Source organism: Acinonyx jubatus, chromosome A2, assembly GCF_027475565.1.
Source record: "Acinonyx jubatus isolate Ajub_Pintada_27869175 chromosome A2, VMU_Ajub_asm_v1.0, whole genome shotgun sequence".
Taxonomy (NCBI): Eukaryota; Metazoa; Chordata; class Mammalia; order Carnivora; family Felidae; genus Acinonyx; species Acinonyx jubatus.
In genome coordinates, this window is record NC_069383.1 from 56,044,238 (window position 1) to 56,188,416 (window position 144,179).

At 37.0% G+C, this 144,179-nt stretch overlaps 2 protein-coding genes across 6 annotated transcripts; both read left to right on the forward strand.

The window, feature by feature from the left end:
• Positions 1 to 3,987: 3,987 nt before the first annotated feature.
• TMEM196 (transmembrane protein 196) lies at positions 3,988 to 60,276 on the forward strand. Of its 5 annotated transcripts, none has more exons than XM_015080642.3 (5): positions 3,990 to 8,343; positions 48,992 to 49,048; positions 53,108 to 53,362; positions 54,531 to 54,604; positions 57,525 to 60,276. In XM_015080642.3, exons 1-5 carry the CDS (start codon positions 8,179 to 8,181, stop codon positions 57,529 to 57,531), a joined length of 558 nt encoding a protein of 185 aa, XP_014936128.1. In that variant the 5' UTR covers positions 3,990 to 8,178; the 3' UTR covers positions 57,532 to 60,276. The 5 variants fall into 5 exon arrangements, with proteins under 5 accessions (XP_014936149.1, XP_014936143.1, XP_014936128.1 ...); XM_015080651.3 differs by having other exon boundaries at positions 3,990 to 8,325; XM_027072038.2 differs by having other exon boundaries at positions 4,010 to 8,100.
• Positions 60,277 to 71,747: 11,471 nt separating this feature from the next.
• Positions 71,748 to 102,998, forward strand: POLR1F (RNA polymerase I subunit F). Its single transcript, XM_027072037.2, has 4 exons — positions 71,748 to 72,047; positions 97,441 to 97,582; positions 100,486 to 100,694; positions 101,582 to 102,998. The coding sequence occupies exons 1-4, from the start codon at positions 71,794 to 71,796 to the stop codon at positions 101,976 to 101,978; spliced, it is 1,002 nt and encodes a 333-aa protein (XP_026927838.1). The 5' UTR covers positions 71,748 to 71,793; the 3' UTR covers positions 101,979 to 102,998.
• The last annotated feature ends 41,181 nt before the right edge of the window (positions 102,999 to 144,179 follow it).

Here is a 144,179-nt window from a genome sequence, read left to right on the forward strand (position 1 = left end):
CAGAAATTACAAATGCATGTAGTTTGAGAAGAAATAGGTATTAACTCTTCTTTAAATGTTTGGTAGAATTCACCTGTGAGGCCATCTGGCCTTGGATGCTTGTTTCTTGGAGTTTTTTTGATTACTGATTCGAATTATTTGCTGGTTATCAGTCTGTTCAGGTTTTGTATTTCTTCCTATTTCAGTTTTGGTAGTTTATATGTTTCTAGGAATTTATGCATTTCTTCCATGTTGTCCAACTTGTTGGCATATAGTTTTTCATATTGTTTTCTTATAACTGTTTTTATTTCTCTGGTGCTGGTTGTGATTTCTCCTCTTTCATTTGTGATTTTATTTGGTCCTTTCTCTTTTGATAAGTCTGGCTAGAGGTTTATCAATTTTATTAATTTTTCCAAAGAACTAGCTCCAGGTTTCATTGGTCCGTTCTATTGTTTTTTAGTTTCTGTGTCATTTATTTCTGCTCTAATCTTTATTATTTCCTTCCTTCTAGTGGCTTTAGGTTTTGTTCTTCTTTTTCTATCTCCTTTAGGTGTATGGTTAGGTTATTTATTTATAAAGGACTTACAAGTCTCAACACCCCAAAAACAAATAATCCAATTTAAAAATGGGCAGAATATATGAACACATATTTCTCCAAAGAAGATTTAAAAATGGGCAGTAGAGGCATGAAAAGATAGTCAACATCACTCATCATCAGGGGAATGCAAATCACAGCTACAATGAGATATCACCTCACACCTATCAGAATGGCTAAAATCAACAACACAAGGAACAACAGGTGTTGGTGAGGATGTGGAAAAAAGGGACTCTCTTGCACTATTGATAGAAAGGCCAATTGGCACAGCCACCCTGGAAAATAGTATGGAGTGTCTATAAGAAGTTAAAAATATAAATACCCTACAGTCCAGCAATTGCACTAGTGGGTATTTACCCAAAGGATACAAGAATACTAATTCAAAGGGATACATGCACCCCAATGTTTATAGCAACATTGTCTACAACAGCCAAACTATGGAAACAGCCCAAGTGCCTATCGATAGATGAATGGATAACGAAGAAGTGGTGTTATATACAATGAAATATTACTCAGCCATAAAAAAGGTTTCAAGAATGAAATCTTGCCATTTGCAATAACATGGATGGAGCTAAAGGGCATTATGCTAAGTGAAATAAGTCAGTCAGAGGAAGACAAATACCATATGATTTCAGTCATTTGTGGAATTTAAGAAACAAAACAAATGAGCAAAGAGGAAAAAAAAGAGACAAACCAAGAAACAGACTATTAACTATAGAGAGCAAACTGAGAGTTATCAGAGGGGAAATGAGTTTGGGGGATGGATGAAATATGGAAGTAAGGGTACATTTGTGATGAGCACCAGGTGTTGTATGGAGGTACTGAATCACTATATTGTACACCTGAAACTAATATTAAACTGTGTTAACTAACTGGACTTTAAATAAAATCTTAACAAAATAAAAATAAAAAAGAAATGGGTATGAAACCTGTGTCTTTCTGGTTGCAAGAATTTTGGCTTTCTCTTTTGTTTTAGCTATTCATCTTCTTGGCTTTACTAGAATTGCAAACTTTTTACCTTACATGGCATCTCTGGTCTCAATTGCAGAATCTTTGGTCTCCAAGTCCAAAAACATTGTTTCCAGTTACCAATATATTATGGTCAGTGTTCCTTTTATAGGCCCATATTTTAATTCTGCTTGAAGAATATTTCTTTTCTTTTCTTTTTTTTAATTTTATTTATTTTGAGAGAGAGAGAGCACGTGAATGTGCACACACACACACATATAGGCACAGTGGGGGAGGGACAGAGACAGGAAGAGTGAGAATCCCAAGCAGGCCCGATTCTAGCAGGGCAGAATGCTACTTAAGACTTGATCTCATGAACCCTGAGATCCTGACATGAGCTGAAATGAAGAACGAGATGCTTAACACACTGAGTCACACAGGCACCCTAAGAATATTTATTTTAATATTCATTTTGATGAAGATCTTATGTCTAAGTAAATTCTCTTAGTTTTTTGTCTGAAAGAAATCTTTTTCTGTTTGATTTTTAAGGCATTTTTCTGTGCATATGATTCTAGATTAATAGAGTTTTTTGTTTGTTTTTACATTTCATTGCTTCAAAATGTCATTCATTTGTCCTCTGGATTCAGTAATTTTAGGTGAGAAGTCTGAAATTCCTTCTTCTTTTCTTCTGTACGTAATGTGTCATTTTTCCTCTGGCTGCTTTTAATGATTAATCCCTATCAAGGGTTTCCAGCAATTTGATTGTGATGTACCTTGTGTGTTTATCCTGTTTGCAGTTTATTGAGCTTCTTGGGTATGTGCATTTGTAGTTTTCACCACATTTGGAAAACAATATGCCATTATTATGTCAAATTTTTTATCTTCCTCTTTTATAATTTATATTATATCCATGCCTCACTTCTTCAATTGTCCTGTAGGTCAATGAGTCTCTATTTTTTTTCTCTCAGTCTTTTTTTCTATCTGTGATTTAATTTGTATTGTGGGTTTGGGGTGGGGCTTTTTGTTTTTTGTGTGTGTGTGGGTTTTTTTCTTTTTTCCTTTTTTTTTGCTGTAATTCTAATTTCTATTGTTGCATCTTAATATTCACTGATCTTTTCTTCTTTAGTGTCTAATCTGCTATTATTCTCAAATTACTGTTTTTGATTTCAGATATACAATTTTCCATCTACAGAAATTATATTTTATTGCCTATTGTGTCTATAATTCATATAGTTTCACATTGTTTTCCTCTTCACCTTTGAATATATTTCTAATATGTGTAACAGAGGTTTTAAAGTATTATCTAATTTGTCATCTCTGATATCCCAGTTATAGATCACATTTTCCAGTTTTTTTCATATTTAAGATATTAATTGGTTAGTGTATACTGTGATTTTTACACTGTTGAGTAATGGTTGGTAATTTTCGTTAAGATGTGTTAGACTTTCTTTTTTAAATTTTTTTTAATGTTTATTCATTTTTGAGAGACAGACAGAACATGAGCAGGGGAGGGGTAGAGAGACAGAGGGAGACACAGAATGTGGAACAGGCTCCAGGCTCTGAGCTGTCAGCACAGAGCCCAATGCAGGGTTTGAACTCCAGAACTGTGAGATCATGACCTGAGCCGAAGTCAGATGCTTAACTGACTGAGCCACCCAGGCGCCCCAAGATGTGTTAGACTTTGTTAAGTTACTTACTGAAGAGACTGATAGTTGAGAGGCCTGTTTTGAAGTATTTCAGTATTTCAGTATTTCATTCAGATGTAGTTGCCTTTACTCCAGGCATAGGTTAGTCCTCCTACCTATGAGTGCCCCACCTCAGTTTTCCACTGAAGGCTGAGTGTTCAACAAGGACTCTTTTTTGCTGCTTTTGAACCTTAACCTTCCCAGACATCTTGTAAGCCTCAGATTTTAGTTCTCTCGTCATTCTGTTTCTAGTCTTGTGAAGTTGCACCTCATGATTGTGGGGCTAAGAATTTAAGCACACACTCAAGGGATCCCTGTAGAGATCTCTTTCTCCTGAAAAGACCCTCCTCTCTAATATTCTGTCCTGAAAATGTTGCCACCTCAACCTCCCAAAACTCTGTTCTTTGTCCCAGAAATTCAGTAAGACTACCATGCTCTGTTTAGTATTTCTTTTCTTGTAACACAATCTGTTAAGTGCCTATAGTCAAAAGACCAGGAGAGAAAACCTTGCTTTTATTTCTCCTCACCTAGAGATTACAATGGTGCTCTGTCTGTCACCCAGTATCTGAACAGTTTATTTGAATATATTGTATATAGTAATAGAGTAAATCCAGTCCCATTTACTCCGTAATGGCCAGGAGTAGAAATACCCATACTTTATTAAAGGTAGAAATCACCATAAATACATCATTTGGGGTTATTTTTATACATGTTTAAAAGTCATTAATAGTCAAAGGATATTTCGGATATAAATGAGAAATTGTGATAAATACAGTACTAAGTACCATACTTTCTCTAATTTTCATAAGCACTAACAATATTAGGTAATGACTTCTAAGATCTATCACCAGAAAACAAAACAAACAAACAAACAAAAAGATAAATTTAGTTTTAATTATCTTCACTTCTTGATATTTAAATTAAAAAATATTCAAAATATTGTTTTCTTTTTTCCCTTTTTACCAGAATCACATTATCAAATCCTACCTAAGTCTTTAGGTATAATCATTTCTAACCACACTGACAAGAGTATTAAGATATTAAATGTACTTGTAACATTTAAAAACTGCCAAATGGTTGGTAATGATTTTGTGATTTTTCTTTTCTTTAATTTTTATACTAAATTAGTCGTTCAGTCACCATACAAATTTAGCTTATAGTAGCTTAAACACTTGAAATCAGATTTCAGAATTAATGTTTAAAATTTTGACCTTTTCAGTTACTAACCAGTATTGGTGATTGACTTGCTTGTTTCATCAGCTTACTTCATTATACAAAGACAGGTGGTATTTGTTTCACAACTTTTGGATTTTCCTTTGTCCATATTTTAAAATTTCTATGAGTCTTATTTGGGAAGATGGGTGCATGAGTATCTCAGAACTCTTAAATGCTTATTGGCAGAACTTAGGTCCTTAAAGAAATCAGTTATGAAGGATTTTTTTCTGATTAGCTGATAAGTTTAATATGAATTATTTCAGGTTACCTATACACTCATATTCATTGTGTCATTTATAAACCAGCAGGTGGCAAACTTGAGATTTTTTTATACTATGACTCTTGTTAAAGATGTACAAGTATTGAGCCATGTATCACTGGATCTCATGAATAGCTCCTTTGTTGTCCATGATTTAAAAATTAAACCCTCTAACTGTAGAGCCACTGGTATTTGGATAGCAATGCACTTTATTTATTTATGTATGTGTTTAGTTTTAATTTTATTTGCAGTTTCGTCCTATAATTCTTTCTCTAAAAACCAGTTTTGAAGCATAAAAGATGCCAATTTGAATCCATTTTTGTTATGATTTCTATGATTAAGAATAAATTTTAGTGGTCCTTTTGTTTACTTTGGGGGAACTTTACATCATTTAAAGGGGCATGTAAAATTACTTTGCTCCCAGAACAGGCAGTATTCTTTTGAAAGTTCTAATAGCATTGATTCTCATGTTTTTAAACATAAAACATAATTTCCTCTATGTATAATTATTGGTTTTATTTTATTCCTCTAAATATTTCTGTATAAGTAAGTGTAATTCATTGGTAGTCACTGATAAGTGAAGATAGATTTAATTTCTTCTGTATACATTTGATTTTTAAAAGTTATGAGTCATGCACCAGTTATCTAGGATCAATCAAGATTGATTATATTCAGGCATATGATTAAGCTGTGGGGGCATTTAAGTGAACATATTTCTAGGCATCGCATTCAGAAATAATACAACCATAATATATGATTTACTTATTTCTTTCTCTTTCTGAAGTCTATCTATTGTTAACACTACTTGTATGTCCTCTACAAAATTAATTTCCCTTCCTTAAGTCACACTCCTTCCTGTATGTCTGCATTGACCAATCTATTTGAACAGTTACTCTAGTTTGTTATTCTCTTTCAAATGGGGGAAGAATTTTAAAAAAAAAAAAAGAAAAGAAAAGAAAAGGAGTGACTAAAGACAAACCAAAGCTAGGCAACCTAGATACTTCATTATTTCTACATATAAATTGGATCATCTAGATGATTTCTACAATATTTAAATAAAATAAACTGTGCCTCATTAAAACCAAAAAATACTTGAAGGATTCTAACAACTGGCTGTTTGGTGGACTGGGTTTCCAAGACGTGGAAAATGAATTCACTAATTAATCAACATAAATGTTTGAGTTGTTTTCCAAATATCACAATAACTGAGGACTATTAAAGGCCTAATAACTTATAATTCTTCCTTCCTGCTTTTATATTTTTTAAGGTGAGAGGACTCAATTCTTTTTAAATGTAGAATATAAACACATCATAAAGAAAGTAAATTATAATCGTTTGATAATTTAATAGTTTAGTTTAAATGATTAAATAAGCCCCAAATCAAATTTAAGAGAAAACTGAAATTGACACTTAGGCTATACAATATGTATCACTCAGCTTTAGTGATCTCAGCATTAGGGCTTTAAAAAAAGAAACTTCTAATCAGAGAGATGCCTACATTGCATTAGTCTGCATGTATGCAGAGGACAAGATGCCCTGGTTTGGTCTAGTATATCCTCACTCAATCCTCCTCTTTTTTTTTTTTTTTAATTTCTTAATGCTTATTTATTTTTGAGAGACAGAGAGACAGAATGCAAGTGGGAGAGAGGCAAAGAGAGAGGGAGACACAGATTTTGAAGCAGGCTCCAGGCTCTGACCTGTCAGCACAGAGCACGACATGGAGTTTGGGCCCAGGAACTCTGAGATCATGACCTGAGCCAAAGTCTGATGCTTAACAGACTGAGTCACCCAGAAGCCCCTCTCCTTTCTTTTATTTTCCTCCAATCTATCTCCAACTGTGAAACTCAGTTTTTGAGAAAGATGGCCCACACCCCAAAAACACCTTCTCACCTCTCTGTTTCCTGAGTCTCCCTGATGAGATGCCTTGTGATTTTTCGTGAAGTAAAATCAGAGATATGAAAATGGGAAACAGACACAGTGATTTCCATACTTCTAGAACACCATGTGCATCAGATTATAACACAGAAACACCTAAGCTAGGGTTGGCTCCTGCCCTGATGACTCTGACAACTGTCAGTTGTTCAAAGAGCCAGATTTTTGTTTTTAATAATGCCCTTTCCAACGTAATACTTAAATGTACACGTCTTGAATTTCAGTGTGAACACAGGGTCCTAGTCATGCTTAAATCTGGCGACGCATCCCAAACGGATAGCAGTGCTACTGGGTAAGAGCAAGGGTCTGCTGAAGAATAAGGACCACCAACATCCCCACTGAAGTGTGTTCGGCCCATTGCGTCTCCACACCTCCGCTACCAACACGCAAGGGACTTGTGGAAACAAAGGAGAGTTGACGCTCCCTATGAGCAGGCTTGAGTCTAGCTCTTTAGAGTGTGGAATTCCTGGGTGAAAGTCCATAGGGGTCCTAGTGAATTTAGGAGTCTGGCCTTTCTCCATCCCTTCGGCTCTCTCTGCCTTTCTATTTCTTTGCCCACTGTGCCCCCACCCTACCCCGTGTATACGCAAAAGAAAGTTTTACACAGAATGAGCTCCGCGTTGACGTAGGCATCCCTCCCCTTCCATCTGGATACAAACCCAGAAGGGAGCAAGCAGGGGAGATGCGAAGGCAGGGATCGCGAGGATCATTGTGGTTAGGGTCCCCAGGGGGGGCCGATCAGGAGCCAGCCAAGAGTATTGGTTCTAGACCCACAAATAGATCAGGCTTTTCCCTCCTCCATCAACCTCTCAAATCCCAATGAGGTCACTGAAATGAAAGAGAATCAGAGCAAGAGGCAGGGGGAGGAAGAGGACGACGAGGAGGGAGAAGAAACCCAGACGGAAAAAGGCCATCAGACAAGGTCGCTTTTTCTGGCGACACAGCAACTACGAGGAGCGTGGTGCTGAATATATCCGCCCGCTCAGCCTGGGGACCGAGGGACTCGCAGAAGCACTTTGTGTTACCACGAAAACAAAGGAGAGGAGACGAGAGCGAGAGGGAGAGAGAAGCTCTGAACAGTTCCGCTTTGCATCTCTGGGAAGCAAGGCTCATCTCCTTGGCAAGGAAAGAAAGGGAAGCCTGAAGGGTCTGGGAGGCTACGAAGGAAGCAGGTTTCCTGCGGAGACTTGGGACGCGGCAGAACTCTGGACAGCGCCTCTCCAGCAGGGCTCCTTTCCTCCTGGCTCCGCCAGGTTTCTGGCTCCTTCCTGAAAGCCCTTCTGCGGGTACACTCTCCTCTCCTGACCCCGACCACCGAACCCGGGAAAATCCGACGATCCCTGTCAGAACGTGCCAGGGGGCGGAGCGACTCTTGCCTCTGGCCCGGTCAGGGAAGAGGGTCTCCGGTTCTGGAAATCTAGTCCTTGTGGAGAATGCTTCGCTGGTGAAGAAAGAAAAGTTTTGGGGTCTGGTAGGGGGCGGAAGGGGTAAGGAGGATAGTGGAAGAAAGAAGGTGGATGGTTGGTTTCCCTCTCTGATCTGGAAGGAATGATGACCGAGGAAGGATGTGCACCAGCGGCCAGATTATTGGGAGCCTCTTGGTGCTCTCTGTGCTGGAGATAGGGCTGGGGGTGTCCAGCGTGGCCGTGGGGGCGGTCAGCTTCAGCCTGGCCCTCCGAGAGCACAAGCCGCAGCTCGGAGACTCGTCCCCGGTATGGAGCGGGGTGTGTGTACGTTGAGCCATTTCACTCTCTCTTTACCTCTTTACGGTGATGGTCAGTGTGCGTGCGTTAGTCACTCCCTCCCTGGGGAAGAAAATCATAAATCTCTGGCTTGCATGTAGGTTCTTGTTGGCAGATTATTCCTCTTTATGTTTGTCCCTTTATTTACTAATTGGCTTTTCCCCCCTCACCTTGCTTAAGACCAAATTAAATGGCTTTGTTTAAAGTGGTGGTGGTGGTTAGGGGGGTTCAGCAGTTTCCCCTGGCTGAATCTGCAAAAGGCTGCCTAATAGTGCTGATTAGGGAGTCACACCTGTCAAGGGCAGACTCACTTAGCCTGTTTCTTTTACAAGGAATATCAAAATGAAAGTGTTACATCATTTCTTGTATCAGGAACAAGCAAGGGTAGATTGATGCATGTATTTCTGGGCAACAGTGTCCGACTAAAGACAACACTGATAAAACAGAAAGAGAAATGTGGTATGCGTGTAAAAGGAATATTTTATCCCAGAAAACACTGCTCTTAGTTTTTCTTTGCTAGCTTTCTGATACTTCACATCTAAAAACTCTTCTGTAAGTTCTAGGCAATAAGTTAAACAATAAATGGTAGGATATGTAACTACATTCTAATTGGAGAATAACTCGGCTTAAAGAGTACCTAACGCTCAGAGAGAATGTCATAATTTCCTCTAGGTCAGATGTCAGACCCAATGACCTTCTTGTTTACTGTGGGTGGAATCTCCAGGAAAGCTTTAGAGACTCTTTCCTTCCACCAAAGACCAATAAAATAACTCAGCACTATTCCTAGTGTGGCCCTGATTGTGAAAAATCATTTTTTTCCTTCTCCTTTGAGTATATAGACGCTATATCCTTCTTGGTTTCTAGCTTGATTCCAGTTTTCAAGATAATTTAATAGGATGTTGTTCTGTCACTGATGATTGGTAGGTGTAATTAACAATCATGGCTTGACTATTTTTGTTTTAAGTCAATGAAGAAGAAAAAAGACTATTTGTTTAAGAAAAATCGTTTCAAAGTAATTCAGATTTGAGAGACCTTCCAGCATTCCTAAAACTAGTACAATTGTGCTGTGGAAAATTAGTTTTTATATTTTAATTTTTCAAAGTGAAGCAAATGTTTTTAAACTGCAGAAGTTAAAAGGAAAAGTAAAAATGGTACGCAATTCTACCACTGAATGTTTCCAAAAATCCTTGTTCTGAATTCAGTAAGTTACTATCATCTCCAAATAATTAACTTTTTCTTTATTATGTAAATTTTATCAATATACATTTTAAACTTAAGTATGAAAGTCTAAAAGGCAAATCTTAAATTTGAGAACTTTACATCTTATATGTAATAGTGATTATTTTGAGAGTTGTAGTTATCACTATTTAAACAGAATTAGTCAGACTTTAAAACTTCTATCAGACAACTATCAAAATTGGATATAATATCAACATTTAAAACAAATGGGGCAAAATGTGACCTTTTGATGACTTATGAAGGAGAATCCTCAAATACTCTCCAAATCACTTCCCCTCTTAATTTTGAGAAATTGGATGAATAAACATAGGTTGTCTCTAAGTAGAATTAAAGTATCCACTTTATCTTTAAGAATTAAAAGAATGGTTACATTTGCTTGGCATCACATAAGGAAAATAGATTCTTTTTTTCTCTTCCCAGACAACGTACCATTATCTAAATGAGCCAACATATGTATTTGTTACCAAAAATGAAAGTTTTGAATCTGCCCAGTAAAAAGCAAATAAAATAATTATTTATATATAATATACATGTAGTCATCATAAAGAATTATTTCCATCTTTAACTGGCTCTTTAGAGTAACCAAAATTCGCCTAGGGTGCTCAAACAACAGTTCTAAATTCTATTGTCTGATTCAATAAAATTTTTAAAAAATACATGTGATTGAATGAATGGATTGAAACAGGGATGCCCCAACAAGTCCCTTTTGGGATCACTTTTATAAACTCAAGTTAAAAAATCAAATTTATGAAGAAATACTCAGTTTTGATCATTATTTATTAAATTATAGACTTCCTAAATTGATTTTTTAAATTGTTTTTCAGAGGTCATTTGTGATATAATCTCAATTATCTCTTATTTCTGTCAATGATGAATTCATATAACCAGTATTTATAGAGGGCTAACCATGTGCATTTTACTATTTAATACAAAGATTATTAAGATAAGTCAGAATAACTAGTAAATCAGACAAGATGAGTATATCACTAACTTTATCAGTGGTGAGAAATTAAAGTTTGACCTCAGAGAGATATAGGGGCAGATATAAGGGTGAGAGTATGGGGTGGTCAGTGAAATATCCATGGGATAACAATTACTTTTCTCTTGATCTTGGAAGTTTATTGGGACTTGTAATTTATGTATCACAGTGTTAAGTAATGCATCACAGAGTGGACTCCAAAGTCTGCCTGGGTGCGGATCTGTCATTTATTATCAAGATAACATCCACAGTTCTCATATTCTGTAAAACAGGCCTGTTAAAAGGCATAAATGAAATAATGCTCTTAGTAAATATATGGTGTGTAGTGAGCACTGAATAAATGCAAGCCACTAATACTGGGTGCACAAACTGGCAGAAGGGCATAAGAAAGGAAAGCCTTTCAGACAGCATGGATGAAGGCACAAACTGGGATGGGATGTGTTATGTTCCAGAAAGAATAGGCTCTTCTACTTTTCTGGGGCTTATGTGTGAAACGAAGATAAGGATGGAAAGAGTGGTTGGGGCCAGACCATGATGCAAGGCTGTGTGCCAGTCTAAGGCAATAGACTTATTGCCTCATATTTTTAATAATAATAATAATAATAATAATAATAATACCAATTCATACTTCCCAAAGAGATTCAAGGAGAAGCAGAGAAAAACTAGATTAAAAAAATTGTTAATCTCTTTGGTATTTTATGAATTAAAAATATGTGTTAATTATAAACACTAGCTGGAATTTTACAATAATTAACCTGTCACAATAACCACAGTCTATAATCAGAGTGTGCTTTGATTGGTGCCATGAAGTTTTTTTCAATACATTATTGTCATTATTACAAGATGTCTGAATTAAATTTTAGAAATCAATAGAAATAAAACTGATACTGTGAAGGAATCATTTTTTTATATATGGACTCTGACGTAAGCATTTTATCTAGTCTAGTACAGTAAGAATTCAGGCAACTATTTTGATCTTTGAACCCAAATATGCAAATTTTGCAAAATGTGATTTAAAAATTAAATAGTAAAATAAAAGTCTTAGAAACCCAGGGGATATATGCTTATATTTCTAGTCACTGTTTTATAATGAAGCAAAGGGTGATCAGGTTCCTGTCATCGGTTTAAAGATGTGGCCAATAAGCAGGAAAAAAAATTATTTCGCTATACAGAAAGAAAGTTATAAATCCCTTATAGGATTTTTGCTTCTTCCTGTTCATTTGTTATAGCTGATATAGTAACCTTGTTGAAAGAAGACATTACTGCTAGATAACAATGAATGAACTCTTGAGTAAACTGCTTTGGAAAACAAAGTCATGTGAAATATAATTGACGTGTACAATTTATTGACAGAGTTCAATAGACAGAGCTATGTTTCCAAGTTGCTGTATGATAGTTACATTTCCCCATCAATAATGAATCTGTAATGGAAATGGACTGTATTTAGTACTACACAGATTCATGGTTCCAAGAGAATTTTATTTTGCTGCTCTAGGTTGGCACTTGAAAATGTAGGGATTCAGATGGTTGTGTCCAGAACAACATCTAGTGCTAAGTTGTATTTGAGATATAGCATGCTAAATTCCATCCATCTATATCTAATACTCATTCTATAAATCAAAAGTATTAAAAGAAACTTTTCTAAGCCTTGTTTAGCCCACAGTCTTTTAAATATTCAAAAAAATATTTACCTTAAAATAATTAAAAGTTTGAATGACTTTGCTTACTTTTCTGGACAATACTTGATTTGTATATTATAACTTTCTCCAGATAATAAATCTGATACTTTAGGTGGGTGAAATTTATAGCATAATCAAGGCCACCTGTTATGTGGACTCCTGATTTACCATTGCAACAACTCAGACAATTGGAAGTTTGTGTTGAAATTAATCCTACATTAGCAATGTAAGGGAGGTGCTATATATAAAATGATATCTGCCTCAAAGTGTTATTTTTAATTTTTAAATCTATCCAATTCATTTAAGGAAAAATAAAACAATAAGGAGAAATAAATCTGAAACATTTGAAGTTACTTCAAATGCACAAAATTTGAAGCTAATGTGTCTCTAATCAGATAATATATCAATTTTCTCCAGCTTCAAAATATATAACATAAGAGATTTGTATATCTGAGCATGAGATGAAAGCTCTGCCCCACCTTCATAAAAATTACAAATATACATTTAAAACCAACTTTGGAATTAATTTTAATTACACAAGTAATTCATACATGTTCTCATATCAAAGGGTTAAAAAAAGAATCAAAGCTGATATTCTCTTTCAACTCATCAAAATTAGCCACCATTATAAATTTAGTGTGTAATCTCACAGGCATTGCTCCACATATAAATAGTATTGTTTGAACATGTAGATCAATTTTGATTAAGTTTTGGATGTAGTGAAGCCCATTCATGGACTCTGTAAAGCCCAGGCAAAGAATCTCTTCCTTATTTGATGTATACGATTATTGTCAATTGCCACTTTTATCTACTGGGGTTAGGGCCATTAGATATTGGCAATTAAAGAAGTTGGATAAGTCAAACTACTAGGAAGTGTAGTTATTATTCAAGAAACCATACTATGTGTCAAATGAAACATAAATAAAATTCTATTTCTGGTATTGATTGATAATGGTATGATAGAAGAAAAATGGTGACTTTTGTCATTATCTGATGAAGTATTTTGCTTTAGTCTATATTTCATCCTCATAAAGTGACATGTGCTTAAATTTTTATCTAGGGCCTGTGACAAATTATGTCTCAGGATTTTGGCCCTGATCTGAGAGTATAACTATCTTGAAGACTTTGGCATAGGAATATTAGGGGATAATTGATAATAATTGCATCAGTCACCTTTTTGTGGACAGTTTCCTTGATACAAACATGATTTGAATAAAGTCAAACCCTTTCATTTGGATGATTTTGCCTAAAGTGTTCAAGTTGGTTTTCTTGTATTGACATGGTTATTAACCAGATCATCCAATACATGCTTCAAATGTGGCCAAGAGATTTAACTTTCTATATTAGCCCTCAGATAATATTTAATTTTATTGGTTGGTGGCATAACCCACCCATCCAAACTGAAATGCTTGTCTTTAAAGTTCTATAAGAACTAGAATAGATTTTGGTGAAAGTGTGTGTACACAACTACTGGAGGGGGAAAAACCCCAAAAATTTTATGTTCAAATAATGTTGGGTCATTTATATATATATATATATATATATATATATATATATATATATATATATATATATATATAAACTTATTCATTCAAATGACATTCTATAAATAAATAAGCTCAGAGTCTTAAATAATATTTGACTTTACTGTCTTAGTAATTTAGTAAAATTACCAGGTGGTCACTCTGCAGGTAGATGTTTATTTCAACATGGTAAATGGACAATTCCAGAATAAGTGGGTGGCAGTATATATTTTCATTGAGTATATTTCTAGGAGACAGAAGAAATTGTATGAGTACCTTTTTCTATTATATCGAAAACCATGCAACTTTTCTTGTGAATGCAGAGCCAAGCTATATATACTATAGTCAAATTGAATGACAGGTTGGATTCATATATCCTACTCACTATAACTGTGGCACTGGATAACTTCTGTTTCTTTATGAAGTCAAGGAGAGAAATGCCGGTACCAGTTTCATGGATTACCGTCAATACCAACATTGGCATAGAATAAGTGCTCAGTGAGCATAAATTGCTTCTTTCTTCAACTGCCCTTATACTATCCTAGGACTGCCTGGGACCTAGATAACACCAGTACTACACTGGGTCTCAACATTTCTTCAACACCGTTGATCAATTTTAGTTTGACTCACCTTTTGTTTTTTTTCGTATGTGGTATGTGTCTAGTTACCTTTTGATTTAATTCACAAGGTACATTATCAACTACAAAAATGTACCAAAATATCTGCATTAGACAGGTCATGTAAAATATTCAGCTTAAAACTGAATGGGGAAACAGCAGTCAGGCACTTCTCTCTCTCTCTCTCTCTCTCTCTCTCTCTCTCTCTCTGTTTTTCTTTTGGGGGTAAAGAGAATGGTAAAAATTCTATCATAAAAATATTCAGTAATAAGATAAATTAGACAATTATCTAAGTCAGACAAGTCAAACAGTGAGGATGTAGGAACCATTAATTATGCCATAAATCAAAGTCCTTGAAAACATATAAAACTATATACGTTCTTATCATTAGTCAAAATAAAAGTACAAATTAATAATTCTAATAAAGACACATAGTATTGGGACACCTGAGTGGCTCAGGTTAAGCATCTGATTTTGGCTCAAGTCATGATCTCATATTTCATGAGTCTGAGCCCCGCATCGGCCTCTGCACTGTCAGAGCAGACCTTGCTTCAGATTCTCTGTCCCCCCTCTTTCTGCCCCTCCCTTGCTTGCACTCTGCCTCTCTCAAAATAAATAAACTTAAAAAAAGATACATAGTATCTTGGAGGTTTTTATGGTTTTGCTTTTGAAGCAATATTTATTACATGTTGTAGTATTAATAGATGCATCAATGAAATACCTAGATTTCAACAATGATTCTTATTAATTAGGGCTCGTGGTTTTTAGCACCAGTATCAAGATTCCTGAGAAGACATTCTTAGCTCCATTAGTTCATGATTTATTATTAAATATTTGACAAAATTATGTGGTCAAGACAAAAAAAGAAAATATTAGTGGCTAAGAAGACCATTTTGGGAGACAGGGTGCCTTGAGCTATTTGTCTTGTGGAAGTAATACAAGATATGATTTATTAATAGTTAACTGTGTTCCAGATGTTTTTATATACATTATTTTTTCTAATCTTAACAACGTTCTAAAGAATGTAGTATTATATAAAATTTATGTAGGGAAAAGGACCTAGAATCCACTTTTATTTAATCAGCTGAGTTAGTATTTAAAGATGGACAGTCTCATTTTAAAATCTGCACTTTTTCTATTGCATTGTGTGGAACATGGGAAATTGTCATGAAAAAGTCATTCACTGAAGTCTGATCTCATTATTTGCTCCCATCCCTGAATATATGAGTCAGGCAGAATGGCATAAAGGTCAAGTCCCCATCACTGTTTGTACCTGTTTCCCAGAAGAGACTGACATAGTCAACTGATGAACAAGCACAACTTCCATATTCCCAGAAGAATGTGAAATATTAGACCAAATCGTTCTTACCTTTAGAGCTTAGGCTTTAGCCTTAAAAAGTAAACTGAAATTATGCATCTCAAATGATCATTACATATTATGAAAGCAAGTCAGGAATATACAAACCATATTTAAACGTAGTTCAAAATGTGAGTTATCAGTGAGGGATCAGGGTTGACTCCCTTGTGGGGGGAGCTCTTTATCCAGGCCTTGGAGATTGGGCAGGTTTCCAGTGGGCAGAGGAGAAAAAGAAGATGTGCTAAGCAGAACTATTAACATGTGTAAAGTCATGAAAGGGATGATAAAATGGAGAGTTTGTGGAGGATTGAGGAGACTAGACTTGTTAAAGCAAAGAGATGTTCACATAATAACTGGCAAGTGAAGATGTAGCTCATCCAGATACGATAAGACCAGCTTTAAAAGGGTCCTGAAAGAATGGTAAGACTAATCTGCCTTTGATTCCTAACTAAATTTGGTGAGCTTTGCTGGTTAGAACTTGATGATCATGAGGCCAAAGCAGTTGGACCGGGCATTGGTGCTCATTCCAAGGCAAAACACCAGCTCTTGATTCCAAGACATGTATCCTGTATCAGAAGAAAGATGTGAGGGAACTCTTGAGATTTGAGGGAAGTGTAAATCTACCATCACAAACGTAAACCCACGTCAAGTGGCTTTCCTGTTGATGGTGCATTTGTAAGATGTTCAATAATTCTTACAGCTGCCTGACATATAAGAGTTCACTTATTTAATTGGAAACATCGGCATTACATTAAGAAATGAAAATAGATTTGGAGGCATTAAGACTTGGGTTCACATTCTAGCTCTAACATTTGTTAGCTTAAGTTTGAGTAAGTCACATTATCTCCCTGAGCTATCAGCTAAGTTATCTGTAAAATAGCAATACTAATACCTATCTTATGGAGTTCAAAAAATTAAAGTGAATACTTATATAAAGGGCTTGATACATGTTAAGTATTTAATAACTATGATGAGCCCACAACAATGACTGCATGCTATTGCTGTATGTCTGGAAAATCAATTTTCTGTACGTGGTTTCTATTTTTGTGTTAATAGAAATTTTATTTTTATACATTTCTGAAGGGTAGCTTTTTGTAAGACCATTGATGAAATTGATCTTGGACTCAATGCTTGGTAACATTTAGGTCATATACCCTCTCTTAGAAAATATGTGCTTTTCATAGCCAATTTCAAACATTAATAGTTGTGATTTAGAGTTCATTTTCCAGGGTCCCAGGAATATTATCTAGGTCAACATTGGGATAATTTTTGTGTGTTCTCCCAAATAGATTTCATGTATTTGAGTTTATCATTATTTTTGGCTAGGCTGTTGGAATTCTTATCTCTTTCTCCACTTGTTTCCTGCTGACTATTTTCCTACATTGTTTGCTCTGAAGAATTAATAATAATAACAGTCACATTAATAATAGTAACACTGGCAGCTTATATTTTGAATATGCTGCATTGCCTAAGAATTCCAACTGCTGTGTTAGACCATTTATCTCAGCAGGATGAGTTTCTTCACCTAAGGAATGAGTACCTAGCAGATTTAGGATTTAGTGATCTAAATCACCTGAAGAGATAATGTGTGCATGTGTGTGTGTGTGCGTGTGTGTGTGTGTGTGTGAACACATGCATGTGCTCATATGCGTATGCAGGGGAGATTAAAAGATAAGAAATTCATACAAGGAAGTTGATAATTGTCACTGATATGCACTATATGCTGCGTTTAGGCTGCTAGTAACCCGACTTGGGTACAAGTTCACAATGCTGTGATCCTCTATGAGCTGCAACTTATTTCCATAACTGGCTGGGTTTCAGAAACTGCCAGGCATGTTGGGTGGACATTCTTCTATGGTGTTGACAATTCTTGGGAAGAACATAACTTCTACCCTCTAGTCCCCTGGAGTCCCTGGCTATTTTCAATTCTGTGAGAACAGGTCACAAATCACAGACTCAAAGCTGGCACGTACCCAAGGAAGTATTTTTTGTTGTTGTTGTTTCATCTTCACCAAATGTATCTTCTACATTTTAAATTTTGTTGTGTTTTCCACATGTATCAAGTTATGGACATTATATTTGAGTGTTGTCCAAATACATTACAGCATCTATGTTAATCTTACTTGAAAATGACATGAAGAAATCTTAAACATAAAAATATAAACAAAAATTATGCAAACTAGGATAGCCCACATTAGTGTAAAATTACCTTAAGCTATATACAAATACTTACTAAATTGTCATCACAACATAGGTCATAGAGAGGCCCTATATAACATATATATATAAATATATATATATATATACACACACACACACACACACACATATATATATATATATATATATATATATATATATATATATATATATAAAGTTTAAGCTGCTTTAATAAACAGAATGTTATTGACAATGTTTCCATACCTGGGTGTTCAATATTGATGACAACTTCTTGTACTTCCCTCCAGAAATAATTATCTTAAATTTTTATGTGTTTGAATTTTGAAATTCATTTATTTGTTGTAATGGCTAAAATAACAAAAATTTGGACTCAGAAGATAAACTCTTCGATTTTGTTACTGCTATATATGAGATAGTTTTATTTTGTTCCATTTTAAGGATTAACATGAGTAATGACTATACCTAACAATTATTTGGGTGATTGACACCTAAATGTGTAGTACTGCAAATTCAGTCCCTCCTACCAAAATTTATAATTTTCTTGCTACTTTTGGAGAAGAAACAGCTCTAACATCAAAAGCCTTATTTACTCAGCATATTCAAAATAGTCAACAGATTATTTTTTAAAAGAAAAACTATCACAAAGCAGAATTGGAATAGAACACAATGCATAATGCATTAAATACAAGAAAGACTGAGTTCCATGAACACTGAAAGGGAGATGTGAGGGAATGGTGTTGTGAGAATCAAGGCTGATTCTTTCTATACATTGAGGGATTTGGGTCCAGGGGCAGTCAGAAGTTTCTGAGGTTTTTGGGCTTGGATTCATCTAGAAAAGTTTGACATGCCAATCAGCTACGTGCTGTTTGATGATTTCTTCTGAAATTCATTCTTGTGATTGTTGGTTTCATTCAGTTACCTTATAGTCTCTGAAAAAGGTTTACCTCACTGCCTGCTGTGCATCCCTTTTTATCACTGTGGGGGTTTTCTTTCCATGTCTCCCTTGAGTGCTTTTGGTTCAATTTATTTTTTCACTGTAGTTGCCTCTTGCCCCATGCTCCCTGCTAAGCCACCAAGATGGCCTGATGCTAATGGAGAACTGTTTAGCACAACAACATATCTGTTGTACATTTTATTCCTTTGGTATTTTATTTTTTGTAAAGGTGATCATATTTGTGAGAGGCCATGACTTTCTTGATAAAAATGTACACTTATCCTTTTCCAGTTGAATTTTTGAAATATTGAAAACTTCATAATTTTCTGGAGTGAAAGAAACATGGTATATGGATCTATGTGCTTTGCTTTTTTCAGTGCTCTGCTTTGGGGTGGAAAATAAGAAATTAGTTCTAGCTTAAGGGAAAAAAATAACACTGCATAATTAGCAGGGTTTTCCATGGACTAAGAAAAGAAAGAAATATAAATAGGAAAGTGGAAAAGTGACTTATTTTAAAGATGAACATTATGCTAAAAATGCAAAAGAATTGGGAGAGGGGAAAGCAGAGGTCATTAAGGAGATTTGTAAATCTAATAAAGGCAGACAAATCCCAGGGAGCTGGGTTGTGGGATAGCATAGCTCAGGGGCAAGGACCCCTAGGGGTTAGGGATATGGAGATGGGGACCATTCCATGTTGAGATCAATGGTAAAGACATTTAATGGGCCTGAGCTCATCCCACTGGGTTGGGATGAGTCAAGAAGAGGAATGACAATGTAGCATGGAGGAAGAGCTAAAACAAATCAGAAGAATCAGGTTCCCATTCCAATTCTCATGCCAGATGCTTATTCTCCTTAGTTCTCTTTCCTATAAGATTTTGTCAACAAATATTGATTCTACAGCTACAGCATTTTACAGTCTGAGTTAGGTTCTGAGGATCTAGCAGTGAATACAATAATCATGATTCCTGATCTTCTGAAGCTGATAGATAGATAGATAGAGACATATATATATATATATATATATATATATATATATATATATATTATATATACAATGAACAAATAATGCACAAACATCTAAAACATCTCAAGGAAGCAGTATTTTCTGAAGGACGATGAGGCATTACCCGGATGAAACAGGGGAAGAACACTGTTCCAACTAGAGGGAACAGAATGGATAAAGACCCTCAAATAGGAAAAGTTTGATGTATTTGAAAAACTGAAAGAAGGCCAGGGTGACTGGATTTATGGCAAATGAGCAGAAGGAGATAGAATGCACTCAGTGAGGTAAAGAGGCAAAAAGGAAAAAATCACTTAAGGCTTTATACACAATTTGCAATGTCTTGATTTTTCCTTAATTATAATAGGAGACTATTAAAAATAATGGAAAGGTTTTAAACATAAAAGTGAGAAGATTATATTTGCATTTAAAGAAGCTCATTTGGGGCTTCAGTTTATAAAATATATTTGAGTCAGACAAGAAGTTACAAGTCTAGTTAGGACGCTACTGACATTTATGATATTATGGTTACATGGATGACAGTGAAATATTGAAATAAAATGGAGGAAGCACAGATATTTGAGATACAGAGTTGACAAGACTTACTGTTTGATTAGATGTCATTGTTGAATAAAGCATTAAGAATGATGGGGCGCCTGGGTGGCTTAGCCGGTTGAGTGTCTGACTCTTGATTTCAGTTCAGGTCATGATCCCAGGGTCATGAGATCAAGCCCTGTGTGGGGCTCCATGCTGAGCATTGAGCCTGCCTGAGCTCCAATCTCTCTCTTTCTCTCTCTTTGTCTCTCTCCCTCTCCCTCTGCCCGTCTCCCCTGCTTTCACTTTCTCTCTCTTTCTCTATCTATCTAAAATAAAAGAAATAATAGTAATAATTAAAAAACAAAAGAACAAGTCTCAGATTTGGGGACTGAGCAACTGGTAGGATCCCATTTACTCTTTTGAGAATTAGATGATTAGAAAAGGGAAAACTGTGTGTGTGTGTGTGTGTGTGTGTGTGTGTGTGTGTGTGTGTGTAGGATATAATTGCGTAGGATGTGGACAGATCAAGAATTTATTTGTGATCTGTTAGAGGTACCTGTGAGACAGAGACATGCTGTGGACTATTAGATGGGTCTAGAGTTCAGAACATAGGACTGTGGTGAAATCTAAACATGGGAACAGTCTATAAATACATTAAATACATTTAAAGGTATTTATAATATTTTTTTTAATTTTTTTAACGTTTATTTATTTTTGAGACAGAGAGAGACAGAGCATGAACAGGGGAGGGGCAGAGAGAGAGGGAGACACAGAATCGGAAGCAGGCTCCAGGCTCTGAGCCATCAGCCCAGAGCCCGACGCGGGGCTCGAACTCAGGGACTGTGAGATCGTGACCTGAGCTGAAGTCGGACGCTTAACCGACTGAGCCACCCAGGCGCCCCCATTTAAAGGTATTTAAAGCCATGTTACTGGTTGAAATTACCCAAAACAAAGCCTTTAGTTCCTCTGAAATTCAGAAGCTGGATATTAATATGAAGGTAAGAAAGAGAGACTGAGAAGTTGTGACCTGAGAAATGTATGGTCACAAGAAAGTGTGGTGTTAGAGAAGCCCAAAGGAGAGAGCTTCCTTGTAAGATGCGGACTGTAACATGGAAGTCATTGGTGACCTTAGCAAAAGCAGTTGAAGTAAAGGACACATACTCCAGTGTGAAGTATGCTAAAGAAATAATGGGAAGCAAGAATACAGAAATAGTAAGTGTAGTGGTGTAGTGGTGGTAAAGGGGTCTGTGTAGAGAGAGAGAGCAATTAATGTGAAAGGATTTGGAGTCAAGGAAGGTTTTTGATTTTAAGGGAGATTTTGGAACACTTCTATGTGCTGAGGTAAATAATGGAGTAGGTAGAAAGGGAGAGAAAGTCTGAGTAGACGAAGGGTGATTTAATGTAGAGATGAAGTGCAGGTCTTGTGTTGAACATTGTATTTTTGTGTATTTAAAAAAAAGAAGAGCAAGATGAATATGACTGAAGATGTAGTTTATCACACTGAATGCCAAATGGTGAGAGGAGCCTTGATGGCTTCTGTGTTCTCTGTCTCATCTAAGGTCTGTCATGGCTATAGGGGTAAAGAAGAGAATGCCATTAAAATGTTTCCTCTCCCTATCAGTTGAGAAGTATAATTAAGTCACACAACATAAACTGTATAGAGACATAGAAGTAATTTATTCCAAATTCATCCTTTTATAGATAAGTAAACTAAAGCCCTGAGAGTTAACACTGCTGGCTAACTATAGAACCAGGACAAGAGGGCAGTTCATCTAATACTTAGTCTAACCCAGTTTTCATAGATGCCTCAAAATATTGAGTAATCCTTAAGATAAATGCTGAACCGAAAGGAAAATGCAGTTATTTGTTTACTCTCTCAAACTGAACAGGAATGATCTCAAATTATTGGCACTGCTAAACTATCACGAAGATGTAAGTATTTTAACACATTTTAGAGGTCTCCCCCCAGTTGGGGGTTTCAAGAAAACAGCTTTTTACAGAAATTATGGCATGTTCTCTGTGGTGCTTTTCCAAAGCAACAGGGAAATTGTAGTGAATTTTTAGAGGTTAGCAAATTTTCCAAACCCACAAGAGCTAGTGATCAATTTAGGTAAGTAAGTGAATTGCTTTCAAGAAGCCTCTAAAAAGAGATTCCAAAGCTCATTTATCAATCTATACACATTCAAAGAGCTTGGATAGGGAATGTCAAAGTCATATAATTCTGAATATTTTCTGTCTGAGGGTTTTCTTCTTAATTCAAACATAAAGAAATCAAAATTAAGAGTCAGATTTAGTATACAATTGGCCTAAAGTGGCTAGGAACAAATATGTGTATATGCATTGTGCCTTTATCCAATACTGTCTTAGAAATTGTCAAAATATTTTATAAAGATAGATGACTTTAAAAGGGCCACATTTAAAAAAGGTGCACTTTTTCACAAATGTATCCTTGGCTATAGATACAGCAGAGTGTATTTACTAGTGTTAGGGTAAGCTGAGTTTTCCACTGCAATGTTAATAAATTAAAATATCATTATAAAAGATAATAAGTATTCTTATTTATACCCCATCACTTATAAAGTAAATGATTTCCTCAAAGGAACAGGTTTTGTTTTTGTTTTTGTTTTTGTTTTTGTTTTGGAGAAAGAGGTATAACTTTAACTCATGATTTTGCTGTAGCCAAGGGGTATCACCAAACATCTTACGTCTTCAGACCTTCAAAATAGTCTTAGAGGGGTACATAAGGAGTTTAGGAAATATCAAGGGGAAAGTATCTGATAAGTTAAAAAATACAAATTTGGCAGACATCACCCATTGAATTATCAGGGAAACCAGGCCAATAGAAATTAAATTGTCTCTAGAGCTCACACATAACTGAAATGAACTCGTTTTGGAAAGCATCGTATCTCCTGGGTGATATTTGTGGGGGGAACTTTTTTCTTTGGCTTGTGACTGTAATTAAAATCAGGTGTCATCTAGATTTGTACAACTAGAGTAGTCATTAGCCACATATGGCTATTGAACACTTTAAATGTAGCTGATCTGAGTTGAGATGTGCTAAAAGTATAAAATACACATTTGGATTTCAAGGACTGAGCATGGCAAAAAGGACTGCAACATATTTCAAACTTTTCAATGTTGACTTCATGTAGAAATGATAGCAGCGTGAATATATTGAGTTGAATAAAATATATTCAACTTTTCATGTTTTTCTTTTTTAATGTGACTATCAGAAAATGCGACGTTGTGTATATGACTCGAATCTGTACCTTATGTTGGATTTCTAATTTCTCTAATCTAGAAACATTTTTCTTATCAAAAGAAGTAATTAGCTCATCAGGAAAATCTTCATGCTTTGTTTACCTAAGACGTGAACTATAGATGAGGAAAACCTTTAAGACTATTTGAGCTATTAGTGGACTAGAAGGCTAAATTGACTTAGTTGGCTGGTAGAAACAGTATGCTAAGTGTTCTGGTACAGTATTTCCCAAAATGGACACCCAAGTTACCTTCCCCCACGACATAAGCCTTTCAGCCTTTCTTTTTTAAATGGTAAAATCCAAATCTTTGTCTGACTTTTCATTAAGGGGATTTGAGGTATCATTTGGCAAATACCAAAAGTGTTTTGAGAGAGGAGAGGCTTTTCCCCACCTCTCCTACTAACTGGAAATTCAGTCATTCATTTATCCATTCGTCAATGAGTTTTCATTGAACTTTTTGTAAGTATGAGGTCCTGTGTTAGTGCCACAGTTTTAAAGGTAAAAAATATGTAATACCTGATTAGGAGTTCAGAGCCTTCGGGAGTGACAGATATGTAGTGAATAATTACCATAAAATATTATCAGCGCATCAGTGTTATAATAGACTTGAATATAATATATTTTGTTAGGTTCTGACTAGGAGTACATGCAGGGATTGAAAGGACTTCACAAATAAACAATATTTATACTGGATCTTGATGTGTAAGAAAAAAATTTTGCAATTAGAAGGAGAATATAAACATTTATTGGCACCTGCCACATACCATAACAAGGCGAGCACTTTCACTGGATTGTTTCTTTTAATTCCATAATCATGTGATATTAGTATTAGTCTCCTCATTTATATAAAATGAATGAAGAATAACATTTATTATAAATGATATATTCAGTGTCAGAGAGCTGTGATAGTGCCATGGTAGATACTCAAGAAATACCTCATAAATACTAGAGAAATGTCTGCTAAAAATGAGTGGGGTAAAAACAGGACCACTTAGATTAGGAATCAGAGAATATCAGAGCAGGGAGGAACTTATGAATCCTATACAGTCCAACTCTCTCCTTTTAAAGATCAAGCCCCAGAGAATTCAGTTGACTTGTCTAATATAGTCAAATGACAAAGGAAGACTGAATGGGAGCCTAGGGGTTCTGTTATAAAGTACAGAACATTTTTCTCAATCGTGCATGGTCATAGCCTTTTAGCCCATGACTACAGAAAACAATTCCATCAAAAGCTGCACTTTGGTAACAACACATATCAAACTCTACTGTCATTTCTCATAAGTCTTCAGCTTGTTTGTACAAGATTCCTTTGTGTATTCTCCTGTTTAGAGTTGCAATTACAATATTATTGATAATGTTTTCACATAATTTCCTCCCTTTTAAAAATTCTAATAATTTTCCCTCCCTTTTCCTTGCTTTCCTGAATATTTGCTCCTTCAATAGGACCTTTAACAGGATCTTATTAAAGCAGTTATGGTAATACAAAGCCTTAAGGTATACAGGACCCTAGAACTTTGCAATTAATCAATTTGACAGATAATTACTGGTCTTAGTTTAAATGAAGCACTTTGCTGAGAATTTGGAGAGAGATAATTATCTGTGCTTTGGATCCAAGAGCTTTATAGCTGGTGACACATATGTATGCAAACAATAACAGATATCGAGCACTTGAATTCTTCTAAGTGCTTTGCACCAATTATTTTATCTAATTATTTACAGCAATTCTATGAAGTATGTTCTCTTATGCATCCAATTAAAGAGAAAGCTGTGGCAAATCATTTAAGTAACTTTCGCAAAGTTGCACAAATTGAAAATGATGAAACCATGATTCAAATTCAGCCATTTGACTCTGGAGAAGACATTCTATCACTAAATTATAGTGCCTCCTCCTAAATCCAAATAAATGTAGTTAAATACAGAATGTAGTGTATGAACATCCTGTGGATGCAAAAAGGAAAGTAAAAAGGGAGACAGATGACTTCATGGAGGATGTGACTTTGGTGGCAAGTCTGGAAAAATAAAGTAGGGAGGGCTTGATGGGAAGTGAGGAAAGAAGGGCATTCCAAGTTGGCGGAGACATGATGCATGGAAAGCTTGAGAATGGAAAAGAGAACATTGGTTTCAGAACACACAGTGTGCAGAAAAAGAGAGTGTAAAGCAGTAGGTCTGACCTAACTGTGAGGAACTTGAGTAGTATGCTATGGAATTTGAACTATATGTCTTTAAAGAAATGAACAGGTACTGGGCGTCTGTGTGGCTTGGTCAGTTAAGTCTCCGGCTCAGTCTCAGCTCAGGTCATGGTCTCAAGGTTTCCTAAGTTCAAGCCCCACGTTGGCCTCTGTTCTAACTGTGCAGAGCCTGCTTGGGATTCTCTCTCTCCCTCTCTCTCTGCTCCTCCCCCAGGCATGCTGTCTCTGTCTCTCTCAAAATAAAAAAAATAAAAATTAAAATTAAAAAAAAAAAACTTAAAAAAAATGGACAGGTACTAAGAATGTTTTAAAGGTTTTGAAAGACAGGAGTAACATGAGCCATTGTATTTTAGGAATAATCACCTAGGCAGCGGTGTGAAGAATTAGAGCCATGGGGATTATGTACATCTTTCAGGTTAAAATTTAGAATCAGAAAAAAAGCTAACTTGAATGCAAATGGATATTAAAGGGCATATGTGAGAAACTTTATGGAGGCAGATTCAACAAGAATCTGGTGAGAAACAGGCTATGAAAAATGACAGTGGAAGAGATTTGAAATTAAGGCTGACTTTCTGCCCAGGTTAAAGAGAGTAAAAGTATACTGAGCTCAGAAAAGCAAAAACAGAGGCATGTTTGTAGGGCAAGAAAACAAATTAAGTTTAGACAAGTTGTGCCTCTTTGATGCATTTATTCATGAAATATTCATCCATCAACTTATGATACACTCTGTATTATATTCTGGTGATACTATAAAGAACAAGAAGATAATGTTCCTGCCTTCAAGACACAATCTATGGTAGGGATACAAACATTAAACAAATAAATATACAACTGAGCATTTAATTATAACGCTATAAAGGGAAAAGTCAGGATGCTGTAAGAGTTTAAAATGGAAACTTAGTCCAGAACGTTAAGGGGGGGGGGGGGGCTTTCATGAGGAAGTAATATTTATGCAATAATATTTAGGTGATATTTAATTCAGGAATAATAGTTAGCCAGTCAGAGAAGAATGGGACTATTTCAGGCTATGGAAATATCAGATGTCAAGTCCCTGAGGGGGAAGGAATTTGATGAGTTCCAAGAAGTTAAGAGAGAAATCAGTGAAGGCTGAGACTGTAGAAGAAGGCAGATTATGAAACACTTTATTGACCGTGTCAAGATTTTGATTTTTTTCTTAAAGGCAATGGGATAAAATTGAAAGAGTTAAAATGTGGACACAGCAAGTTCAGAGAAGAGTGGGTTTGATGAAGGTAAGGATAGAAAGAACAATTTGGAAGCTTTTGCTCTTACACTGATGAGGTTTGGAATAGAGTGGAAACAATGAGAGTGAACAGAGCAGATATATTTCTGAGAACAAACCAAATACTGTGTGGTTCACTGACATACCTGAGGGTATGAAACAGGTGTCAATAAGGAGTCCTAGATGTCAAGAATGAGAACTCAGTGGATGGCTGTGTTATTTCCAGAAGTGAGAAATTTTGGAGAAGGATATCTCCAGGGGGATGATGACAGGATTTTCAAGAGAATATTTTCACAATATTTTCAGGGAATGATTTGGGCACTCTGAAGGGTAAAGTATTTTTATGAAGCATCTTAGTGTCTATTCTTCTGGTTGAATTCATTCTTTTTTTTTTTAAGAGAGCAAGAGAGAGCGAGCGAGAGAGAGAGAGAGAGAGAGATGAGTGGGGGTGGGGAAGAGAAAGAGGGAGAGAGAGAATCCCAAGCAGACTCCATTCTCAGTGTGGCCTGACACAGGGCTCGATCTCATGACCCTCAGATCATGACTTGAGCCAAAACTAAGAGTTGGAAGCTTAACTGACTGAGGCACACAGGCACCCCTGGTTGATGTCATTCTTAGTTTTTACAGTGTACCCCCTAGTATTTCTCAGGTCATATCATCACCATACATAGGGCAGTGGAAAAGACAGTCTGTTTCTCTGAATGATGAAATAAAATTTCTAGAATTCATTCTTTTCCCTCTGATTGGCCTTACTTGTATCTTGTGGTCATTTTTGAAGCAATCACTATGACAAAGGGGACAGAACATCCTAATTCATTAAAGTTGGTTTACAGAGCTTTGTGGGGTGAGAAACCCATGACTGAGAGTGAGGGATAGATGCCTTCCTCAGCAGAAAAATGAGGTATAATTGCTAGAAGATGGGTAAATAAATTCTGAAGACCAAAATAATGGCATTCAACCACCACATAAGATCATTGATACTGTAAAGTGAATACAGAAAGATAAAAATGTGTAGTTTGAAATTTTGGGAGGGCATCTTTGTAAAAAATATAGTTGGAACTGTTTCAGATAGAGGCCAGTTCTCAATCTATACATGTGAGAAGTTTTTGGCAGAGAAGTAATAGTTAAAGCTGCAAAAAGTTTAGATGAGAAGAGACTGACACTTCAGGAATACCAGCTTATAGTAAGATAGGGAAAAGAGAACCCAGTAACAGAGACTGAGGACTGAAAGACGGAAAAGAATGGGAAAATAAGGAGAGTTGAGTGCCGGCGTGCCTGGGTGGCTCAGTCACTCGAGTGTCTGACTTCTGTTCAGGGCATGTTCTCACAGTCGGGTTTGTGAATTCAAGCTCTCAGCTGGGCTTGCTGCTGTCAGTGAAGAGCCCACTTCGGAATCTCTGTCTCCATCTCTCTCTCTCTCTCTCTCTCTCTCTCTGCACCTCCCAAGTTCATGCCCTCTTTCTCTCTCTCTCAAAAATGAATAAACATTTAAAAAAAGAGAGAGATAGGAGCACCTGAGTGGCTCAGTTAGTTAAGCATCTGACTCTTGGTTTTGGCTCAGGTGATGATTCTCATGGTTCCTGAGTTCAGGCCCACACAGGGCTCCGCACTGACAGTGTGGAGCCTGCTTGGGATTCTGGCTCCCTCTCTCTTCTGCCTGTCTGCTGCTCACTCTCTATCTCACTCTCAAAAATAAATAAATACCATTTTTAAAAAAATACCATTTTAAAAAAAAAAAATACCATTTTTAAAAAATAGAGTCCCGTGGAATCCTGTTAGGAGACTATTTCAAAATAAAGAAATAATCAGTAGGGTGTCATTGATAATCGTTGAGCAATTTTATGAATTATGGGAATAAAAACTGCACGTATTACTTTATACAACAAGGAATTATTGAGAACCTGTTGACTGATAAGTACCATGACCAAAGACCTTCCTCTTGCATTCCAACAATTTAATAAGTATGCACTATACATACACCAGGGAGCATTCTAAATATTCTGGTTGGGAGTAGGGTACTGGTGGTAGTTATAAATATGAAAAAATAGTCTCTTCCTTAAAAAGCTTCATGTCTAGTGATACAGGTAATAAACATAAAAATGACTAGAGTCAAAATAAAAAGATGTACATTTGGTACGATGAGAAATCAGAAAAAAAGATGAAATCACATCTGGTCAGAAAACTTAAGATGGACTCTGACGAATAGGTAAGAATAAGAACAAAGTTTTGCAAATAGAGAAGTGGATTTAGGGAAAGATGATAAGCTGAGTGTGTGCAATGATTACTAAGTCCCTTTGGCTGTAGGATATCAGCAGGAGACTAGTTTGCAAATTGGATTGAAACCATCCATTTAGGGTCTGATGGCAGGCCAAGATATTTGTTGAGTCATTAAAAAAAAAGTGTATGAAGAAGTGAGGTATTAAAAATCATGCTTAGGATGAACTTCAAATGACATTAGAAAAACAGAAGGCAGAGAGAGACCCTCTCTAGAAAGCTCATAGATAATCCAGGGGAGGGCTGTTGATGGCTTGGATGAAATAAGAGATTCACTGTGGATGTAGAATTAATGGCTCACAGTAATTGGATTGATAGGAGTGACACAGAAAGGGGAGGGGAATCAAAAGTGCCTCTGAGTTTTAAGAAAATAGTAGTAAGAGTGATAGAAACAGGAAAATGATGAATGGAAGCAGACTTGAAATTCACTTGTGAGTATAGTACCCTGCTGGATCTCTTCTGTTGACTTCCATGCATCCGGCTGTGAACACACTGAATTGTAAAATGATTGTAGGCTAAGCTAAAAACAGACAAAGCTTTCATGATGACCAACATCCTGTGTTATTCTCTGATCTCTTAGAACATGGACCCACTTTGGAAATGACATTTTGTTTTGAAATATCACATTCAGGGCAAGTATTATTGGCAACACTTAGAAGACTTCATTGGTATCAAGTAGAAATTAATACATTTGATAATTACTTTCTAAAAGGTAATCCATTTATAAGCCTTAAAATCTTGTTAATTGCTGCTCAGCATATCACAGCTGGAAGTTGGAGAGAATAATAGTGTCCACATTCCTGAGTAAATATTGATTTCATATGGGACAATCCACCTCCATGAAGGAGGAAACATGAGCAAATATACACAGTTTTGCCATAATGCAAGATTCTGTGAATGAGGAAAATAAACAAAGAATCAGTATCTGAAATATTTTGTATAATTCCTCTCAGGAATTCAGACACTAGTCTGTACTCATCAGATACTAAAAAATATTATATAATTTTGTTAATAACTCCACTTACTTATGGTTTATTGGGTCATAAAAATTATACCAAATACATCATAAATATTGTCTCATCAATCCTTTTAATAGCACTGTAAGATAAGTTTGAGGATATTTGTAGTAGTATGCCCATTGTATAGATGGGGAAGTTCAGATTCAGAGAATTTAAATAGTTGCTATGAGTCCCACTACTTTGTGGCATAGCCAGATTTAAAGCCCATGTTTTCTTTACTCCAAAGTCTGTACTCTTAGTCACTATGCTCTATTCCATCCATTTGTTTTAAGCTCTGGCTGTAAAGAATAGTGCTGATTCTATATTCCAGGCCCTAGTGGACAATACCCATCAACCAAGCTTTTCCCAGAGCAAGAAATGTCCTGACACATACATATAGCTCCTCTAATGATTCAGAGGACCCAGCAGTACAATATGGAAAGCTGTTGCAGATACCTTCTTCCTGTTTATAATCTCATTTGTACGACCATCATGCTATATCTTGTAAGGGCAAAGGGATTATTTTCTCTCCCAATATATGTGTTTCCTCTTCATGTCATTTAATGGTAGAAAAATCATGCCAACCTACTTTCTATTTCTGCATCAAAAAACAATATAACCATGATATCTTCTTCATCTAAGCAGATGCTTTCCTTATTGTTTCCCAAGAAATCAGGGTAAAACTTAAAATTGTATTACAGTTTTGACTATTGTCCTCAGCATGTTCTGACTGTTATAGCTACTCTTCACAGATAACTTTGGAAACAAAACACTATTTGAAGAAATGCACATTGGGAAATTGTAATCTTCAAAAAATTATTTATTTATTTATTTATTTATTTATTTATTTAATATTAATTAATTAATTTATTTATTTATTTATAGAGTGAGAGCACCCTTGAACGGGGGAGAGAGGCAGAGAGAGGCAGAGAGAGAGAGAGAGAGAGAGAGAGAGAGAATCCTAAGCAGGCTCCATGCTCAGTGTAGAGCACCACTTGGGGCTCCATTCTGCACCCTTGAGATCATGACCTGAGCCAAAATCAAGAGTCAGAGTCAGATGCTCAACTCATTGAGCCACTGAGGCACGCCTAAAAAACATATTTTAAAAAGACATAATACAAGGCACCTGGGTCACTCATTCGGTTAAGCTTCTGACTCGATTTTGGCTCAGATCATGATGTCATGGTTCCTGAGTTCAAGCCCCATGTTGGGCTTTGGGCTGAGAGAGCAGAGCCTGCTTGGGATTCTCTGCCTCCTCCCTCTTCCCCTCTCCTGTTCGTGTGTGCTCTCTCTCTCTCTCAAAACAAATAAATAAATATTAAAATCAATCAATTAATTAAGTAATTAATTAAAATTAGTAAATAAAAAACAAAAAGATATAAAACATGATTGTTTCTCATTCATAGATTCTAAAGCTTCATTTTGGTTACAAATTGTGCAAGCCTCACTTTATTTCTGAGGGAATGATGTCATTTCTATTGAGTTCCATAAATTATAGAACTATTTGTAAAGGAAAGGAATTGGATAATGTATGGTGTTTGTTTATAGACTTCTAAACATTGTAGAGCCAATATATTTTACTCGCTGTTGTACTTTTTGAGAGTAGAAAATGTCCTGTAATTGACAAAGAACAGCAGAGGGCCACTGCTTAAAACTACCTCCCACCAGACAGAAAATCTCCATAGGTAAAGATAGATATGTGTTAATTCTTGTGAGATACAAATACCTCTAGGGAGGGCAAGTGTTATAAGCCAGACGTAATAATGATTAGGAACATCAATGAACTGGAAATTTACTAGAAAGAAATCTCCTGACCAAAAGAAGAAGGTCTGCCAATTTATCGATTTGCTTACCAGGCAATTCCATGGCTGACTTTTTTTTTTTTTTCCTTAAAGAGACACAGAGAGAAAGACAACAGAACATTTACGACAGAGCAATCACGAAGATGACTGAGAAACCAGGGCATGTTTGCCTAGAGAACACACAGGGTTGACGGTGTATTTGTCATAAAATGTGGGCAGTGGGTGTATATCACAGGGACAATGGCTTCAGGCTTACTTAAAGAAAGAAATTTGTGGCAATCAGAATTATTTAAAGGTGAAAAAGCCTGCCTCTCTTAATGGAAGAGACTGATCCTAAACTGTAAAGATTATTATCAAGTAAGAAATGCAAATAATATATTGATGTTGGGCACATTATGAATCACTAACATTCTAGTTTCCACAGACTGAGCTTAGCCCCAGTAAGCAGAAGTGTTTGTGAATGTTGTGTATTTGGAAGAAAGACGATTAATGGTAGAGAGGAATCTGGAGGAGCTGTTAATGAATATAAGACTAACTCACAAAAAGCCTTGACCTTCCCTTTCACTGAAACAGTAATTTCCAAGACGTTTAGCATTGCATTGGATTATTATCAAAGGTTCTCACATACACATAAAATAGGAAAATCGTGTTTTTCCCACATAGATATCAATTTTTTGTGTGTGTAAAAGCCACCCAAGTTAAAGGATGGATTTTAAATGGATGCCTTTTGGGGATTCTGTGACTTAATTCAAATAAAGCATTCACATGGTGGGAATTTAAAAGCCAGCAAGGAAAATATTTTGATGAGCTCTTTCCATAGCATATTTTATGAGTAGGTCTTCCTTCACTTTTAAGAAGGTTGCCTCGGCTGACTTATTTTCCATCTTGTTATATTCATTAACTCTTCTAAATGCTAAAGCCATAGACCAATATGATATGATGTGATGTGATCGGAACAGAGTTATGGAAAGATTAAATGAAACATCCTGTAATTTTATATAAGTTTACCTCAGAGAACTGGGAAAATACAAAATTGCAAAAATGATGTTAAAATGACCAGTGATCCCACCACTCAGAGGTAATCACTATTTACATGGTGATATTATTGCCTTAGCTTTACATGTATGAAAATAGTAATTTTTACAATATAAGAAAAAATATGCATAGTGTTGTATTCTGCTGTTTTGTTAAAATAGTGTTATAAGTATTTCATCATGGCCTAACATATCCTAAAACAAAATGTACATTTAAGTCCTAAATTTTAGTACCTTAATCCTGTCTTTTGCTTTTAGATATTTCCATAGAATTATTTAAGACTGATATTGTCTAAACCTCCCCAAAAAAGATTTGCCTTAGCTCATTTAGTAGATGATTCCAACTTTCTACCTGACTTTAAAACTGAACAAAATGCATTCTGTATCACCATAAACTCATTTCTTCTTTTCTCTACGTTGGAGAGTGGAACATCCTTAGAATTTTGATACTCCCTTTTGAGCCCCCAAATTAGAAGTCTTTTGTGACGGCTTTCTCCTGTAGAATAATAATACCATTGTCAGAAAGGCAGCATGAGACAGTGGAGAATGCACATGCTTTTGTGTCAGACTGATCTGGATTTGAATTCTGCTTCTGCCATTTGTTAGCTGTGTACTCCATTCAAGTGTAGGTTGGATAAGATCACTTACACTTCTCTGAACCTCACTTTATTCTTCTGTAAAGTGAACTGTACATTAGGACTGAGAAAACATGCTTGAAGTTTCTTTATTATTATGAACACATACTAAGTTAATACTGATTGATTATATGTTCCCTTCTATTTATGGTTTGATAAGCCATCCTGTCTGTTATTTCTGAGTTCTGTCATTAGCCTATTTTGGTCAGCTACACAGTGAACACCTCTGAAGCTATAAGGTTGAATGGAGGAAACTGGAAATTTTCTATTTTCATTATGTATGATCTTCATTCTAAAGGGAAATCCAAGGAACTGAATGACGTCCAAGACAATAATAATAATAATAACAATAAATATATTTATTGGAAAATAAATGTATTACATGAAAAGGTTAATGAACTGAAAGGAGAAAACTACTCCCAAATAGGAATTCAAGACCACTACTTAAGTTCAATTGAAAAACAACACTGTGAATTAATTGGTAGCTACTGCCACCAAGTGGTAGGAAAGTACCTCTTTAGAGACTAGAAACCAGTAGCCTTTGGGGGAAAAGCTCCCTTATCACAATTTAGTAATTACCTGTGGATCTGAATTTATTTCATCCCTTCCCATTTGCATCATAACCATCCAAGATCTGATCGTCGTTATGGCAAATTACCTTGGATTTCTATTACCACACTACCAAAATATCCACCTGTCAAAGAGAAAACTTAGGGCTTATTTTCATCTTTGTCCTGGAGCATCCTTTAAAACACAGCACTGGAAATATACAGCACTGAATACTGAAAAAATTGGGGTAAAATTATTATTGGAAAATATGAAGCTAGTTCATCCTCTAAAGTTTGAAAGGCCAGTGTTTGAATACCAGTTCTGCCAAATGCCAGCTGTGTGGTATGAAAAAATTGTGTGAGGATCAGTTTTCTCAGCTGAAGATGTGAATTAAATTAGGTGATGTAAGTAAAATGTTTAGCCCAGAGCCTGGCAAGTGCTCAATAAATGTTATCTCTTATCTTTTTGATAATGGGCTATTCTAACAGGCATAAGGTGATATCTGATTACGGTTTTAATTTGCATTTCCCTAATGACGTGGAGCTCGATCTCAGAAACCAGGGATCATGACCTGAGCCAAAATCAAGGGTCAGTCACTTAGCAGATTGAGCCACCTAGGTGCCCCTGGGGTCTTTTTAGATATCAGTTGTAATGTCTCTTCTTTTCATTTATAATTTGTTGGTTTCGGTCCTTTCTCTTTTTTCCTTGGTTAGCCTAGCTAAGGGTTTATCTATTTTGTTTATCTTTTCAAAGAACCGACACTTAGTTTGGTTCATCTTTTCTATTGCTTTTCTGTTCTCGACTGCATGCACTTCTGTTCTAATCTCTATTACCTCCTTTCTTCCACTAACTTTGGGCTCCACACCTGGTACTGGCTTTGCTCTGGGGTGGTCAGCTCTGCCTGCCCACTCTCTGCTTCAGGGCCCCCGAGCTTTACCAGTGCTCTGTTGTTACCAGCCCTTCTGGTCAGATGGGGCCAGAAGACACTCTCCACAGCAGGCAGTGCTCTGATTCAACTCTTTGCCTGGGCCTGCGCAAACTAGGCTCTCAGGCCAGGAAAACTCCTCGACTGAATGTCTGAATCAGGCATATATGCCCCCTGCTGAGTTCCCCGATCAGAGTGTACCCCTCACTCGGTTCTAGAGACGTACGGAGCTGCTGGTTGGGATTACTCCTTGGGCACTGAGGGTGTGAACTCGGTCTGCTGAGATCTATCTGTGTGCTGGAGGTTGCAAGTCCCTACCCTGCCTTCTCTGTCACAGTCGCTTCCCCAGTGTTTGAGTTTTGTAGATTCCCCTGCAGTCACCATGGTGTGAAGCCAGAGTAGGGGCTCCCACAGAATGACCCACAATGCTGGTGGGGGTGATTGTCCCTCTTGGGTTCTCTTTTCTCACTGGAGGGGCAAGAGGCTCAGGGGAGACCTCACTGCACGGTAAGGTGCTGGCCTGGGGAAGGGGCAAGGTGGTCAATGAGTAGCTGCTTCTCTTACTCTTCGAGGGCCGTGTGCCTTGGTCTTTGTGGTACAGGGGGTGCTTCAGTCCCAACCCCACGTTCCAGGGTTTTTTCCAGTGGTGTCCTTGAACAGTTGTTAGTTGTTCTTCTCGTGAGGGGGAACAAAGTAAGGAACAACCTATGGCACCATCTTGATTATGTCACTCCTGAGTTCTAAATCTAGTTCTGGCCATAGTTCCTTCCTGCTGAGGTTCTAGGCGGAGTGATAAAGTCCCCTAACTCCCGCAGTGCTCTAAAGAACATAAATTAACTGATGTTTTGGAAAGTGGCCTAAACCAGAAAATCTGTATGTGGATGCCAGTTATAATTTTATACACTAGGAACCATGAAGAGTCATCTATTATTAACCTTAAATAAAAAGAAAGGTAAAAATAGCATGGCTGTTTCTGCAGTTACAGTAAACCGTTAACCAGCATTCTATATTCAGTGGTGTCAATTAACCATACATTTATACATTGTCTTGGCTAATTTATGGTCACTACGATAAATAGCCCAGGACACAGAGGAGCCTGAAATGTCTTCTGTTTCATCAGAGAGAGAGACTGCACAGAGCCACTTTTGTCCCTGGGTGCCAATTTTTTTTTTAAAGTGATCTTGTAGTCATGTGGTAAATTAATCTCATTCAGAATGTCAGTATATTTCATAGAATCCTACTTCAGTCCCTCATCAGACTTATATCAACTTGTTCTCTGCACCCTAAGAGGTGGTCACTCAGTCACTGTCCATACATTTCCAAAGGGACCTCATTAATGTTGTGAGGAAGTCCAAGCTACTTTGTGGACATGAGAAAAATGTACTTGGTCATGAGTGAAAATCTCACTCCATATAACTCCTATCCTTTATTCTTCATTATAACATTTAAATCCAGAAATAATCAGCAACATTTTAAACTGCCCCCGTTTCCCAGATACATCAATGAAGAGAATTTTGGCTAGTCCTCATTTCACCCTATGAGTACACACGTCCTGCAGAACCAGAAGCACTTATGTTTGAATCAGGTAATCTCATAGACAGGCATTTTTATGGTCTTAGCACTTTAAAATAAATAAAAATAAAGGTTCTCTGAGTTATTTCATCAAAAAAAAAATCTGGATAGAAAAGAGAATGAAATGCAAAAGAATCACCATTTTTATCAAATCAACTCACATAATACTCAAAAAAGTAATTTTAACTGGGAGCAAAAGAACCCGGAGTGGCCCCTTACACATTGTTTCTTAGGTTTGGCATCCTCTTAGAATCCGCAATCCTGGGTCCTTCAGACGGGATGTGGGATGGCACAGGCATGCATATTAGATGAGATATGCATCAGGAGGGGACCATTGCCCTGCATCTTACAATTTCTCTGTCAGTGTTGCTCTTGTACCTCTTGGTTTTTTACCAAGTCCTTTTGTAAATGTCAGCTTGTTTTAGTTGTCTTGAGGAGATAGAGGTTTACCTTACTTTAGGTTTTATCCACACTGGGCTCGAGATACAGCTGGGAACCTGAGGCCAAATATGATAGTGACTATAGGAAAAAGAGAAAACGGGTACCTGGGTGACTTAGTTGATTAAGCGTCTGACTTCCGCTCAGGTCATGATTTCGCGGTTTGTGAGTTCGAACCCTGCGTGGGGCTCTGTGCTGACATCTTGGAGCCTGCTTCAGATTCTGTGTCTCCTTCTCACTCTGCCCCTCCCCACTTGTGCTCTGACTCTATCAAAAATAAATAAATGTAAAAAAAATTTTTTTTAATAAAAACAAGAAAACAGATTCCAGAGGAAAGTTAAAACTAAGGTGATAGTCATTCTTGTATACCTGTCCTTCCCACCAGGGAGATTTCTCTCACAGGCTTTTCATTAGGAACATTTTATGACTTGTGTATTAAAAAGGCTATCTTTGGGGGTGCCTGGTGCCTGGGTGGTTCAGTCTGTTAAGCCTCTGACTGGAGTTCAGCTCAGGTCATGATCTCCCAGTTTGTGAGTTTGAGCCCCACATCAGGCGCTGCGCTGGCAGTGTGGAGCCTGCTTGGAACTCTCTCTGTCTGCCACTCCCAGCTCACTCGCTCTCTCACTCTCTCTCTTTCAAAGTAAATAAACGTAAATAAACTTAAAAAAAGAAGATTTTTGACAAGTGTTTCTAATATACTTAGAGCTAACATGAAATGGGGTATAATGCACAATAAGCAATGAATTGGAAACCCCAATGTTCAGCTCTGGTTGAACTCCTGCCACTGACTTGCTGTATGATTTTTTTTGGCTTCTTAATTCTTCTACCCACAAAGTGGAAATATTAAAGGCTGTTTTTTTAGACTTCCCAGAAATATTGGAAGAGAGAACCCAAATAGTAAGTGTTGTGAACTTTTGAAAAAGTAAACTTTGGAAATTTGAGAATTTATCCCAACAGAATACTTGAGAAAGTGTTGCCATGTGGGGTCCTTTAACAGGAACCAAACTAAAAGGACTGGAAGATGAGGGTAAAGGTCCATCTGCTAAGATATCTTGTAAACTTTCTTCCAGTAAGGCAAATAATCTTTGTGCTGAAGGATATTGATGGAGAGTGCAGTGTTTAATATTTTCTCCAAAACCCATTACCCAAGTGTGTCTTTTGGTGTTCCAAAATTATTTCTTTTTGCTACATGATTATTTCTTCCTGTAATCTTTGTGGGTTTTTCAGTAAAAGCACACCTTAACTCCAGGAAATAGAAAATCTGTCAGGCTTCATCTTTTTGCTTAAGAGCCAGCACCTCTTGTCTGGCTCTACCGAATGTTTAACTTATTTTCTATTCACTGTAGTATCATGTTATAATACTACAAAGACAGGTAAGTGTCTATACAATTTCACCAGGATAATATAGTTACTGAGCAATGAAGAAATGAATCAGTGGGAGGCTGGAAGGAGGGCTCAAAATTATCTTAGGCTAATCATCTTTATCCAAAGAAAGCTGAAAGCCATCACATCAATAACATAAATCATTGAGACTCAGAAACCACCATTCAGAGCTATTCTGAAACAATTCAGAAACTCAGCATCTTCCCTGGGTCCTTTGTTAACTTAAGTTTATAAATCTTCTACACCATTATTGCACTTCAATTACAATGATTTCTTCCAGACTTTAGTCCTCAAAAACCTCACTCTCCAGATTCACTTCCCAGAATCTGATAGTCTTAACAGCCTAATTCAAGTTCTTTAAAGATCTTATTTTAGATGTTTTAAGGCAATGAGAAATTTTTGATCAGTTCTCAATTTTGTACATTTGTTAATGATCTCTTTGGAGGATTGACTTACAAGTCTATTTACCTTGTCAAGGTTTTAGGGCTCTCTGGCAATAAAACTGAACCAAGTTATAGGAAAGATATAATGCACATTTGCCATCATTTGAAACCAGTTTGAAGTTAACTAAATTGGTAAATGGAGACAAAGGATACTTCACCCTTAGTAAATTTCAGGTGTGTTATAAATAGTGCTCCGCAACTTTGATTACCCATGGAGTTTGGAAACATCTTATTCTAGTTTACTCTTTCCAACCTAATGGTTTTCACAGTCCAATTATGTATATGACAGGCTCTGGCATAAATATATTTAGAAAGAAAACTGTAATTTCCTACCTGATCCAAAATATTCATTATGAGAACTGTAGCAGACACAGAAACCTGGCTAAATAATATAAACTGTAATGCTGAACCACAGAGTGGGAGTAAAATTCTTCTCTGTACTTATTTTGCAAGACCCTAATCAGGATTCCAGATTCTCTTAAAAGAGAGTAGACAGAGGGGCACCTGGGTGGCTTGGTTGGCTGAGCTACCGACTTCAGCTCAGGTCATGATCTCGTTGTTTCCGAGTTCGAGCCCCATGTCAGGCTCTCTGCCCACAGCTCCGACCCTGGAGCCGGTTTCGGATTCTGTGCCTCCCTCTCTCTCTCTGCCCCTTCCCCACTCATGCTCTGTCTTTATCTCTCAAAAATAAACATTAAAAAAATTTTTTTAAAAAAGAGAGTAGACAGAAAACAATGAACAGAAAAAGTTGGGCAAGAAAACTTTCCTTTTGTTAATGCCCTTTAAAGAAACAGTTCTCCCATTTCTTAGAGGCTCTATATGGAGCACTAATAGCCCCACCTTTGCTTCAGTCTGGGTGTTCTGATCACCAGAAGTGATTTATCATCAAGGGAAAATGGGGGGGGGGGTGCTTGAAGACCCTAACAGCCTCCCTTCTTTGATGGGGGAAATGTACCTGGCAAAGATAAGCCACTTAAAACTTGCCTTGCAAAGGCACAGAATGTCTAAGATAAGATCCCAAGAAAGCAACATCAATTTCCTTCCCCACCCCACCCACCATGGTTGATGGAGATATGCCTGAACAAAACCCCTTTACTTCTGCTGTAAGGCTTCCGATAACTGTCTTAATACCTGGGAATTAAGAGACAAATACTCTCTATTAAATCCTTCAGGAAAGAGAATAAACTTGGTTCATCATATAAGCCTAGGGAGTCTTCGAAGTCTGATATTAGACATCCATCCGTTGCTGCTCCCTTCAGGGCTACTACTCCCATGCTAAGGTCCCACATCCAGCCAGTTCTTGGCAGGGCCAGCTCACCTAAGTCAAACCAGAGAATTAAATCAGTCCTCGGTTCTATAGCTAAGGTTCTCAAACTATAAGGAACAAAGCAGTTACCCTGGAATTTATCCAAGATGCAGAGTCTTGGATCCCATGCCACCAAAAATTGATTCAATGGGGGCCCATAACTCTGCATTTATGACAAGTATCCCCATGTCACTCTGTTAAAAATGGTTTACAGATGCCATTGTTTAAAAAATTCTTGTCAGTGTTTATATCTAAGATCATTTGAGCCAAAGTAGGTCAAATCATTAAAGCAGCCAAAAGTGTATTGTCAAAGATTATCCTGGCAGAACAAAAAGGGAGATAGCATGGGTAGCTTTTATTCTCTGCCTAAATCTTAACAGTGTTAGGGCAAATCTTACGACATGAAACTGGATGGATACATATTCAGATGGAATTACCGTGTGAAACATATGTCCTCAAATGGGAAGAGATCCCTTCACTTTGAGATCCTACAAAAGATTTCAAGGAGGATCCCTAAGGTCAGGATTGCTGTAATTGTGACCTAAGGTCTAAAGTTGGATGAAGTCGTTTTTAGGGATACTTCTCTGCCTACCATAGTATTCTCTAAGGGAACACACGAAGATGGTAGTTACCTACCTCTGATCATAGTCCTTCCAGGACAGGCCATTTCTTCTAATCATAAAATGAGGAACTACTCTCCTTCCTTTAGAATCTCTGTTTTCAGACAGAAAGGCTTGCCAGCTATAGTACCCTGAGGGCTTGAAAGAACTCCAAAGTAACAAACCACTTGATCCCATGGTTAAAAAAATTATATTCTGATTTTTTAATGTCCTGAAGCTTTTCTGTGATACCCGCTGACTGTTTTTTACATTATTTGATCTTGTCTAAATGAAAAGTATCCAATTTCTTCCAGGAGTAAATTTGAGAATCTTACTGGAATAGTGTGTGCATCAAGAGATGCTGTCTGCATAAAGAGTATTTAAAGGTGGCGGGGTGGGGTACCTGGGTGGCTCAGTCGGTTAAGTGGCCGACCTCGGCTCAGGTCATGATCTCGCGGTCCGTGAGTTCGAGCCCCGTGTCAGGCTCTGTGCTGATAGCTCAGAGCCTGGAGCCTGTTTCAGATTCTGTGTCTCCCTCTCTCTGACCCTCCCCTGTTCATGCTCTGTCTCTCCCTGTCTCAAAAATAAATAAACATTAAAAAAACTTTTTGAAAAAAAAAAAAAAGGTGGCGGGGTGACGGTGGGTGGGAGGATGCCTTGGTGGTTCAGTCATTTAGCCTCCAACTCTTGGTTTCAGCTCAGGTCATGATCCCACAGTTCCTGAGTTAGAGTCCCACATCAGGCTCGCTGCTATCAGTACAGAGCCCGTTTTGGATCCTCAGTCTCCCTCTCTCTGTGACCCTCCCCATTCTCTCTCTCTCTTTCTCTCTCTCTCTCTCAAAAATAAATTAAAAAAAAAACATTTAAAAAAAGGATATTTAAAGGGGAGATTGCCCTATAATCACTCAGAGTCATTTACAGAACAGACTAGCCAATAGTAGGTAATAACATTCAGCTGAGAGTGTTGACACACTGCTCAATTTCTAGTTTTCACCAAGGGGAAACACCTACACTGTGTCTATTGAGAGAAAATAAGTCAACAGCTGGAATATATACTCCTGGGCCCTTTCCCAAATCGTGTTCTGTCCAACATAATTAAGAGCACAAACTAATATAATGTTATATGTCAATTATACATCAATACAAAATTTAAAAAGAATACAACCCTTTCTAGTTTGGGAAGTTAGTTCTCACATTTAAAAAGGATCTACTAGCAATTACCCTCAGTGTCAAGGTAATATCTTTTTCAGTGACTTTTGTGTGGAAAAAGGTCCGCTGATGCTGACATCTCAAGGACATCTGAGGTTTGAGAAGGAAACTTTTGAAACCCACAAAGCTATGATTGTGACATTTAAAAGGTCAACGCCATCCCAATTATTTTCAAATGCCACCATTGAGAAGAGAATTGCCCTAATCTGACCAATCATGAGTGTTCCAGAAAAACAAAAAAGAAGTTAATTGGATTTGATTCAGTGAAAAGACTAATTGCACCCAGTTATGTGTCTTGGAATTCGCTAAATTTGATTAATACTGTGATACATTCATCCATCCATCTGCTAATTCATTCATTCAGTTTGAAATTCCATCATATTATCCAGAAACTTGATCGCAACAGCAGAGCTTTGTCTGAGGAGTTATGGCAAGGTTGGATATAAAAATAGATGATTCCCTCACCCCAACAGTACCAGTAATGGCAAATGAAACAGCACATTCAATTCCATTTTTATGTAGCATGCAGTTCAAAACTGTTTCCTTGCTTCATAATTTCTTTTCTTCATTGACTTGCCCATCATGAAGCAAAATTCCCTTTTTCAATACATTTTTTGCTAGAGAATTGAGAGAGTATCAAAATGCTTTGCAACACAAAAGCTTTATTTCAGCCACTATTATGAATATGTACAAGTAAAAATTTTTTTCTGAGTAAAAATGAAATATGGTGGTCATTGAAGCTGCATCTATTTTAATATGCGGTGGTTTATGATTCATTATATTTAACTGAGAATAAAACCACTCATCCTGATGGGTCTAGCCAGAGTATCATGTAAGAAAATCACAATCATATCGTCACAGTATCAGGAAAAATATTCACTATGTTGGCACACTAGCATTTTGTGTGCTAAATTACAAAATAATCCTTGAAGAACTCCAGTTATCATGCTTTAATAGGTGATTGAAGTAGAATAAAAATATTCAAGAACTGGTGGTAGAAAAGTAAATTATCAAATTTTTGATCCATGTACAAGGAGAAATACACTATTTAACCAGAAATAGATTTCTTTTAAATCCATCCCCCCAACATTTAATGTCTGTTTTCCTGGCAATTTTTCTATATATTTTAAAGAAATGTCAATTTTGGCAAAACTGCATAAATCACTAATGGTATCAAAGTATTAAGTTCAATTTTTGGTTCAGCTCACTACCCTAAGGGGGAAAAAGTAGTGTCATTTCTACTTTATAGTATGTATATCTTCTGTAATGGCTAATAAATTTCAGTGAAAATTGTTTCATCTGAGGTGGCTAAGTGTTACGCTGCAAAAACTATAATAAGCTGTCTTAGAACAAGATTGGCCATCTTTCATAATCTCATCACCCAATACTTGCTTGTTCTGGCCATTGTTTTTGTCTGCTTCCATTACAACCATGGTTTCAACATTTTCCATTATGTAGTTTAAAATTGAGAAATTCTACAGTAGACTTTTTTACTCTTAAAAGTAAAATAAACTTTCTTGGACAGAAAGAAATGCTAATAAGGAATTCATTAACCAGCATTTAGGTCAATGCTGAGAGAGAAACAGAGACAGAGAAAAGCAGAAGGAATAAAGAAGTTTTCAATCATTTATTCATTTTAGGGATCTTTGAACAACCCCTTTCCTTCTTTACCTCGTAGACTGTTTTTTTCCCTTCTATTTTCCCTCTTATTAGGAAAATTGGACACATTCACATTTAGTCTGATTGCTTACACTATTGAAATTATTTATACCAACTTATTTTATAGTTTCACTTTATTTCCTTTCACTTTTAAAAAAATTTCCCTGACATCTACTGGTTCAATCTTTATTGTCAAATTGTATTTTTCTCTTTATTTTTATTTTCTCAGTTGCTATATTGTAATGCACAAATTTAAAGTTGTACTTATCTGTCAATATCTAAAACTCGTTAGTTCCTCTGTTATTCTGATAAATGATAAAAGAGTTTTAGAACCACTACTTACATCTTTACCCCCACCTCACCATCTCTTACACCCAAATCACCTGGGATACTCATTGTAAACAGATATTAATTTTTCCAACCAATACTTTTCAACCTAAAAGATTTACTGGGGTTTTTTTTGTGCTTTTTCTACTACATTCCTGTCTTATCTCATGTCTTTCCCTGTTTGTTTTCCTAAACAACGGCTAGTAATTCTTATAGGATGTCTCACGTGGAATAATGTTTTGGAGCCTGTATTAGTTTCCTAGTGCTGCTGAAAAAATTGCCACAAACTTAGGGCTTAAAGAAACTGAAATCTATTCTCTTTAAGTTCTGGAGGTCAGAAATCTAAAATAGGTCTATGGGACTAGATTCCTTCTGGAGGCCACTGGGAGAATCGGTTTCCAGCTCACAGAGGCTGCCTACATCCTGGCCTCAGGGCCCTCTTCCTCACCTTTCAAAGCCAGCAGTATGGCCTCTTCAGATCTCTTTCTCTGTGTCTCTTTGTGTCTTCTTCAAGCCTTCTTTCTCTTTTGACCTTCTTGTCTTCCTCCTAAATGACTCTTGGGATTACATTTAGGGCCCACCTGGACAATCCGCAATAATCTCCTCATCTTCAGATTCTTCATTTAATCACATCTGCAAAGGCTTTTTTTTTTTTTTTTTTTTTTTTTTTTTTTAACATACAAGGTAACATGCGTAGATTCTGGGGAGTAGGACACACATATCTTTGGAGAGCCATAATTCAGCCCACCACAGTACTTTTGCCCAAATGCTCCTGTCTTTTTTGTAATCTCTTGTGGGAATGGAGTTTGACTATACATACAGCCCAAAGTTCAAATGTTCTTTTTTTCAAAATCTTGTATTTTTATCTTAATATTCTTTTAGGCTGTTAGTTATCTTTGGTGCAGATATCTTTTTCTACTTTTCCTGTAGTTACAGTTGCCATCCACATTTGCATATACCCTGGAAATGATAGGCTTTGCTACCCCTTTGCCAAGGGCTTAAAGCATTTGCTTCATAAGAAAGAAGGCCTAAGGACAGAACAGAACTTGGCACCACCGACCTCCCTCTCCCCACACCTACTTACGTGACAATCCATGTCCCCTCCTCCTATCTCTGTAACAAATGGCACAGTTTGTGTATCCAGAGTTTTCTTCGAGGGCCTTCTACCTCTTTAACTGCAGTTATTCCACTTCCCTGGACCTCGACATTCTGATGGGCTTTCAAAGTTATCAATCTATAGTTTTCTGCTTTCTCTTATTGTTTAAGTGGAAATGGCATCGTTGTTCTTTCTACATCTTAAGCAAAAGCACAAGCCTCCATGGGCATTCCATTAAGAAAGTCCACTCAAAATATAGGATGCTATTTCCATAATTGCTCCATTTTATCCTACAGTGAGTCACAACTCTAGTTATCTATTAAATGTAATCTAAATTGGAATCAAATGAATTCCCTTTGGAGGGCTAACTGGTTTCATTACATAGTGGCACTTCCTATCAGTAGATCACTTCATTTATGTAACTTTATAGTAAGAGCAAAGCAAATGATTCTCCCTGGATTTAAACAGCCCATCTTCTCAGAAATAAAATTATATTTTCCCACGTAAAATTTCATATCTAATTTAGATGTTTCCAGCCATCATTTTTACTTTTTTTAATAAAACTATTTTTTCACTTGTTTCATGTCAGGCAAGTGCTTTGCATTCTTAAAAAAGTTCTATTGAGCACAAACAGTATTTTGAAAAATAACAAATTCTCTGTATAATAAGGTACACTTAACTTTGGACTGTAATACAATTGATTCATCTTGCGATCATTTTTATTACACCAAAAATTAACCATGGCAGGGGGAAACAAGCATTATAGATGACCAAATGTTCATTGAACACTTCTGGTTGGACATAATGTACACTGTACTAGCACTGAAAAATCCTTTTGAAAAGCATTCCATTACATTTTTAGAAATTAACTTAAAGAAGTAAGAATATTACATGTGTGATTTGTGACCTTGATGAGTGACAATGAGCAAGTTGCTAAGCCTGTCTAGACCTCTACTTCCCCGACATGCAAACTGCAAGGGCTGAATTAAGTCATCTTTTAAGATCCTTTCCAGTGCTCTGACTTGGGGTTCAGATAGCCAGTGAAATAAAAGATCATATACTGCTTTTTTTGTGCTTCCTTTATACTTCTTTATAAACTGTGATGGCTAAATTTCAGCTAAAATCCTTTAAATCCTCCTCAGAAATTCCATGATTTTTATATACTGCCCATTACATGGGTTGGTTTTTTTCCTCAGATTCCAGGTTTCCTCCAGGGAATGTGAATTTTGGATACCCTGACAGATGTGACTATTGAGAAGTATTTACACTCCACCCCTGATTGAGAGTGGAAAATATTGTTTGGCTCACCTCATAACTCTACCTTTCCCCTCCCCAGCCCTGAACTTCCTTTTCTTAGTGGACGATAGAAGGAAGCGATTTTATTGCCACCTGAATCTTCTTTAAAAAAATTTTTTTAATGTTTTATTTTTGAGATAGAAAGAGATAGACCAATTGTGAATGTGGGAGGGGCAGAGAGAAAGGGAGACACAGAATCCAAAGCAGGCTCCAGGCTCTGAGCTGTCAGCACAGACCTTGATGCGGGGCTCAAACTCAGGAACTGTGAGATCAGGACCGGAGCCGAAGTCTGACACTTAACCCACACTGAACCACCCAGGCACTCGTGCCACCCAGATCTTCTAACCAAGTTGCTGGGATGGAGAGCTCTGCCTAAGCTCCTGAGGTCCCCTCAGGCTTGGCTGTGAATAAATAATGGCAATGTTTACAGATTTCAGAAGAGATCCAAGGAACACAAAACTCCACTGCTTTCAAATTATTTCAAGAATGAGTTCTGGGTGAATGGACTTTCAGGGTGAGTAATGGGTTAGTCAGGCAAGCAAGGAAAAGGGCATGTTGAGGCTTTGACCTGAAGCTTGGAAGCACTGAGAGGTACAGAACTAGTCCAAATCTGGAATGGCTTGAGCCAGCCTTGATAGACGTGAGATGGGGTCATCACTTAGAAAGAGTCCACATGAGGACAAGTTCATCTAGACCCAGGACACAAAGGGGGGTGACAAATGGTTACTCAAAAGTAGCTTTTTAAAATTTCTGAAAAGTATACAAGTATTTAAGTTTTATGAAGTTCTGAGCTTTTATCTTCTCATGATTTTATGGTATTAAAATTATTTTATTAGCTCAATTTATATAGTATATTAACCCTTTGTCTTTCATATGCTTTCTAAATATAATCCCAATCTGTTTTATGCCTTTGAAAGATATGTTATTTTTTTACTATCAAAAATATAATTTTATGTATTAATATTTATAAGTATTTTCCCTTTTGGTCTGTGACTTTGTTGTTATGTTTAGTGAATCTTTCCCTCTCCTCCAAAATTATATAAATACTTAACTTTGTTAAATGTTACTATACTTTTTTTATACACTTAAATATGCAAACCATTTCCTAGACATTTTGGTGTATGATGTTAAGGACAGTTAATGAACTATCCCAATCCCTTTGGATCTTGATCTTTTTCCCATTAATTTGAAAGATTATATAAGAAGCAAATTATAGCATATCCTTGTGTTCCCTGATCTGTCTTGCTGCATCATTGCCTGCTTTATAATCATTTTGTTCCCCTATATAGAAAGTTCCCTGAAAAGGGAAACTTCCCTTACTCATTATTTCTTTATCAAATTTTGTTGGTGTTTCTCACAAGCATATGATTGATTTCAGATAATTAGTAGAATATTTTTATGTGTATATTTAAAAATCTACCCCTGTGTGAAACACTCATTTAAAACCACTTATGTTATTAGTTCAGGCTTGAGATAGAAAAATGTAAAAGAAAATCAGAAGGAAAATCTTAACAGCATTCAAAGCTTTCTTTGCTAGTCTGAAAGCCCTTAGCAGGCTTATTATTTATTAATGAATGTATTATTTTATTTATATGGTTTGCTTCTAGCCAGATGTATGTATAAATATACCTTGAAATGGCTCTAAATATTTTTAAACAATTTAAACGATTTGCTGTTTTCCAATAACCAAAATATCTAATAGTGTGTCACTGGTAGACGATTTCATGCAGCAATTATGTCACCAATATGCTCATTTACAAGAAATTACATGCCACCAATATTCTCCTTGAGTTCTTCCAACATACTCACAAGGACAGTATTTCTGATAGAATGAGGAAGGAAGTTACCATTTTACTGACATAGTTTGAGAGATACAAAGAATGTCTCTAAACAAAAACATCTCCCTGTCTGATGCCTTATTTTTTGTTTGTGTGAGATTCACTACCTGTAGTAAAGCTCATTGATTTCTAATTGCTTAGAAATCTATTATGAATGAATGTATCATACCACTTCTCTCCCTGAGAAAATAGAAAGGGATAAGAAGACAGTGAAAGAAAACAGGAATAACAAAACTCTAAATGTATTTACTTCCTAATTTTGCCTGGTGTAAAACTGATTCTGGTTTGCTCAAGTCCCACAATTACTTATATCAACCTTACAAAGAACAGATTTTCATTAAAGTTTGCATTTTTATCTCTTAGTATTCTAGAATGAGGCATTTTTCTTTCCAGCTTTTGATGGGAATATAACATTTTCAAGCTTCCCTGGAACAAGTGTCATGAGTGAGCTATAAGCTAAAAACTAGAGGTCTTCTTATCTTTGAATGTGGAATAATTGTTATTCTTTTCCTTTTCAGTTTCTTCTTTGTGGCATATGTGGAATATTGTGCGCCAAAAAAAAATCTGGACTTGTCGTAAGTTTCTGCCTTGTTTGTATCGTGCATTGACGTATTTGAAATGTTGGAACCCAAAAATGGAAATGATGAGAAGCCAACTTTCACATAGTGAATGTTACTCATTTAGGATGAAAAGAAGACTGACAAATAAATACTGGCTTTTTCATTTGCAAAAAAAAACAAAACAAAAAAAAAACCCCAACAACAAAAAACAAAACAAAACCCATCAAGATTATTATAGACTATGACAAAAGAAAAAGAAAGAAAAGCTTTGATATACTCTTTAAATGCATGAATATGCAACCCATAATGACTGCTGTGGTTGACAATCTCCACTTTTCCAGTTTATAGACTCCCAGACACACATGAATTCTTCAGTAAGCTAAAAAAGACATGGCTTGAGTTCATGGGAAATTTAACTGTTTAAATGTGGAACTGGGCCTACAGATTACTGGCTTTGACTGTGAAGTTAATTTTGCAATGCAGCAAAACAGCTGTGTTGTTATAGTTACAGTTAATTCCCAATGATTTTTTTTATTTAATTTTATTTTATTACTGTGAATGTAATTGTAAGTGTTTTCAGATGTTTTACGGTACTATCACGACTTTCCGGGTTGTAAGACATTCACCCAGTTAACTCTGATAATGGCTGGAGTACAATTTCTATACGCTGAAGTGTGGATTCCCCACATCCCTCCATGATGTTTTTTTGAGAGTTCAAAAGAAAGAAACAGTGTTGTTTATTTTATCATGTGCAATAGGAAAGATCATAGACCTTTCTAAGTTGGAAAAATTAATACTATGCTTGGACCTTACAAAGCAGGCTTTGAGCCTAAAAAGAGTTTTCCAGGGGGAGGCCAGTTATCTGAGGAGGACAGGGATAGGAGTATTACAGCTATTTTTGTTTAACTACTTTTTCAATCATATCTTTTTTTATGAAAATATCTACTGTGACAAAAAAAAAATGAAGCACCCATTGCTTTAGACATATGAGGTATAATTTTTTAAAATCATATAAAGGGAAACCTTTACATACAAATTTTTGGAGGCTCTTAATTTTCATCTATGATTCTTCCATCACTTTTTAGACTTGGCCTTCATTCTTTGTATGCTTTTATTTTACTACTGTCTTTATAGCCATATAAGAATAATTTCTTAGAACTTAGAAAAGAGAGAGAGAGAGGGAGAGAGAGGGAAAGAGAGGAAGGAAGGAAGGAAGGGAGGGAGGGAGGGAGGGAAGGAGGAAGGAAGGAAAGGCAAGGAAAGAATGAGAGAGGGAGGGGAAAACAGGGAGAGGCAGAGAAGGAGAAAAGGAAGAGGGGTACGGGAAGGCAGGGGAGATGTCTTCATCCATTTGGGCTATTAACAAAGAAGGATATACTGGGTGGCTTATCAACAACAGAAATTCATTTCGCACAGTGCTGGAGGCTGGACCTCGATTAGGGTCCCTGTGTAGTTGGGTTCTGGTAAGGTTCTCTACCAGGTTGCAAATTTTTGACTGTGATCTCATGTGGCAAAAGGAAAAAGAGAGCTCTCTAAAGGTCTCTCTTATAAAGGCACTGACCCCATTTATGAGGGCTCTATTCTCCTGACCTAATTGTCTTCCAAAAATCCCATCTGCAAATACCATAGTATTGGGGTTTAGGCTTCAACATTTGTATTTAGAGGGACACAAATATTCAGTCATAGGAGAAGGGGAGGGAAGAAATTTTTTTAAAGGCACTAGTGTCTTTTTTCTGTCTTTCTAATTCTCTTAAGAGTTATAAAAGAAAAAAATCATAAGTGCTAAACTTTTTAGAAACTACCATTCACTTTAACTTCTTTCACCCTCTGATATTCCCATTGATGACATTTAGCTATCAAGGATTCTCACCCTTCAAAGTGCATGGTAATTTCTCCACTCCAAGTATCTCTAGAGTCTAAATTCTGTAGTCTGGTGAAATTCAAACCTCGTATATGGTTTTAAATGTGGGTATAGATTTTAACATTTTAATACCTAGGTGAGAATGTTCTGTTTGCATATGTTAAATGAAGTAGCAAGCCTTTAAAGAATGAATAAGAATAATATTAGGAGAGATACATTGTGTTCTTATGATAGCCAAATAATTTGTCATTAACTTTCTTAATTAATAGTAGTTCATCATTTGAAGGCTAGAATGTCACATCTTTCCATGTTTTCTGAGAATATGTAAACACCAAAGTATTTCCCAAGAAACTGCATGCCATCTGAATATCCTTTAAAAGGTAGTATATTGATTCTATGTGAAACTAGGAGCTACAGTTTCCCACTTTGGATGATTCAGTTATTTGGTAATTGATATTCAGTATTATATTTAATTAACTATAAAAAGATACAGTCACCCATCAATGGATTTTTAGGCTTGGTAATAAATACTGTGAGATGGACACAATTAGGATGCTGAATTAAGTGAGAGAAACAAAACAAACTACTTGGTATTCTTTCTGCCCACCATCCTATTTCATTATGCTATTTCATACATCCATGGCCTTACCCTTTTCTGGGAGTGGCATGCACTTAGTTTAGATGACATGTTATCAGGAAGCCTTGTCTGAAACCCTTGGTTATGCTAAATTCTCCTCCACCCTACTCTAAGGGCAACCAATTCATCCCTCTTTCTTAATATCTGCTATGCCATGTTGAAATGTTGGATCTTCTCTCACACAAGACTGCTGTGTACTCAAGGACAACAAATATGAGCTATTATTTTTTGTAATGCCAACAGCTGCCTCACTCGGGGCCTAACAGATGCCAGGTACTCAATAAATGCTCACTAAAGTCAACTAATTGTCGACAGCAAACGATTCCTAATAACGTAAAATTAAATGCTAAATTAAGTTAAATAACTGTTTATCCTATGGAATTATGCCAAAGGAAGTCAGTAAATCCGGGAAGGCTTTCTGAAGAAGGTAAGGCTAGATTTGAGTCTTCCATCTAGCAATCCAAGAAAAAAGCAAACTAATTTCCAGGAAATGGGAAATATCACTGAGGCGGGAATGAACAAGCTATATGATTAGCAAGAGAGGCAACTGGAGTAGAGACCGTGTTCTGGACAAAAATGGAAATAAGTTTAAATAATTATATTAGTATCACACGCTAAAGTATAAAGGAAGCCCATAGGGGAACTTAGAGAATACAAATACAAAAAAAAAAACCAAAAAACCCACGTTGAAGCTTTTGGAATATTCAATATTCAGTTACATATTTATGTAACATTTAGGTTGAATACCATCCACCCCCACCAGCTCTCTTTATAGAGACCCAAATCAAACCAATAATGAGATCAAAAGTAAAGCCACATCCTGTGTTTCCCCAAAACAACCAGATAGTATTTTTGGAATGTATATTGTGTATTCTTCATTGTGGTGCCACAGATTTAAAAAAGATTTGTAGTATAAAGGACCAGTTCACAGGTAGTCCCTAACCTATCCTATGGGGGAAACAGATACACGATAAAACTCATATAAATGAAGAAAACAGGTTAACTATATTCTCTAAGCTCACTTAGCTAGAGCAGTATAAACATTTGAAGTTTGTTGGAACTAATGACAATTCAATGAGAAGATATTTGGATATTTTAGGGGGATTAACATAGTGAAACTGGATTTAGAGTCAGAAAATCTGGATTCAGTCCCTACCTAACCTTGAGTTTTGCCTGTTCACCATTTTCCTAAGTATATATCACGATTTCTCTCAGGGGTTTGCTGGGTGGGTTAATTGAGATGATATCTGCTCAAGTTGTTAGCACATGATAGATAGTAAATATTTAAATCTGAATCTACCTTGAAGACAAATTTTGCTTATTTCAGGGTTTTCAAAAAGATGTATCCCCGGCCTTTACACAGTCAGCTATTAATTCTGAAACACTGGTCTGCACTCTCTTCCCTGAGTTGGGTTGCATGGGAACTTGGTGAAACTATGGCTCTCGTCCTCTAAGACCCAAAGCACTTTCTCTTTATTGTAGCTCAGTCTTCCGGGAGGTGCGCGGCAGGATGGGGCGCTGTGTTAGGTTGGCTTTCCTTCCTCATCTTTGACACTCTCTTCCTTCTTCCTATCAGATGATCCTTTTTTCTGCCTGCTGCATCTGTGGACTCATTGGGGGCATCCTGAACTTTCAGTTCCTGCGGGCAGTGACAAAGAAGACCTCTTCCCTCTATCCTCTGCATCTCGCCTCCATGTCTCTCGCGTGCATTGGGATTGGTGGCTGCACCCTGTCTTCCTGGCTCACGTGTCGACTAGCCAGCTACGAGCAGAGGAGGATGTTCTCTGAAAGGGAGCATTCGCTGCACCACTCTCATGAAATGGCCGAGAAAGTGAGTTTTGTACCTTTTCTGCTCACTGCGAGCGTGGGATGAAGACTGTCGTCAAACCTTGGTGAACCAATTTGCAGCTTAGATGAGAATTTGAGGAATTGGGATTTTATAAAAGTTTGGCCCTATTGGACTAGGAGTAGAAAATTTTTATTATTTTTTTCTCTGCTATTTTGGGTACACCTATTTTCAATCTCATAGCTATCTATATAAAAACACCGTTCCTAAAATAGCATTTCATAAAATAGTGAATGCCTTATAAATATGGATTTGTATGTATTGTACTGAGGAAAAGCACATAAACTAAATACACTTGCAACTCAATAATGCCAGTTTCAGAAATCTGATGAATTCCCCTTTCTAGCTCACCTCTTGTGCTTGTAAGTAGATGCATTTGATTATGTAAATTAGATTTTCGAGCATAAAAGGACCTTTTAATAAGGCCACAAAAAGCCTTGCCTATCAGTGCCCATATTACAATCCACATAAAGCTTCACTAAATTCTCATCTAAACTTCATGCATATTTGTGTAGCTTTGCCTGTATTTTAAGTAATATTCTTGCATAATTGCTTCATGAAACCCATTTATATCGGAAACAACACTTATTGCTTAAAGCACAAATAGTGAGCTGTCTGTGTTTCTGTTACATTTTGCACATATTTCTTAATTCAGTTCCTGTTACTCGACCTCTGAAGGAAAAGATAAAAGATCTGTAAAATAAACTTGCTAAGATAATGGCCACATCATATTTCACTTGGTATCATGGAAATAAAACTGCATGATCACAGGATAGAAGAAAGAGTAGCAAGAGTTACTACTGCATATTCCTTTATAATGTTATCTTGAAGAAAAAAATATTTGTTCTATAGTTTTATGCATTTCCATTTTGTATGCAGTCAATACATTCAAATAAGGAGAGTAGATATTGGATATTCATTCTTAAATTGTTCCGTGGAAAAGCAATTTTAAACAGATGTACACATGTTCTTGAAAAGAATTTTATAGTACAAATAGGAGGACTGGTAATTTCAAGAAATGGGTTGTTAAAAATAGATTATCATTATATATTTGGATAGTGGCTCTTTTGTTCTCTATTTGTATACTAGTGTGCTTTAGTTTGTTTTGTGTATATGTGCAATATTTATTATATGATTGTTATATTTATATTAGAGATTGAGGGCTATTGAAATAACCGACTTGCCCAGCTGCCCGGTGGTGCCCCCGACACCAGAGTTACCTACAAGGTACGCTGATTTTTAGGGAGTTACCATGTTGTAATGTCACTGCAGGAAGCAACGCCTCTTCTAGGAAGCCATGATGTCAGCAGATCAGTCTGCTGTAATGTCTGTTGTTCCTCAAAGTATTGCTTTCATGAGAACTACTTTGAGGACGCAACATGAACCTACATGGCAGAGTCTTGCAGCTTGAAACTTGGTTGAGTATTTAAAATATTCAGCCTCCTATAAGCATCCAAACACATTTCTGTTTGGATGATTCATGACTTCTTTATTTTCTGCTACATCATGATTCTGACTCAATACCATCATTCACAGACCAGAGTTTTGTTTTTAATAATAGGTGACTCTGATACAGACAAACTGTATCTCCCTTGTGCCAAAACTACATGAGCAGGTAACCTAAGTTTGACACTAATATAGTAAAAATGCTATATGAAAGCCATCTTTTCATAAAATTATCTGATGTGATACATTTCAAATTTATTTCCTGTATTTTTGGTTGCTAAAAATAACTTAGTCACCCACCATTCTTGCCTTGATTAAGCAATATAATTGGAAATGTAGAAAGCTAGACAGATACTTTGGCCCCATTGCAGAAAGTTTATCCATTTGCAAATAGTCCCATTTGATCCTGCCCAAATTTAGAATATATTCTTTGTGTTAAGTTGGACATGCCTATTTGCAAATAAACTGAAGATGCTAATATATTTAAAACCTAATTTATGCTGTATTCTCTTATCAGTGATTTTACTTTGTCCATACTAGTATGAATTTAGTTAGAAAAAACTCCTTTCTTTTGTAAGATTTTTGAACACTGGGTTTTTTCTTCACCCTGAAATAAAATATTATACATTAGATTAATTTTTATGGGTTTTAAGCCAATTTTTTTAAATTTGATTTATTTTTAGAGGGAGAATGTGCATACCTGAGCAGGGGAGGGGCAGAGAGAGTGGGAGAGAGAGAATTCCAAGCAGGCTCTGTTCTGTCAGCATGGAGTCTGACACAGAACTTGATCTCACAAACCATGAGATCATGACCTGAACCAAAACCAGGATTTGGCCCTTTAACTGACTTAGGTGCCCCTGAATCAACTTTTTGAATGCAAATTCACTTTAAGAGAACAAGTACCTAAGAATCTTACTTCTATAAATTCATTAGGAAATTGTTTTTGTACTAATAGAAGGAATAGAGAAAGCTGAATGAGTAAATTCTGTTACAGATCATTTTTGAAGAATCATTTCTATCTTATCTCGCCACCCACAGTGAGTTCATGAATGAAGCCTCAAATCAGGCTTCTTATCTATAAACTTAACCTCAGGGCAACAATTCCACCACATTTCCACACTTACTTGTACCATGTACATTTCTAGCAAAGCCAACCACTCAGATAGACTGAACCATCGCCAGGCCACCAAAGCAGGTTGCTGGCACCGAAGGACCTTCATTTTCCCTCAGTCTTTACCTCCAAAGAGTTTGAGTTTCTAGGCTTATTACTTTGTAATTCCTTGGCACCTTACTGAGGAGGCACATTGTATACCCAGGTATAAGACAACTCCCTAGGGTCTGGAAGGAGCCAGGCACTTTGCAAAGAGAGACAAATCTTCATGTAAGAAGAGGTTAAGTCTCCAATGCATATTGTCATCTTTCTCAGAATTTTCTTGGAAGGAACTCTACCAAATCTTTAAAAGACAACAAAATTTTCAAAAGCAAAGTTCTAAAAACCAGGTCAATTCCTACCTTCCGGTCCTTCCTGGATCCTCCTAAGTAACTTTCCAAACCACCCAATACAAGAAGCATGAATGTTTATTCTACCACATCTCCTATATTGAATTTTCAAAGAGAAGAGATTCAGAATAAGGCATGGATACCTTTTTACTTTTCAAATAAATATTTGGAAGAATTTCTAAAGTTTACAAAAGCAAGTACATTAACTTTTAATGTACTTAAAAGGTGAATTTAAATGGTGAATTTCAATTCACCCAAATAGCAATTAGATATAAACTGATGGGCTTGAGATAAATGAGCAAATAATTTTGATTTGAACTTTATTTACTATATATTTTGCAAATAGGCTTGTTAAAGTGTAAAATTCTTTTAGATATTTTTTGCCTAAATATTCTTTATAATATGGTATACTAATATTATAAATGGGAATGGGCTTCATATCTCCTCATATTTCTTTAATGTTTAGGGAAGATTTTACTGTTCAATAAACATGAATTCAAAACATCTAAATTTTTTTAAAATTAACATTTTCTAAAATTGCAAATGGAACTTATGTTAGTTCATCCATTATATCTAAATTTCGTTTGCCTTCCATGTAGTTTTCCTTATTAACATCTTAGTAATTGATCCCTTAAAAAACATGTTGAGGTTTTACTGTTTGGTTGGTTGGTTTTTTTTTTTCACTGTAGCATTGATAGTGTCATGAAAACCAATTATTGTGATTTATTAGTAACCCACCATTACATATAAGCAATGATCGCCTTGTGGGCCTAAAAGGCCACCCATTTTTCTATAGAATAAGGTAACCCCTAGAATATGTTGGCACTTTGTTGATATGCTCAGCAGAGAAGCCTATGCAATATGCAATGTGCATAGGCTTAATCATCTAGTTTCTAGGTGAGGTATTTCCAAAATAAAGTTGAGGAACAAAAGGAGAGACTCAGGGCACTGGGGACAGATTAAACTGTTTTTGTGTGTAGAAGACTTTGGTCTAACAGACTATCATTTCAGCATTTTCATGTGCTCCAAGATGCCATGAAATTTCATTTTCTCAAATGCAACAACAATATCAATCCTTGTCCTTCCCCAAAACTCAACAAGTTGTTCAGTGGCTTGAAATTTGTTTTGGAAATTCATTAACCAAATCAGTATCTTACTCTGGAAGTAAACTTTAACTAATTCATCTTATTTTTTCTAACAGGAAATGACAGACAACATGAGCAATGGAGGACCACAACTGATATTTAATGGAAGAGTATAATCAATGTTTTAAAGAACTGAACATTTTTTAGGATTTTCATGAGGAAAGGAAATACCAAAGGACTAGGAGATAAAATTACAACAGTTCTTGCATTTGCTGTTATCTCTCTTGAGCACCCACTGTAATTATTCTCCCACAGTTTTGCCTCATTTATTTCTCCAGCTTTTTTATTGGGTGAAGCCTTCAGTAATGCAGTAATTTTAGCAGAATTTCCAGATTGTTCTAAAGACTTTTCAGGAAAAAAAAAAAAGAGGAATAAGCAGATTCATATTCTACAAAACCACTATTTGACTAGCATGAGTGTTAGATTTGTAATGATATATTTCATATAAATAATCAAAAGTACAAATATCAAGAAGTAACAATAACCTACTGATGTCTTTGTTTTGAAAGACAATGGCTTCAAGAATACCACAATTCAAAACCTCAGCAATGCCTTGTTGTAAAAACATTATAATTATTTCCAATTTGTGAATGAACTATATTTCATAATTTATTTGTAAATGATAAAAAAAACCAAAAACATAAACAAGAATTTTTTTAGAGAGAGACAATGCTAATCTGTATGATATTTTTGCATTTTTGCACAAGAGTGAAAAATTATAAATGAACATCATTTAAGGAAAATAAATATGCTTTCATTATACCGTGCAGATTGATCTGCATGTTCATGAATGAGCCTAAGAATAAAATAAAGTGTGTGTGTGTACATATACTGTAAATATAGAAAATATATACAGCATATATTTATAGCACTCATGAATGTAAATAGGTAGTCAAAAAGAAATTATAATACTTGTTGGGATATTATCAAGATTCTATCCCCAAATATATGGGAAAGCAATTTTTCAAGGCTTTTATATGCCCACAAAATCACACATTTGATTTCTACTAAATTTGTTCATTTTATTCTTTTTATTATGTCTGCTGTGTGTAAATTTCATTGTGACTGACATTTATGGAGTTGAGATATCTGAATAGGGTAGTATAAAGATAGATTACTTATTTGGCTATTTTACTTTTAGGGTATTTATGTAATAACAATGATCAATACTGATTTATAAACATAACAACTTTAAATCACATACTTCCACCTTATAAATATAAACATAATGACTTGTGATTATTCATGATACTTATATTTCAACACCTTACAACCCCGATGATGTATGCCCAAAAGGTAAAGTTATAATTAGCTTTGGTAGAACTTAATTTAGTTTTTTTAACTTTATAGTTTACATGAAACAATACAGACCATTTTTAAAAATACATTTATTCAAAGAACCTGAAAGAGTTCTTTGTAGAAGGAAATAGGCCTACATTTATATAGCTAGATTTAAATCTTCCATAATGGAATGTTAAAATAGAAATCTATGACAAAATGAATAGGCAAGAAAATAGCATAGTCTTTGACATATTTATGAGAATAAAACCTCTGGTAATAGATTTTAAAAATGTAATATTTTAAAATATGTAATTCTCACTGTATTGTATACTTTTATTTTGTCCCCAAAGCTAGTCAGTTTTCAAGTCATTTTTATGAGTTACTTATTGAGCCATAGGTAAATTCAACCTTTAATGTTCAGGATGAGAACATGTTATAATTTAGAAACAAAATATGGGTTTTAATTATAACAAAATAATAATTCCAGTTAATGGAAATCTGAAGGTATTTTAGTTTTAGAGCAACATGATCATCACCTGCCCCATTTAAGTCAACTCATAAGAAAATTCTGGCTGTATATAATCAAAAGAAATAACTGAACTATGGTTGGTGTAGTGTTTGAAGTCTTCTAACTCATATGAATAACTTCTTTATCCAGCACATTACAAAAGTTGCCCATAAATGCAACCTCAATAGTGAATCAACATTATCACTCTTCTATTGATGCCACAAACAGGCATAATCATTGTCACTGAAAATATAAACTATACAATGCAGATATTTTGTATATATCTGGCTCTACTGAACTTACACAAGGATGTAGTTTTGTACTGAAGGAATAACCACTGACTCTAATTTTAGGTGGCATTTCTTTGTAGACGTGTTTGTATAATACAGAGTTATAATACATCAGTAAGATGTTTTAATGCCTTTTGAAATAATCTATGAAATCACCCATCAAAGGACAAAAGTAAGCATCTCATTGCTTTGATATAGAGTTACGAAGAGATGCTATCATTACAATTATCCACATAGTCTACAGTGTATATAACCAAGTATAGATATGTCTTTAAATGTAGTTATTTTAACCCAGTATTTTCAGGGCTCAGTTATTTAGAGGGATTTATTTGTGATTTATAGCGATTCTTTCTGAATTAAACAGGGGAAGTTAGGAAGACATTGTTCAAGTAGCTGAAAATTTAATTTTCACAATAAATTGAGCTATGAACTAGAACATTTTAAGTGACTGCATTACAGTTTTAGTATGAGCCTACCCTTGGGAGAAAGTAAGTTAGGAAAAAAATATGTGAAACTAGTGTGGTGGTGTGCTATAGAGACTAGCTACAAAAAGATGCAGTTATTAGAAGCATAAAAGAATAAAAGTGGACTCTGGAAAATTTTAAACATATATGTGCATATATGTATAAACACACATACACACATATATATACAATCGTTTAGAAGTGGAACATGGTATGATGACTCTATGGATATGTCTATGTAATAAAATGGTGTGCTTTGAAACTACATATGGTGTGAACTTTCTTTTCATCATGAAAAAGTAGTTTCTCCCAATAGGTTCTGAGATTGGCAGGGGACAGGATGCTGTGCACGAAGAGGCAGCAAGAGTCCCAGTAGTGGATACGGTATTCAGAAAAGCTATTTTATGAGATAGGAGACACTGAAGTCTGTTGAAATATAGAGAGGGAGTGGTTGAAGATACAGGACAAGATTCACATAAGAAAGTGAGGTCTGGAGGAGGCAGGAGTTAATAAGATACACATTATAAGAGACAGATTTAGCTATAAATAGGACTGAAGTTGTAGGGGATCTCACAAATGAAACCACAATATTCAGAGAACTCCGCTGACCTGTGTCTGTCAAAAGGTTGCTACTGGCATTTGGGGTAGACAGTAATTCATTGTACAGACTGTCCTTTGCATTTCAGGTCATTAAGCATCTCTGGTCCCCATCCACTAAATGTCAAGAGGATACCCCAGCTGTAATAACCAAAAATGTCCTAACAAATTTTCGCCTCTTTGGCAGGTAATATTGCCCCCTAATTTAGAACCAGTGAGGAAAACCCTTTAATACAATCCAGAGCAGCCAATGTTAATGCTACTTACAAATGTAGACTTGAATTGCTCAGGATCATAAGTTCACTGTTCTAAGGTCTACCTATATTATCTAATAAAGTAGCCACTAATCTAAGCATGTGTGATTAAATATATGTATAAATTAATCAAAACAAAATTAAATGTTCAGTTTCTCAGTTGAACTAACCACATTCAAAGTGCTTGAATAGCCACATATGAACAACAGTTATAGAATATTTCTCAGAAAGTTCTACTGGACAATGCTAATCAAAAGCACACAGAGGGGAACTGTCCCCAACCCTCAGTCAGCCAATTATCATTACAATAAAATATGTGAAAAGAATCAGTAAAGTCTCCATGGAATTTGAAGTTGATGAACCAGTTAAATCCATGGACTGAAAAAAACTGCCATATATATACAGTATATATGTATGTATGTATGTGTGTGTATATATATATACAGTATATATACAGTATACACACACACAGACACACACACAGACACACACACAGACACACACACACACATATATATAGTAGGCCAAGCCCATTATAAAGTCTAAAAGTTGCTATAGAGATTTCATGTTTAAATCTGTTCATGAAAGATTCCACTAAATAACTAAATATTTTATGTTTAACAGGTAAAATGAGATGTGTAACTCCCATTTTTGAAGAAATTTATTCAGCCTATTACCATGCGTCAATGAAAAATTCTGCATTTCTTATGCTTGGGAAGGTGAGAAAAATATGCTGCCCTCCACTTTTTTATTGACTTAGCTCAAAAGTGGCATGTTCAGAAACCGTATGTCCAAGGCTACATTTTCAAAGATGATTTAGCAAACACGTTCTAGAAATTCAGAGAGAGCATCTTAAGTACCATTTGGTTAGAACACAGTTTCCAAATAAAGTTTCAGAACTTGGCATCACTTCACTCTTGTCTCCCTTAAATCATTTTCTGGAAACATATGTGATATTTTTTAATTCAAAGTATATGACAGCCAAGAAATTCAGTTATTCCAAAACCATAAATCACAGGTTGTGAGTTACTCAGAGCGGAGGAAACCAATTCAGAAATTTCTGGAAATGTGGATGCCTAGTAAAATTATACAAAAGGGTTTTTTTTTTCCTCTTTTTTTCCAGGAAAATTATTTACTGAATACAAAAGGTCTTTTACCAGGAATGTAAATATACAGGAACATATTGTAAAAAGTCAAACCATACATCTGAACAAATGTATTTAAAATTTTAATAGTTTGATATTTTCTACATTAACTAGTTATAGGCATATAGCCTTCATTTAACTGGAAATCTTTAAGAACTAGGATCCATCTTTACTTTCCTTCACATCAACTAGGGACTTTTGATTTCAGAGTTTTTCTTCATTAGCACCCAAGGGCTCTACTCTCTTAGCCACACAATACGTTACAAGCCCCACCCCAAAAGCCATTATGTATTTTGTTACTGAAAATTGCCAGAGAGACTCTAGAAGTTGTCTGAAGCCCCACAGAAAATCCTAAGATCTTGTCAAATGCGCAAGTGTTTGATTAGCCTCAACGAATCAGGACTCATGACTTCTCCTTGTATTAATTAATCAAGATATTTGTCCTCACCTACTCACTAAGAGGTCCTCAAATGCCATTTCACAGCATCCCGATGGAGGACTGGAAGATGTCCCTTGGGCTCTCCAAGATCATTGCTCTGGAAAGAAAAGCGGCAGATTCCTTTGTGGGGGGCTCTATCATCCCTTGTTCTGTCCCTAATTGTAAACCAGCCAAGGAAGGTTTTATTCATATAAATACACTCTAAGGGCCCTATGCTGTCTAGATGTTCACTCCCCCTCAATACTATCTAAAAAGTCTTTTGAGATCTGGACTTCTGTGTCTTTTCTATTTATTTTATTAATCACTTCTGCATCAAATCTCTGAGACAAAATACATTTTTAAATTTAATTTAATTTTAAAAGGCTCTAGTTCTTTTATAATAAAAAAACTGTTGGAGAGGATATTTTTTAAGTCATCATAAATCATTGTGATATTAGCCTATTGCTATCTATCAAAAGAAAGGATGGTAGTGCAGCAGGTGAAAGGTAGCCTTTGGTCAAGTCCTATATAATGTACATTGTCTCTAAATGTGAATATTCCTCTATCATATTAATATAACTTATTTAATATGAAATATGGATAAAGCGGTAAGACATTTATATTTCACCTGAAAGATAAGGTCATTTCTGGTTGTACCCATGAATCTTAAAGCTATTCAACCAAATAATGCAATTTGTACACCCTTAAGTCCATAAAACAAACCACAACTCCAACCCCTGGGATCCACTGCCCTTTATTTGTTCTGCTTCTTTTGATTTCAGATCCAAATTTCTGGTTTTGTGACAGTGCTTTGATTTCAGTTTTTAGTTCCTGCACTTGGACCTGAAACCTTATCTCTGTAGTTGTCAAGTTTGACTACGCTTTACTCAAGGCACCCAGGTTTGTTTAACAGGACTCCCTACTTCTGAATCAACTAGTGAAATCCAGCCAGCAGCAGCTAGTGGTGACAGAAGCGGCTTCAACAAAAATGCTAGTCACCTGGTAAACAGACAGGTGCTCCAGTAGGAAACGGAATTCAGAAGAAGGATCCCAGATAAGTAAACAGAAAACGTGAGCTCTCCATACCTTGAATATACAAAGGTTGGAAAATGTATGAGATCATTGGAGACAGGCAGGGAGCTAGAAGTGAGAAACTGAGGCAAGATTATTCCTTTCCTGGGTTTCATCGGGGGATTAAGTCAGTAAGCTCCAGAGAAAATTAATTTTGTCCTGAACAAAATTTTGCCGTCATATATCAGATATGTTCTTTTCTTGCAGTATCTTTTTCTTCTTTTAAATCTCTAGCTTAACCTATTCCCTTGTGCCAAAGAATTGGAAAAAGAGGTTTCATTCAAGGAACACTGTAGGTGTGACTCTAGCGCTGATATGGTGCATGACAGCAGGAATCAAGGGCAAGTGAGACACAAGGGGTTGCTTTCATTAGTCACTGGTCCTTCTCAGCCAGAAATGCCCCTTTCAGTGTGAATCTTGGAGTTAATTTAATTGTGCTATTGGGTATTTACCCAAAAAAAAAAAAAAAAAAAAAACAAAAACACTACTTCAAAGGGATACATGAATCCCATGTTTATAGAAGTATTATTTACAATAGCCAAATGATGGAAGCAACCCAAGTATGCATCAATAGATGAATGGATAGGGGCGCCTAGGTGGCTAGGTCAGTTAAGCGTCCGACTTTGGCTCAGGTCATGATTTCACCTCTTGTGGGTTTGAGCCCTGCATCGGGCTCTATGCTGACAGCTCAGAGCCTAGAGCCTGCTTCACATACTGTGTCTCCCTCTCTCTCTGCCCCTGCCCTGCTTGTGATCTCTCTCTCAAGAATAAATAAATATCTAAAAAAATATCTAAAAATAAATATCTGTAAAAAAATAGATGATTGGATAAAGAAGATATGAAATATATATATATATATACACACATACACCATATATATATATATATCTATATATATATAGTGGGATATTATTCAGCCATAAAAAAGAACGAAGTCTTGTTATTTGCAACAACATGGATGGAGCTAGAAAGTATAATCCTCATTTTACTGTTTAAACCAATCCTTTTTAACTAGAATCTTTCATCCAAATGGTATGTAGTTGCCTTCCTGTTAATAATTGATACCTAGATAGATACTTGCAACCTCAGGTAAGTAGAGCTGAAAATTAGTATGATTTTTATCAAAGTCCATATTTTAAATTATATATGTATATATCTAGATCTATCTATTGAATTATAATACACAAATATAATACATATTCTTAGGTAATAATCAGAGAATCTCAACTACAGCCAAGAGGTAAAATCCAAGCATAAAGATCAGGGAGGATGTTTGAACATTATTGTATCTGGTTACCACACAAGTGAGAAAGACACAAATAATTCCATTGTTAGAGAGTGAGAATCTAATGTGATTTACAAATAATCCATTTATTAAAACTGTAAAAATTGTGTTTATGCCTTATGGACAAGAAGACAGGTTGCGTTTAGACTGCAGAAGTTGAATAAACACTGCCTCTTCATGGGAACCAGAAGTTTATGTGTTCGTTGAGAAATTCTGAATTAACACAAAAATTAATAAAAACATTTTCAGGTAGGAAGGTAATTGAGGCAAAACAGTATTTATAATAAAATTATCACAGTGATAAACAATTTTTGCATAACTTCTCTTATTTACAAATGAAAACGTGGCCTGTGTATATTTGTAACTAATTAATTTAATTTTGAGAGAGAGAAAGAGAGAGGGAGACAGAGTGGGAGCAGGGGAGGGCAGAGAGAGATGGAAACACAAGATCTGAAGCAGGCTCCAGGCTCTGCACTGTCAGCACATAGCTCCATGCTGGGTTCAAACTCGTGAACCAGGAGATCATGACCTGAGCCAAAGTGGGCTGTTTAACCGACTGAACCACCCAGGCAATCCTGTTTGTGGTTAAATTAAATAGTTGCGACTCTTATTGCAGTAACAAAATTGCAGGGAATTAACTATGCCTGAGAGAGCACGGAACATGCACACGTGTTAATACAAATTCCCTTTATAGGTAATTATTTTCCTTCCTTCCTGAAGATCGTTCTCTACTCCTTGGAAATAATCATATTTTGACTTAATTTTGTTAGTTTAGGTAAGTTCCAACACACAATTTACCATAATTTATCCCTTTTAGTACAGTCTAGTAGGGAACATAAACAAATTTTCATTCAGTATAGGAAATGTGTGACAATTAAGCAACAGCATTCTATGTCTCTGAGTCTATGCAAATTGTGTACTATTTTATGTTCCTTATTTTGTGAACTTTACTGTGTGTGAACACTAAATCACATGAAAGAAATAATCAACTACATTGTTAATTATTACTGCATTTATGTCAATTATATCTGAATAAAAATGATCAGTCCAGAGTCTCTCCCATAATTCAAATTTTGTTCAAGGCACTGGTTCTTAAACTTCAGCAGGTATTACAATCACCTGTAGGGCCTGGTAAACAGATTACTGAGCTATATCCCCAGAGCTCTAATGCAGTAAGCCTAAGGTGAGGCCTAAGAATTTGTATTTCCAACCATATATCAGGTGATGCTGATGACAGGCAGAGCCATTGGAACCAAACCCAAATCCATCTTCCTGATGGATGCACAGCAATGCCAATCACTGAGACATCAGGTGTGTAGCAAGGAGAGGGTTTATTCAAGAGGCAGCCAAACCTGGAGACCAGAGGACAAGTCTTAAATCCACCCCCCTGAAGGGGAAAAGAGCGAGGTTTTTATAATCATGGGGATTGAGATTACATATTAATGAAAAGGGCAGGAAAACTTATGACTATTCATGAAGAAAGATGGGGTATGTGCACTGAGCAGACATATATGTAATATATATCCCATGTTCACTTTGGGGTGGAGACTTGACAGCAAGGAGGCAGAATTCAGCCCCTGATGTCAGGAGATTGTTTTAGGACAAGGAGAAAGGACTATGGGCATGCTCCAAGAGCCGAGAGCCGCTATCAACTGGATGGGGACTTGGACTCCTTATATCAAGGTAAGGAGCCATATCAGTTGAACTTGGGTCCAGGTTTCTGCAGAGACAGCTAATGAATTTGTTAGTAGGGTCTGAAAAAACACAATAGCTTGTTAGGGGAAATTAGTTCTCTGAAAAACAAGCTTTAAACTGCTAGTTTCAACCTCATTAATCCTCTGGGGTATGGTTTCACTACCAATAAAACAAAACGTTATTAAAGCAGTTGTGTCTTAACTTACAGACAGACACATCTGAATTACTTCATTTTTATGTATTTTCAGCAATAGCTATAGTTTGCAAAATATAAAATCTAGCAAATTCAATAAAATACAATGTCTTCTTTTTTTCCCTCAGTGTAAGCACAGTGCACAATCCGTCAGTTAAGCAATCTAATAAGCAAATAGGAAGAGCTTTCAGAGTTAAAAATTTATGCCAGTTCCTTTTTTAAGGATTGTAGGTTAAAAACAAGCCACCAATAAATATTTGCCTTGATTCTTGCCATTCCTGCAGTACTTTAGGCTAACGCGAAACTTTACAAATTTAAAGCTCACATATGCCATCTGCTGACACATTTTGTGAATTACAAGAATAGCTAATTGGACATCAACCAACAGCTAATTGATCTATTAGTATAGGTTCAGACTTAGGTTTGTTTCTTTTTTTTTTTTAATTTTTTTTCAACGTTTATTTATTTTTGGGACAGAGAGAGACAGAGCATGAACGGGGGAGGGGCAGAGAGAGAGGGAGACACAGAATCGGAAACAGGCTCCAGGCTCTGAGCCATCAGCCCAGAGCCTGACGCGGGGCTCGAACTCCCGGACCGCAAGATCGTGACCTGGCTGAAGTCGGACGCTTAACCGACTGCGCCACCCAGGCGCCCCTTAGGTTTGTTTCATTTCCAAAACCCATTAGGCAAATTTTAAACATGCATTTTCCCCCAAAGTACTGTAGTTTTCAATTTATTTAACTACTAAAAACTTATTTCCCAAAACACATTTTTATTTCAAACAGTGTGTTTGTACTGAAGCTATTTTATTCTTCCTACTGACAAAGGAAATTGCAAATTGGTATCTCAGTAAACATAGTTCGTATCTACAGTGAATTTTATCAGTAAAATATTTTAAGAGGATATTATCTTGAACTCTGTTGTAAGCTGAATCAAATGTTTATGTATATAAATTGTTTAAAGGGGTAAGTACATTGATGAGGAGCTGAAACTAATCATGCTAGTAACACCAAAGCAAAACAAACAAAATTCATTCATGGAGATGGGGCCAAGTTATTCTCCAGTTTATTCATACTGTTACATGAATTTTCCTCTTAGATCCAGGGCTCTGCCTCACTCTTCATCCAAAGAAGTCATAGCTCCTGTTCACAAAGTCAGCTTTACAGCCTTAATCAGGCTGCACCAGGCATATTATACCTGAAGTGTCGCTCATGGACTCCAACATGCCTATATTATTAAGCACTTACTATAGGCCAGTCACCATGTTCAGTATCACACTGTCATTATCTCATTTACTCCTTGCAGCTTCTCCCTATCATTATACTCCTACACTGCAGACTGGGAAGTTGAAGTTTAAAAAGAGTAGACATGTTGTCCAGGGTGAATGAGGCAGGACTGAGATCCAAACCAGCAGACTCTTGCACCCGGTTCCTACCCTTCCTACCCGCTGTGCCACATTGTCTGAATTACTGTCTGCAAGACGGCTAGCACTCACACTTTGGCCCAAAGTGGTGCTTCTTTGACATCTTGCCAAGCCTGTTAAAAAGGTATTATTTACCAGTTTGATCTGATTCCCACTTTACCGTTTGTTTTTAGGCAGAGGCCAACTAAAATCAGCCACCATTTTCTTGACTCTTAAGATTTCTTCCTTTATCATCTTTGGCCCTGTGTATAGGAAAAGTGAGGATTTTTAGGGATTCAAAGCGTGAGTTTTGCCTGGAATGAGTCATGCCTGGGTTAGCTTCCTTGATTAGCAGCTGTGTATCCTTGGAAAACTCATTCATTTGCTCACTCAAGAAATATGTGCTAGGCAGTAGGCCTTCAGCTTTTAACAATACAGACAGGATTGCAACCTTCATGGGGCCAACATTTTAAAATCTTCCCTAGACTGTAGTCTCCTCATCTGTAAAAATAGTTAATAATGGTAATAAGTGCATAAAGATTCTGTGTTGGTGATTAGTTTAAGGCACTTACCACAGTGCCCGGCAGTTTTATCATAAAGTTTAGCTGTGGTGATGATGATCGTGGTGATGTTGATGAAATCATCATTCATGCTAATGATTTCATAAAATTAATGCATAAGGGAGATGAAACTCTTCTTGTCAGGACTGTTATTACTGTATGACAAGCAGGGGCACTTTTAGGGACTTCCCGTGCACACCTGGTATATGATAGAAGTAGCCCTGGATCCTTTCTTAGGCAAAGGACAAAGTACTTGAGATCATAAGTATTTCATGCATTGGACTGCATTGTGCAAGAGGCCATGTTTTCTCTGGTGCACTCCTTCACTCTCTCTTGCTCCAAAAAGTACACAGCTGCCAGGCAAACAAGGCTACTCTAGCCCGTTGGAGGATGAGACACATGGACCACCCACCGCTGACTACAGACGCTTGAGTGAGTCCAGCTGAGCCCAGCCCAAATTTGTACTCACAGAATGTTGAACTGAATTAGTGATTGTTATTAAAGCCACCCAATTTGAGGGTGGTTTGTTATGCAGCAAAAGCCAACCGATGCAAAGGCATTTTTATCTGAATTGCCCTTTATATGAAACTACCTTATGTAAACCTTTACACATAGTTCAAACTTACTAATTCCATTTCTTCAGTAAAGTCTACTCTAACAATTTCAGATTTTTATTAAAAAAAAAAAAAGTACTTGCCCAATGCCACACATCTAGTAAGCGGCAGAGCCAGGACTCAGACTCAGTGTAACTTTATCACCCAAGGCTCCTTGCGTTGCACTATATTAAACTGTTTACAAATTGAGTATATCTTACAACAACCAAAATCGTCAACAATGGGAACCTTTTCTTGATTTTCTACTTTTTAAAGATATAAAACAATGCATACTCATTACAATAATATGTGAAAATTCACACAATTTTAAAAAGCAATTCACCCTCCAGATAACTAACACAGAATTTATACATCCAGATTCTTTTCTAATCATATAAATGTGCATATTTTCTATAAAAATCAGAGCATATGCCACAAATTACATTGTAATTTATTTCAGCAAACTACCAACTATTGCACATTTATATTGCTCCAGGGATTCACTGATTTTGAGGAATAGAAACTAACATAATATAGAGTGTGTGCATGTGTTAGAGAAGAAGAGGTCAATGGTAAAAAAGATAGTTGCAGAGACATTTTTCTCTTTTTCTTTGGGGTCAGTGGACATAGAGTCAAAGTCACATCTAACCTTCTCTCTTCTCCTTATAGAAAAGGGGTTTTCTTAGCACGTTTGATGACTTTGACTTGACAGGGCTTTTCATGAAACAGGGAACACCAATGCCTGACTTCCCATGTCACTTTGATCAAATTTTAGACCAAAAGACAAAGGTACAGTCTATCTATAGGCCCTTGATCAAAGGAAATTTGTGGATTTGTGTGAGATGGGAGATAGGTGGGGGGAATCTCATTGTACTTGTTTCCTTCCTCCCTGCATGGTAGGTGAAACAGGTGGATTTGCTAAAGTAACTCCATAATGGTGAACATTTTTGTGTAGGCTAGATCACCTTCTCCCTCTTTCAAATCATGCAGATTGTGGATAGCAACCAACAATCAAGATAGGACTTAAAAAAAAAAAAAAACTAAAAAGTAGAAAACAGTTTTTTTTTTTATTTTTTTAAATATTTATTTATTTTTGAGAGAGACAGAGACAGAATGCGAGTGGGTTGGGGCAGAGAGAGAGGGAGACGCAGAATCAGAAGCAGGCTCCAGGCTCTGAGCTGTCAGCACAGAGCCGATGCGGGGCTCGAACCCATGAGCCGCGAGATCATGGCCTGAGCGAAGTCGGACGCTCAATGGACTGAGCCACCCAGGCGCCCCTAGAAAACAATTTTCAAAATCAAACAAGCAAATGTCTTACGAGCATGTAAAGGGTTATAAAACTACCCCATATTTATTTCCTACGCTTTGGCTATTTTGAGTCATAGGGGAGTTGCAGTGGTGAAGAAGACAGTTATCATGGTTCCTGCCTTAGTGAGCTTGGAGTCTTTGAAGGAAGGCCAACAGGCAACTGACATAAAATTAACATAAAAACAAGTGCTTGAAGGTAGTAATTTACAAAGATGGGGGACCTAACTAATCCTTATGTGGGGGGCAGGGAGAGGTAGGGTGGTAGTAAACTGCAGAGGAACAGAATGCAGAATCTAAGCTAGAGTTTTCCCATATGAGAGAAACTACTGTATTCCCACCAGGTAGCAGAAACCGAGAAAAAGAGAGGGAGCAAGCTAAAAGTGAATGAATATGGGTGGTGACTAGCAGATAATGTAAAATGGGAAGTGTGATAAATCTAACTCCTGGGCTGACAGCAGATCCTAATATGGTCTTGTAAGTAACTTAAGAGCCATATTAAGGAATCTGTATTATCCTTAGAAAAATGGGGCATGCATGGGGACAAGTCATGGTTACATTTTCGTTTCGGAGAAGGTGCTCTGAGTGTCCTCTTGACCATCCACAGGCACTTCTGTAGTTTTGGAAGCGAGAGCGGAGAGAAGTATCCCAGTAGACTGATGTTTCCACTTTGGACCCCACAAGCCTTGGGCTGATTTGATATTTGAGTGTACAAGAGAGGCTCCAAGGTTGACAGCTGGACTGAGCCATTTGGAAAATGGTGGTAAGATTTCCTGAGTTAGTTATTACAGAATGAAGAGAGAAGCGGGATGAGAGAGATGATGGTTTTATTTTCAGATGTATTGTATTTGAGGCATCTGGGCTGCTTTTTAGGATTGAATTTCCTGCAGAAAATATACTCCCTAAATATATTAAAATTTATTACTGTACTGTCCACGCTTGTAAAATTTACCAAACCACGTTACTACGGGAAATTATCAAAGCGTGAATCCCTGTTACACCTACATACTAACTCTACCGAGGACGTTCGCGAAAACGTAGGTTTGCCAGCCCTGCCTTGGAGCACGTTCCAATTCGCTCAGACTCCTAGCTACCCAGTCGAAAGAGCGGTTGCCCTCTGCTGGTCAGAAGTGCGTAATGCATCTGAAGGAGAGAAATTTCCTAGGGGCGTGCCAGCTGGCGGATGACGGAGAAACCCGGCGTCCGGAGATAGGCGGTTTTGCCTGCGTCAGCGGCGCGCGCCGCGGGAAACCTGACAGGCCGCATGGCTGCGGGTTGTGCAGAGGCTCCGCCGCCGAAGGCGGCCTCTGAGGGACCAGTGGCGGGACCGGCCGGCGTCCTGCCCTGCCTAGAGCTGCCAACCTACGCTGCCGCGTGTGCGCTGGTGAATAGCCGCTACTCCTGCCTGGTGGCGGGGCCGCACCGAAGACACATCGCACTTTCGCCGCGCTACCTTAACAGGAAACGCACCGGTATCCGAGAACAGCTCGATGCGGAACTCCTGCGCTACTCCGAGAGGTATCAGTCTCTCCGTCTTTTCCTCCGCGGAGCGGATAACGCCATAACGTAGCTTGCCCCCCTTTCTTTTAGGCGCGGGGAGGGGGGAGTTGTTGGTGGACGTGCTGATGGCGTCGCAGAAAAGGGGTGAATGGGAGAGAACGCGCCGGCCACTCTAGCTTATACTCGAGACGTTATGGAGTTTCCAACTAGCTGAAATTTCCAGTGTGTCCCTAGTCGGGATCTGTTCGTACCGTTTCATGGACAAGAAGGGAAGCGTGAAGGTGACGTGAATTGTGCGGGCGGAGCCGGTGGGGAAGCTTGTTTTAGAACTGGCGTGTATGGGTAAGAATAGATCAGGGGTCTGGAGACCCGGTAAGCCAGTTCTGTGTTTTCCTATTTGACAGTGGGAGTTTCGAATGCATTACTTCAACATACTGTCTCTCATTCTGTAGAAAATTGTACATATTAGTACAGGTTTTTGTTTGTAAACCGTGACGAAGTTTCTGGTTTTTATTTTGGCCCTGGTGTTTTCCTTGGGTTCTCTTCTCGTGGACCTGATCACGGATGAGAGAAGCAATATTTCTGTTTTGTTTTTAAGAGCAGTTTATTAAGTCTTAATTGGAGTGAAAAAAAACTTTGTGGCGCAGTTAATATATTCAATAGAAACTTGGAGACTCTTGGAGTTGCGAGAGTGGAGGGTCAGAGGGAGGGGGCATATGTACGTTAATACTACTAAAGACTACTTTGTCTCGAAAGCAAGGGTTCTAAAACTAGGGTGAGTGGAATCCCTAGGGATTCCTTGTTGCTCTTAAGGAATTTCATGACCCTCCCTCCTCCCCTCTGGGAAATTTCCTTTCAGTTTTCTTGGGCAAAGTACCCAAAGTGTTCACTTTCTCAAGCGATCCTGGACAGGTTAAGGAATCAAGCAGGTCTAGAATGTACAGCTTACTCCAAACACCTACACCCACTTTTGTGCCTATTTTGTACAAAAGGGATTTGGGATTAAAAAACAAAAACAAAAAACCAAGATCCCTGTTTGAAGAAACTGTAATCTCTAGTAAAGATACAAATGTAAGCCAGGTAAATCCAATGAAGTGTTAAAATTTGCCAGAAACAAAGTAAGTTATACTGAAAGAGTAGTGAATTTGATATTAGGACCTTTTTTGAGAACAAATTAATAGGAAAAAGGTTCTTTGTGATGGTAGTATTCAAGGGAAAAGGTGTGGCATAAACAAATGGATAGTAGATATAAAATAGACTGGTTCGGTCAGAGAATTATAAGTACTATATAATTGGAGTAAGGTTTGTTTTAGGGGAAGGACATTGTGTGCAGTTGGAGAGAGGAGGGCAAAGACAGCTTGGGGGACAACTCAGGATGACCATTTTGCTTTTTTCCTCCTGTCTACTAGGTTTTTGTTTTTTAACCTTTTTCTGTTTGCTTAAGCAGACTTAGCACTTCATCCTTTCAGTGTGCCCTCCAACTCCGAAACTTGGTGCAGTCTGGAGAGAGTAGTATGAATCTGTGATCTCCGGGACATAATCAGACACACAGTTCAAGAAACCACACTTGGTAGCATTAGCTGATGGCTTAAGGAAGGTGAGACTGTAGACATGGAGACCAACTAAGAGACTGTTACAGTTGTCCAAGAGAAAAATGATAAGAGAGTATGGGTTTGAGAGACTTAAGGATATAAATATGGTCATAAAATCTGGGAAGAGGCAACTGTTTGATGTATTTTACCACTTACTGTAACCAATCAGTGCCTCCACTTGACAGGCTAGGGGGAAGCCACCTGAAGTGTCTCCCGTCAGAGCCCTTATACCAGAGATACAAGGAACCAGTTGAACGATAATTTTTGTAACCAAACGATACAGTGTGACTATGTGGAGCAGGTTGCACTCTGAGCAGATCAAGACTGCTCACTCTACACCCTCCTCCCCCACCCCCACCATTACTTGTGGCCTGTGGTTAAGACTCTGGCTTACTCAGTGCTGATAAAGCAGCACACATTAACTGTGTATTTCTAAGTAGGGACAGAACATGGAACATACCAACAATTGTAATGTCAGTCAACCACTTATGTATAGTTAGATTTACAGATTTCGGGGCCATCCTATAGAATCAGGAGGACTTGCTTCTCTTTTTGTAAGAAACAAGGAAAAGAGAGTGTTGGAAGGTGGAGGATGCACAATAAAGTATCCCCTAAACTAAGAAGGCACTTTGAGATTAGAAAACGAAGCAGGTGACTCCATACAGTTTACACAGAGTTTTATTCAGGGTAACTTACTGACCCCGGGGGATTGGGCAGGTGATGATCCAAGTAGCTGCACAGCTGTTCTTCACAAAGTCTAGACCTCAGTCCACAGATTTTATAGACTGTGAAGGGATGTGCAGAGGGCACTGTGGTGAGGTCACGGGGTTTAACACTTAACAGACCCTGTGGCACCACATGTACTCCAAATGATGGGGGAGGAAAGTACATTACCTCTACTAGTTATCTAAACAACTTTAGGGAAGATCACAACAAGCCTTCCCATATTCTGGTCAGGGCATACCTAAACCTCCAGGGGGCCCGGGACATGTAGCCCTGAGGGAGGTGATGGCCTGGACGTGAACAGGATGGAGGGTCCAACATGGAGTCAGTATTGTCAGTATTGGTATGCTTTACCCGCAACATGTTTATGGCCCGTGCAGTCTTTACGTGACATTCTTCCATGATGGCCCAAGCGCAAGATGTTGAGAGTTAGTTGGCTTGCATACCTATGTCACAGCAGTAATATAAATGGCCACATGAGGTTAATATACCTATAAAAGAAAACATTTAGTAGTTCCCCAGTGACTTGGTAAAGAGGTGAGTCATCAAGTGAAGGTATCAGCAGAAGAGATCCTCTCCAAAGACCCAGCCTCGAAGTGATTGTGAATTTGACCTTAAGTTATGGCTCACAAGAGGGAGATGCTTCCTGAGGCAACAGGGACAGAGGGACATCAGCAGTGCCAGGCTGGGGCAGTAGGACAGATGTTTCAAAGTGAGTAGACATGGCAAATCTTCATTTAGCAACAACACAGTAGCTGTTTGGTCTCCATAGCAACCTGACTTTTCATCATTCCTCACTCTTGAGTGACAGGGACGACTCCAGCTACTTCCTGCTGAAAAGGGGCATAGATCAGGATTCAAGGGGTGAAACTGTCTTTCATCCAGTTATAGGTAGCCCCTGGTATTACATTGAGCCCTTTATCCTTCATAGAGCCATTTTTTTGGAACTCTAATGTGTAGTCTTCGCTCCTTATTACACATTTCATAATGAAGTAAATCAGGTCAGTTCAGTTAAACAGTTGTCTCATGGCTTTCCGTCAGGCCTATAGTGTGTAAGTAGTCAGGCAGAAAACTATCCAAATAATCAAGGAAATCATTAGAAGTCAGGATCCAGCTAGTATGGTAAACAAGAAACATGCAAGGACAATTACAACTAGAATCTTACACCCATAGAGGTATGTTACTGAAACATAGTTTTTTCTCTCCAAAATCACCCTCGTTTCCATCAACAATAGCCAAAATAAGACTAATATGTTTGTAAAACAAGTCCATTTTTCACAAATTTGGCCCAAATATTTTTGTAAGTACAGCAAGAATAGTAACTGGCCTTACATGTTCTCTAAGATCTGCTTTGCTGGAACTTTTTTTTTCATAAGGAATTTCAGATCGAGCTTTTGAAAGCCTTTCAAGGCAAAGAGCCAAACCAAGTACTTGCCATCAGACTCGCTTGTAATAACTAAAGAAATGAAATACTCCCTCGCTTTTCGGGGTCCCCCAAATATCCTGAGGTTCCTGAGCCTGCCAGGAAGTGACCTTCCTTACTTAACCTCGTAAGGCTCCAGGAACCTTGTAAGCATGGTACCAGCCAGGCCAGTTATTCTAGGGGGCTTTCTTGGCACCATAATGTCAACCCTAGTTCCTTAGCTTTCTGGTCATATCTGAGTCTGCATGTCTTTCTCAAATGTGACATTCTAGTCAAAGCCATGGTAATAGAATCAATTTCTCTAATGGTGACCTGTTACAAGAAATTCTTACTGAATTTATGCAAATAACTTAAGTGCCATGAGGGTAAGAATACTCACCAAGAGTTTGTGAATTCAGGAGGGATAAGGTAGGGGGAAAAAGATAAAATGTTTTTTAAAATCCCGAAGAGCAAACATTAGATAATCAGTGATGTTTCAAACGAGTCGTAAAAACTGTAATAATCTTCCTTGATTCCTTTAGTCATGTTATTCTTGTTCAGTTTGAGTATGGTTTTCCCGTTCCCAGAAATTCTTATTTGGCTTAATTTTATTATCTTAAGGGTATCACAAACCTGTGTTTGTCGAGAGTCCTCTCTATGAATGTCCTTGAAGATGAAACACATTTGTAGGAATACAAATCAGAACAGTAACTGTAAATAACAAAGGACTCAAAAATGAGCATGGTTAAAGATGTGATGAGAGTTCATTATAGTGTAATGAACATTATAGTTGATAAGGAAATTTGGTTACTTCTGGGATAGACAATACTTCAATACTTAGAATTACAAGTAATGATTATTGGGATTTTGGGATTTCATGGCATTCACTTATGCAGCAGAACCTTAAAAGGTTTCTGACAATGCTTCCCATGTAGTTTAACATACCATAATAAATAAGCCTGATTAGTTAAAAAGACTTAATTTAGAATTTGAATTTTGGGAAATTTGTTAAAAATATCAAAGTTTTAAAGCACATGCTGAATGGTGCACCTGGGTGGCTCAGTTGGTTAAGTGTCTGACTTTGGCTCAGGTTATGATCTCCATCAGGTTCCTGAGTTCAAGCCCTGCGTCAGGCTCTGTGCTGACAGCTAAGAGCCTGGACCGTGCTTTGGATTCCGTGTCTCCCTCTCTCTCTACCCCTCCCTTGCCCATGCTCTGTCTCTCTCTCTCTCTCTCTCTCAAAAATAAATAAACAGGGGTGCCGAGTGGCTCAGTTGGTTAAGCGTCCAACTTTGGCTCAGGTCACGGTTTCACGGTTCATGAGGTCTAGCCTTGTGTTGGGCTCTGTTCACAGCTCAGAGCCTGGAGCCTGCTTTGGATTCTGTGTCTCCCTCTCTCTCTGCCCCTCCCTCTCTCATGCTCTCTCTCTCTCTCTCTCTCTGTCTCTCTCAAAAATGAATAAATGATTAAAAATATTTTTTTTAAAGCACACTCTTAAGAAGAAATACAAATCATTAAAAACTTTAAACTTATTTAACCTAGGTGGCAATAAGAGATTCTAAAGGCATATATAGAAGGTTACGTAGTTGTTAGCAAAACTTAGCTCTTTTAGTATTGATGAGATTTAAATTTATTAAGTAAAGACCTGATAGCAAACTTTGTATTTTCAGGGAAGATAAAGGAAAAACCTTGTAATTTTTTCTGTCAAAAACAGACCAATATTCCAGGATAATCCTCATTTCAACAGAGAGAAAAACCAAACTCCAATCATGAACCAGTATATTTTTAAAACTCATTAATTCCAGTCTTTGTCCTGACCACACATTCTTTAGCAAAGATTCCTTTTTCACAGACTTTCTACAACTTTTTTTTTTTAAACATTCATATTTTCTGCAGTTTTCCCTTTCTAAACCAGTCTCATTTTAGGTCAAATTCCTTTCTTTTCCCTCAACAAAAATGTATTCCCATTTCTCAGAATTTTCTTAACAAAAACACATATCTTATTTTCCTTGCGCACAGGGTGCTTCCTTATTTCCAGCAGTCTTAATGACATTTGTTAGAATTCTTAATGCTTAGAAACTACTTTCTAGTGAAAACTAAATAGTAAGCAATATTAGTTTCAGGTTTACCATAGTGATTTGAGAGGTCTACATATTACTAAATACTCATCCTGATAAGTTCACTCTTAATTCCCTTTATCTATTTCACCCATCCCCTTCACCTACCTCCCCTGTGGTAACCTTCAGTTCTCAGTAGTTGAGTCTGTTTTTTGGTCTGTCTCTTTTCTTCTTTGTTCATTTGTTTCTCAAATTCTGCATATGAGTGAAATCATATGGTATTTGTCTCTCTCTAACTTATTTCACTTACCATTATCCCCTCTAGACCTATCCATGTTGTTGCAAGTGGCAAGATTTCATTCTTTTTCATGGCTGAATAATACTCCATTGAGTATATATACCACTTCTTTAACAGTTCACCTATTGGTGAACACTCAGACTACTTGCGTAATTTGGCTGTCATCAGTCATGCAGTAAACACATGGGTGCATGTATCTTTTCACATTACTGTTTTTGTATTCTTTGGGTAAACACCCATTGGTAGAAATACTAAATCATGTGGTAATTCTGTTTTTAAATTTTTAAGCAACTTCCATACTGTTTTCCACAGTGGCTGCACCAGTTTGATTTCCAACAAAGGTGTGTGAGGGTTCCTTTTCGTCCACATCCTTCCCAACACTTGTTTCCTATATTTTTTATTATGGCCGTTGGGATGACAAGTGTGAAGTGATATGCTACTGTTGGTTTGATTTGCATTTCCTTGATGATGAGTGATGTTGAGCATATTTTTATGTGTCTGTTGGCAATCTCTGTATCTTCTTTGGAAAAATGTCTCTTCATACCTTCTTCCCATTTTTTAATTGGATTATTTGTCTTTTATGTAAAGTTATATAAATTCTTTATGTATTTTGGATATGAACCCTTCATCTGGTATGCCATTAGCAAATAACTTTTCCCATTCCATAGATTGTCTTTAGTTTTGTTGATTGTTTCCCTTGCTCTGGAGAAGCTTTTTTTTTTTAATATATGAAATTTGTTGTCAAATTGGTTTCCATACAACACCCAGTGTTCATCCCAAAAGATGCCCTCTTCAATACACATCACCCACCCTCCCCTCCCTCCCACCCCCCATCAGCCCTCAGTTTATTCTCAGTTTTTAAGAGTCTATTATGCTTTGGCTGTCTCCCCCTCTAACCTCTTTTTTTTTTTTTTTCCTTCCCCTCCCCCATGGGTTCCTGTTAGTTTCTCAGGATCCACATAAGAGTGAACACATATGGTATCTGTCTTTCTCTGTATGGCTTATTTTACTTAGCATCACACTTTCCAGTTCCATCCACGTTGCTAAAAAGGGCCATGTTTCATTCTTTCTCATTGCCACGTAGTACTCCATTGTATATATAAACCACAATTTCTTTATCCATTCATCAGTTGATGGACATTTAGGCTCTTTCCATAATTTGGCTGTTGTTGAGAGTGCTGCTATAAACATTGGGGTACAACTGTCCCTATGCATCAGTACTCCTGTATCCCTTGGGTAAATTCCTATCAGTGCTACTTCTGGGCCATAGGGTAGGTCTATTTTTAAATTTTTGAGGAACCTCCACACTGTTTTCCAGAGTGGCTGCACCAGTTTGCATTCCCACCAACAGTGCAAGAGGGTTCCTGTTTCTCCACATCCTCTCCAGCATCTATAGTCTCCTGATTTGTTCATTTTGGCCACTCTGACTGGCGTGAGGTGATATCTGAGTGTGGTTTTGATTTGTATTTCCCTGATGAGGAGTGACATTGAGCATCTTTTCATGTGCCTGTTGGCCATCCGGATGTCTTCTTTAGAGAAGTGTCTATTCATGTTTTCTGCCCATTTCTTTACTGGATTATTTGTTTTTCGGGTGTGAGCTCTTTATAGATTTTGGATACTAGCCCTTTGTCTGATATGTCATTTCCAAATATTTTCCCATTCCGTTGGTTGCCTTTTAGTTTTGTTGATTGTTTCCTTTGCTGTACAGAAGCATTTTATCTTCATGAGGTCCCAATAGTTCATTTTTGCTTTTAATTCCCTTGCCTTTGGGGATGTGTCAAGTAAGAAATTGCTACGGCTGAGGTCAGAGAGGTCTTTTCCTGCTTTCTCCTCTAGGGTTTTGATGGTTTCCTGTCTCACATTCAGGTCCTTTATCCATTTTGAGTTTATTTTTGTGAATGGTGTAAGAAAGTGGTCTAGTTTCATTCTTCTGTATGTTGCTGTCCAGTTCTCCCAGCACCATTTGTTAAAGAGACTGTCTTTTTTCCATTGGATATTCTTTCCTGCTTTGTCAAAGATGAGTTGGTCATACATTTGTGGGTCTAGTTCTGGGGTTTCTATTCTATTCCGTTGGTCTATGTGTCTGTTTTTGTGCCAATATCATGCTGTCTTGATGATGACAGCTTTGTAGTAGAGGCTAAAGTCTGGGATTGTGATGCCTCCTGCTTTAGTCTTCTTCTTCAAAATTACTTTGGCCATTTGGGGCCTTTTGTGGTTCCATATGAATTTTAGAATTGCTTGTTCTAGCTTCAAGAAGAATGCTGGTGCAATTTTGATTGGGATTGCATTGAATGTGTAGATAGCTTTGGGTAGTATTGACATTTTGACAGTATTTATTCTTCCAACCCATGAGCACGGAATGTTTTTCCATTTCTTTATAACTTCTTCAATTTCCTTCATAAGCTTTCTATAGTTTTCAGCATACAGATCTTTTACATCTTTGGTTAGATTTATTCCTAGGTATTTCATGCTTCTTGGTGCAATTGTGAATGGGATCAGTTTCTTTATTTGTCTTTCTGTTGCTTCATTATTAGTGTATAAGAATGCAACTGATTTCTGTACATTGATTTTGTATCCTGCAACTTTGCTGAATTCATGTATCAGTTCTAGCAGACTTTTGGTGGAGTCTGTCGGGTTTTCCCTGTATAATACCATGTCATCTGCAAAAAGTGAAAGCTTGACTTCATCTTTGCCAATTTTGATGCCTTTGATTTCCTTTTGCTGTCTGACTGCTGATGCTAGAACTTCCAACACTATGTTAAACAACAGCGGTGAGTGGACATCCCTGTCGTGTTCCTGATCTCAGGGAAAAAACTCTCAGTTTTTCCCCATTGAGGAATATGTTAGCTGTGGGCTTTTCATAAATGGCTTTTATGATGTTTAAGTATGTTCCTTCTATCCCGACTTTCTTGAGGGTTTTTGTTAAGAAAGGTTGCTGAATTTTGTCAAATGCTTTTTCTGCATCGATTGACAGGATCATATGGTTCTTATCTTTTCTTTTATTAATGTGATGTATCACGTTGATTGATTTGCGAATGTTGAACCAGCCCTGCATCCCAGGAATGAATCCCACTTGATCATGGTGAATAATTCTTTTTATATGCTGTTGAATTCGATTTGCTACTATCTTATTGATAATTTTTGCATCCATATTCATCAGGGATATTGGTCTGTAGTTCCCTTTTTTTACTGGGTCTCTGTCTGGTTTAGGAATCAAAGTAATACTGGCTTCATAGAATGAGTCTGGAAGTTTTCCTTCCCTTTCTATTTCTTGGAATAGCTTGAGAAGGATAGGTATTATCTCTACTTTAAATGTCTAGTAGAACTCCCCTGGGAAGCCATCTCGTCCTGGAGTCTTATTTGTTGGGAGATTTTTGATGACTGATTCAATTTCTTCGCTGGTTATGGGTCTGTTCAAGCTTTCTATTTCCTCCTGGTTGAGTTTTGGAAGCATGTGGGTGTTTAGGAATTTGTCCATTTCTTCCAGGTTGTCCAGTTTGTTAGCATATAATTTTTCATAGTATTCCCTGATAATTGCTTGTATCTCTGAGGGGTTGGTTGTAATAATTCCATTTTCATTCATGATTTTATCTATTTGGGTCATCTTTCTTTTCTTTTTGAGAAGCCTGGCTAGAGGTTTATCAATTTTGTTTATTTTTTCAAAAAACCAACTCTGGTTTCATTGATCTGCTCTACAGTTTTTTTAGAGAGGACAGCAGAGAATCTATTGCTACAGAGATCAAGGGACTAAGGAACAGACAGGAGGAGCTAAAAAATGCTATAAGTGAGCTGCAAAATAAAATGGAGACAACCACAGCTCGGATTGAAGAGGCAGAGGAGAGAATAGGTGAACTAGAAGATAAAATTATGGAAAGAGGAAGCTGAGAAAAAGAGAGATAAAAAAATTAGTAGTAGGTATGAGGGGAAAATTAGAGAGTAGTATGAGGGGAAAATTAGAGAACTAAGTGATGCACTAAAGAGAAATAATCTACGCATAATTGGTATTCCAGAGGAGGAAGACAGAGGGAAAGGTGCTGAAGGTGTACTTGAAGAAATAATAGCTGAGAACTTCCCTGATCTGGGGGAGGAAAAAGGCACTGAAATCCAAGAGGCACAGAGAACTCCCTTCAGATGTAACTTGAATCGATCTTCTGCATGACCTATCATAATGAAACTGGCAAAATGCAAGGATAAAGAGAAAATTCTGAAAGCAGCTAGGGATAAACATGCTCTAACATATAAGGGGAGACCAATAAGACTCCTGACGGATCTCTCTACTGAAACTTCTTGGCAGGCCAGAAAGGAATGGCAGGAAATGTTCAATGTGATGAACAGAAAAAATATGCAACCGAGAATCCTTTGTCCAGCAAATGTCATGTAGAATAGAAGGAGAGATAAAGGTCTTCCCAAACAAACAAAAACTAAAGGAATTCCTCACCACTAAACCAGCCCTACAAGAGATCCTAAGGGGGATCCTGTGAGACAGAGTACCAGAGACATCACTACAAGCACGAAACCTACAGACATCACAATGACTCTAAACTCATATCTTTCTATAATAACACTGAATGTAAATGGACTAAATGCACCAACCAAAAGACATAGGGTATCAGAATGGATAAAAAAACAAGACCCATCTATTTGCTGTCTACAGGAGACTCATTTTAGACCTGAGGACACCTTCAGATTGAAAATGAGGGGATGGAGAACTATTTATCATGTCACTGGAAGTCAAAAGAGAGCTGGAGTAGCCATACCTATATCAGACAAACTAGACTTTAAATTAAAGGCTGTAACAAGAGATGAAGAAGGACATTATATAATAATTACAGGGTCTATTCATCAGGAAGAGCTAACAATTATAAATGTCTATATGCCGAATATGGGAGCCTCCAAATATATAAAACAATTACAAACATAAGCAACCTTATTGATAAGAATGTGGTCATTGCAGGGGACTTTAACACCCCACTTACAACAATGGATAGATCATCTAGACACACAGTCAATAAAGAAACAAGGGCCCTGAATGATACATTGGATCAGATGGACTTGACAGATACATTTAGAACTCTGCATCCCAAAGCAACAGACTATACTTTCCTCTCAAGTGCACATGGAACATTCTCCAAGATAGATCGCATACTGGGTCACAAAACAGCCCTTCATAATTATACAAGAATTGAGATCATACCATGCATACTTTAAGACCACAATGCTATGAAGCTTGAAATCAACCACAGGAAAAAGTCTGGAAAACCTCCAAAAGCATGGAAGTTAAAGAACACCCTACTAAAGAATGAGTGGGTCAACCAGGCAATTAGAGAAGAAATTAAAAAATATATGGAAACAAATGAAAATGAAAATACAACGATCCAAACGCTTTGGGACGCAGCGAAGGCAGTCCTGAGAGGAAAATACATTGCAATCCAAGCCTATCTCAAGAAACAAGAAAAATCCCAAATACAAAATCTAACAGCACACCTAAAGGAAATAGAAGCAGAACAGCAAAGACAGCCTAAACCCAGCAGAAGAAGAGAAATAATAAAGATCAGAGCAGAAATAAACAATATAGAATGCAGAAGCTTTTGAGTTTGATGTAGTCTCAGTAGTTTATTTTTGCTTTTGTTTGCCTTGCCTTGGGAGACATATCGAGAAAAATGTTGCTAGGGTTGATGCCGGAAAAATGACTCCCTGTGCACTTCTCTAGGATTTTTATGGTTTCAAGTCTCACATTTTGGTCCTTAATCCATTTTGAGTTTGTGTGTATGGTTTAAGAAAGTGGACTAATTTCATTGTTTCCCATGTAGTTGTCTGGTTTAACCAACACCATTTGTTGAAGAGACTGGTTTTTTCCCCATTGTATATTTTTGCATCCTTTATTTAAGATTAATTGACCATATTATCATGGGTTTGTTTCTAGGGTATCTATTCTGTTCCTTTGATCTTATGGGTGTGTGTTTTTTTGTGCCACTACCATACTGTTTTGATTACTGTAGTTTTGTAGTATAACTTGAAATCTAGGATTTTGGTACCTCCAGTTGTGTTTTTCTTTTTCAAGATTGCTTTGGCTGTTTGGGGTCATTTGTGATTCCATAGAAATTTTAGAATTGTTTGTTATAGTTCTGTAAAAAAATTCTGTTGGGGGGCGCCTGGGTGGCGCAGTCGGTTAAGCGTCCGACTTCAGCCAGGTCATGATCTCGGGGTCCGTGAGTTCGAGCCCCGTGTCGGGCTCTGGGCTGATGGCTCAGAGCCTGGAGCCTGTTTCTGATTCTGTGTCTCCCTCTCTCTCTGCCCCTCCCCCGTTCATGCTCTGTCTCTCTCTGTCCCAAAAATAAATAAACGTTGAAAAAAAAAATTCTGTTGGGATTTTGATAGGGATTGCATTAAATTTATAGATTGCTTTGGATACTATGGACATTTTAACAATATTGATTCTTTCAGTCTGTGAGCGTGGAATGTCTTTCCACTTGTGTTGGCTTCAATTTCTTTCATCAATGTTTTTATTAAAAAAAAATTTTTTTTAATGTTTATTTTTGATAGAAACAAAGTGCAAGCAGGAGTGGGGCAGAGAGAGAGGGAGACAGAATCCGAAGCAAGCTCCAGGCTCTTAGCTGTCAGCACAGAGCCCAATGCAGGGTTCAAACTCACAAACTGTGAGATTATGACCTGAGCCAAAGTTGGACACTTAACCGATTGAATCACCCAGGCTCCCCTTTCATCAATGTTTTATAGTCTTCAGAGTACAGGTATTTCATCTCCTTGGTTAAGTTTATTCCTAGTTTATTCATTATTTATGGTGCAATCATAAGTGGGATTGTTTTCTTAATGTCTTTATGTTACTTCATTATTAGTGTATGGAAACAAAACAGATTCTATATATTGATTTTGTATACTGTGACCTTACTGAATTCATTTATCAGTTCTAGTAGGTTTTTGGTGGAGTGTTTCAGGTTTTCTGTATATAGTATCATGTACAAATGGTGAAATTTTTGCCTCTTCCTTACCAATTTGGATGCCTTTTATTTCTTTTCATTGTCTGATTGCTATGGCTAGCACTTCCAGAACAAAGTAGTGATAGCAGACATCTTTGTCTTGTTCCTGATCTTAGTGGGAAAGTTCTTGGTTTTTCACCATTAAGTATGATGTTAGCTGTGGGTTTTTCTTATATGGCCTTTGTTATGTTAAGGTATGTTCCCTCTAACCTACTTTGTTCTGGTTTTTCCTCATGCATGGATGTAGCACTTTGTTAAATGCCTTTTCTGCATTATTTGAAATGATAGCATTTTTATCCTTCCTCTTTTTGATGGGCTTATCACACTGACTTGTAAATACTGAATCTTTTGATCATGGTGAATAAATTTTTTAAAAGTATTGATGTATTCACTTTGCTAATATTTTGTTGAGGGATTTTGCATTTTTGTCTTCTTTAAATGTTTGATAGAATTCACCTGAGAAGCCATTTGGTCCTGGACTTTCGTTTGTTGGGAGTTTTTTAGATTATTCATTCAATTTCATTGCTGGTAATCAATCTGTTCAAATTTTCTACTTCTTGAGTTTTGGGCAGTTATATGTTTCTAGGAGGTTACCTATTTCTTCTAGGTTATCTAATTTGTTGGCATACAGTTGTAAGGAATCTCTTAAAATCTTTTGTATTTCTGTGATGTTGGTATTTCCCTTTCAATTCTGATTTTGAGTTCTCTTTTTGTCTCTCTCTTGATGAGTGTGGCTAAAGGTTTATCAATTTTGTTGATCCTGTTAATGAACCAGGTCTCGGTTTCATCGGTTCCATTTTTTTTTTTTTTTTAATTTCTCTTTTGTTTGTTTATGCTCTAAACTTTATTATTTCCTTCCTGCTACCAGTTTGGGGTTTTGTTTGTTTTTTTTCTAGCTCCTTTGGGTTTAAGATTAGGTTGTTTGAGATTTTTGTTTCTTGAGGTAGGCCTGTATTTCTATAAACTTCTCTCTTAGAACACCTTTTACAGCATCCAAAAACATTTTGGACCATTGTATTTTCATTTTAATTGATCTCCATGTATTTTTTGATTTCTTTGATTTCTTGGCTGACCCATTCACAGTTTAGTAGCCTCTTATGTAGTTTCCATGCATTTGTGTTCTTTTTAGGTTTTTTCTTGTGGTTGATTTCTACTTTGATAGCATTAAGGTTGGAAAAGATTCATAATATGACTTTAGTCTTTTTTAATTTGTTGAGACTTGTTTTGTGGGCTAACATCTCTTTTGAAGAACTCTCCGTGTGCATTTGAAAAGAATGTGTATTCCCTGTTACAGGATTGAATGTTCTGAATAGATCCAAAAGATATATCTGTTCTAATGTGTCATTCAGAGCCACTGTTTTCTTGTTGATTTTCTGTTTGGATAATGGAGGTGGGGTGTTAAAGACCTCTACTATTATCGTATTATTATATTACTATTGATTACTTCCTTTATGTTGTTATTATGTTTAGTGGTGATGAATTTCTTTCACTTAGGTTGGGAAAGTCTTTATCTCTCCTTTTATTCTGAATGATAGCCTTGCTGGATAGAGTATCCTTGTTGCAGGTTTTCTCTTAACAGCACTTTTAATGTATCAAGCCACTCCCTTCTGGTCTAAAGGGTTTCTGCTGAAAAACCCTCTGTTAGCCTTATGAAGTTTCTTGTGTATAACTTTTCTTTTCTCTTGCTGCTTTTTAAATTCTCTCTTTATCATTACTTTTTGCCATTTTAATTACTGTGTGTCTTGGTATGGACATCTTTGGTTTGCTTTTGTTACGGGCTCTCTCTGCCTCCTGGATCTGGTTGTCTGTTTCCTTCCCCAGATTCAGAAAGTTTTCAGCTATTACTTCTTCTTTTTGCTCCCTGTGTCTCACTTCTCCTTCTGGGATCCTTATAATGCAAATGTTATTATGCTTGATAGTGTCCTGAGTTCCTTTAATCTATTTGCAGTTTTTATTATCCATTTCACTCTTGTTCCATCTTGATGGCTTTCCATCATGTTTTCCTGTAGATCACTGACCCATTCTATTTTCTCTAGCTGTTATTTATTCCCTGTAGTATATTTTTAATTTTAGTTACTGAGTTCTTCATGTCTAATTGTTTTTTTATGTTTTTTTGAAATATAATTTATTGTCAAATTGGCTTACATACAACACCCAGTGCTCATCCCAACAAGTGCCCTCCTCAATGCCCATCACCTACTTTCCCCTCTCCCCACCCCCCATCAACCCTCAGTTTATTCTCTGTAATTAAGAATTTCTTATGGTTTGCCTCCCTCCCTCTCTGTTTGTAACTATTTTTTCCCCTTCCCTTCCCCCATGGTCTTCTGTTGAGTTTCTCAAGATCCACATTTGAGTGAAAACATATGGTATCTGTCTTTCTCTGACTTATTTCACTTAGCATAATACTTCCAGTTCCATCCATGTTGCTGCAAATGGCATGATTTCATTCCTTGTCATTGCTAAGTAGTATTTCATTGTGTATATAAACCACATCTTCTTTATCCATTCATCAGTTGATGGACATTTGGGTTCTTTCCATAATTTGGCTATTGTTGAAAGTGCTGCTATAAACATTGGGGTACATGTGCCCCGATGCATCAGCACTCCTGTATCCCTTGGGTAAATTCTTAGCAGTGCTATTGCTGGGTCATAGGGTAGTGCTATTTTTATTTTTTTTGAGGAACCTCCACACTGTTTTCCAGAGTGGCTGCACCAGTTTGCATTCCTACCAACAGTGCAAGAGGGTTCCCATTTCTCCACATCCTCGGCAGCATCTGTAGTTTCCTGATTTGTTGATTTTAGCCACTCTGACCAGTGTGAGGTGGTATCTCAGTGTGGCTTTGATTTGTATTTTCCTGGTGATGAGTGACATTGAGCATCGTTTCATGTGTCTGTTGGCCTTCTGGATGTCTTCTTTGGAAAAGTGTCTATTCATGTCTTCTGCCCACTTCTTCACTGGATTATTTGTTTTTCAGGTGTGGAGTTTGGCAAGTTCTTTATAGATTTTGGATACTAGCCCTTTATCCAATATGTCATTTGCAAATATCTTTTCCCATTCTGTCAACTGCCTTTTAGTTTTGTTGTTTTCTTTGCAGTGCAGAAGCTTTTTATCTTGATGAGGTCCCAATAGTTCATTTTTGCTTTTAATTCCCTTGCCTTTGGAGATGTCTTGAGTAAGAAACTGCTGTGACTGAGGTCAGAGAGGTTGTTGCCTGCCTTCTCCTCCAGGGTTTTGATGATTTCCTGTCGCATATTTAGGTCTTTGATCCATTTTGAGTTTATTTTTGTGTATGGTGTAAGCAGGTAGTCTAGTTTCATTCTTCTGCACGTTGCTGTCCAGTTCTCCCAGCACTATGTGCTAAAGAGACCATCTTTTTTCCATTGGATCCTCTTTGCTGCTTTGTCAAAGATTAGTTGGCCATACTTCTGTGGGTCCAATCTGGGTTCTGTATTCTATTCCATTGGTCTCTGTATCTTTTTTTTGTGCCAATACCATACTGTCTTGATGATTACAGCTTCATAGTAGAGGCTAAAGTCTGGGATTGTGATGCCTCCTGCTTTGGTTGTCTTCTTCAGGTTTACTTTGGCTATTCAGGGTCTTTTTTGGTTCCATACAAATTTTAGGATTGTTTGTTCTAGCTTTGAGAAGAATACCAGTGCAATTTTTATTGGGATTGCATTGAATGTGTAAATTGCTTTGGGTATTATTGACCTTTTAACAATATTTATTCTTTCAATCCGTGAGCATGGAATGTTTTTCCATTTCTTTGTGTCTTATTCAGTTTCCTTCACAAGCTTTCTACAGTTTTCAACATACAGATCTTTTACATCTTTGGTTAGGTTTATTCCTAGGTATTTTATGGTTCTTGGTGCAATTGTAAATGGGATCAGTTTCTTGATTTCTCTTTCTGTTGCTTCTTATTGGTGTATAAAAATGCAGCTGATTTCCATACGTTGATTTTGTACCCTGTGACTTTGTTGAATTCCTGTATCAGTTCTAGCAGTGTTTTGGTGGAGTCTTTCGGGTTTTACATGTAGAGTATCATGTCATCTGTGAAAAGTAAAAGTTTGACTTCATTGCCAGTTTTGATCCCTTTTATTTCATTTTGTTGTCTCATTGCTGATGCTAGGACTTACCACACTATTTTAAACAACAGCAGTGAGAGTGGACATCCCTGTCGTGTTCCTGATCTCTGGGGGAAAGCTCTTAGTTTTTCACCATTGAGGATGATATTAGCTGTGGGCTTTTCATAAATGGCTTTTATGATGTTTAAATATGTTCCTTCTATCCCAACTTTCTTGAAGGTTTTTATTAAGAAAGGATGCTGTGTTTTGTCAAAATGGTTTTTCTGCATCCATTGACATGATCATATGGTTCTTATCGTTTCTTTTATGAATGTGATGTATCACACTGATTTGTGAATATTGAACCAGCCCTGCAGCCCAGGAATGAATCCCACTTCATAGTGGTGAATAATCCTTTTTATATGTTGTTGAATTCTATTTGCTAGTATCTTGTTGAGAATTTTTGCATCCATGTTCATCAGGGATATTGGCCTCTAATTCTCCTTTTTTGTGGTGTCTCTGTCTGGTTTGGGAATCAAGGTAATGCTGGCTTCGTAGAATAGGTCCAGAAGTTTTCCTTCCTTTTCTATTTTTTGGAATTCCTTGAGATGGATAGGTGTTAACTCTGCTTTAAATGTCTGGTAGAATTCCCCATGGGAAGCCATCTGGCCCAGGACTCGTCTTTGCTGGGAGATTTTTGATAACTGATTCAATTTCATTACTAGTTATGGGTCTGTTCCAATTTTCTATTTCTTCCCATTTTAATTTTGGTAGTGTATGAGTATGTAGGAATTTGTCCATTTCTTCCAGGTTGTCCAGTTTGTTGGCATGTAATATTTCATAGTATTCTCTGATAATTTCTTGTATTTCTGAGGGATTGGTTATAATAAATACACTTTCATTCATGATTTTTTCTATTTGGGTCCTCTGTCTTTTTTTTTTTTTTTTTTTTTTTTTTTTTTTTTTTTTTTTTTTTTTTGAGAAGCCTGTCTAGAGGTTTATCAATTTTATTTAAAAAAACAAAAAACAAACAAAACTCTTAGTGTCATTGATCTGTTTTGTTTTGTTTTATTTTGGGTTTTTTTTTTTTTTTTGGATTCTGTATTTGTTTCTCTTCTGATCTTTATTATTTGTCTTCTGCTGAGTTTGGAGTGTCTTTGCTGTTCTGCTTCTAGTTCCTTAGGTGTGCTGTTAGATTTTGTATTTGGGATATTTCTTGTTTCTCAAAATAGGCCTGGATTGCAATGTATTTTCCTCTTAGGACTGCCTTTGCTGCATCCCAAAGGGTTTGGATTGTTGTGTTTTCATTTTCATTTGTTTCCACATATTTTTAAATTTCTTCTTTAATTGCCTGGTTGACCCTTTCATTCCTTAGTAGGATATTCTTTAACCTCCATGCATTTGGAGGTTTTCCAAATTTTTCCTATGGTTGATTTCAGGTTTCATAGCATTGTGATCTGAAAGTGTGCATGATATGATCTCAGTTCTTTCATATTTATTGAGGGCTGTTTGGTGATTCAAATGTGATCTGTCTTGGAGAATGTTCCATGTGCACTCGAGAAGAATGTATATTCTGCTCCTTTAGGATGACAATTTCTAAATATATCTGTCAAGTCCATCTGGTCCAGTGTATTGTTCAGGGCCATTGTTTCTTTATTGATTATCTGCCTAGATGATCTGTCCATTGTTGTAAGTGGAGTATTGAAGTCCCCTGCAGTTACCACATTCTTACCAATAAGATTGCTTATGTTTGTGATTAATTGTTTCATATATTTGGGTGTTTCCAAATCCGGTGCATAGACGTTTATAATTGTTAGCTCTTCTTGATGGATAGACCCCATAATTATTACATAATGCCCTTCTTCATCTCTTGTTACAGCCTTTAGTTTAAAATCTAGTTTGTCTGATACAAGTATGGCTACTCCAGCTTTCTTTTGACTTCTAGTAGCATGATAGATGGTTCTCCATCTCCTCACTTTTAATCTGAAGGTGTCCTTGGGTCTAAAATGGGTCTCTAGTAGACAGCAAATAGATGGGTCTTGTTTTTTTAATCCATTCTGATACCCTGTGTCTTTTGATTGGACCATTTAGTCCATTTACGTGCAGTATTATTATTGAAAGATACGGGTTTACAGTCCTTGTGTAGGTTATCTGTAGGTTTCATACTTGTAGTAATGTCTCTTGTCCTTTGTGGTCTTTGCAACATTTCACTCACAGAATCCTCCTTAGGATCTCTTATAGGGCTGGTTTATTGGTGATGAATTCTTTCAGTTTTTGTTTGGGAAAATCTTTATCTCTCCTTCTATTCTGAATGACAGGCTTGCTGGATAAAGGATTCTTGGCTGCATATTTTTCCTGTTGATTACTTTGAAAATTTCCTGCCACTCCTTTCTGGTCTGCCACGTTTCAGTAGATAGAGCTGCTAATACCCGTATGTGTCTATCCTTGTATGTTGAGGCCCGTGTATCCCTAGCTGCTTTCAGAATTCTCTCTTTATCCTTGTATTTTTCCAGTTTCACTGTGATATGTCATTCAGAAGACCAATTCAAGTTACCTCTGAAGGGAGCTCTCTGTGCCTTCCCCAGACTGGGGAGGTTCTTAGTTATGATTTGTTCAAGTATACCTTCGGCCCCTTTCTTTCTCCTTCTTCTGGAACTACTATGATATGGATATTGTTACGTTTCATGGAATCACTTAGTTCTCTAATTCTCCCCTCGTGATCCAGAATTTTTTTATCATTTTCTCAGCTTCCTCTTTTTCCATAATTTTATCTTCTATTTCACCCATTCTCCCCTCTGCCTCTTCAATCCTCGCTATGACTGCCTCTGTTTTATTTTGCACCTCATCTACAGCATTTTTTAATGCATCATTACTAATTTTTAGTTCCTTGATCTCTTGGGCAGTAGATTCTCTGCTGTCCTCTATGCTTTTTTCAAGCCCAGCGATTAATCTTACGACTATTATTCTAAATTCTTGTTCCATTATATTGTTTACAACTCTTTTGATCACTTCTTTAGCTTTTACCTTTCCTGGAATTTCTTTTGTGAATTCTTCTGTTTCGTCATTTTGCCTAGTTTTCTGTCTCTTATGTGTTTTAAAAGCTTGTTATGTGCCCTGCGCCTGTGAGCACTACTATATTAAAGAGAGGTCATACACTGTCCAGGACCTGGCCCTTCAGGAAGTGTTTTTTGGAGAGTGTTACTTGCTCTCTGTTGTTGTGACTCTGGTTACTTTATCTCCCTACTCATAGTGATGTTTTGGACCCTCCACCAGGTGTGCTTTGATTTGTTTGTTCAAGTAGCCCTGGAAAGGAAAACAAATAAGCAAAAAAATAGAAAAAAAAAACAGGCAAACAACCAAAAAAACCCAGAAACACCAGCTACAAGTAAACAGGGTGGGTGCAGTACTGATGGAAGAGGCCTTATCCTGTACAAAGAGAGAAATGACAGGGGCAGGGACAAAGAAAGAATAAAAATTGACCAGAGAAACTATACGGCTTAATCCAAAGAGAAAGAAAGGGAAATAGAGAAGGGGATGGGGAAAAAGAAAAAAGAAAAGAAAGGTATGCAGACAGAGAAACTATAAGGCTTAATGCAGAGAGAATGGAGAATAAAGAAGGAGGTGTGGAACACGTATTAAGAGAATGGATTAAATATGTCTGCTTAAACTAACAACCAAAGATAAGAATGAGAAAAGGAAGGAAGAATATATATAATAAGAATTGTCTGAGAATTAATCAGGCAATGCAGCAGTGCCTGTCTGGAGGTAGGGCGTCTGTTTCCTCACTGTCAATCCTTCTCCTGTAGCTATGCAGTTACCAGGTGCAGAGGGGCGTAGTTTGGTATAGGCGGATCCTGCCTCCACCGTGGGCCCTGCTGGGCCCTACTGTCCGGTCCTTGAGGCCCCACCTTGGTGGTGGTGGGGAGAAAAATGGCGACCCCCAGTCTCTCGCGGACCGGGTGTCCCAGACCACTCTGTTGAGCCATCCTCATTGTGCCATGGGTGCAAATGAGGCAGTTTGTCCACTCCACTGACTCCTGTGCCTAGCTCCGCATGCCCCGTACTGGGGAAGAGCGGCTCCACACCTCCCGATACGTGGTCCCTGGCTGGCAGGCACAGGCATGCTTTGTCCTGTCCCACAGCACTCCAGGGAGGGAATCGCTTTCTCCTTCTGTGGACTGCACCCCTGACCTAGCCACCGAACCTGGGGCTGGCTCCCCTCCTCCCCAGGTACGTGATCCAGGGGCAGCCGTCCCCAGACCAGAGAAAGCCCACAGTTAGATTGATCTTTATCTCTCCTGGACTGAAGTTTTTCTCTTGTCCAGATACAGGCCTATGCTTCCTTTTCTCTTTTTCTCTTCCTTTTGTCTCTCCACAAAAGGGGATCCCTCCTCTCTGTTCCTTTTCTCTCTCCCAGTTTGCAGTCACACACCTACGGCCCCTCAGGTTGTCCCAGTGGGTCCCTGGAAGCCGGCTGTCTCTTTTCCTCCCAGACTCTTGGGGTTCAGAGTCCTTCAGCTTCAACACTTCTTCTCTTTTTTATGTTTTTTACCTTTGTTTCTAGCTCCTTTGAGTGTAAGATAAGGACTATGATTAGGACTGATGCTCTCCACTCATTTCAAATCCAGTGATTATCTTTATGATCATTACTTTCTTTATTAGGTATATTACTTATCTCCCTTTTGTTTAGCTCTCTTCTTTTGAATTTGTCCTTTTTTTTTTTTTTTCACTTGGGACATATTCCTTCTCATTTTGTCTTTTTCTGAGTGTTAGGGAAGTCACGTGCTCTTGAAAGCAGTGCCTTTATGAACAAGAGGTCTTGTAATGCCCTGCAGTGCAGTGTCTCCTATTTACCATAACCTGGCGCTTCAGGGGTGTCTCCTTTGTGTTTTGCATGTGCCCCAATTTTGTGGCTGAGCCATGTTTTCCTTCATTCCAGTTATCTGCAATGGGTCTCTTTGCTGTTGTGGGCAAGGTTTGGTCCGTGTGTTTTTAGTGGACCAGTGTGGGGCTACCTTGGGTTTAAAGTGAACCAGAACAGGCATTTGCCAGAGCTATGGTAGCTCCAAACTCAAGGGTGCTTTCTGCATGTTGTCACTAGAGAAACTTGTTGGTGGGCTAGGCCTGCAGTTCAGCCAGGTGTCTGACCAGCCTACTGCTGGGGCTGTAGTTGGACTGAGGTGTGCTGTTACTTTCCCTCTCTCAGGGGCAAGAGTCACTTTGGAGTGGTGCTCGCCCCTATTGGGGCTGCTTGCACACCACAAGGCTTGCCGCACTGCTTGGGATAGGCTCATCCAAGGTCTACAGGAGAACATGGGGGCTGGGTGTGCTGCACATCATGCCCGCAGGGTCTGCACTGGGCTGCTGTGGAATGGAGCTGAAGCAGCCTGGGAAAACTTCTGCCCAGGCAGAGGGTTGAAGGGAGTGTATTCACGGAAGTATGTGGCTGGGGTGCACTTTTCGCAGGTTAGGTGATCATTGCAGTGTGCTTGTTCCCACAGGTGTCCGTGTATTTAGGCTGGGGATGGGGAGTGGGGGAGGGAAATAGCACCCATCAGTTCTTTTGTTCTTGGAGAAATCTCTCAGATTTCCCTGCCTCTCCAGCACATGCTCTGAGACCATTAAATCTCTTTCCTGTACACCCGCGGCATTTTTCAAACTGTTGCTTCTGTGCTGTATCTAAGTGGAGCTGTTTGTTGTGCTGTACTTTAAGGGCAGAGACTCAGTTTTCTGTTACCCTCCTGCCTCTTAATCTATTGAGCCTGTTGATTTTCAGAGTTCAAGGTGTGAAGCCCTTCTGATTGTGGAGGTGGGGAGGGGACAAAACTGGAGAAGCTTCTGGACCTCTGGTTTTCAAAGCCAAATGTTACAGGGATTTGTCTTCTCAGGGCAACCTCTCAACCTGGAGTGCCTGGGGCAGGGTCCTCTCCTTTCCCTTCTCTGTGCCCGTGGAGGCACTCCCTCTCAAGGTCAGTCCCACTTGACAGTACAGTCTTTCAATAAGCATAAAACATCTTTATGAACAAATCCAAATTTACTTTCTCAAGACAAAAGTAGATAAAACCTATATTTAGTAATCACTGTTTGAGTATTTTATTTGGAAAACAATTTGATGTCAATAAAGGGTTTCTCGGGTTTGATGGATTTACACAAATCTATTTGGGTTTAGGGCTCTATGGTTACATTCCCTAGTTAGCAATTTTGAACCCTACATAACCCAATACCTCTTTCTTATGGGAAATATTTTGCAGTACTACCTTTACTATCATGAAAACACATCTTTATTGTGAATTGAAACTTAAAGGTAATACAAGCTACTTACACATTTGGAAAAAAAACAAAAATCTCTAAGTGCTGTAATACAATACAATACAATATACTTCCGTGTGAGAATACTCAAGCATGACTACCTGGGAAGACTGAAATAGTTGGATGACATATGCACTGATACCTAGAATCATGAATGTGTCTAGAAAGGTAGATTGATGCAAGGGTTTGGAATTGACAACTCAGAGAACACATACAGTGTCTCCAATGGCAAAATGCTTCTCTGAAGTAAGGAGTACTTCTCAGTAATACTTAATACTTCCATACTTAATAATCTACCCTTGAATTTTAATTTTATTTATCTTGAGTGAGAGTGAGCGAGCAGGAAGGGACAGAGAGAGAATCCCAGGTAGGGTCTACAGCAGTGTAGAGCCCGACTTGTGGCTTGAACTCAAGAACCGTAAGATCATGACCTGAGTGAAAACCAACAGTTGGACGCTTAACCAACAGATTGATCCAGGTGTCCTTCCTGGAAATTTTTATGTATATTGAAACCATGCAAACATGATTTTATGCTGATATGTATGTATTTATGTATGTGTATATGTATACATATATATATTTAGAATTAGATTTTGTGTCCAGCTATTTATAAATAGGTTTGTTCCCTCATTGACAAGTCTGGTGGACTTCTGGGTTTCTGTGATGGTGTAGTTCCTGCTTGGGAAAACACATTGAGAAATTAACAGTTCAAAAAGGGCTTTCTGGAGTAAATCTCTAAATTTAGGGTCTTCTTGATTTGATAGTTACTAAAGTTCCTTTCCAGTGGCTCCTGGCTGTTTTATTAAGCAACAGCTATTGGCGTAAATTCTTTCTCTTATACTATGTGAATACTTTTAGGAATTTAGTAGAGTTCTACAAAGTGTTCTGTCTTCTCAAGGGTTTTTGAGTAGTGTGTGGAATGCAAACATATACAGATCTAGAGTCAGTAAACCGAGATCAAGCACACTTAGGATGCGATGCTGTGCCATGGAGTCTTCTAGGAGTGGAAGAGGAGTGATTTAAGCCTTTCCTGGGGAGTCAATGAAGTTTTCATGAGTAAGTAGTGGGTGTGCTAGTGAAGTCACCAGGTTTGCCTCTTGAGTAGTTAAAATTCCTTAAGTACTTGGAAATGACCTTTTGAAATAGTAGTTGTCCCCTAATCCTTTCAAACTATGTAGACTAAATTGGCAAAATCAGTTTTGTTTTTGAGAGAGAGAGAATGAGCGTGTGCATGCATGCATATACACAAGTGCACAAGCAGAGTAGGGACAGAGGGATTGGGAAAGAGAATCTTAAGCAGGCTTCATGCCCAGTGGGAGCCTGATGTGGAGCTTGATTTCTTCACTTTGAGATCATGACCTGAGCCAAAGTCAGGAGTTAGAGCCTTACTGCTTGAGCCACTCAGTTCCTAATAAATGAAATATGTAGTTGTATTTAATAACATTTCTATTTACTATTAACAGTTACAATTTGAGGATTTTTCTCCCGTAACTAATTGGCTTTAATATTCAGGGCCTTCACCTTTAATACTGATCTTGCTATGGGCCGTCTAGTACAGAAATCTAGTAATGGTGGGTAATACCAAAATTGCCTTCATTCAGCTATACTCATAAATTAGAGACATTTTTCTCTCATTTTTTTTTCTTTCTCTCATTGGAGAATGACTATAATTCCAGTGCATAGCTATTAGAGAAGAAAGGTCAACCTGCTCATGCATAATTGGACATTTTGTTTCTGGGTACTTATGTTGAATAATCCTTTTAAATTTAGTATATTGGAAGCTTTTGGTCAAGTTGAATTACTCAAGTCATTATGGACTAATGATAATGCTATTGTATTTTGGCATGTGTGCTTATATTTAAGAGATAGATGTATAATTTTTGGACTTGGCCAGTTTAATCAGGACATTGGACTATTTTGAAAGAGGATAAAACATATCATTTTTTCTTTTTTTTTTTTTTTTTTAACAGCCTTTTAGGTGTCCCCATTGCATATGATAACATCAAAGTGGTAGGTGAACTGGGAGATATTTATGATGATCAAGGACACATTCATCTTAACATTGAAGCAGATTTTGTTATTTTCTGCCCTGAACCAGGGCAAAAGCTTATGGTATGTATATATATTTAAAGCTTTCTTTGTATAGTTGTATAATGATATAATTTGGAACATTTTTAAGACTATACACCTCGAGAAGTAAATGGCTTGCTATTGTGGGTAGCTAAAAGTTATTTTTTAAAATGTTTATTTTTGAAAGAGAAAGCAGGGGGGGAGCAGAGAGCCCAACATGGAGCTCTAACTGATGAACTGTGAGATCATGCCGTGAGCCCAAGTCAGATACTTAACTGACTAAGCCACCTGGACACCCCTAAAAATTATTTTCAAAGAAAAAAAGTCAATTCAACCTCGGTAAGTTTTTAAACTCCATTCTTCTAGAACTCACCTGTATATGCAGAGTATGTGTGTTATATAATTTATTCTCTTCTTTGTATAGCACCAGAACGATCTTAAGTGATAAAAAAAATCACTAGTTTCTTCTCAATTATATACCAATAGTTTCTTTATAAAGGATTTAAACAGGGGCTAGGGGCTCCTGGATGGCTCTTCAGTTGAGCTTCCTAATGCAGCTCAGGTCATGATCTCACAGTTTGTGAGTTCGAGTCCCATGTCAGACTGTGCTGACAGGTCAGAGCCTGGGGCCTGCTTCAGATTCTGTTTCTGTCTCTCTCTGCCCCTCCCCTGTCATGCGCACGCACTCTCTCTCTCTCCCCCTCTCTGTCTCAAATAAACATTAAAAAAATATTTAAAAGATTCAAACCGTGTAGTAGTGTTTCAAATAGGAGTTGAAAATTCAAATAGTTGTGGGACCAGGCAGGTAATGAAAGTGAATGAACAATGAGGTTAGGGCACCCATCAGGTGCCATGGTAAAGAAGGCCCTGTTGGGAAGGTTTTTTTTAAGACAATCTAGATATATACAGATGGATGTGAAATTGACTGTCTTCTACCAGCAGTTTTGAGTGTATTTGTTGATGTGTGTGTGTGTGTGTGTATTCATACATATGTTTGTATGTTTTTTTCTTTAAGCACTTCCTATAAAATTTTTTATTAATGGTTCTTATAAGATTAACCTTTATTGTTAATGAATATACTGATCAAATTTCACTGACAAATTCTACAAGGCGTTTCTAATTTAAAAAAATTTTTACAGTGTCGGTTAAACTGGTAGAAATAGTATCATGGGCCTGCCAAAGTTGGGCTATACAGCTAGCCTCCATACTATTAAAGTTGGCAGATTTGTACTTAAAAAAATTCCGACACTTAACTCATCTGCTTTGTGTAAGTTACCATAGATATAAACATGGAAATAACATACTGTACAGAAAGTATGAAACTAAGAATAAAATTATTCCTTTTACTCTATTCCCCACAATGAGATCCAGTCTTCAAATACATCTGGGCAGTTTTTTCCAGTTTTTAATTTTAAACATGGTATACTTACAATAAAATAAGAGATCTAAATTATATACAACAAAATGCATAGATCATAGTGTTCAGTTCAATGAATTCTGACAAGTGCATATATACCATTTTATTTGAGAATGACCATCATGCCCTTTCCTGGTCAATCCTCTCTTCTAGATCCAACCACTATTCTGCTTCTGTTTATCATACATTAGTTTTGCTTAAGCTTCTCATTTTATATTAGTGGAAATTTTCATTACATACTCTTTGATGAAAATCTGACCTCTTTTGTTCAACATGTTTTTACACTTCATCCATGCTGTTTGATGGTGTATTGGTAGTTTTATTCCTTTTTGTTCATAGAATTCGGTTATGAGAGTGTATTACAATTTGATTGTTCATCTTCATTGATGGACATTTTGGTTTCCAGTCTGGAGCTATTATGAATGAAGCTGTGTGAATGTGTATTTTCATTTCTCCTAGGTAGGAACTGGACGCTGTATTGTCAGTCAGAGGGTAGGTGTTTGAGGAATTAGCCTGGTTTTTCATAAAATTAAACATTCAACACTATTAGTTGCTCTGTGTCCTTGCCAGCATCTGGTTTTGTTAGTCTTTTAATTAAACTGATGGATAATACTAGGTTCTCCTTAATTTGCGTTTTCCTTCGTGAGATTTTTCTTGTGTTTCAATAACAAAGGCCTGTTTAAGTGCTTTGCCCATTTTTAGCTGGACTTTTGTGTTACAGAGGTTTAGTAGTTCTGTTTATAAACTTCATACTTTTTAGCTTTAAAGCTTCTAAAAATGTTTTTGTGATTCAGAGTAGCCATGCTCAAGATCTACTGATGAAGGATAAGTTGTCTTCAAATACAGTGCTTATTATATCCTACCAAAGTTAATTGTTAAATAATTTTTTTTTTATGTTTATTTCTGAGAGAAACAGAATGTGAATGGGGGAAGGGTAGGGAGAGATGGAGACACAGAATCCAAAGCAGGCTCCAGACTCCCAGTTATCAGCACAGAGCCTGATGCGGGGCTGGAACCCACAAACCTTGAAATCATGACCTGAGCCGAAGTCAGGCACTTAAGTGACCATGCCTTCCAACAGTGCTTTTTAAGCTTTGAAATTCAGACTGTTTATGGAAATATAATGTGGATCCTAGTTATAAAAAAACATATGCTTCCTGCCTTGTATCAAACAGTATTTTCTGCTTGGTTTCAATATGGTTATAATCTCCCCAGGGAGTCCTGTAGCAGGAACTGAGGTAGGTTGTTTTGGTTTTTTTTTTTTTTTTAGAGGTGGTAAGAGTTGTTGATCCAGTTAGGCAATTGATATGCATGCAGTTTACCAAAGTTCCAGCCTTCTAAAAACTCTACAGTGTTTTAAAATGGTTTAGTATAACATGTAAATTTTAATTGAAAATCTTTTTCCATATGAAATTATTCCATTATTTCAATGTTTTCTAAGATCATTTTGAAGCTTATAAAGTTTTATTTACCTTTTAAACTCTTTAGATAGCTTGATGCTTTTTCTCTTTTTTTTCTTTCTTCCCAGGGCACAGTTAATAAAGTATCTTCTAGCCACATTGGCTGTTTAGTACATGGGTGTTTCAATGCCTCCATCCCTAAACCTGAGCAGATGCCAGCTGAGCAGTGGCAGATCCTAGAGATAAATGTGGGTGATGAACTAGAATTTGAAGTATTTCGTTTGGACTCAGATGCTGCTGGAGTATTCTGCATTCGGGGAAAATTAAATACCTCTAGGTCAGTTCCTCATCACATTATTTTAATTTTGGTAGTCATTTCTGTTTAATTCTGAATTTAGAGAACATAAGCCCCTCTTTCGGAAAGTAATTTGCCATAAAGTCAGTGTAAATTGGAATCTTAAGTGCTTTGACAGCATATTGAATATTCCAAAGGTCTGCACTTCTAGCTAATGGGTCTGTAGTTTACTAACTCAATCTTCCTATTTTCTAGTTTGGTTAATTTTTTAAAAGTTGATCCTTGAGCTTGAAACTGCTGAAAGCTTAATCATATTTGATTAATGTCACTATGCCAGGTAGATAATTTCTGTATTTTTCTGTTAGCTCATTGAAATTACTTAGTTAGATGTAGCTAGTGCTACTGGATGGGACTCTGCATCCAGTAGAGAGGGCTACTTCACTGATCCTTGGTATTTTGTTTTGTTTTTTTTTTTTAGTGTTAACTCACAACTTTGAAAAAAATGAATAATTTGAAACAAGGATTCATAGATGGGAAATTCCATTAATTTTGGTAGACAGTACACGTGTATTTTTTATCGCTCGTCAGTTGTTTGGCTACTAAGCCTGAGTATTGTGATGTTTCATGCACAGTGAGCAAATTTTTTTGAATTAAAACAAAATTTATAAGGTACATTTTGATAAAAATTTTTTATGTCATTTTTATGTATGAAAACAGTCTGGAAGGACTTTGGAAAAATTTTAACTTTTCCAAGACATTTTAATGAGCTGAGGGATAATAGAATAGAATATTTATAGATATTTATGCCATACTTCTGTATCTTGTACTACTGTCATTATTTAGAAGACAGATTAACATTTGGTATATTCTTGATCTCATTTTATTATTTTTGTTTATTGCTCTGTAATTTTTTTTAACTGTTATTTTAGTTTACAAACCAAGTGCTCTACAGTTTCTGAAGAAGTAACAGAAACTGGCACTGAAGAAATTGTAGAAAAACCTCTGAAGAAGAAAAAGAAAAAGAAGACAGACCCAGAGCCATATGAAGTGGAGAGTGATAACAGAGAACTAGCAGATTTTGCAGATGTCACTGTGAAAGAAGAGACAAACCTGCAGATTAATAATACGAATGGCTTCCAGAACGAAGAGCCAAAGAAGAAGAAGAAGAAAAGGCACCAGGAGGACCAGGATCCTGTTTTCCAAGGTAGTGACTCCAGTGGTTATCAGAGTGACCATAAAAAGAGAAAAAAGAAAAGAAAACACAGTGAGGAAGCTGAATTTACCCCACTTTTGGAACACTCATCTAAAAAGAAAAGGGAAAAGTAATTCCTTTAGTGCATTTTACTCAGTTTTTTGAAGATTGATTTACATACCGTAGACGAATAAATGTGGGTATCATATGAAATGCTTGTGTATTCCAGTAGTCTGCAGAACAGGAAACATTTCATTAGTAGGAATTTTTGGTGCTAAAATTATTAAAGTGGTAATTACTTTTGGAAATACCAATATTATCAAACTGCCATTTTATTGTATACAGAATAAGAGGATAAGACCTCTCTCAAGTCTTGCATTTTTCCAGTTTTTACATGCTACATAAAATTACTTCTGTCATCTGAAGACTGGTAAAGGACTTTGTAATAGAGTGTTATTTGTATCATTACCGAATGGTTTTGAGCTTGTGTATTTTTTAGTAGGTTTGACCTTCAGTCATAATATTATATGAGATTTTTAGATTTTCTCTTCTCTGGCTACTACGAGATTTCTATGGTTCTATTTAGAATGGTTTGCCAAAGGAGCTCTGAAGTCTCGAGAGCTCATTAGAACCATGCCACTCTTGACAGTGGTAGGAAACATTGTTCACTGTTCTTCCCTTCCAGATGTATGTTGGTTTTTGTTTCTGTTTTTGTTTTTTTTTGTATAAGAGGTTGATGTAGAGGGCTCTTCTCTTGTACTTGTTTGTGTGTGCCTCAGCTGTAAATGCCATTCTTACTAGTAGGAAATTTCTCAACTACTTTATAATTGGGTTAAGGTATTAAAAACGATTCTTAAGAGAAAATTGCACTGTGAAATGTGGACTGTGTCTTAACTACTGGAAAACACTGATGAAATGACAAGCTGGTTCAGGCTGATAATCAATGCATGGCCACATTCATTGATTTAACAGTACCTGACCACTTTGCTGTGTGTGAAACATTCTAAGGAACAGATGTATAATGATTGTAGTCCCTTCCCTTATGTAGTGTCATAGGAGAAACAGATGCACACATGCACAATATATATAAGTAAAATACAGAAAGGCAGTAATTCTGGGAAGTACTAAAAACAAGAGTGTCTACTGAATGTAAATGTTGCCGTTTATCTAATATCAGATGTAGTACTGGTCTCACACTATTAAATTTTACTAATATATAAATTCTGCAGAAAGTGTATCTTGATCCAAATCTATAGTAATAGAATACAGAGTTTGGAGAGTAACATACGTTCACACGCTTGTTCTTAATTAAATTAAGAAGACCAGACAATGGACCAGGCCAATTTCTTTTTCTACAGTTTAGTGTGGGTATTGAGCCCTTAAAATATGGCTAATGCAAATTGACCTGCTATCAGTATAAAATACAAGATTTTGAAGATGTACAAAGAATGTAAATTATCTCAGTTTTGTATTGGTGAAATTCTATTTTTGGTATAGTGTGTTAAATAATGTTATATCTAGCTTTTTTTCATTTTCTGGCTAGAAGATTAAAAATTGTAGGTGAAGCTATTTTGTTTAGGATTTTTGCATTTAGGGTCATCAGAGATACTGGTCTATAGTTTTTTTTTGTTTTGTTTTTGGTAGTGTCTTTATATGATTTTGGTGTCAGGGTAATTCTCAACAAAATATTGTCAAAAAAAAAAATCTAATACATTACAACAAATCATTCACCACAATCAAGGGATTTATTCCAGGGATGTAAGTGTGTTCCAATATATGCAAGTCAGTCACATTATACATCACATTAAGAGAAAGGATAAAAACCATATGATCTTCTCAGGGGAGGCAGATAAATCACTTCATAATAAAAACTCTTTTAACATTGTAGGTTTAGAGGCTACATACCTCAACATAATAAAGACCATCTATGAAAAACCCACAGCTAACATCATACTCATTGGTGAAAGATTGATGTTTTTTCCCCGCTAAGATCAGGAACAAGGATGTCCCCTTTCACCACTTCTATTCAACATAGTACTAAAGTCCTCACTGTCTTATACCATACAAAAATTCAAGATGGTTTAGTAAAAACCTAAATTTGGGACCTAAAACCATAAAATTTCTGGAAGAAAACACAGGCACTGATTTTTGATATTGTTCATAGCAACAGTTTTCTAGGGATGCCTCCTCAGGCAAGGGAAATAAGCAAAATAAAACCAGTCAGACTACAGGAAAATGAAAGGCTTTTGTAAAGCAAAGGAAACCATCAATAAAACAAGGCAAGCTACTGCATGGGAGAAGGTATTTGCAAGTGCTGTATCTAATTAGGAGTTAATATCCAAAATATATAAATAAAAAATGGGCAGAGGACCTGAATAGACATTTTTCCAAAGGAGACATATAGATGGCCAACAGACACATGAAAAGATGCTCAACATCAGTAATCATCAGGGAAATGCAAATCAAAACCATGAGACATCACCTTACACTGGTTAGAATAAAAAAGACAAGAAACAAAAAAAGACACCAACAAGTGTTGGTGAGAATGTGGAGAAAAGGGAACCCTGGTGCACTATTTTGGGAATGCAAACTGGTGCAGCCATTGTGGAAATTTTATGAAGGTTTCTCAAAATTAAAAATAGACATGGGGCGGGGCGTCCAACTTCAGCTCAGGTCATGATCTTGCAGTTTGTCAGTTCAAGCCCCGCATTGGGCTCTGGGCTGACAGCTCAGAGCCTGGAGCCTGCTTCCGATTCTGTGTCTCCCTCTCTCTCTGCCCCTCCCCTGCTCATGCTGTGTCTCTTAATAATAAATAAACATGGAAGAAAAAAATAGACACGGACTTCTAGGAAGACGGTGGAAGATCATAAGCTCAACTTTCCCAACACACACACCAAGATAACCACATCAGTGTAGCTAATTCAGAAAATGACCAGAAATCTAGCAGAATAGACTTCCTACTGTTAATCACAGAGAAGAGGCCACATCTAAAAGGGTAGAAGAGGTGGAAACATGGTTGGGAATCAAGCCCTTGGTGAGACTTCACCAGTAATGGGAGAGACCCCTACAAGCATGGAGAATCAAGAGTATCAGACCTCACATGAGGCACCAGGGACCTGCACAAGGAAGACGAGTCCCGTTAACATGTGTCTTTGAAAGCCAGTGGCACTTTGTGAGTTTTACAATCATCAGGGCATAACATGGAGTACTTTAAAAATCAGCATACTTAACTCCAGGAGAGCCTGAGGGCCATAGGAAACGGAGTCCCTGCCCTTAAAGGCCCCTAACATGGCTGAGATACAGCACAGAAACAGCAGTGTAAAAAGTGCGTAGGATAAATGCGAAGATTTATTTGCTAATCTCAAGGTGTGCTGGAGAGGCAGGGACCTTTAGAAGACTCCTCTAAGAACAAAATATTTGACAGGTACCATTTCTCCCCACCCCCAGGTCAGATAGCAAACACTTGTTAGAACCCACACACACACTATCTTGCTAAGATCTCATGCTCCATCTGCATGTTCTGCATATTTTCCCCATCCAACTCACCCCATTTGGCAGGTGTCTCCAAAGTAGCTCCTGTCCCAATACACCCTGCAAGCAGCCCCAGTAGGAACTGGCACCACTCCAAAGTGACTCCTGCCCTGGGGATAGGGGAAAATAACCACACACCCCAGTGTGCCCACATACCCAGCAGCTCTTACAGCTGGCAGCACAGAGAATGCCCTGCTCATCAGTGGAATTGCAGCCTCAGCAGAAGGACTGGGAGCAGGCATTGGGCCTCACCACAAGCCTCGACCTATCAACAGAAGCCTCCAAGGGAATAAGCAAGTGAGAATGCTTTGCCTATGCATGGACTACAGCCTGGTAGATGAGCTGAGGGTAGGCATCTGGTCTGACCACTGATACGACCCAACTCTAGGACCATGGTGACCCCCACACCAGCCCCTTAACAGTACAGGGTCCAAACCCTGCCCATTGCACCCCCAACAGGCAAAGTAGCCTCTTGCAACTGACTAGACTGAAGGCGAACATGTGTCACCAACAACAGTACAGCACAAACAACCCACATAGGAAATAGCTCTGAAGCACCTGATCCTGGTGAATGGGAGATATTGCACTATAGGGCATACCTGGAACAATTCTTCCTAAGGCCACTACTTTCAAGAGCAGGAGATGTAGCTCACTTCCCTAATTCTTAAAACCAGACAAAAGGAGACTATGAGCCAAATGAAAGAACAGTGCAAAATCACAGCCAAAGGGCTAAATTAATTGGAGACAGTAATTCCCAATAGAGAATTTGACCTAATAGTCAAAAAGCCACTCAGTGGACTTGATGTGAGAGTGGAGGATCTCATTGAGAGCTTTGACAAAGAGATAGAAAACACAAAAAGGAACCAGAGATGATGAACTCAATAACTGAAATTAAAAATAGACCAGGGGTGCCAGGGTGGCTCAGTCACTTAAGCATCCAACTCTTGATACTGGTTCAGGTCATGATCTCACAGTTCATGAGTGTGAGCCCTGCCTTGGGCTCTGTGCTGACAGCATTGGGATTCTCTTTCTCCCTCTCTCTTTGCCCCTCCTCCACTTGCTTTTTCTGTCTCTCAGAAGTGAATAGATGGGTGGATAGATGGGTGGATGGATAGATGGATGTGTATACACACACACACACACACACACACACACACTAGAAAGAATAAATCAATAGTAGACTACAGGAATCAGAATGGATCAGTGATACGGAAGAGAGAGTAATGGAAAGCAACCAAGCTAAACAAAAAGAAAAAAAAAATGAGATGAAGTGGTCTTGGCAACATCATCAAGCCTAATACATTTGCATTATAGAGATCTCAGAAAAAGAGAGATATAGGCAGTAAAATTTGAAGAAATAATAGCTGAAAACTTCCCTAATCTGGAGACGAAAGCAGACATCTGGATCCAGGAGTCCCAGAGAACCCCAATCAGAGGTACACACCAAGACAGTAATTAAAATGGCAAAAAGTACTGATAAAAGAGAATTTTAAAGCAGTATGAGAAAGTTACATACAAAGGGAAGCCCATAAAGTTAGCAATAAGTTTTCAGCAGAAACTCTAGACGCTAGGGAGTGCCATGAAATATTCCAAGTACTGAAAAGAAAAAAATCTGCAACCAAAAACACACTATTCAGCAAGGTTATATATTGGAATAGACAGAGAGATAGTTTCCCAGACCAACAAAAATTAAAGAAATTTATCAATAAACCAGCCTTACAAGAAATGTTAAAGGGAATTCTTTGGAAAGAAAAAGCCATAATCAAAGAAAATTATGAAAGCAAAAATTTCACAGATAAATGCAAACAAGAGTATATTAATCTCTTATAAAACTAGAATGGAGGTCAAAGCACTTAAGCAGGAAAATCATCTATGAAAATCAGTCAAGTGTTTCATAAAATAAGAGGATGAAAAGTATGATATCATGTACTAAAATGTGAGAGATCAAAGTAAAAATGCTTTTAGAATGGGTTAAAACTTAAGCTAGCCATTAACTTAATATAGACTGCTATACACCTAAGATATCTATGAACCTAATGGTAACCAAAGTTGAAAACCTGTAACACATGCGCAAAGAAAAAGAAAAGCAATCCAGGAGAGCAGATGGCAGTAGAGAAAGGACCCAGGCTCACCTCTTGCCAAGAATACAACTAGGTAACTATCACATCATCATAAATACCCCAGAAACTGACCTGAAGACTGGTAAAACAAGCTCCATAACTAAAGGTAGACAAGAGACCTCACCGAAGAAGGTAGCAAATAAGGACATACAGAGATGTGGTTTGGAAGAGAAATGGATCGTGGCCGCTGCAGTGGGGAGGGAGTTACAGTCACAGGGAAGGGGGTAGGGGAGACAGACTAGCATACAGGGGAGTACACCAAGAAGAGGAAGCCCCATAGCAATTCGTTTGGAAAGCCTCTAAGGGGCTGAATTTCCTGACTTCTTGCAATAGGTAGGGCTTAAAGCCTGGAGTTCTAAAGGTCAGTGGCTTTACTTGGACAGAGCCCAGAGGGCAGTGTACTGCTCTTGGAGAGAAGGCAGGACAGACAGTCCACAGACCTACAGTGTGGAAACAGTGATCCAAAGAGTACCTGGGGCACACAGTAGGGAGTTTATTTGCTTATATCACAGTGTGTCCCAGAGAGGCATTAATAGAGAGATCCCTCTGAGAATAAACTGGCAGGTGCCATTTCCCTCTCCTACCTAACCACTCAGTATAAGTGCAGGCCACTTACGGGAACCAGCACAGCACCAACACTTGCTACCAAACTTGATTACACCAAGCCCCGCCTTCCCATGGTCTGGTTGAACTGCCCTTCCCAATCACACATGCCTCAGTCCCAGCAGGGCAGGCCCCCTCCCCCAGAGGACTGGCCCAAACCTCTGCCAACACCACATTTCCTGACCCAAGAGTTTTACAGGACCTCAGTTCTGTTGGCAGACCAGAGTCCACCTAGTTACAATGTACCACATTCAGGCCAGAGACCAAACACTGCCCACAACAGGCAAAGACAGCCTCTGCAGACTGGCATGACAAATAAAGCAGCCAAGAAAAAACAGCAGAGCACACAAAGCACACGTTGGAGACACTTAGAAGCACCAGGCCCTGGGGAACAGGAGACACTACACAGCAGGACACTGTAGGACCTCTTCTTCATAAGGCCATTACCCTCAAGAACAGGAGACATAGCTGACTTTCTTAACACACAAAAACAGGCACAGAGACTTAGGCAAAGTGAGAAGACCGAGAAATGTGTCCCAAGTGAAAGAACGGGATAAAGCCACAGCCAGCGATCAAAGTGAAACAGATAGAAGTAACGTGCCTGAGGGAGTATTTAAGCAATGATCCTAAGGATACTCACTGGACTGAGTTACATACAACAGACACCCCATAAGGCTATCAGTGGATGTTTCAGCAGACACTTCAAGCTATAAAGGACTAGCACGATATATTCAGAGTGCTGAAAGGAAGAAATCTGGAGCCAAGAATATGCTAGCCAGCAAGGCCATCATTCAGAATACAAGGAGACATAAAGAGTTTCTCAGACAAAAACTAACGGCATTCAAGACCACTAAACCAGCCCTCTAAGAAATACTAAAGGGGACTGTGAGTGGAAAGCAAAGACCAAAAATGACAGCATGAAGGCAGGAACAAGAGCAGTAAAAATTCTTATTTCTATAAAAAATCAGTTAAGGAAGTCTCAAAATAAAAGAATGTGGAATATGACAACATGTATCTAATAGGTGGGGAGTAAAGAATGGGTTTAAACTTAAATGACCATCAACTTAATATAGATTGCTATATACAGAAGAGGTTATATACACATATAATGGTAACCATATATCAAAACCACTAACACATGCAAAGAATAAAGAAATCCAAATATATCACTAGAGCAAACCAGCAAACCATGAAAGAAAGATAAGAAAGTTTCAGAGAAAATCTTCAGAAACCACCACAAAACAGGTAATAAAATGACACAATGTATTAAAAAGTAAGACCCATCTACTTGCTGCCTACAGCAAACTCATTTTATACCTAAAGACACCTGCAGATTCAAAGAGGGAATGGAAAAGCATCTATCATACAAATGGATGTCAAAAGAAAGCCAGAGTGGCAATGCTTAGACAAAATAGACTTTAAAACAAAGACTGTAATAAAAGACAATGGACACAATATAATAAAGAGGACAACACAACAGGAAGGTATAATAATTGTAAACATGCACTTAATATGGGATGACCCAAGCAAATAAAACAGTAACAAATATAAAGGAACTAATCATTAATACAATAATAATAGGGGACTTTAACACCACACTTAAATCAACAAACATGATCTAAACAGAAAATCAACAGGGTAACAGCAGCTTTGAATGCCAACTGGACCAGATGAATTTAACAGATATATTCAGAACATTACATTCTTAAAACAGTAGAGGGGTAGTCAATCTATTAAGTGTCCAACTCTTAATTTTGGTTCAGGTCATGATCTCACAGTTTGTGGGATGCCCCATGCTGGGCTCCTTGCTGTCAGCACAGAGCCTACTTGGGTTTCTCTCTCCTCTCTCTTTGCCCATCCTCTACTCATCATCTCTCTCAGAATGAATAAACATTAAAAAATAAAACAACAGAATACACATTTTTTTTCAAGTGCACATGAAACATTCTCCAGAATAGGTTCCATGTTAGATCACAAATATCAGCAAATTTTTAAAAGATTCAAATGATAACATGCACCTTTTCTGACCACAGTGGCATGAAACTAGAGTTCAATCACAAGAAAATAATCTGCAAAGAACACAAATAGCATGGAGTTTAAATAACATGCTACTAAATAATGAATGAGTCAACTGCAAAATCAAAGAGGAAATGAAAAAAAAATACATGAAGACAAATGAAAATGAAAACACAACTGTTTAAAACCTTTGGTATGCAGCAAAAGTGGTTCTAAGAGGCAAGTTTAGAACATAGGCCTACCTCAAGAAAAAGACCCAACAACCTAACCTTATACCTATGAGAGAGAGAGGTAAAGAATAAACAAAGAATAAACAAAGCCCAAAGCCAGTAGAAGGAAGGAAATAATAAAGATTAAAGCAGAAATAAATGGCACAGCAACTTAAAAAAACAGTAGAAAGATCAATGACAGCAGGAGCTCCTTCTCTGAAAAGATCAACAAAATTAACAAACCTTTGGCCAGACTTATCCAAAAAGAGGAGAGAGGACTCAAATTCAGAAGTGAAGGAGAAGAAATAGTAACTGACACCAAAGAAATGCAAAGGATTATAAGAGACTATTATGAAAAATTATATGCCAAGAAATTAGACAACCTAGAAGAAATGGATACATTCTAAGAAACATTTAACTTTCCAAAACAATGAGGAATAAAAAAATTTGAATAGACGGACTACTAGCAATGAAAGTGAATCAGTAATCAAAAAATTCCCAAAAAAGCAAAAGTCCAGGACCATATGGCTTCTCAGGTGAAATGTATCAAACATTTAAAGAAGAGTTAATACCTATTCTAAACCCACCCCAAAAAATAAAGGAGGAAGGAAAGCTTCCAAATTCATTCTATGAATCCAATAATAAATACCATGATACCAAAACTAGAAAAAGACACCTCAAAAAATAAATAAATAAATAAATAAATAAATAAATAAATAAATAAATAAATAAAGGCTAATATTTCTGATAACCAAAATCAAAAGTACTCAACAAAGTATTAGCAAACCAAATCCAACAGTACATTAAAAAAAAAAGTCATTCACCACAATCAAGAGGGATTTATTGCAGGATTGCAAATCAGTCAATGTGATACATCACATTAGGAAAGGATAGGGGCACCTGGGTGGTTCAGTCAGTTAAGCATCTGACTTCAGCTCAAGTCATGATCTTGTGGTTTTCCAAGTTCGAGCTCCACATTAGGCTCTGTGCTGACAGTGCAGAGCCTGCTTGGGAATCTCTCTCTTCTACCCTCTGTCCCTCCCTCCCTCCCCCTCCCCCTTTCAAAATAAAAACTTAAAAAAAAAAAAAGGAAAGGAAGGATAAATACGATATTATTATCTCAATACATGCAGAAAAATCATTTGACAAATGCAACATCCATTAATAAGAACTCTCAACAGTGTAAGTTTAGAGAGAACAAACCTCAATGTAATAAAGGCCATATATGAAAAACATATAGCTACCCTCATACTGAATGGTGAAAACCTGAGAGCTTTTCCTCTAAGATCAAGAACAAGAATGTACACTTAAACCATTTCTGTTCAACACAGTACTGGAAATCCTAGCCACAGCTTCAGATAAGAAGAAAAGGCATCCAAACTGGCAAGGAAGAAGTAAAACTTTCACTACTTGCAGATTATATGATACATTATATAGAAAATTCTAAATATCTAGTGAAAAACTACCAGAATTGATAAATTCATTCCGTAAAGTCACAGGATACAAAATTAATATACAGAAATCTGTTGCATGTCTATACACCACTAGTGAAGTAGCAGAAAGAGGAATTAAAATCTCATTTACAATTGCACCAAAATAATACAATATCTAGGAATAAACTTAACCCAGGAGGTGAAAGAGTTGTACTCCAAAAACTATAAAATTTTCATAAAAGCAATTGAAGATGACACAAGCTATTCCATGCTCATGGATTGGAAGGACCAGTATTGTTAAAATGTCCATAATACCCTGGTTTCTCTTCAGATCGTATAAATCTTTCGCCTTTTAAAATGTCCATACTACCCAGAACAATCTACAGATTTAATGCAACCCCTAACAAAATGCAACATTTTTCAGAGAGCTACAACAAATAATCCTAAGATTTGTATAAAACAACAAAAGACTCTGTACAGCCAAAGAAATCTTGAGAAAGAAGAACCTGGAGTTGTCAAAATCCCAGATTTCAAGATATACAAAGGTGTATTAAAACAGTATAGTGCTGGCATAAAAATATACATTTAGATCAACAGAGCAGAACAGGGAGCCCAGTAACAACCTCATGCTTACATGGTCAAGTAATATGTGTCAAAGAAGCCAAGAGTATACAATGAGGAAAAGACAGTCTCTTCAACAAACAGTGCTGAGAAAACTGGAGAGCTACATACGAACAAATGAAACTGAACCACTTTCTTAAACCATACACAAAAATGACTCAAATGTGAGACCTAAAGCCGTAAAACTCCTGTAAGAAAACACAGTCAGTGATTTTTGATGTTGGCCATATCAACATTTTTCTAGGGATGTCTCTTCAGGCAAGGGAAACAAAGCAAAATTGAACTAGTGGGACTACGTGAAAATGAAAGGCTTTTGCACAGTGAAAGAAGCCATCAATGAAACAAAAAGGCAAGCTAATGCATGGGAGGAGCTATTTGCAAATAATATAACAGATACGGAGTTAATATCCAAAATATTTAAAGAACTCACTCAATGCTAAGAAAAAAAAATCTGATTAAAAAATGGGCAGAGGACCTGAATAGACATTTTTCCAAACACATAGATGGCTGGCCAACAGACTCATGGAAAGATGCTCAACATCACTAGTCATCTGGCAAATGGAAATCAAAACCACAGTGAGGTATTACACTGGTCATAATGGTGAAAATAAAAAACAAGGAACAAATGTTGGTGAGAATGTGGAGACAAAGAAAGCCTGGTGCACTATTGTGGGAATGCAAACTGGTGCAGCCACTGTGGAAACTGTATGGAAATTTCTCAAATAATTAAAAATAGAATTGCCATATGATCCAGTAATTCTACTATTATGTATTTATCCAAAGAAAACACTAATATGAAAAGATATATGCACCCCTATGTTTATTACAGTATTATTTACAGTAACCAAAATATGGAAGCAACCCAAGTGTCCAATAATATATGAATGGATAAAGAAGTGGTATGTACATACATTAGAATTATACTCATCCTTAAAAAACATTTCCAACAACATAAAGGGTATGATGCTAAGTGAAATAAAACACTAGGGAAAACACCATATGATTTCACTCGTGTGGAATTTAGGAAACAAAATAACAAACAAAAGAAAGGGACAAACAAAAAAATTAGACTCTTAAATACAGAGAACTGGTGGCTGTCAGAGAGTTAGTGGGTGAGGGGATAAGTGAAATACATAAATGGGATTAAGAATACTCTTATCATGATGAGCACTGAGTAATGTATAGAATTGTTAAACCATTATATTGTATACCTGAAACTAATATAGCACTGTATGTTAATTATACTTCAATTAAAAAAAAAATCCACAGGATACCAAAACTTCACCACACTTTCAGAAAAATAAAAGTCTTGATGGAAGATTTAAAAAATAAAATAATTTTATACACTAGCCTTCTGTGAGGCAAGATATGCCAAAGTCTTGTGTATGTTATTTGCCTTCTTAAATTACCACTGGTTTTATTTACCAAATTTGCCAGTTTCTGTTTTGTCTTTTCTAAATCCTGAGTTTCAGTCTACTTTTTGTTTTCTTGGGTCCTTAGATTCTTAGTTCCTATTTAATTTCAAACTTTATCCTTTTTTTAATGGAAGCATCTGACCCTAAAATCTTCCTGTGATTTCACTCTCATTATGTATCCGAGATGATACATATGTACTGTTCTTACTGTTCGTTAACACCTACATATCTCTGAATTATTTGATCCAAGATTTATGTAGACGGGTATTGTTAAAATTTCTAAGAGTTTCTGTGTTGATGATGTTTATTGTTAGTTTTTTTCTCCCCCCCCCCCCCCCCCCCAGCCACCAAGTTTTTAGCTGTTTTTTGCACTGTGGCCTTCAAAGTTAAGCTCTGATTTCTACTTTTGGAAATTGAGATTTTCTTTGGAGCCCAATGGTCAGTTTTTTAAAAATATTCTTTAGGCACTGAAAAGAAAATATATCTTTTTGCAAGTACACAAATCACTTTAAAAATAGTCTTAATATACTGTTCAGTGAAAACAAAACTAAAATGTAATGGATACCTCTGTACAAGATCTGATGTTTTTTGGCATTTCTTTCGAGTAATTCATGGAAAATGTAATAAATGTTGAACTCTGTGTGTTATTGGCTCTCCTTACTAAAAACAAAGATGTTCAAATATTTGGTCTAAACTGTTTTCTCTCTCAAACCTCTGTCCTGGCAGCAGTAAATAACTTCATATTATGTTTTGTCTTCTTTCATATAAATATTTAGTACACTGGATCATCTTAAAGCCCAGTTGCCTTTCCTCGGGCATTAGACTGATAAACCTGTTCCCACTTACTTACATTATTTTGGTAACTTGAATTTTAAAATTTTATAGTAGGGTAAATATTTAGTAAGTTATAAAATTCAAATAATTAAGAATAGAAGCAGAATCAGCAAATACCAATTTGCAGCCAAGAGTTCAATGGCAAATAAGCTGCAGTGTGTATAGTTGTAGGTAACTAGTTCCACATTCACTTGACATAAATAGAAAATGCTCTGGTACATACTGACCCAAAGGAAAACCAGGACGAATGAAATACCTTACCCATTTCTGTCTTGTAAACAGTTGAAAATACAAGGTAATAGATCCATGAAAGAGGACCATGATCCATAATTTAAAATTAGTGTGTTAGTAAATAAAATTACCTAGAGATTTATGAGATTAGGAAGGAAAGAAATCTAAACACAGTGTGTCTAATACATGAAAGAAATTCCTGCTAATTCTGCATCCCACTGTATTTTGTTAATTCTAATGTCTTTCTGACAGACTGTAGGCCAGATCACCAGTTAAAGAAGATTCTTATAGGCATCACAAGATATATTTTGTCTGTTACTATTCATGCATATGAATCCTGAAAGAATACAGTCCTCAGTGCCTAGTGTTCTCAGATATTTATACCCATTTTTTTATTTATTACTTTTAATACTGGCATGTTAAATGACAGTGGCTAACCCATGGGGGGGGGGGGTGGAATAAAGCCAACGTGATTGTGAATTTAACGGATTCTTATCAATTTGTTACTTTGAACAATTTTGCTTACCTCTCCAGTGTGTGTTCTTTTTGGTGCACAATGATAACATTCTGTTGGGGGCTGGATGATTTAAAGATTTCTTTCAGTTTAAAACCCTAAATGTCATGTGTACTGCTGTATATCTCAAATAGTTTATTACATACCTGGAATCTCATTCCTTTACTTGAATCTGTTAAGAACAATGAGGAGTGACATTTCAACCTACTTGCAAGCTAACAAGTTGATTTGCCATAGTTTCATGGAATGCTGGCATAACATGAAACTCTCAGGTGAGGAACACGGGACTTTTATTATTCATGGCACACCAAGAAGCTTGAGCTTCTTGTTTTGTCAGTTCCTTTTGCCCTGCCAGTCCCCTGAGGACAATGCTGAGGGCCTGTGATAGATGTTGTGCCTGAAGCAAGCTTGTGTTACAGCTAAGAAACCCTATGCTTAGGGACTCTAAACATTTATAATGGCTGCAGGCACACTTGCCCAACCTTTGCCCCAGAGGGAGATGTTATTATTACAGTGGACAGCAAACCAACATGGCCTCTGACATGAAGGAAGACGCTTTTTACTTTCCATGGCTTTAGCTATATCTAACTTTGAAAAGTTAGTCTGGACCAGAAGCTGAGTGACTCTTGGTCACAAGACGTGCAAAAATGCAAGAGACCTGTGGAAAACTGTCTCTTGACATCACTTCTTCTCAAAAGATAAGGCAAATTTATATCCTTTATATATTTTATACATATACTATATATCACTACAGTTTGATATATACAGATGTATACAGGGATATTTTCATATTATAGCACCCATGATCGCAACTTTAGTATCAAACTTAACTAATATTTTTTATTTTATGGATTCACCTTTAGAAAACTTTTCTTCAAGTTGCTTACTGTTTATGTCATTTGTCTTATTTTAAAACTAAATGTCAAATAAAGTGCTAACGTCTTGGTCATTATGTGCACACATATATACATTCACAGATACTAGTGGAGATCTACTAATTTTTCTGTATCATATCCCTTTTAGAAAACACCTCTCCTCTACTCCATGGATTAACATGGGGTTATGAAATCATGGGACCCAATATTGGGGCTCCATGTGACCCCATCCCAGCAATTATGGTTTACAAAATAACCAACTGATGAAGCAAATGACCAGTGAGCTTTGGGAGTACTAATTTTGAAACTGTAGGAGAGAAGCTTGTTTTCTTATCTTGGAGATCATTCAACCTCCTTGCGAATAGACATCTCACAGACCTCCCAAACAGGGAGCTTTATTAGCTAACTGCCCTAGCTGCTGCACTCTGAAATCCATACAACATTTACACAAGGCCATGCTCTCTACTACCGGCACTGATGACATGGTAGCATGAATGTAAGACAGTCATTCCTGGGAGGCACAGGACTTCCCTAACAACTGGCTTTGACTTGAGGACTCCCTAATTGCCCTTCTATGAGCCACCTTTAGAATACACAGCAACCTAGAACATCTCTACCTAACCTTCCTTACCTCTCTATTTCCTTCTCTGTCAGACTTGCATTGCGGTTTGACAGCTTACCCTGTCTTCCCCAGTTCCCTCCAATTCTCTCTTTCTCTCAGGCATTTTCCCTAACAAAATCCTTGCATGTTTAACTGTGCTTAAGTGCCTGTTTGTGGTGGAGCTGAGTAATACAGATTCCTAGCTATTAGGTTCTAAAGGTGATGGTAACTATTTTGACGATCATGTGGAATTAACCTATTTTCAGGAAAACAGGACAACAGAGCCAAAGAGATGGAGAGAAGTTATAATAATCTGAATGCCTACAACCAGTCAACCTGAAGTCAGAAACATCTTCTTGAACGTCTGCAGCCCACAAACCAAGAAATCTCTCTCTCTTCTCCCTCTCCCTTTCCAGGAGAGCAGAAACATTGCCTCTGAATTTCAGATAGTACACTGCTGATCACACAGGAGGCACTAAATACAGATTTGTCGAATGAGTGAAAAAATTACACTCCAATTCCATTCCTTGTAACCTCTAACTACTGAAGCTGAATTATTATAGAGATATAAAAGACAGCCATGGAGCCAAGTGTATTCTTTCAGTCCAGGAGATCCAATGGGCAGAATTTTTGTTTGTTCTTTTTTAATGTTCTTTTTAAGGGTCCAAGTAATCTACCCTTAGGAGAGAAAAGCACTTAAGTCTACTTTAATATGATACAATTCAGCTTTGCTCTTCTCTGTAGACCTCTATGCCAATAATAACATGTTTTCTCTTGCTTTGTTTTTCAGACCCACATTGTCTTGTCCCATCAAATTAACATTTTCCACCTTGACAGGCTCTGTTGCAGCAAAAAATTCACAAGAATTCACAAGAACTTCACAAGCAATATATAGATTTCTCTCCCCATAAGCCCATCATTTATAATTATTCCCAAGTAAATGAAGCCTACTATAATTTACTTAAGCTTAAAGAAAAGTGAGAGTTGTTATATGAGTTCAGCATTGCTGTAGGAATTCCAAAACAAGTATGAAGCTGGACCTCAAGAAAGATTCGAAGTTACTCACAGTACCAAGAGTTTTGATCACTAACAGACCTTCTCTACAAACATTTTACAGCCCCAACCATACAGAGAGTGATTCTTGGCCCTCAGTCCCAATAGCAAATTCTCAGGGGAAAGAATCTGGCCCAGGTGGGAGCTGGTGTCCACTGCTGGGAGTACTAACATGGCTGCCTGCCATCCTGACTTGTGAGAATTTATTACAACTTGTGAAGACTTGTACAAACAAGTCCTCCCAAAAGGAGATCACTGGTATCTGGCAGATATCCCAAAAGGTGACTTCTATATCTGGTACCCAATAGACATAATATTTTTATCTTAATAAGCATTTTGAAATGGTAAAATTTTCTTTTTGTATTGTTTCTTTCCCCACAGAGTTCCTGACTGACTGACATCTTTTGTTCAGTGAAAAAGGCATGGGATAGAAATAACAACATTCAAGAGTCATAGAATGATCCTAACCCATGTATTATTAGTATCTGAATCTACCAACAGATGGCTCAGGCTAGTGCTAAATGAATCAGTCAAGTTGGGAACATTTAGCTTTGAGACGATGTAGGTTCTGTTTTTATAACTCAAAAGTAACATCCTAGTCATCACAAGGGGTCATAAGTGGTGGAAGGATTAGCAGAGACATTTACAAATTTATTTACAAATTTATTACGATACAGTACTGGAAGTTTGTATTTTATCTATGAAATACATGGCCCATTCATTTCCTCCTTTCAAAAAATATTTTTTTAAAAGAGAAAGAAACCATTTATTTTTAAAATCACTCATTAATTATAGCCATCCCTGGGACAGTGCTTTTATTCTATTCTTCCCATTCATTTGTTTGATTCTGTGTTCATTGCCCTTGAGGCTGTGGCTTGTGGTGCTGGCACACCACAAGAAAAACAAATGAAAAAATAAAGCGGGCTGCCAAAGTGCCTTTGTGGGTGTAGTCAGATTAAAGACAAGTCCAGAGAGGTATTGTTTTCATCCAGCTGAATGTTGGAGATTCTGTATATTTTACCAACACACATGTGATGGGGGAAGAAAGAATAAGTACACACACCTAGATCTGGGTTCATTTGTTAACTGTCTCTACATTTGAATTCAAATTATTTCAAAATATGGAAAACCCGTACTGCTGACACATTCAAAAAACAAATGAAGTCATTGCTGGGAAGATGATGGAGTAGGAGGACCCTAAGCTCACCTTGTCCCAGGGATACAACTAGATAACATTCACATCAGTATAAATAATGCAGCAAATGCCCCAAGACTGGTAGAATAAACTCCACAAGTAAATGTAGACAAAAGGCCACATGGAAGAGGGTAGGAAGGGCAGAGACACAGTGGGGAGCAAAAAGGACCTTGGGACTGTCTAAGGGAGGGAGGGACCCTGAGGCACAGAGAAGGGAGAGAAAGAAACATTATCATACCAGGAAGCCCACAGAAGGAAGCTAGATCCCTTTAACATTTGGCTTTGAAAACCAGAGAGGCCGAATTTCATGGTTTTTTTTTTTTTTTTTTTTTTTTTTTTTTTTACAACTAGCAGGACTTAAAGCTTGGAATTTTAAAAATCAGTGGGCTTGGCTCTGGAAAGCCCAGAGGGCCAGAGAAAGCTGAGACCCTGCCCTTAAAGAGACAGCAGAACAAACAGCCCATGGAGATATAGCATGGAAGCAGCAGTTTGAAAAACAGTTGGGGCACAATGGAGAATGATTTACTCATGTCAGAGTGTGCCCTGGAAGGACAGAGATCCTGGGAGACTCCTCCAAAAACAAAGGAGCTAGAAGGTGCCATTTTACTCCCAGCTCCCTCATATAAACACAGGGCCACCTGGAGGAAGCAGCACTGTGGACATTCACTGTCTAACTTCCTTACATTCTGCCCTGTCCTCTGGGGCTTGGGGATCCACCCCTTTCACCCAGGCCTGCCTCAGTCTCAGCACCACGTGTGCCCTCTCCCAGAGGACAACTCAAATCCTACCACAACCCTGACTGCTGACCTGTATTTGTGGGTCCTGGGTCCTGGCAGCAGTGGGTCTCCTCTCACTGAGGACCGGCTTGCAAATGGATATACAAATCCGTGTGTTGCATACCCACACACTTTGCAGATCTGCCCCCCTCCGATACTGTTCTTGGCCAGAGTCCACTCAAGCCAGGTCCCCAAGCCTGTCAGTGTGCAAACAGCCCCAAGTAGCTTCCACTACTCCAACATGACTCCTGCCCTGGAGGAGGCACATGAAGGAAAGGTAACTACACAAACCAGTCAGAATGTGTTTCCAGCAGTGGGCTGATCTGATTCCAGGTCCTGCCCACCAATGAAGCTTCTCAGGGGACAACACATGGAAAGCACCATGCAGTTCTGTGCTACTCCATCTCTGGGAAATGCTTGGTCTATCTCACCTCAAGCCTAAAGTGGCCCCAGACTGGCCCACCAACACAAGAGGGACAAAACCCTCCCCACAAAAGCAAAGTGAGCCACTGCGGACAACTGGACTGAAGGAAAACATGGCTCAGACACAACAGGGCACCCACAATACATCTAGGAGACACTCCCGAAGCCCCAGTTTCTGGTAAACAGGTGGACATTGCATTTCAGGGTACTATAGGACCTCTTTTTCGTAAGGCCACTACTTTTGAGAGCAAGAGATATAGGATAGTTTCATAACACACAGAAGCACAAAGAATTAGACAAAATGAAGAGACAAATAAATATGTCCCAAATGAAAGAACAGGACAAAACCATATCAAGAGACCTAAGTGAAACTGAGATAAGTAATATGCCTGATAGAGAATGTAAAGTAATGGTCATAATATACTCACTGGACTTGAGCAAAGAGTAGAGGGCACTAGTGAGACACTTAACAAAGAGATAAAGAACCAACTAGAGATGAGGAAAACAATCAATGAAATTTAAAAAACAATTATAATTGCAATTTTAAATAGGATAGTGAATTAAAGTATCATTAGAAGGTGAAATTAGAATCTAAAGATGAGGGAATCCAGAAGTAGAGAATTTCAGAGTTGGGGCATAGTCACTGAAGAGGCCTAAAGATAGGAAAAGTATCCTGGGTTTCATATTTCTGAAAGTTTTCCAGCCCCAGGATACCTATGTGGCTATAGCAGAGTGAGCAAGTTGAAGATGACACATGATGAGTTCAGAGACAATTTTTCCTTTTACATCTTTGCATCTTTGACATCACTTAATCTTGGCCAATAATCTAAAGAAATTACTTTGAAGCAGTTAATGGTGTTTGCTTAATAATTATTTGAATATCAATGATATCAAGGATAAATGAAGACCTGTAATTGGAAAGTATATTTAAAATATTAAGTGTCACATTAAATATGCCTTATCTGTTTTAGTTTCAAATTACAAAAGAAATATTCATAGGTTTTTAACTTGTATATCATAATAAGATCAAATAGCATTCCTTCTGTTTAATATTGATGTAGTAGCTTCCAGATGTTATTTTTTTTGGTATTTTATCTTCCAGTGAATTTAAATGATTGCCTATGCTTTCTTTGAAAGCACAGACATGTATAATACTTAAAAGTCTGTGAAAATACCTAGTCTGATAGCTTGCATTGAAACTAGATGACTTAACAGAATAAGGAGGTGAATATGCAACTTAATATCCTATTGCAAATAACTGATAAGAGAAATGCACCTTAAGTATAACTAGAAAGGGGGGCACCTGAGTGACTCAGTGGGTAAGTGTCCAACTCTTGATTTCAGCTCAGGTCATGATCTCACAGTCGTGAGATCGGGCCCCATATGGGGATCCATGCTAGGCGTGGAGCCTGCTTAAGATTATCTCTACCTCTGCCCTTCCCCACGTTCTTGCACACACACACACATGCTCTCTCTCCCCCTCTCTCTCTCTCTCTCTCTCTCAAAAAAAAGTATAACTAGAAATGAAGTTCCTCTCTTCCCATGTGCACCCTCTTTAACCCAGTCAGGTCTGGCCCACAATTCCACTAAGGGCAAGCCTTTGTTTTCTAGCCATGTTGATTCGATCAGGGATGGACAATGATCCAAACTGAAATCAATGTATCTTTCTGAAGACTGTGGAATATAGAAATAGAGACTAAATCAGCATATTCAGTGGAGACTGGAGCTGTAAATTCATGGAGAGTAGAAATAATGTCAGAAAAATAATCAGGTGGATTCTGGTGCAAGATACAATTACTGAAAAGCAAAAATTAGGACATTACAAAGAGGTGGTTTTCTGTGAGAAGACAGATTACTCCCAGAAGGGTAGCGTTTGAGAGACTGGCTGCCAGCCAAATTTCTACTTCATGTAAGGCCTACCTCCATTTCCTGCTGTTGGTTGCCATGAGAATATTCTCCTCTTTATGATAAACATCCTTTTAATTTGCACCCTTATGAGGTTCAAATTTGGTTCTTGCAACCAAAGAGCCCTTTACTATTGTTAGAGACTGGTTATTGTAAGGATTTGACTTAGGTTAAGTAAGTAAACTTGTTGCATTGTTTAAGCAGTCTTTAAAATATTGTTTATAGTAAAAAGTTGCTCAGATTTCTAATAGGTATCCACAACTCATATGACTGTCAGCTTTTCCTCATTCTTCCTCATTTGAGTCAAGTTTAGTGACTATCCTGCCATATTTGGGCACTGTGAAGTCATATTTGTGAGTGTGTAGCATACTCACTATTTGGGGGAAATATGTAGGCTTTTAATAACTCTCATCTAGATGTGAATGGGTCTTAATTTCTTCAGTAATTTGAAAGTATAACAACTTCCCTTGTAAATATCTTTTTCCCCTTTCTTTCCCCATTTTGTAACAAACTAACTAAAGTAGATGGAAAACTCCAATGAGAGAAAAGATTTTGTAATTTTTATTTTTAACACGTTAAAAATAGTGTATTAAAGGTACTAATTGCAAGTTTTATGTTAAGTATACAGAGGGCTACAAATATGATTAACAGGTGGTATCCATATTCTTCCATTCCCTAGAGAGGAATTTTTGAGGTAAAGAAAATCTTTTGAAAAGCAATGGCATGCTCTGGACTGTGTGACTACAATCAAATTTTGTTCACTGTGACGGCCAAATAATGCAGATCAGTTAACGCTCTCTTAGGGTGGAGACTCACCTTTAGGAAGTTACTATGTTAACTTTCTCACTAAATGCCTAAGATTTCTGGGGTAAATCTTAAAGTTACTATAACATTTTTATAAACATTTAATAAGTTTCTCAAAGATCCTAAGAAACTCTTCAACCAGTAGCAAGATTTAGGTTAGTGTTTTAAAAACCAAAACCAAAAAACAGATAAAACACATGTATGGGAGGGCCAAGGGGAGGTCTAACAATAGTTTTAATCATCAACTGATCATCTATTAGATTAGTAAATGATATCAGAGAAATACTGTATGATGTCTGAAGTAAAAATGAAGGAATTATTTTGTAAGATGAAACAGTGTTTACAGTAAACATTATCCTCACTTTTTATTACTACATTGTAATATAGTCAGTAACATTATTAAATATTAGTCCTAAATTTTTGTTTTTCAGGTAGCAAATCTATGATATGATGAATGTGGGAGAGGAAGATATTTTGACCTACATTTTGGCAATAATATATACGTATACATATATATATATATATATATATATATATATATATATATATATATACACACACACACACACATATATATATATTTTTTTCTAATGCAAATTATGCCCAACTCTAAAAGTCAATATGAAAAAGACCTTAAAAGCTTTCAAGGAGTTACCACATTAAAATTACTTTATTAAATTATAATTATTATAAGCAAAAGCCATGCTATTATGGTAAAAGTTATAATGCTATATATCAAAGATACAGATATAGTTAACAAATTGTTATTTGTTATTAGGTTATTCAGAGAAGAACAGAAATAACCAAGGACCAGATAGATTTATGCAAGATTAAAATACTCTAATAAGTCAATAATAGTACTTAATTACTGTTAAGTGGATGACAGTAATCACTAAAATAACTTGGATATGTAAAAATTAGGATAGAAATAAAACTGATTATAACAGCATAAGATGGACAAAACCACATGAAACATTGGGTAAAAACACAATGATAAATATAACTGAACTGATAATCATCTAGAAGAAGTGATTTTATTCATTCAAAGTCAAATGTGTTTTTTTTTATCATTTTTTAAGATCTGAAACAAAATGAATAGGACATCATATAATTTTTCTCAAAGGTAATGAGGTCAGCAGTTTTATGAACAGCATGAGGCCAAGGAAAGAGAAGTCTGCTTGGGACCTCCCAACACTATGAGCGAGTGAAGATGAAGGAACATGAATAGGGATCTTTAATTTCTCCTATTTGGGCTAGAAAGAATATATTCCATTACTTTTTTAATTTTTTGCTTCTGTAGAGAATTTAAATTAACGTTCTGATTTCACAATTCCCAGGATACAAAAAGAACACCTTTCTTACTGTTCTTGTCTCTTAACTCCTCTCATTTTCTCTTATCTCTCCATTGATACTCTTTTTCATCATATTAACTTCTCTGCCCCTCCTCCTATTTTCCTTCACTTCTCCATACTTGAATCTTTTAGTATATTGGAAATAATCATTCATATGGCAGATGGTCCCTTGAAATCCACTCCAGTTCATAGATCTACAATATAATTACTTTTTCATAATATCCTTCTAATTAATTGACTCCTCATAAATGTACTTAAATTATGTGAATTTTAAATAATCAAAAGAATCTTAAAAATCAATAAACATATGGGAGGACTTCCAATTTCAGGTTCTACATATAAGGGGCCACTCCATCCTAACAATAAGTAAAAAGCTGAAAAGACTAAAAACTCACCAATTCTTCTTGGATCTATATGAGAGGAGAGGACACAGGGCAAACTCCTGCCCCCAAATCATAGAGGCTGACAAGTGAATACAGTGAGCCACAGCTTTCCGGAGCAGAGACTCCTAAGTGGAAACCACCCCAAAGAACCAGTGCTCAGGGAGGAAAACCTAAACTCTAATTGACGAACTGCTGGAGGCTCAGGGTGAGCAAATCTAAAAGTTAAAAACTCCAGGGGGAGGGAGTCATAGGGAGGATTCCACAATATTGTAAGATCTCCAGAAGCTTGGCCATGTTCCCATAGTAAACATCCATGAAGAACCCACTGTTCTTTTGGCATCAGAAAGGGAAAGAAACCATTTTGAAAGAGGCCAGAGCACATTGTTCTTCTTAATAAGGCCTGCCTTCAGGGGAAACTAGTTAAGGAGACCCTAACCTGCTGGGATATAATCAGAGCCTAACTGACTCATAGGAAGGAAACTAACCAACAATCAGCTCTAGTCTTCCATGTAAGAGAAGGAATATACCTAACTCCAGCCCACTCTAGTCATCCTGTCCCACCTAGGGAGAGAAAAGAAAAACCCTGAAAACATTATAAGGTTTACAGTTCAGAGGCCCAGGCTCACTAAAACAGAGAGCTGATCATAAGACTATAGAATGCTTCCCTTCCTCCCCATATCTATCACCACATTACTAAAGACATATTTACAGTAGTTCCTTTTACCTAGTACGTCATGCCTAGATATCAAGAAAAAATTACATGGCCTGCTAAAAGGTAAAACATACAGTTTAAGAGACAAAGCATCAGAATCAGATATACCAGGGCTGTTAGAAATACCCAACTGGGAATTAAAAAAAAAAATATGTTAATGTGCTCAGACTTTTCAATGGATAAAGTAGACAGCATATGAAAACAGATGGGCAATGTGAGCACAGAGACAGAACTCCAAACAAACAACCAAAAAGAAAAGCTGAGATCAAAAATACTATAATAGAAATGAAGGTTGCCTTTGATGGGCTCATTAGAGGCTGGGCACCGCTAAGGAAAGAATCTCAACCTGAGGATATCTCAGTAGAAACCTCCAAAACTGAGAGGCAAAAAATACAAAGACTGAAAAAAACAGAACTTAGTATCCAAGGACTATGGGACAACTACAAAAGGTAGTGTATGCATAATGGAAATCACAGAAGAAAGAAACAAAAGACATATTTGAAACACTAATGATTGAGAATTTATGCAAATTAATACCAGACACCAAGCCAAAGATCCAGGATGGTAACAGAACAGAAAACAGGATAACTGCCAAAATCAACACCTAGGCATATCATTCTCAAATGACAGAAAATTAAAGGAATCCAGAGGGGGTGAAAAAAAAAAAAAACAAAAAAACCTTACCTATAGAGGACCAAATATAAGAATATCATTAATTTCTCCTCAGAAACCATGCAAATAAGAAGAGAGTGGAGGGTAATATTTGAAACGTTGAGAGAATAAAACCACCAAATTAGAATTCTATACTCTGTGAAACTAGCTTTCAAAGGTGAAGGAGAGAGACAAAAAGACTTTCTCAGACAAACAAAAATTGGGGGAATTTATTTCCAGTTGACCTGCCTTGCAAGAAATGTTAAAAGAAGTTCTTCAGAGGAGAAGGAAAGTAATATAGGCCAAACACTCACATATACATAAAGAGCACTTACTTATTCTTAATCGATCTGACAAGAGTTTGTTCAAAATAATAATGGCAACAATGTATTTGATTATTACAGTAAGCAAAATAAGTCATTCAGAGAAGAGAAATACCATACGATTTTAACCAAATATGGAATTTAAGAAACAAAACAAATGATCAAGTGGAAAAAGAGAAGCAAACCAAAAAGCAGACTCTTAACTACAGACAACAAAATGAGGGGGATGGTGGGTGGGTGGGGAATGGGTGAAATAGGTGATTGGGACTAAGAAATGTGCTTGTGGTGAGCACCGGGTGATGTATGGAAGTATCTAATCACTATATTGTATACTATTATATACCTGAAACTAACTGTATGTTAACTAGAATTTAAATAAAAAGTATTTTAAAAACCACAGAATAATTGTGGCAACAATGTACTTGATTAGGAATGCTTATGTTATACACACACACACACACACAGGTATGTGTGTGTGTGTGTGTGTGTGTATAACTTGTAAGTATATATAAGTATTTTATACATATGTAATACATGAGCATACCTAATCAAATACATTGTTGCTAATATTTTGTTATTGTTTATGTATATATACACACTTAAGTATTCTTTATATAGGTAAAATGAATAAAACAGTGATACGAGGAATAAAAAGTAGAATTCAGAATTATTTTGTTATAAAGCATTCATACTATTCATAAAATAGTATATACTGTTACTTGAAAGTGGACTATATTTAGTAGTAAATGTATATTGCAAACTCTAGAGTAACCGCTAAAAAAAGAAGGAAAGAATTTTAACTGATAGGCTAAGAAAGGAGAAAAAATGGAATCATATAAAAATCTCAGCTATGAGCACCAAAGGCAGAAATAGAAGACAAAAATAGGGACAAAGAATAAGGGCAAACAAATAGAAACCGGTAACAAATATGGCCAATAGAAATACAACTATATCACTAATCACTTTGAACTTCAATGGTCTAAATGTAAAAAAGAGATGGTACAAGTGGATGAAAACACAAGACCCAACTAACTGTCTGTAAGAAACCCACCTTAGATATAAAGACACATATTAATTAAATATAAATGGATGCCTGGGGGTGTGGAGGATAGGCAAGATGGGTGGAAGCAAGTGGGCGATACAGCCTTCTAGTTATGGAATACATAAGTCACAGAAATAAAAGACACAGCATAGGGAATATAATCAGTGATATTATAATACCTTGTATGGTGACAGATAACAGTTACACTTACCGTGAGCATGGCATAATGTACAAACTTGTTGAATCACTGTCATACACCTGAAACCAATGTAACATTGTCAGCTACACTTCAATTAAAAAAAAAAGCAGAAGCAGCTAAATCAATTTTAGGCAAAGCAGACTCTAAACAAGGAATATTATCAGGGATAAAGAAGGACATTTTATGAAAAAGAGGTCACTCCTCCAAGAAGATATAACTTAATGTGTATGTGCCTAACCACAGTGCATAAAATATATGAAGCAAAAACTGATCGAACTGCGAAGAGAAATAGATGAATTCACTATTATAGTTGGAGACTTCAACATACCTTATTAGAAAGGGACAGACCCAACAGTCAGAAAATCAACAAGGACATAGTTGAACTCAACAACACTATCAATCAGCTGTATACAATGGACATCTACAGACTATTTCATCCAACATCAAAATACACATTTTTACCAGGGTTACATAGGAAAACTCACCAAGCTAGACCACAATCTGGGCCATAAAATGCACCATAACAATTTAAAAGAATAGAAATCATATAATGTCTGCTCTCAGACCACTATGGAATTAAACTATAAATCAGTAACAGAAAGATAACTGAAAAATCCCAAAATATATGGAAACATATATTAAACAACACACTTATAAATAACCCATGGGCCATAGAAATTTCAGGAGACATTGAAAAATATCTTGAACCAAATGAAAACAAAAACAGCTTGTCAAAATTTGTGGGATGCAGTAAAACGAATTCTTAAAGGGAAACTTAAAACATGGAATACATGTATTAAAAAAGAAAATTTCTTATTAAACTAAACATACTTTTACAATACAGTACAGTATTCATGCTCTTTGGTATTTACCCAAAGGAATTGAAAATTATATACACACAAAAACCCGCACGTGGATATTTATAGTAGCTTTATTCATAATTGCCAAAACTTGCAAGAAACCAAGATGTCTTTATTTTCAGTGCTAAAAAGAGATGAGCTATCAAGACATGAGAAGACATGGGAGGGGGGGGGACTTAAATGCCTATCACTAAATGAAAGTATCCAATCTGAAAAGCTAAATATTATGTGATTCAAACTATATGACACTTTGGAAAAGGAAAACCTATGGAGATGGTAATAAGGTCAGTAGGTGCAAAGGGGTGAGAGCACACAGGGAGGAAGGAATAGGCAGAGCACAAAGGACTTTTAGGCCAGTGAAAATACTCTGTATGATACTATAATGATGGATACATGTTATTATGCATTTGTCTCAATCCACAGAATGCACAATACCAACACTACTCCTTAAGGTAAACTCTGCATTTTGGATGATAATGATGTGTTAACGTATGTTCATCAATTTTAACAAATGTACACTTTAGCAGGGATGTTGATAATGTGGGAGGCTACTCATGTGAAGAGGCAGGCAATAAATGGGAAATCTCTATAACTTCCCTCTGATTTTGCTGTGGACTTAAAATTGCTCTAGGAAGATAAAATTAGATAAAAAATTAAAAAGAAAAATATTTATAAAGGACAAAAGAAACACAAACACTAATATATTTGATGAGAGCTCTCTATTCTCCTCGTTCTCACTTGGAGACTTGAAGCATTTATTTTTTAATTTCTTCATTCGTTTAATTTAATTTTGTTTGGATTAGCCTTTCCACCTGCAAATCATAGGTCAATGTACTTATCACTATTTTATTTATTAATGTTTCACTACCAACTCCTTAATACATAAGAAAATTTAACGTAATTTAATATCCTTAACACGTGAAAAATTAATTATCACTTGCATTTTCTCTATTTCATTGTCTTCTATCCTTAAGATTATCATATGGGGTGGGGATAAGGCAGGAAACTAGCTCATAGAGTACACCTCAACCCTTCAGGAACATATTCTAACTAAAATGCTGTTAAATTAAAAATAATTATATTTTAACTTTTTAGAGGTGGTTCTGGTTATGGTCAAGACTGAATATGCAAGATCCACCCTATCTGAATTTAATTAAAAACCCTAGATGAATACATAGAACAACTATTTGAGGACTCTGGAGAGTAGTAGCAGTGGGTAGATTAGGGAAGGAAAGCAGAAAGTAATGTACCATTGAACCAATAATGAATTTGGTCATTCCTTTTTCCCTGGTTATCTTCTGGTCTACACTTGAAAGAGACCTGAAACCAAGCATTGTGCATTGCAAGCAGACAGAGTTGCAAGAGAAAATTTCTATTTCTCGTCAATCCAAAAAGTAGGATTGACTTCCTACAGCTGACAATGCAAAAAGCTGACTTCCAGGCACCTCTTCCAAGGTGGTGGCAGAGGAATTTTTTTCCTTTGACCAGAACTGTGGTCTCAAAGAGCATGGGGAGAAAGTCCATTGCTTTATTTTTACTCTTTACCTTCTCACCATTTGGCTCTGGTGGAAGACACTTTCAGGAATGCTTGGCAGAGTGAAACTAAAGCCACAGTTTTTTTATAAGGAGGACCAGTAAGAGGGACCTCTAAAAATCCCAAACATATGGCAGTGTACAGAGAGGAAGAAACTTAAGAAGGCAATACCCTAAAGTTGTGTGTTAGCTTTTTCTCTTACTCTCTAGCTACACAAGCATGGATCCAACCCTAAAATATATACCAAAGTCTTTAAAAACTAAACACTCAGTTTAGACTACCACTCAGGTCTCCTATTGGCTATTGGGTAGCACTATGAAACTGGAGTCACATTGAAACTACAGGGCATGGAAAGCAGGTAGGAACTCAATGCTTCAAACTAACAAATGCTACCAAACATTTAAAGAACAAATAATACTATTTTACACAATCTCTTCCAGAGAAAAGAAGAGGGAGCACTTTCTGGTTCATTTCATGAAGCTAGATTTACTCCAAACTAGAGAAAATACAAGAAAATGAAACTACCAATTAATATTTATTGTGAACAGACACAAAACCCTCAACAAAATGTAAACAAATTAAATTAATATATAAAAAGTCTAATCACCATGATCAAGTGGGCTTAGTACTAGAAATGCAAGGCAATTTCAATATTCCTAAAATAAACAATGTAATTCATCATATTAACAAACTAAGAAAAGCTACAAGATCATATTGTTGCAGAAAATTCATTTGGCAAGATTCAACATCCATTGATTATTAAAAAAAAATTCTCAGCAAACAAGAACTTCTTTTTTTCTGATTAATGGAATCCAGAAAACATCCACAGCTAACATCCTATGTAACAATGAAAGAATGGTTTCCTCCTAGGTTTGTGGAAAGTCAAAGATGTTCATTCCGACCACTCCTAATCAATATAGTACTAGAAGTCCTTATCAGTGCAGTGATATGCAAGAAAGAGAAATAAAAGGAATCCAAATTAGAAAGCAAGAAATAAAATGGTCCCTATTTGAAATATCATGATTGACACCAAAATTCCCTAAATTGATTGACTGATTGATTTTATATTTTAAGAGAGAGAGAGATAGGGAGAGAGACAAAGGGCAGGCATGGGAGGGGCACAGGGAGAGAGAAGAGAGAAGAGAGAAGAGAGAAGAGAGAAGAGAGGAGAAGAGAGAGAGAGACAGAGAGAGAGAGAGAGAGAGAGAGAGAGAGAGAGAGAGAATCTTAAGCAGGTTTCATGCTCAGCACAGAGTCTGACTTGGGGCTTGATCCATGACTCTGGGATCATAACCTGAGTCAAAATCAAGAGTTGGACTCAACCAACTGAGCCACTCAGGCACCCTGAAAATCCCTAGATATTTATCCCAAAAAGCAAATAATATTTTAGTTTACTATGTTAAAGGATATAAGGCTAACACAAAAAAAATATTCAATCATACTTCTATACACTAGTAATGAAGAATTAAAAATTAAACTCTTGGGGCACCTGGCAGCTCAATTGCTTAGGCATCTGACTTCAGCTCAGGCCATGATCTTGTTGTTCATGGGCTCAAGCCCCGCGATGGGCTCTGTGCTGACAACTCAGAGCCTGGAGCCTGCTTTGGATTCTGTCTCCCTCTCTCTCTGCCCCTCTCCTGCTTGTGCTGTCTCTCAAAAGTAAATAAACATTAAAAAAATAAAATTCTTACATTTCCAAATTGACTTATAGTTTGATGTAAACCCAATCAAAATCCTAGTATAATAGTTTTGAAACTATAGACAGATTCTAAACTCTGATAAGATAAAGTAAATAGAAAAAAATAGAAAAGGAAAAAAAATTGTTAGAGAACTGACACTACCCCATTTAAATATTTAATATATCACGACAATAATCAGACTATTGTATCAAAGGGGTAGATGCAAAATCAATGAAAAATAAGAGACCAGAAATAGACTCACATAAATATGGCCAGTTGATTTAAAAAGTTTTTTTTAATTTTTTTAAAGTTTATTTATTTTGGGGGAGAGAGAGACAGATATAGATAGATAGATAGATAGATAGATAGATAGATAGATAGATAGATAGATATAGATAGATATAGATAGATGGATATGGGGGGGGGCGGGGGGAGAAAGTGCGTGTGTGCATGGAGGAAGGGGCAGCGAAAGGAGAAAGAGAATTCCAAGCAGGCTCTGTGTACTGTCAGACATACCTGATGAACCCATAAACCAGGAGATCATGACCTGAGTTGAAATCAAGAGCTGGATGCTTTACTGACTAAGTCGTCCAGGTGTCCCCATTTTTTTAAATTAATGAACATTTTATTTTAGAACAGATTCAGACTTACAGCAAAGTTGTAAAGATAATAGAGCCTTCCAGTGTACCCAAATCCACTCTCTACTACAATTAACACTTGACATTAGTATGGCACATTCGTCACAATTAACGAACCAGTAGTGACATATTATTATTGACTAAAAATCCATACTTTATTCAGATTTTCTTAGTTTTTACCTAACACCCTTTTTCTGTTCCAGTATTCCATTCGGGATAATCATCATGTCCATTAGTCTCCTCTTGATTGTGAAGTTTTTTTTACAGTTTCCTTATTTTTAATGACAGTTTTGAGCAGTACTAGTCAGGTATTTTCTAAAATATTCCTCAGGACTTTTCCGATATGTTTCTCATGATTAGAACAGAATTATGGATTTTTTGTGAAGAAGGGGTAAAGTACTGTTCTTAACATGTCAAGGGGACATACTATCAACACCACTCACCACTGTTGATATTGACCTTCATCACCTGACTGACATGGGGTTTTTCAAGGTTCTCCACTGTAAAGGGACTTCTCTCTCTCTCTCTCTCTCTCTCTCTCTCTCTCTCTCTCTCTCTCTCTCTCTCTCTCCCCAGCCTGCTCCTGCTTTCCAACTTTTCTCTTAAGACGGAAGTCTAAATTACATACAGCTCACATTTAAAGAATAGGGAGTTATACTCCACCTCTTTTTTGAATCTTTTATTTAAATTCCAATTAGTTAGCATAGTATGATATTAGTCTCAGGTGTACAGTATAGCGATTCAACACTTCCATACAACAAATGGAGCACATCACAAGTGCACTCAGTAATCCCCATCACCTATTTAACCCATCCCCTCACCCACTTCTCCTTTGGAAACCATCAGTTTGTTCTTTCTAGTTAAGAGTCTGTTTCTCACTGTGTCTCTCTCCTTTTTGTTCCTTTGCTCATTTGTTTTGTTTCCTAAATTCCACCTGAGGGGTGCCTGCATGGCTCAGTCAGTTAAGTGTCAGACTTCGGCTCAGGTCATGATGTTGCAGTTCGTGAGTTCAAGCCCCGTGTCAGGCTCTGTGCTGCCAGCTCGGAACCTGGAGCCTGATTCAGATTCTGTTTCCTCTTTCTGTCCTCCCACCACTCTCCCTCTGTCTCTCTCTCCCTCAAAAATAAATATTTTTTTCAAAAATTCCACTAGTGAAATCATATGGTATTTGTCTTTCTCTGACTCATTTCATTTAGCATAATACTTTCCAGCTTCATTCATGTTGTTGCAAATGGCAAGATTTCATTCGTCTTTAGGGCTGAGTAAAATTCCGTTGTATATATATATACCACATCTTCTTTATCCATTCATCCATCCATGCACATGGGCTGTTTCCATAATGTGGTCATTGTAGATAATGCTGCTATAAACATCAGGGTGCATGTGTCCCTTTCGATTAGTACTTTTCTAATTGCTCCACATCTTTAGAGGTGTAATTCTTGGGGCGCCTGGGTGGCTCAGTCGGTTAAGCATCCGACTTCGGCTCAGGTCATGATCTCGCAGTCCGTGAGTTGAGCCCCGCGTCGGGCTCTGTGCTGACAGTTCAGGGCCTGGAGCCTGTTTCGGATTCTGTGTCTCCCTCTCTCTCTGACCCTCCCCCGTTCATGCTCTGTCTCTCCCTGTCTCAAAAATAAATAAACATTGAAAAAAAATTTTTTTTCAAAAAAAAAAAAGGGTGTAATTCTTATTTGGAATTCTTCTGCAGAGGAAATCTAGTCTCTATTTACTTACTCAATCATTAATTATGACAATATGGACTTACGGAGATTGATTTAATACTTCAGTTTGTAATTCTATATTCCTTTAATTATTTTGTTGTTAAATTATTCTAGCTTTGGCCATTGGGAGTGCTTTCATTTCTTTTACTCATTACAGAATGGTATTAGAAACCAGAACCTGGGTGCCAGGTGTGCTCACTGCTGCTGGGCTGTTGTTCCATTTAGGCCTTCTCAGGTGACACATCCAGGAAACACATGTGTGTATAGTAACCCACAGAGGTGTATGTGTCTACAAATACTTACGTCTGTACTATATTAGGGTAAACATGGGTTCTTACTCATGTCTCCAACTCTAACCTATCACCATGATTCTAACCCTCTCCCTTGCTTTATACCCTCCCTCTCCAACAAGAAACCTGAATCACTGTGCATTTAATTGTTCAATTTCTGCATACATATATAGCATATATAGTATTTTCAGAGTTGTTAACTGACATTCCTATGGAAAACAACTTTATCAACCAGAGTATTGTGCTTATGTGTAGCTTCACCTGTATGTAATGTTACAGGCTCATCTCACTGTCAAAGTCACATAGGTCAGCACTTTTCCCTCCACTCCCTTCCATGAAGTTGTTTCATGTATTTGTAATATTTAGATCGTTTTGTCACATTCTGCATTCTACCTTAGGACCCCTCTGAACTCCCAAATGAATTTTTAAACAAATATGCATGAAGTTCTCCATTTTTGCCATAAAGTTCTTTGAGTTTCCACAAATACATAGTTTCATGTATCCACCATTATGGTATCATATAAAATAGATACAGTCCCCAGTGAGTGTTGTATTCAACCCTCCCCCTACCACTAAACCTCAGATCTTTATGCCATCTCTATAATTTTGCCTTTTCTTGAAAGCCACATAACTGGAATTAGATAATACATACCCTGGTTTCTTTCATTTAGCAACATACATTTAATATTCACCCCTGTATGGATACATCAGTTTGTTTATCCTTTAACCCTTTAAAGGACACCTTGGTTGCTTCCATTTTTGGCAATTATGCTGCTACAACATTTCAAACCAGCTGAGTAAATACCCAGGAAAGCAATTGCTGGGTTTTATGATAAGACTATTTTTAATTTTGCAAGAAACTTCCAAACTGTCTTCCCTAATAGCTATATGAATTTACATTCACATCAGCAGTGAATAAGAGTTCCTGTTGCTTTGCATCCTCTCCAGCAGTTAGTGACGTCGGGTTTTTGTTTTGTTGTGTTTTAGTCATTCTAATAGTTATGTAGTGGTATCTCATCTTGTTTTAATTTGTAATTTCCCTACTGACAAATGATGTTGAGCATCATTTTTTACTGAGATAGAATTGACATATTGTATTAGATTTAGATGTACAACTTAATGGTTGATATTTAGATATATTCCAAAATAATTACCACAATAAGGCTGGTTAATATCTAACACCACACATAGAATTCTTTCTTCTTGTGATGAGAACTCTTAAGATTTACTCTCTTAACAACTTTCAAATATATAACACAGTATTATTCAGTGTAGTTACCATGGTGGTTGAAGGGTACAAACTTCCAGTCGTATGATAAATAAATTTAGCATTTTTTAATGCGCTTAGCTGCCATTTGTACATATATATTTGGAGAGGTATCTGCTTTTATTTTGGCCAATTTGTTAATTGAGAGGTTTTATTTCCTTATTTGTTGAGTTTTAAGGTTTTGGAGTTTTGTTGTTTGCCTTTGCATACAGATAAAATTCCTTGATTACATATATGTTTTGCAAATATTTTTTTTCTCAATCTGTGGCTTTTATTTTCATTCTCAAGTGTTTATCAAAAAGTAGAAATTTTAGCTTTAAAAAATCCAACACTTTCTCTTTCATGATGTTTTTGGTAATACATCTGAAATTTCATCACCAAATTGAAACTCAAATAGTTTTTCCTTTAATTTCTCCTATAGGAATCATAATTTTGTATTTGATGCTTCTATGTTCTATTTTGAGTTAATTTTATGTAAGGTGTAAAGTCTGTGATTAGGTATGTATTATTTTTACTTATGAACATCTAATTACTTCGGCACCATTTGTTGAAAAAATTATTTTTCCCCCTTTGAATTGCCTTACACCTTGGCCAAAAATCAGTTGACTCAATAGGCATGCATCTCTTTGGGGCTCTCTGTTATGTTCCATTATCTTCCATCTATGTATCTATTCTTTCAATGATACCTTGTTGTCTTAATTTCTGGAGCTTTGCCATGTGTCACAAAATTGAGTAGTGTGAGTTTGCAAACTTTGTTCTTGTTTTTCAATACTGTATTCACTATTCTAGGTCATTTGCCTTTCCACAAAGACTTTAGTAAAAGATTGTCCACATCTTCAAAATAATGTGCTGAGAATTTTGTTGGGATTCCATTAATTCTAAAGATCAAGTTGAGAAGATTCACATCCTAGTTACATTGCATTTTCAAATCTGTAAACATAAAATATCTCTCAATTTATTTAGATCTTCAGTTTCTTCCTTCAGTGGTTTGTGGTTTCTGCATGCAGATGCTATTCATAATTTGATAGATTTATACCTAAGTGTTTCATTTTTGGTGCTGTATAAATATAATTAATTTTCACTTCCATTTGTTCATTGATGGTATATAGATAAGAAATTGACTTTTGTATATTGACTCTGTATTCTGTGACTTTTGTATATTGACTTTGTATTCTGTATTCACTCATTTGTCATAGGAATTATTGTGTAAGTTCATTGGTTTTCCTACACAGACCATGATTTCATGTGCAATTAAAACATTTTTTCTCGGGGCGCCTGGGTGGCGCAGTCGGTTAAGCGTCCGATTTCAGCCAGGTCACGATCTCGCGATCCGTGAGTTCGAGCCCCGCGTCAGGCTCTGGGCTGATGGCTCAGAGCCTGGAGCCTGTTTCCGATTCTGTGTCTCCCTCTCTTTCTGCCCCTCTCCCGTTCATGCTCTGTCTCTCTCTCTCTCTGTCCCAAAAAAAATAAATAAACGTTGAAAAAAAAATTTTTTTTTCTTTGTTCCTTTTAATATGCATACTTTGTATTTCCATTTAATATGCATTTTAATATGCATATTTGTATTTCCCTTTCTTCCCTTATTGCATTAAATAGGGATTCTAGTGTGATGTTGAATATAAATGGTATGAAATGACATCCTTGTCTTTTTCCAACTCTTAGGGCAAAAGCATCCAGTCTTTTACCAGTAACTATGGTGTTAGATTTTTATAGAATAAACCTCTTTCAAGCCTGTTTCAAAAAGGTATTAGATATTTTTACTAAGTTAGGAAAATTCCTCTACTCTTAGTTTGTTGAAAGTTTTTATCATGAATCAGCAGATGTTTTCAAATGCTTTGCCCTCCATCAATTAATATGCTATAGTTTTTATTCAGCCTTTCGATAAGGCAGACTACATTAATTGAATTTTGAATGTTGAGACAATCTTGCATATGTTTAATAAATCCCATTTGGTCATGGTGTATAATTTTTCTATATTACTGAATTGAATTTGATAATGTTTGGTTGAATATTTTTATTTCTATGTTCATGAGATACATCAGTCTGTAGTTTTTCTATCATTTAATGTCTTTATGTGGTTTTTGAAATACGGTAATACTGGCCTCATAGAATAAATTAAGAAGTTTGTCCTCTGCTTTTTTTTTCTGAAAATATTATGGAAAATTAGTACTTTTTGCTCCTTAAATGTTTGATAAAATCCACCAGTGAAGCAAAGTGGCTTTGGTGTTTTCCTTTTGAAGGTTATTAATTATTCATTTTCATAAATATGTTTAGGGCTATTACAGTTATCTCTCCTTGAGTGAGTTTCCTTAGTTTGTGTTTTTCAAGTAATTTGTTCATTTAAACTATTCACTTAAACTACAAATTTGTCGACAAATTTGTAGAGTTGTTCATAGTATTTCTTTATTATAATTTTAATACCCATGAGATCAATAGTAATGACCATTCTTTTATTTCTAATATTGATAATTTGGGTCTTTTTTTTCTTCATTAGAGGTTTACTAATTTTATTGATTATATTAAGGAATCAGCTTTTGTTTTCATTGATTTTTCTCTTTTTATTTGTCAATTTCATTGATTTCTGCTCGAATTTTTGTTCTTTATTTTCTTCTGTTTAATTTAGTCTTAAATCATTCTTCTTTCTTTACCTTTCTGAGGTGGATGCTTAGATTGATTTTAGATCTTTCTTCTTTTGGGGTATAAGTGATTAATGCTATAAATTTCCCTACAAGCACTGTGTTCACTGCATCCCAACCATTTTATAAGGTCATATTTTCTACTTCATTAATTCAAAGTATTCTTTTTTTTGAATTTAAATTCAAGTTAGTTAACATATAGTGTAGTATTGGTTTCAGGAATAGAGTTTAGTGATTCATCACTTACATATAACACCAAGTGCTCATCCCAACAAGTGCCCTCTTTAATGCCCATCACCCATTTAGCCCATCCCCCACCACCTTCCCTCCAGCAACCCTCAGTTTGTTCTCGGTATTTAACAGTTCTTATGGTTTGCCTCCCTCTCTCTCTTTATCTTATTCCATTTTTTTTCCTTTCCCCTGTGTTCATCTGTTTTGTTTCTTAAATTCTATATATCAGTGAAATCATAAGATATTTGTCTTTCTCTGATTGACTTATTTCTTAGCATAATACATTCTAGTTCCATCCACATTGTTGCAAATGGCAAGATTTCATTCTTTTTGATTACTGATTAATATTCCATTGTATATGGTGTATTATATATACACACACATCTTCTTTATCCATTCATTACTAGATGTCAAATATTTTTTCTATTTTTGACTTTTCTTGAGGCTTCCTTTTGAACTGTTGATTATTCATAGTTGTTTAATGGTCCATCATGTGGTCTATCTTTGTGAAGGTTCATGTGATTTTGAGAAGAATGTGTATTCTGTTGTTGTTTGATGGAATATTTTATAAATGTCAATTAGATCAAGTTGATCGATAGTGTTGTTTAGGACATCTAAATTTATATTGATTTTCTGCCTTTGATTTATCTGTTGGTGATGGAGGGATATTGAAACTTCCAACTATAACAGTGGATTTATTTATTTCTCCTTTCAGTTTCCTTCATTTATACTGAAGATCTTTTGTTTGGTGCACATGTTTAGGATTGTTCTCTCTTTTTAGGGCATTGACTCCTTTATTTAATATCCTTCTTTATTCCTGATGACTGACCTTGTTCTGAAGTCTCTCTGTGCTGTCTAAAATTAGCACAGCTACTTTCATTTTCTTCTGATTAGTAGTAGCATGATGTACCTTTCTCCTTTCCTTTTCTTTAAACCTATCTGTATTTTTTTCTATCTCATGCTATTGTTTATCTTGATACATGTGCCATGGCCACTTGAAAAAAAATGTATTGTCTTGTTGGGGAGAGTGTTCTATAAATGTTATTAATCTCTGTCGGTTGAGGATATTGTTGAGTGCCTCTAATCTTGCTGATGTCTGTCTAGTTGTGCTATTAATTATTGAGGGAGGGGTGTTGAAGACTCCAGTTATAAATAGGGATTTGTCTGTTTTCCTTTTTAGTTCTATCAATTTTGACTTCACATGTTTTGTAGCTCTATTGTTTGTTACATACATATTTAGGCTTGCTATACTTTCTTGGTGAATTGATGCTTTGGTCAATATATGAACTCCCTTTTTGGCTCTGATAATTTTCTTTGCTCCGAAGTTTTTTTGATATTAATATATCCACTCTCAGTTTCTTCTGATTGGTATTTCCACTGCATATAGAGAAGAAAATATATCTTTATCATTGTTTCTTATAGATAGCATTTGGTTCTTGTTGTTTATTCACTCTGACAATATGCCTCTTTTAGTTGGCATACTTAGATCATCTGTTTATTCACTGCATTTGTTCCTTTTTTAAATTTATATCTTCTGCCTTGTCCAGTTTTAATTATTTCATATGAAACCTCTATATCTTATCTTAAAGTATCAATTATACCTTTTAAATAAAATTAGTGATTTCGGTAGTATTTGCAATATAAATTGTTAACTAATCTATGTCTGCTGTCAAGTAACTATACTTCTTGTGTCATGCAGGTTGTCCTAGTTTGCTCTCATTCCTTTAGATGTTTTGTTAATCTTCTGACTTATGCTCTAACCAGCCAGTATGTTATTAATATTCTTATTTAAGAGGGGCCCTTGGATGGCTCAGTCAGATGAGCAGCAGACTTCAGCTTGGGTCATGATCTCATGGTTCAGGAGTCTGAGCCCTGCATCAGGCTGCTGTTGGCACAGAGCCCACTTTGGATACTCTGTCCCTCCTCCACTCTGGCACTCTCTCTCTCTCTCTCTCTCTCTCTCTGTCTCAAAAATAAACATCAAAAAATATTCTTATTTAAGAAAGTAGTTACTGCTCCAATCAAATATAAAACATTTTATATTACTCACTTATTTCTTCTTCAATGTTCTTTCTTATGCAAATTCAGTGTTTGTCCTATATAATTTTTCTATTTCCTGAACAACTCCTTACAACCTGTCTTACAGAATGGGTCTGTTTTTGATGAATCCTCTCAATTTTTGTTTGAGAAATTCTTTATATCTTCTGCACTTTTGAAGACAACCTTGCTGGATACAGAGTCCTAGGTTGGTGGTGTTTTTTCTCTTAACACTTTGTTTCACACCAATTTCTTCCTGCTTGCATGGTTTTTGATGAGAAGACCATTGTAATTATTGTCATTATCTACAGGTGAAATTTTGTTTTTTTAAATTTCTCTTCAGTTACTTTTAAGATTTTGTCTTTGTCTTTGGTTTTAAACTTTAAATATATGTATAAATATGATCCATAAAGAAAACAATGTAAATTAAATTTTATAAAAATTTAAAACTTTGCTTCGTGAAAGATACTAATGGCAGAATAACAAGACAAACTACAAACTGGAAGAAAGTACAGGTGATTATCATTATTCACAGTAGTTGTCTCTATAAAGTACTATGAACACTGAATTAATGAATACTAAACAAATTATTCCTAGAGGAAATACAGAGTTAGTTTGCTATGAGTCTCTGGTCACAATATTTTCATTGACCGATTAATATATACCCTTATTCTATGTATGTTTCTCTTTAAAGACATCTTATTCAATAAATATTTTTGAGTCATTAACACTAAACTCATGGCCAATGGCACTGTAACTCATCCTAGAGTGAATTTTATCTAACATACATATTTTCTCCATAACACACATCACAACTTTCTTATGCTAAGGAACATTAGATAGACTTCATCATAATGAATGGGGGCTATTCTAAACAGTGAAATTACCAACAAAGGAGACAAAATGTTAAAACGTGACACTAAATAAACCAAGAAAGAAACCCTTTTTTTTATAGCTGAAATAAGAAGGAAGGATCTGGCCATATTCGAATTCAGCTGGGAACATGCATATCAGGCAATTAAAAATTTTGACCATTCTGTGCATGTCTGTGAATGACCATAGCAAGATGGTATGTAGTGATATGAGAGATACAAATAAATTTTGGCAAGTAATCAAATGTGCAGACATAGAATCTGCAAATAATGAAGATTGGTTCTATTTTCAAATTATATAACCACCAAAGGATTTATATCCTAAATATATAAGGAACTCTCAAACTCAATAGAAAATTTTTAAAAAATCCATTAAAAAGGGAAAGGGGCAAATATTTTGAACAGACATTTCACCCAAGGAGATATAGGAATGGCAAATTAGCATATGAAAAAGATATTCAACATTGTATTAGTGTGGGGAAACTCCAATTTTGTGCACAATGAGCTGCTAAAACACACCTATTAGAATAGCTAAAATAAACAAACAATGTAAAATAAAACAAATTGACAATGCTAGGAAGGATTCAGAACAACTAAATACCTCATAGATTGCTGGTAAAAATAAAAAATGTATAGCTACTCTAGAAAACAGATGGTCAGTTTCCTCTAAACTTAAAAATGCATTCAAAATATGACTCAGTAATCCAATTCCTAGTTTTTTATCCTAGAAATATTAAAACTTTTGTGTTAGAGACTTCTGGGGAAAATGGCGGAGTGGGAGGACCCTAAGCTTAGTTTGTCCCATTGATACACTTAGATAACACTCACATCTGTATAAATAAACCCAGAAAATGACCTAAAGACTGGTAGAACAGACTCCACAGCTAAGAAATGCAGAGATGTAGAGAAGAGGCCGCATGGAAAGGGTAAATTGGACAGATATACTGTCAGGAACTAAACTGACCTGTGAGATTGTCCATGGGAGGGAGGAAAACCACAGGCAGAGAGAAGGGAAAGGAGCAAACCCCACACCAGTCACCCCAGGCACAGGTGACCCACACTGGGAAGATAAGTCCTCATATTTGCCTTTGAAAACCAGAGGGGCTCAATTTAGTGAGTTATTATAATTAGAGGTGTTTAACACCAGGAACTTTAAAAATCAGTGGGCTTGGCTCTGAGAGAGCTGTAGAGCAATAGAAAACTGAGTCTCCACCCTTAAAGAGAGAGACAGTATTAACAACATCCCTACTGAGATACAGCACAGAAGCAGGAGTCTGAAAACTCAGGCGTATATGGGAGGGAGATTTGTTCACTAATCTTAGAGCATGGGCAGGAGGGGCAGGGATCTTTGGGACACTTCTCCAAGAACCAAAGAACTGGAAGGTGCCATTTCCCTACCCTGCCCTCCAGCCTAGATACACAGACACCTATAGGAACCAGTATAGTGTGTCCACTCTCCACCTAGTTGGCTAACACCATGCCCCTGCCCACCACTTTTCTGTGGAACCACCTCCTCCCACCTGTCCTCAGAAGTTCACTAAAGCTGCTCCAGGTCCCTTTCACAAAGAGCCCAGAGCAATCCTTGCTAACACTGCTTGGTTTGCCCCCGTGTTCTGTGAACCCACGCCCTCCAACATGCCTTCTGCAGGTGTTTATCCAAAGCAACACCATAAGCATGGCAGTGTACAAGCAGCACCAAAAGGAGTCAGAACCACTCCAAAGTAACTCCTGCCCCAAGAAAAGGGGAAGATAACCACACACACACACCAGTTCCACTGAACTTCATCAGTGCACTGGGGGCAGACATTTGGTTTATTGTAGGCAATGTCCACCATTGAAGGTTTCTCAAGGACAACAGAGGGAGAGTGCCCTGCAATTCTGTGAAACCACATCTCTAGCAAATTCTTGGTCTCACCCAACTCAAGCCCAAGGCAGCCAAGACTGGCCCAATAACAACACAGGGACAAAACTCTGCCTACAATAGGCAAAAAGAGCCATTGCAAACAACTGGACTGAAGGAAAGCATGGCTAAGCAACAACACTAGTGTGCACACAACACATAAAGGAGATGTACCCCTTAAGTGCCAGATTATGGTGAACAGGGGACATTGCTCTGCAGGTTACTCCAGGACCTCTTTTTCATAAGGCCACTGCTTTCAAGAGAAGACATAGCTGACTTTCCTAACACAGAGAAACAGACACAGAGAGACAAAATGAGGAGACAGAGGAATATGTCCCAAATGAAAACACAGGACAAAAATCACAGCAGCAGAGCTAAATGAAACAAAGATAAGTAATATAACTGATAGAGAATTTAAAGTAATGGTCATAAAGAAACTCACTGAACTTGACAAAAGTGGAAGATCTCAGCTAGACCCTGAAAAGAGATAGAAAACATAAAAAAGAGAGATGAAGAACTCAATAAATGAAGTTAAAAATAAATGAGAATAAATAGTAGACTAGAGAAAGCAGAAGAATTGGTCAGAGACCTGGAGAACAGTAATGGAAAATAAACAAGCTGAAGAGGAGAAAGAAGAAACATTAATAAAAATGAGAATAGATTAAGGGATCTCAGTGCCACCATCAAACATAGTAACATTTGCATTATAAGGATCCCAGAAGGAGAAGAGAGGGAAAAGGAGGCATAGAATTTATCTAAAAACATAATAGTTGAAAACTTCCTGAATCTAGGGAAGGATACAGGAATCCAGATTCAGGAGGCTCAAGATTCCCCAAACAAAATCAACCCAAG

Excerpts from the sequence above, each read along its gene's own strand:
- TMEM196 (XM_015080642.3), top strand. The coding sequence starts at position 8,179 with ATGTGCACCAGCGGCCAGATTATTGGGAGCCTCTTGGTGCTCTCTGTG. Across the intron at positions 8,344-48,991 it reads CGGTATGGAGCGGGGTGTGT|TTTCTTCTTTGTGGCATATG; the intron begins GTACGTTGAGCC and ends TTTCCTTTTCAG. Across the intron at positions 49,049-53,107 it reads AAAAAAAATCTGGACTTGTC|ATGATCCTTTTTTCTGCCTG; the intron begins GTAAGTTTCTGC and ends TCTTCCTATCAG.
- POLR1F (XM_027072037.2), top strand. The coding sequence starts at position 71,794 with ATGGCTGCGGGTTGTGCAGAGGCTCCGCCGCCGAAGGCGGCCTCTGAG. Across the intron at positions 72,048-97,440 it reads CTCCTGCGCTACTCCGAGAG|CCTTTTAGGTGTCCCCATTG; the intron begins GTATCAGTCTCT and ends TTTTTTTAACAG. Across the intron at positions 97,583-100,485 it reads AACCAGGGCAAAAGCTTATG|GGCACAGTTAATAAAGTATC; the intron begins GTATGTATATAT and ends CTTTCTTCCCAG.